The sequence below is a fragment of the Salvelinus alpinus genome, chromosome 23, assembly GCF_045679555.1.
Source record: "Salvelinus alpinus chromosome 23, SLU_Salpinus.1, whole genome shotgun sequence".
Taxonomy (NCBI): Eukaryota; Metazoa; Chordata; class Actinopteri; order Salmoniformes; family Salmonidae; genus Salvelinus; species Salvelinus alpinus.
Window position 1 is genome coordinate 40,249,673 of NC_092108.1, and position 143,592 is coordinate 40,393,264.

General features: G+C 43.0%; 7 protein-coding genes and 2 non-coding genes across 24 annotated transcripts in view; 6 read left to right on the top strand and 3 right to left on the bottom strand.

Annotated features, from left to right (window-relative positions):
• Positions 1–795: 795 nt before the first annotated feature.
• On the top strand, positions 796–16,052 carry LOC139550975 (uncharacterized). 4 transcript variants are annotated; one of them, XM_071362287.1, is made up of 4 exons: positions 796–907; positions 12,383–14,384; positions 14,861–14,946; positions 15,293–16,052. In XM_071362287.1, exons 2-4 carry the CDS (start codon positions 12,500–12,502, stop codon positions 15,383–15,385), a joined length of 2,064 nt encoding a protein of 687 aa, XP_071218388.1. In that variant the 5' UTR covers positions 796–907; positions 12,383–12,499; the 3' UTR covers positions 15,386–16,052. The 4 variants fall into 4 exon arrangements, with proteins under 4 accessions (XP_071218388.1, XP_071218386.1, XP_071218385.1 ...); XM_071362285.1 differs by lacking the exon at positions 796–907 and adding an exon at positions 2,311–2,715 and having other exon boundaries at positions 15,266–16,052; XM_071362284.1 differs by lacking the exon at positions 796–907 and adding an exon at positions 2,311–2,715.
• A 107-nt stretch (positions 16,053–16,159) lies between these two features.
• On the bottom strand, positions 16,160–30,307 carry frrs1a (ferric-chelate reductase 1a). Its single transcript, XM_071362288.1, has 16 exons — positions 30,153–30,307; positions 28,980–29,178; positions 28,558–28,697; positions 28,313–28,407; positions 28,042–28,189; positions 25,289–25,471; positions 25,100–25,198; positions 24,166–24,313; positions 22,810–22,923; positions 22,487–22,602; positions 22,314–22,400; positions 21,643–21,740; positions 21,229–21,287; positions 20,434–20,577; positions 17,884–17,963; positions 16,160–17,662 (listed from the first exon to the last, which is right to left on the bottom strand). Exons 1-16 carry the CDS (start codon positions 30,159–30,161, stop codon positions 17,570–17,572), a joined length of 1,812 nt encoding a protein of 603 aa, XP_071218389.1. The 5' UTR covers positions 30,162–30,307; the 3' UTR covers positions 16,160–17,569.
• Positions 30,308–36,642: 6,335 nt separating this feature from the next.
• Positions 36,643–44,710, top strand: LOC139550979 (uncharacterized). 2 transcript variants are annotated; one of them, XM_071362293.1, is made up of 8 exons: positions 36,643–37,300; positions 37,628–37,772; positions 38,045–38,140; positions 38,559–38,703; positions 39,065–39,210; positions 39,419–39,558; positions 39,684–39,833; positions 42,301–44,710. In XM_071362293.1, exons 1-7 carry the CDS (start codon positions 37,201–37,203, stop codon positions 39,824–39,826), a joined length of 915 nt encoding a protein of 304 aa, XP_071218394.1. In that variant the 5' UTR covers positions 36,643–37,200; the 3' UTR covers positions 39,827–39,833; positions 42,301–44,710. The 2 variants fall into 2 exon arrangements, with proteins under 2 accessions (XP_071218394.1, XP_071218393.1); XM_071362292.1 differs by lacking the exon at positions 42,301–44,710 and having other exon boundaries at positions 39,684–42,172.
• LOC139550978 (glycogen debranching enzyme-like) lies at positions 42,896–80,584 on the top strand. Of its 3 annotated transcripts, none has more exons than XM_071362290.1 (34): positions 42,896–43,029; positions 49,607–49,765; positions 56,403–56,613; positions 56,750–56,919; positions 57,549–57,752; positions 60,026–60,207; positions 60,494–60,605; positions 61,194–61,320; positions 61,875–61,977; positions 62,117–62,214; positions 62,682–62,821; positions 63,588–63,775; positions 64,866–64,989; positions 65,272–65,435; positions 65,874–65,975; positions 66,519–66,674; positions 67,975–68,125; positions 68,377–68,501; positions 69,638–69,750; positions 70,177–70,311; positions 70,895–71,025; positions 71,357–71,493; positions 71,788–71,921; positions 72,160–72,335; positions 72,702–72,804; positions 72,906–73,131; positions 74,530–74,650; positions 74,858–74,993; positions 75,186–75,298; positions 75,435–75,646; positions 78,965–79,062; positions 79,222–79,309; positions 79,457–79,590; positions 79,675–80,584. In XM_071362290.1, exons 2-34 carry the CDS (start codon positions 49,681–49,683, stop codon positions 79,790–79,792), a joined length of 4,617 nt encoding a protein of 1,538 aa, XP_071218391.1. In that variant the 5' UTR covers positions 42,896–43,029; positions 49,607–49,680; the 3' UTR covers positions 79,793–80,584. The 3 variants fall into 3 exon arrangements, with proteins under 3 accessions (XP_071218391.1, XP_071218392.1, XP_071218390.1); XM_071362291.1 differs by lacking the exons at positions 42,896–43,029; positions 64,866–64,989 and adding exons at positions 46,309–46,386; positions 63,985–64,108; XM_071362289.1 differs by lacking the exon at positions 42,896–43,029 and adding an exon at positions 46,309–46,386.
• On the top strand, positions 60,857–60,990 carry LOC139551402 (small nucleolar RNA SNORA75). Its single transcript, XR_011670271.1, has one exon. It is a non-coding gene; the product is annotated as a small nucleolar RNA SNORA75 (small nucleolar RNA).
• trnay-gua (transfer RNA tyrosine (anticodon GUA)) lies at positions 69,917–69,999 on the top strand. Its single transcript is given in 2 exon segments — positions 69,917–69,953; positions 69,964–69,999. It is a non-coding gene; the product is annotated as a tRNA-Tyr (tRNA).
• Positions 80,585–86,836: 6,252 nt separating the features above from the next.
• Positions 86,837–102,646, bottom strand: LOC139550980 (ADAMTS-like protein 2). Of its 4 annotated transcripts, none has more exons than XM_071362296.1 (18): positions 102,378–102,633; positions 99,682–99,863; positions 97,423–97,498; positions 96,574–96,676; positions 95,706–95,851; positions 95,284–95,407; positions 95,050–95,130; positions 94,603–94,778; positions 94,015–94,474; positions 93,385–93,736; positions 91,456–91,562; positions 91,023–91,149; positions 90,485–90,698; positions 89,908–90,063; positions 89,328–89,498; positions 88,713–88,889; positions 88,267–88,411; positions 86,837–88,182 (listed from the first exon to the last, which is right to left on the bottom strand). In XM_071362296.1, the coding sequence occupies exons 1-18, from the start codon at positions 102,474–102,476 to the stop codon at positions 88,061–88,063; spliced, it is 3,018 nt and encodes a 1,005-aa protein (XP_071218397.1). In that variant the 5' UTR covers positions 102,477–102,633; the 3' UTR covers positions 86,837–88,060. The 4 variants fall into 4 exon arrangements, with proteins under 4 accessions (XP_071218397.1, XP_071218395.1, XP_071218396.1 ...); XM_071362294.1 differs by having other exon boundaries at positions 93,385–93,742; positions 102,378–102,632; XM_071362295.1 differs by having other exon boundaries at positions 91,456–91,559; positions 93,385–93,742; positions 102,378–102,631.
• Positions 102,647–122,241: 19,595 nt separating this feature from the next.
• LOC139550982 (olfactomedin-like protein 2B) lies at positions 122,242–127,858 on the top strand. 3 transcript variants are annotated; one of them, XM_071362300.1, is made up of 8 exons: positions 122,242–122,733; positions 123,797–124,063; positions 124,343–124,450; positions 124,562–124,735; positions 125,252–125,444; positions 125,705–126,352; positions 126,509–126,685; positions 126,861–127,858. In XM_071362300.1, exons 1-8 carry the CDS (start codon positions 122,536–122,538, stop codon positions 127,460–127,462), a joined length of 2,367 nt encoding a protein of 788 aa, XP_071218401.1. In that variant the 5' UTR covers positions 122,242–122,535; the 3' UTR covers positions 127,463–127,858. The 3 variants fall into 3 exon arrangements, with proteins under 3 accessions (XP_071218401.1, XP_071218399.1, XP_071218400.1); XM_071362298.1 differs by having other exon boundaries at positions 122,243–122,733; positions 125,249–125,444; XM_071362299.1 differs by having other exon boundaries at positions 122,244–122,733; positions 125,249–125,444; positions 125,708–126,352.
• LOC139550983 (cyclic AMP-dependent transcription factor ATF-6 alpha-like) overlaps positions 127,850–143,592 on the bottom strand; it is a 50,222-nt gene continuing 34,479 nt past the window's right edge. For all 5 annotated transcript variants that reach the window (XM_071362304.1, XM_071362303.1, XM_071362302.1 and 2 more), the window contains 2 exons: positions 137,517–137,601; positions 127,850–128,824 (listed from right to left, as the gene is read on the bottom strand). In XM_071362304.1, the coding sequence (XP_071218405.1) occupies positions 128,634–128,824; positions 137,517–137,601 (276 nt within the window). In that variant the 3' untranslated portion in view covers positions 127,850–128,633. The remainder of the gene's footprint in view (positions 128,825–137,516; positions 137,602–143,592) is intronic.

Genomic DNA, 143,592 nt, shown 5'->3' on the forward strand with positions numbered 1-143,592 from the left:
CTTGCATAATTGGTGGCTGACTAAATACTTTTTTGCCCCACTGTAAGTGTCTCTGATGTTTACTGTACTCTCTAGCCTTTTATGCTGCTGTCGGCTACTAGTCAGCACTTTTGATATGCTAATAAAACTTTATGGAGTGCCTCAATGTAATATGCTGTTGAAACTGTAACCTGGGAGCATATTTGTAAAAGATAATCATGCTAACAAAATGCTAACAAAATAATAAAAAAGCTAATTGTCAGACAACTGGGTGTTTTACTGTTGTTATACTACAAAGGCAATGAAACTGAGCTTTTCTTAAGTCCCTTGATATAGGCTTTGATTTAAATAAGATGTGGCTATGTGACAGTAACTTTAAGCATAAGGGATTACGCTACTCGTATATGTCAATATCCATTTTAAAATACTGTACAGAAATCTAGAATTACTTTTAGTACCCCACTGTCTCTTACTGAGCAATATATTTATCTTCACTGACCTTATATAGGAAAGATAAAATGTGACGCAAGAGAAAATCCATATTCATTCAATTTTGTGACTCTTCTACAATTGAAAATCCCTGACAGGAGTAGCTCAGCTAGCTGTGTAGGAGGCTGTATGGGGGAGTAGCTAACAGCTAGCTGTGTAGGAGGCTGTGTGGGGAAGTCTTTGTATTCATCCCAGCTGTTGGTGACATGCCTGTAACACCACATCAAATAGTATTTGTGTGTGTAACAACTGTCACCAAAACTGCTGTTTTGTGATTGGTTGATTCCCACGTACCCGATTTGTGTCGCTGCCTGCCGCTGTGGCATGTGTGTGTGTGTGTGTGTGAGTGTGTCAGACATATACAGACAAGCACACTCCACTTCATCACTCCACCACTGGACCAGCCCAAACCCGGATCACCGTGGAAACACCCAGAGAGGTAAGAGAGCAGCAACACAACACTCACTTTGTATCTATGACGTTTGGTCATGACCTAGTTATTCAGCATCAGGCTGAGAATCAATACAGGCACTTTAGAGACAGTGAACAAAGTAGGAAGTCATTAAATTACTTGACAGTTTTGTAGAAATTATTAACCGTTCAGAGTATTGAGTAAATACTGCTGCGGCAGTGTTCTGAAAGGCAAAAAGAGTGATACAGATTGATCGAGACAAAGAGAAACAGGGAAAGAGAGAGAAAAAATGAAAGAGGGAGAGAGCTATGCTTAAACATAAATAACTTGTGTTATTGATATTTGGTAGATTTCTGATCTTGTTGTGGCTTCAGTGTGTGGGTGAAGTGGATAGAAACAAAGCTCTGCTCCAGTGAGCCAGCTGAGTTTAGGAGAAAATACAAGAGATTCAACTGTAGAAACACTCACAGCAGCACTGCGCTTTCCTGCACACACTGGAGAGGTTGTCAAGTGTACCACTGGTTTAAGACTGAGAGGAGTTTATTTTGAATGATTATTTATTCGTTTTATAGGTTTTGTTTCTGGATGGAGGGCTGAGCCAAGTTGTTGTGAGTTGAGGAAGAGCTTTTGAAAAGCTACTCTGACATACAGTTGCAGGTACTTTGCTCCCCTGGAACCCAAAAGGTCCACGTTTACGGCCAGTCACGTTACAAAAGATAGGGATATATAAGGGGTTTATCATTTGAAACAATTTGGGCAAATAGAACTAACTGTGTCGATTTTTTTGTATTTGTATGTATGTGATAGATATGGTGGTTTTGGGGGTTATCTTCTGTATGTATGTGGTAGATATGGTGGTTTTGGGGGTTATCTTCTTATTTTAATTAACTAACACCTTTAATGCCTCGTTTATCACAAAGTGTCCAAAGTGAACAATTGATCCCAAATATTGGGCACAGAAGAGAATCCACCTTACTTAAAAATCCATCATTTATCCAGATTTGAATGGCTTTTTAATGGCAGTGAGTCAACTGTGTCTTAAATACATGTCATCACCCAAGGCTTCACTGGTGCCCCTCAGCTCTGGTTTATCTTTGAAACAGCTGACGCGGATTTCTCCTGGAAAGGTTTACAGATGTTCTAATTGTCCACTTGTAGCTACATCATATTAATACTACAACCCAGACAGCCCGAGACATGGTCATGGGAACGAAATGTATGGACAAAACCAGACAGAGATGGTTCACTCACATTTCAGAGAAAGAGTATAGATAATGTATAACATGTTGTCAGCTAAAGGTAGAAGACGAAGGACCACAATAAATAATCAATCAGTTAACTAATGATTCAGAGAGCAACAGTGACCTTGGTCATGAAAATCGACAGTGTTTCAAAAAGTGCGTGGGGAAAATCAAACGCTCAATAGCTGGTCCCTGAAAGAGATGGAGCCTGGAGGCGATAGCTAGACGCTGCAGAAGTCGATGCATGCGCACAAAACGTATCTATGTGAATGGGGACTGGGGAGGATGCTATGAGAGAAGAGCCGGGGTCGCGTGTGATTCAATGCATTTCAGTGGCGTTTATGCCAATACTTATCGCGTCTGCTCTAGTTAACTTCAGACAAGTTTGCCATGCAGATCGATAATTCCAACCGAGACCCACCACACACACCCACAGAAACTCAAATATGTTCACTCTCCAAATCAAACCTGAATTACTCGCGACGGGTGGCCGCATGGTTGAGTTCTCCACTTGTCAGTGTAGTTCAAATAATATGTAGGCGCCTGGGTAAATTAGAGATGATATCATTCTGGTTGCTCTGTTGGAGACTGCTGGTAGGTACCAGATATTTTATGCTATCCATATGCTGCATCTTTTCGCCATGGACAGTTTTTGTTATTGCCAGCATGCGCAAGGATTGGATGAGTACATAAACCGCATGGATTTTGCTCGGCTAGAGTATGCTACGTGAGATTATCTGTCACGATTCTGGGCATTTGCCTGCATTTACTATCTATCTACATACCCGTTGCAGAATGGTTGAAATGTCTGTAATTGGCGCAGTGTGACTTTTGGAGCTGACAACCTAACTATTCTTGGTACTCAGCCATATAACAGGTGGTTTGCCTTTATGAAGAAGAACATAGTAACTTTACATTAAGATATTTTACACATTTATCATCAGAAAAGCATTCATTCTGATAAAGATATTTCCTTTCACATCCTATCACTGCAAATCATGGTTCTTTTTCCCATTGGTTGGATATCCTAGGAAAATTGTAAACGGGTCATTCAGAGTATGGCTTAAGGGAGAGGATGTTGGGGGGGGGGATCTCCTTATTCTCAACAATCAAGTCATCTTTTAGTTGTATTTTCAACCCCCCACATAACAGGATAACTGGGGGATGTCATCTTTCTGTAACCCGTTGATGTCACCTTTGTTGTGTCTGCAGATAATCAAAGGCTGTACAGAGAGAAGACTTCCTTTTCCTATCAGTTGCAATGTGTAGCCTACAGGTTCATACCATGGACCTTGTGGTCATGATATAACAGTACACATGACATGGACACATGACTGTGAAGGTGAAATGGCTTGCCAGCCCTAGGCTTGTTGTAATTTGACCGACTGCAAAACACCAAAAGAACCATGATTTCCTCCTCGTTGCATTTTTTCGAACATACTGTACAACATTCACAATTATTAACGGCTATTCAGTAAAATGCACATTCATTGATGGTGTGTGTATAGTTTAGGCTACGCTACTTTTCAACACCCATCCCTGCTATATCGTTCCAGATAAATCTGGTCCATCTGATAAATCAAGGCATCACAGTTATGGCAGAGAGCTGAACATTTAACACTGCTATATGTACATGTAATTTGACCCAGAGGATGAAACATGCGAAAAAGCATCTCTTACACTGTACAAGCTGTCCCCAGGAAGGCTTGGATTTTCATATCAGCAAGTTTCTAGGCAACCGTTCCATAGCTATATTTATATACAGTATGTTGGCTCATGAATATGAGATTCACATCAAGTGGACTTGATCACCAACCATAAAGCAGTCAAGAGACACCAGTAGATGTGCTTGACAGCAATTAGGGAGGAACAGCATGTACTGTATGGGGGTGCACTGGAGATTGGAGAAGCAAAACTATGGCAAGTTAAGAGCTTCCCACTGGAAACTGTACAGGCAAAGTAACCACTCCAACGATCGGCTATAAGATTGATACCACATTATGGATAAATGACTGTTACAGGTTGAATCGGGGTCTTAGTACAGGGTTGTGGATGGAGGCTGGGCTGGATGCCCTGAGGGCTCGAATGTACCGATTCCCTGTTCTGCAGTACCAGGACCCGATGTTCAAACGCTATGGGGAACACAACCCGAAATGGTGGAGGCGAGGTATTTAGACCATACATAATGCATCCAATTTGTTCTTTCAGATGGGTTTATTCTGTTCTCTGCCAAACACCATTACAGTCACAGTACACAGGTCCACATGTGCGCAAACAGACACGCACACAACGCTTTAATTGTATGTCTTTTTTTCTCTCCAGATAAAGCAACAGTTGATTCTTAGCATATATGTGGTCTCCAAGCTTTCAGATAACTTAGGCAATATACACGCTACGCAGCTTGACTTGAAAAAGAATTGCTGTCGACTGGTGGACGGTAGCCCATGCCAAATTCAATGGTGTGAATTGGCAGTATTGGTGTGTGGGTGTATTCACTGTGCAATACATGTTGTCTTAGCGATATGTTGGTTAGGACTATCGTGTGGGGGTTTTCTGTGTAGGCTGAATTGTGTGTATTTGCTTTACATCCCCTCATCAAGAAGTCAGTTTCAATCACATGTAAACTGAAATGAAGGGTCACAGAAAATGGTCTGGTTACCATATTTCATAGCATGCATGTTTTGCATGAAAACCTCATCCAAATGTCAATCTGAAAGACACAATTTTTCTTTTTTTACATGTTTGTCAGCAGCATATTCTTTGACATCCACGTGTTATCCCTGGCAGAATCACATGCTTGGCTGGGAAACTAAGGAAATCATGCTAATTCTAACCCACTTAGAGCGATGCCATGCTCAGTTTGCAGCATGTCTCATCATGACTTATGCTATCAAAAGATTTCCTCCCACCCTCCGTGAGCACCAGCGTGAAGACGATGCTTTGATGAAATGAAAGTGGCATGGTGAAACTCTGGTGTGTCATATCACAGAGAACCAAAGTCTTCACCTGTTAACCAATTACGAATTGTGGGTGTTATGCTACCTATAAGGAGAAATGATCTTTGAAGAGTTTACATCCAAAACGCTATATCCACCAATCAGAAGTGTGTGTGTAAAATATTACTACCCACTGGGCATACACCGGTTGAATCAATGTTGTTTCCACGTAATGTTGATGAAATTACATTGAACCAACTTGGAATAGGTGTTGAATTGACGTTTCTGCCCAGTGGGTGTCCCCAGTTTTTTTTATTCATAGCTTTTAGATGGGCATTACAATTGGTTTTGTAGCAAAACGCTATATGTACATTGTTTAGCTGGAATATTCATATACTGTATATTTAACATATAAATTCAACACATCATAAATCTAGCCTCATGTTTGGTTAGAAGTTAGGGATCCTCCCAAATGGCACCCTATTCCAAATATAGTGCACTACTTTTGACCAGAATCCAAATCTCATACTATTTATGTCTCAAATGTATCAGTTGTACAGTTTCTTTTAAATAAAAACTTCCAATTATGTCACATTTGTGACCGACCGCCTTGATTCGGTCTTAAGTTGCAACATTTGAAATTGTGTTTTTTATATTGGATAAAGCAGAGACACAGAGCTACAAAATGGTATATCATACATTGCATTTGAGGAACAATGGAAAAGTAATTCTGCTTTGAAAGTTGATAAACTTGTAACCCCACTTTTGAGAAAATGGCCCTTGAATGTTTTGGTACACCTACTGGAGAGCTCTTTGTCTACACCCATTCAGCATTGTTCACACCCTCTTAACTTCTCTGCGCTACGGATCCCTTTTACGGGATCATTTTCCTAAACAACCGCTGAATTGCAGGGCGCAAAATATTACTAAAAATATTTATAATCATGCAATCACAAGTGAAATATACCAAAACACAGCTTAGCTTGTTGTTAATCCACCTATCGTGTCAGATTTAGAAAATATGTTTTGCAGCGAAAGCAATCTAAGCTTTTGTGAGTGTATCAATCAATGCTAGAACAGCTAGCCCCAAATTAGCATGGTCACGAAAGTCAGAAAAGCAATAAAATTAATCGATTACCTTTGATCATCTTCGGATGTTTGCACTCACTAGACTCCCAGTTACACAATAAATGTTATTTTTGTTCGATAAATATTACTTTTATAACAAAAAAACGCCATTTGGGTTGCGCGTTTTGTTCCGAAAATTACAGCCTCGTTCCGGTCCTGAAAGGCAGAAGAAAATTCCCAAACGTATCAGATTCAAAAATATTACTAAAAATATTTATAATCATGCAATCACAAGTGAAATATACCAAAACACAGTTTAGCTTGTTGTTAATCCACCTATCGTGTCAGATTTTGAAAATATGTTTTGCAGCGAAAGCAATCTAAGCTTTTGTGAGTGTATCAATCAATGCTAGAACAGCTAGCCCCAAATTAGCATGGTCACGAAAGTCAGAAAAGCAATAAAATTAATCGCTTACCTTTGATAATCTTCGGATGTTTGCACTCACGAGACTCCCAGTTACACAACAAATGTTCTTTTTGTTCGATAAATATTACTTTTATAACAAAAAAACGCCATTTGGGTTGCGCGTTATGTTCAGAAAACCAAAGCCTCGTTCCGTTCGACGAAAATTCCAAAAGTATCCGTAATGGTCGTAGAAACATGTCAAATGTTTTTTATAATCAATCTTCAGGTTGTTTTCAACAAACATAATCGATAATATTTCAACCGGACCGTAACCTATTCAATAAGAGAGAAAAAGAAAATGGAGAGCTACCCTCTCGCGCGCAGGAACTAATCAGAGGACACCTGACTAGTTTTGAAAAATCTCGCTAATTTTTCTAAATAAAAGCCTGAAACTATGTCTAAAGCCTGGTCACAGCCTGAGGAAGTCATTGGAAAAGGAATCTGGTTGATACCCCTTTAAATGGAAGAAAGACGGGCCAGGAAACGCAGATAAAAAAAATCACGTCCGGGTTAGATTTTCTCAGGTTTTCGCCTGCAGAATCAGTTTTGTTATACTCACAGACAATATTTTGACAGTTTTGGAAACTTTGGAGTGTTTTCTATCCTAATCTGTAAATTATATGCATATTCTACGACCTGGACCTGAGAAATAGTCTGTTTACCTTGGGAACGTTATTTAAAAATAATAATAATAATAATCTGACCCCTAGCGTCAAGAGGTTAAACCAGCCCCACCCATCTCTTTAAGATTCACAAGAGTAAGACTAAAAGTGGTAAAAGTAGTAGCCTACAATAAGTACAAATTCCAGGTAAACAGAAAGTGTCCAGATAAAAATATTTGATAAATATTAGATGACGCTTACCCAGACACACTTGTCTAAATTCATGGGTCATGTGAAATAAATTCTATAACCCAGAGCCAGATCTTGCTAAGTGGATAGGTCTCTACAGAAGGTGTAAACGGTGCAGCGAAATGGTTACTTGCATATTAGCAATATCAAAAATAGATAGTGTCAATATAAAGAAAAAATAACAAGTGTCAATGCCAGTAGAGAAAGAACAAAAATAATATACTGTATGTACAAGAACAATATCAATAACGGTATCAGTGATACTGGTAATAGACGAGGTAGTTATATGCATACAATCAGGGGTAAAGTGGCTGAGCAGCAGGATAACAAAATAAATAGTAGGAGCAACGTATGGCGTGTGTGTTAGGAGAGAGTCATGTGAATAGAGGCACTGCAGATAGTGTTGATGACTGGGAACTCACCCCCAGTGATGAACTGGTCTGTCCAAACCACACATGAACAAGGGAATCTATATTTGGAGAGCCTGTTTCAAAAATATATGTTTGTCAAGCTGTGTCCAGTCCAGGTGGTGCTTGTACAGGCAGACCATATATGGGAGGAAGGATGTCAGCATTGCACAGCAGCTAAAACCTGGTCTCGACTGAGTCCGAAAGCTCCTTGGCGACAACACCAGGCTCCAGAGCATCGAAGCTGTAAAACAGGAAATAACAAAACAAATTGAGAAGACATTACAACCTTGCATAACATCAGTTCAAGTTTAGATAACAAGAATAACCTCATACAATGCAACGAAAATGATATTCACCTGAAGTGCTGGTACTGCTTGATCTGTGGCAGCGGCCTGAAGTGCAGAGTCAGCTGTTGTTGCCAACCATCGCTTTCCACCAGCACCGTACCATCCTCCAGTCCAACCAGCTGTGGGATGTTGACCCCTGTCACAGTGCTGTCCTTCACAATCTCTGTCCTGGGATTAGTGCTTGAGATGTGGCGCAGCAATTTTCTCCACAGATTCCTGGAGGAAGACAGCCCGAGTATTCGTACCTCTGGAAAATACACAAATAATGTGAGATCAATAAAAGTAGTGCCAATCATGTTGGAGGTCAATTAAATAATCAAATGTGTTGTTTATGCTTTACATACCAAGTGTTGTCATCGATTCCTTGTAGAGACGCCACACCACTGCTATTGTCACGAGATGGCAGCAGCTTTCCACCAAAGTGTTTGTGTCCTGGGATGCGTCCTGGTAATACTATTGCATTATCCTTTGCGTAGTTGTTGAAGTTCACAACTTGCTGCAAGTCCTCATGCTTCAGGTGTAACCTGTGCTTGCATGAGCCAGCTCTCTTTTTGATGGGAGGCATTAGACCATTCTCCTTGTATGACTGGTGGAGGACAGTCAGGCGTGTTCTACTGAAAGACAAATTCCAGATACAAATATTTTAGCATTATTATACAATAGATGGCCGTAATCACCGTCAGACACTCCTGGATAACTTGATGGGTCATGTAATCATCTGGCGAAGTGGAGTCTTTTGTTTAGACATGTAGCTACCTAGCTAAACAATGAACCATAATCCCAATCCACAGAGTACTAGCAATACAAACCGATTGTTATAGCTAGCTAATAGGTTAAATGTTAGCTGGTTCACTAGCTAACGTTAGGCTATAAGTAGTAATGTAATTGGCTTTCTGAGATATTATAACTACACAGATACACATAATGTTAGCTAGAGAGCCAGCCACCTAACGTTACCTAGCTAGCTAATAGTGAGCTTTAACTTGCAATGAAAACAACTTTGACAAAATTAGAAAGGTATAATATCTGAAACTGTAGCTAGACTCTTACCCGTATACATGGATGAACACTTCACAACAGACTGCGACCCCTTTCATTAAATAAGACGTCCTGTGTCATTTCTGTTTTGTTTGTACAGCTTTCTTGGCTCATTGTGTCAAGTCACTCTGGTTCACACTGACCGTGTGCAATGCCATAAGAATCGTCCTCCTGAAAGTAGTCCATCACAACTTTTTCCCACTGACCTTTGTCGATAGCGCCTGATAAATTCAGTGCAGCAATGTTATTGAGCGCACATTTGCAGTTCTCCATGGCTAATGTTAAATCTTTAAAAAAAAAACTGCAGTAGAAAGGATTACACATAACGAGCACCTCATTTTATAGACAGAAGATGCTACACGGTAGACTAATCCGAAACTCATCTCTCAGCATGTCCAGCCCATTCATTATCTCTGCCAATCATGGCTAGCGGGAAGGTTCCTGACTTTTTCTGTGGCTAAACCAACTAGGCTCGTAACTTTTTATGGCTGCAGGGGCAGTATTGAGTAGCTTGGATGAAAGGTGCCCAGAGTAAACGGCCTGCTCCTCAGTCCCAGTTACTAATATATGCATATTATTATTAGTATTGGATAGAAAACACTCTGAAGTTTCTAAAACTGTTTGAATTATGTCTGTGAGTATAACAGAACTCATATGGCAGGCAAAAAAATCCAAACAGGAAGTGAGAATTCTGAGAGTGGTCGATGTTAAAGTCATCGCCTATTCAATTCCCTGTAATATATGGATTTGTTTGCACTTCCTACGCCTTCCACTAGATGTCAACAGTAAGTAGAATGTGGAATGAAGCTTATGCTGTGTTGTGGGACCGGATGGGAGGTGTTTGAGTCAGCGGTCTGGCAGAGTGCCAGTTCTTGGTCACGCACTTTCCTCATGATATCGTCATGCGTTCCATTACTTATAGAGACTGAAAAGAATGCTCCTGTTGGAACGTTATTGGATATATATGATAACAACATCCTGAAGATTGATTCTCTACTAAGTTTGACCAGTTTATTTGACCTGGAATATAACTTTTTGAAGTTTTTGTCCGATGTTTGCCTGCATCTGCGCGAGTGTTTGGACACGTGTACTACACATGCTAGCAAAATTAGCTAATTGGACATAAGTAATGGACATTATCGAACAAAACAATGATTTATTGTGGAACTAGGATTCCTGGCACTGCATTCTGATGAAGATAATCAAAGGTAGGGGAATATTTATGATGTAATTTCATATTTCTGTTGACTCCAACATGGCGGAGAAATGTTGTTAAATCTGAGCGCCGTCTCAGATTATTGCATGGTGTGCTTTTTACGTAAAGTTTTTTTTAAAATCTGACACAGCGGTTGCATTAAGGAGAGGTATATCTATAATTCCATGTGTATAACTTGTATTATCTACATTTATGATGAGTATTTCTGTTGAAACGATGTGGCTATGCAAAATCACTTGATGTTTTTGGAACTAGTGAATGTAACGCGCCAATGTAAACTCAGATTTTTTTATATAAATATGAACTTCATCAAACAAAACATGCATGTAGTGTGTAACATGAAGTGCTATGAGTGTCATCTGATGAAGATAATCAAAGGTTAGTGATTAATTTTATCTCTATTTCTGCTTTTTGTGAAAGCAATCTTTCGCTGCAAAAATGGCTGTGCTTATTGTGGTTTGGTGGTGACCTAACATAATCATTTGTAGCGCTTTCGCTGAAAAGCATATTTTAAATCGGACACTTTGGTGGGATTAACAACAAGATTACCTTTAAAATGATATAAGACACATATATGTCTGAGGAATTTTAATTATGAGATTTCTGTTGTTTGAATTTGGCGCCCTGCACTTTCACTGGCTGTTGTCATATCATCCCAGTAGAGGGATTGCAGCCATAAGAAGTTAAAGAACTTATTAAATAGATTGTTTTTCCCCATCTAATGATGACATGGGGTTGTTAACAACTTTATTCGTATTTACAGATCACATACAACTTTGTAATTAAGGCACATGAAAGGTCAAATGTTCCAGAAGGCATTTCAGCCAAAAAAAACGCATTTTGATTAAAAAAAATTCAAATGCCTCCTGTGAAGTCGTGACTTGCGACATATGCCTAGTTTCCTGAAATGAGTCACATTTGACAGTTATGGTAGAAATTACAAGATTATGTTATAAGGCTGTTATTGCATCAAATGGCTGTTTTATGCAACAGAATAAGGGGTTGTTAGAACGCTCATCTGTGGGTGTTCTACTGAGGATGGGCCTCTAGAAGATTTACGATGTCTTTGGGTGATACTGCATTCCAGAGCATGAGTTAATGTTTCTGTACTGGGGTACCAGGGGGAGATGGCTCCAGGATGGAGACCCTGGTCTCTACACAATGAGAACTGTTTTTACAGCAGATGATGTCTGCTGTGACTTATAAATACCTTTCATACAAATCTTAACCTTGTGACCCATTCCATACATCTGTTGTTTGTCATGTAGACTGCAGGAGGGTGGACTTTGCTATAAAATGCTGTGGCTCGAACCAGCTCATTGAGTTTGCAGTGATCACCTCCAGGGGTGATTACCGACCAGCTCCATTACTGCAGTAATTAAATAATAAAGTTGATTGTTTTGAAGAAATCTAAAAGTCTCTCCTTTTGATTACAATGATTCCACCACATAGTGTAAAACCTTGCAGTGACACTTTTCTCTGTAAAAGTGAGGTGGATATATCTTGTTTTGCAACTAAATGTGGCCGTTTGTCTCTCTGAAATGAAACCATCTAGTCATAGGTTTCAAACAAATTCATGTCTGTCATTTAAACAAAAAAGGTTAATTTACCAACATTTCAGAAAATTGATATATAGCGTTCTGGAATTAAATTCTTACATTTTTACACCGAACCGAGGGTACTGGCTGGTATAGGGGTTCTTATTCTCTTGTTACATAAAGGTTAAATAAAAATAAAAAACATTCTTAATTTGAGATGTAATATGTAAAGAATTCCACTCACCACCACACTTCAAAAAGAGCCATTGAAGGAAGAAAACTGATAGAAATACCTCATACCAAGACAGGTTAATTGATGTATTCATAGAAGTCGTGTTTTTTCTGTGTCCCTCTTGTTCTCCTCTGATAATGTTTTATTTGGCTTCCATAGAGAGCCACAGCTGGAGTGAAGACGATAAAGGGGAATGAAGTGATTGAGGGCTGCAGTGCTAGCGACACTCCACAAGAAAAAGAAAAAGAACAAGAATCCCACTCTGGGGCCATAGCCATGGAGACCAGCCAGCTTTCAGATATGGCGAACCTAACAGACTATAAAATGGATTCTGGGGAAACAGAGGACCAGAGACGCCTGCTTAGCGAAAGCGAGTTAGAATGTGACCGAGAACCTTTCGCAGAATACAGAGGAACAAAAGAGAACATAAAAACGTCAGTGGATGAACCAGACGAAGATGATGAAAGTGGTGAGGTGAAGAGAGAGGAGGAGGAGACTCACAACTTTGAGACAAGACGAAATGACTTCAGTCTAACACAGTTACTCAACTCCTCAAGTATATTTGGTAGTGAACCCATTTGTAAGGTGGAAGACCTGCTTGCACAAGGTCACCTGGGCAACTCTTCTCCATCAGAAGTGACGGTGACACAAGAGTCCATCTTGGAGCAGCGCATCCGAGAGGAGGTCTCCTCAGATGTCTCAACAGGGTCCTGTCACGACCTTGACCGAGACGACCTGAGTGACTGTCTCCAGGTAGAAATGGCCATCGTGTCATCAGATAGCGAGGCTGACGACCAGTGGAGGTCCACTTTTGCCTCTACAGTCAACAAGGAGGAAGGTTGTGATGGAAATGCTCAAGAGGTGCTCGAGAAGGACAGAGCCGCAGGGGAGGCAGAGAAGTGGGCCAAGGGTGAAACTGGAGATAGTCCTTGCGTTCTTGAACAACCCGATTGCCCGACAGAATGCGAGATCCAAGACATGTCCTCTGGCAAGTTCCAGGGCTTATCCAAAATTCCAGAGGATGAAGAAGAGGTCAGCCAAGGCAGGACTCGCAAAGTGAGTCGTTCTACATCTGCAAGCTCTTCTGCAAGCTGTGACCCCGACAAGAAGGTTCCTCAAGACTACTGTGTGATACAAGAAATGAAGAGCAAGAACATTAGTACAGAGCATGTGGACTTCCAGGGGGTTCGGAAGCAGTGGCGCCAAATGGAGGAGCAGACCCAAGGAGAGGTCCAGGTCCACCAGCCCACTGTCAGACAGCAGGGGACGTGCCAGGGAGGTCACAGCGCCATGTACACACCCGTCAGGAACATTGACCGACCCAGGAGGGACCCCGAAATTGACAGCCTTGCCCTTGGTGACTTTCAACACACTCAGTTCAGCCCATGTTCAGAAGACTCAGGTATGGATGACTTCAGCTACAGGTCACTTTACGAGGACTCAGACAACCCTGTCGAACGGGAGATACGACAGACCATAGAGCGTGAGGAGAACTTCAGGCGTGAAAGAGAGATTGCCAAACAGAGTCAAGCTGGAGAATCATCTGCACATTCCAAAACCCGACCAACTACTCTCTACCCCGGCAAGTACGGCAAAGGCCTTTGCCATGAGGTGGAAGAGAAACGGAAGATGTTTGAGTCTAGTGATCCCGGATGCAGGCCTTTGAGGTCTCCCAACGCAAAGACCCCAACCGTCTCCATATCTACCTCCCCATCGCCCACACCAAGGGGTGCAACCTACCATGAGATGACCGCCCAAAATGTTATCATCCTGGAGCCGGACTCCTACCCCACCAGCCCGAGGCACCGCACCCGGGGATCCTTGCTATCTCCGGGGCCCAGCAGGTACAGTGAGTGGCCCTTGGAGACGTCAGCCAATGTCATCATTTTGGAGACGTCCAACCTGATCATCCGGAGTGCCTCTGAGTTCTGCCTGAGCTCGGCCTCCTGCCAGGAGACCCAGGAGAGCACATTTGTCAACAACCCCTTCTTCAAGCTGCGCTCGCGGAGCTCCATGTCCCTGGTGGACCAGGAGATTAAGATGGTGAAGCAGAGGGAGGAGGAGTGGAGGAGGCAGAAGAGCCAGATGCAGACCAGGGAGAAGTACGACACCGTCCTGGTGTCCCCCAACCTCCTTGATAACCTGAGCTTTGATAAAGCAGGTATGTGCTGATTAACAATGATGTGCATGTGTAACCGTTGTGAAATGGCTAACTAGTTATCGGGGTGCGCGCTAATAGAGTTTCATTCGGTGACAGATCTCGCTGAGACCTTTAAGTAGTTGTTTCCCTTGCTCTTTTGTGGAGCGATGGGTAACGGTGCTCCGAGGTTGACTGTTGTCGATGTGTGCAGAGGGTCCCTGGTTCGAGCCCAGGTAGGGGTGAGGAGAGGGATGGAAGGAACACTGTTACACATGGTCATTATGGAAAAGAGTTTGTGGTTTGTAGCTGTGTTGTGTTATCATGGCATCATTAGTTGTATTTTTCTGACTCAACAGCTGATCTTTTCATCTTACCTGCCTTAGACTTATAGCATACTTAGAATATCCTGAGCTTCTCATTCCCAATTAGTCCAAATTCATGATATGTCTCTAAGCATATGAATGAATGAGTATTAATTGTTTCTCTCTTTTTTCCAGAAGTGCCACTGAAATGTGTGTCTTCCCCTTCATCACCATCAAGGACTCGAAAGCTGGACCGCTCCACCCTGTCATGTGACCATAGGGTATGTCTCCTATCTCCTCCAATAATGATTCAAGTTGAACAGAATGTGTAAAAAACAGATGCTAGCCTAGTCACCTGATAAAATGTGTGTGCTTGATCAATTCCCCTGTGCTGTTGTCATGTCAAATTGCCAAACATGACCAGGCTAGATAAATGCTTTTGTCATCTGATTGCCTCACGAAATGTAGTCAGAATGCCTCATTAAATAACATTGCATGTGCTCATGTTTAAGTCTGTTCATCACATTTTCCGATAATATTTAGCCATTAACCATTTTAATCACCATCCATTTTCACCTTGAAACTGGAAACTGCATGCAGTTTTACAGGTGAAACTCTTTCCCCTAGTTCCCAGAATCCCTCTCCCCAGGACCAAGGAAAAAGAATGCCATGGCTCAGAGATGGGAGGCAGGACTATTTGTCAACCATGAACAAGAGTAATGAACATCAAACCAGAATAATACCGTGTTATACTACAGATGCCAACTTCCTGAACTTTTCTAGATGTTTTCCAGTTCTGCTATTGATACAGCTTGAATATATTATTTACCAGTACTGTAGCTTTAAAGTTATTGTGAAACAAATATGTAAATGAAATTGTAAGAGATGACAATTTAATGAAGATAGATGGACTACCAGATGCTTTTTGAAGGTGACGAGTACGTTATATTGTCCAGTTAAGATTTATACATTTTTAAGTACTGTCTTGGTTATACAAAAAATATATTTATTGCATTTTTGTATTGTATTTTCTTCTAAAAAGACTAAATTAAAAGGCTATAAGAATATTTTGAGAAACGTGGTAGACGTAAAAAAACAAATCGATCGCTGGTGTAAAATGTAATATGATAGCCACTTATAGTATATTCAAAGCTTGACCCAACATTGCCATTGAGATGCCTTTTCAATTATGACTTAAAAAAAAAATCCTTCACAATGTGATATTTTTGGGGTTGCAGTTGGTCTAGTATTACTTGCTAGTTGAATACTTTAACGTTTAAATGGCATTCTTTATCATTTTAAGTGTTATGTTGTTTCATGGAGAATGTTTGTTATTCTCAATTGAAAATGCTACACCAAAATAAAGTTGGATTGACATTAAGGACAATAGTTGGCTGTGTCCTCCTGTTACCTAGAAATGTGTGCCTGTCAGTGTGTGTTGATTGGGAAGCTAGCTGTAATTCCAATAAAATGTACAGTCACAGGAAGGGATAGTTACATTTGGAAAGTTATTTATTTAACAATCACATTTGTTTATACTGATATTATACTACAGGATAATTTTTTGGAAACTGACCCGCACATAATAATTCGAACAAAGTGAATTTGTAATTATTCATTAAGAATGTGGGAATAAATTGTGCATTCTCCCTTACATATATTCAGCAACACTTCGCAGATGTAAAATGTAATAAACATGAACAAGGCTGTATCGAGATATTGAAATGCATTATACACCCAGTGGACATTTTAGGTACACCCATCTAGTACTGGGTCAGACCCCCCTTTGCACCCAGAACAGCCTGACTTTTGGGGCATGGATTCTACAAGGTGTCAAATGTTCCACAGAGATGTTGGTCCATGCTGACGTGAAGGCATCAGAGTTACTGCAGATTGGATGGCGGTACATTCGTGCTGCGAACAGCCCGTTCCATCTCATCCCAAAGATGCTATTGAGTTTGGTCAGCAACAATCTTCAGATACGCTGTGGCATTCAATTGTTGCTCAATTGGTATCAAGGGACCTAACGTATGCCAGGAAAACATTCCCCACACTAGCCTGTACCGATGAAACCATGGACTCTGCTGCTTATGCCAAATCCTGTCTCTGCCATTAGCATGACGCAACAGGAACCAGGAAGTCAGACCAGGCAATATTTTGACTGCCTCTGACTGGATGTTTTGTTTGTCGCCCCATTCTCGGTAAACACTAGACACTTGTGTGTGAACAGCCCAGGAGGGCGGCCATTTCTGAGATACTGGTACCAGTGCGCCGGGCACTGGCAATCATACCACGCTCAAAGTTGCTTAGGTCACTCGTTTTGCCTATTTGAATGTTCAATCAAACAGTAACTGAATGCCTCGATGCCACAGGAAGTTGGTGGCACCTTAATTGGGGAGGACAGGTTCGTGGTAATGGCTGGAGGCATTAGCGGAACGGTATCAAATACATCAAACATGGCTTCCATGTGTTTGATACCATTCGCTCGGTTCAGGCAATTATTATGAGCCGTCCTCCCCTCAGCAGCCCCCTGTGCTCGATGCCTGTCTGTTTGCTTTACAGTAAGTCTAAGCCACGTGACTCACTGTCTGTAGGAGCGATCTATTTTTGGTGAACGGGACCGTATACCTAATAAACTGGCTGCTGAGTGTACAACTGCATTTCCCTGAGAAGTTGGGATAAGAACATTAGTGCAAAATCAATAGTGCAGAAATACTTTTGATGTGTGAAACAGATAATCTATCCAGTACTTTTTATATATATATATACCCTATCATTCCATCAATAGCTTTAGATCTGGTTCAGTGCTTTGATCTGCCTGGATCTGAATAAGAATCCAGATCCTCCACCATTCTAACAGCCAGTGAGTTGTCATGTACCATGGAATGGCCCTTCTCAGATTCATCACAATCCACTGATGGTGTAAATGAAGCTGATCAGGAACCCACTATTCCCAATAACAAAGGCAAGAAGGGCAACGATTTTGAACCATGCATCCTGTGAAAAAAAATGAAGGATACCATTATATTAAGTTGTCAAAAGTGCACAATATTATCCACATATGATATCAGACAAATACAAACTGGCATTTTGCACAAATCTGTCATGACAGCCTTAAAACCACATCTGGCTTCAAAGTTGAATTCTTACTGCCCTTTACACTTCAAATTACTTAAAAGCTTCAGAGATAACCCTTAAATCTGTGCTTATGGCCTTACCCAAGTGCTGCCCTCTGAGTCATCAGCAAGAATCCTCTGCTGGTCAGTGTCACTCGCTTTGGAAACGCAGTCACAAAATCCTAACAGGAAAAAAATATTTACCTTCAAGGAAAATAGCATATGGGCCATTAACACATATACAGTGCAGTCGGAAAGTATTCAGACCCCTTGACTTTCCACATGTTATATTACAACCTCATTATAAAATAGTTCCCCCTCAAATCTACACACAAACCCCCATAATGACAAAGCAAGCAAGTACATACGTTCTCAGACCCTTTACTAAGTACTTTGTTGAAGCACCTTTAGCAGCGATTACAGCCTCAAGTCTTCTTGGGTATGACACATTTGTATTTGGGGAGTTTCCCCATTTTTTCTGCACATACTCTCAAGCTCTGTCAGGTTGGATGGGAGCGTAGCTGCACAGCTATTTTCAGCTCTCTCCAGAGATGTTTGACCAGGTTCAAGTCCGGGGTCTGGCTGGGCCAAAGCCTCTCCTGCGTTGTCTTGGCTGTGTGCTTAGGGTCGTTGCCCTGTTGGAAGGTGAAGTGTCAGAGGTCCTGAGCAGGTTCTCATCAAGGATCTCTGGACTTTGCTCCATTCATCTTTCTCTCGACCCTGACTAGTCGCCCAGTCCCTGAAAAACATCCACAGCATGATGCTGCCACCACACTTCACCGTAGGGATGGTGCCAGGTTTCCTCCAGACATGATGCTTGGCATTCAGGCCAAAAATAGGGATAGGCGTCGCGCCAGCGGGACACCTGTCGACAACATTCGGTGAAATTGGAGGGAGCGCAATTCAAATAATCGTAATATTAAAACATACAAGTATCTTATATCATTTAAAAGCTTGAATTCTTGTTAATCTAACTCCGATTTACAGCGAAAGCATACCATGTGATTGTCTGAGGACGGCACCCCACATCAACATATTTTTCAACCAGCACAGGCTTCACAAAAAGCAATTAAATAAATCACTTACTTTTGAAAATCTTCCCTTTTGCAATCAAGGGTCCCAGCTACAACATGAATGGTCGTTTTGTTAGATAAAATCCTTCTTTATATCCCAAAAAGTCAGTTTAGTTGGCGCCATCGATTTCAGTAATCTACTCGTTCAACATGCAGTCCAAAAAGCTACTGCTAAACTTCATCCAAACAAGTCAAATTACGTTATTTAATCCTCAGGTACCCCAAAATGTAAATAAACTATAATATTTCATACAAAAAGTAATATGTTCAATAGGAAAGTAAAATTAGTAATTAGCCAAAAAGACTGATGTTGTTCCGGTGCCCTCTTCCCTAAAACTCAATTCTTGCTCGTTTTTTCAAGAAACAAGCCTGAAACCTTGAACAGAGACTGTTGACATCTAGTGGAAGCCATAGGAATTACAAATAGCTTTCCATTATAAGAGCCTGGGACCTCAAATTCTGGTTGGTTTTCACCTACCATATCAATTCTGTTACAGTCTGACATTATTTTAACAGTTTTAGAAACTTTAAAGTGTTTTCTAAATGCATATCCTGGATTCTGGGCCTGAGTAACAGGCAGTTCACTTTGGGCACGTCAGTCAGGTGGAAATTCAGGAAGCTAGACCCTATCCCCTTTGCAAACTCCAAGCGGGCTGTCATGTGCCTTTTACTGAGGAGTGGGTTCTGTCTGGCACTTTACCATAAAGGCCTGATTGGTGGAATGCTGCAGAGAAGGTTCTCCCATCTCCACAGAGGAACTCTGAAGCGCTGTCAGAGTGACCATCGGGTTCTTGGTCACCTCCCTGACCAAGGCCCTTCTCCCCTGATTGCTCAGTTTGGCTGGGCTGCCAGCTCTAGGAAGAGTCTTGGTGGTTCCAAACTTCTTCCATTTAAGAAGGAGGCAATTGTGTTCTTGGGGACCTTCAATGCTGCAGACATCGTTTGGTACCCTTCCCCTGATCTGTGCCTTGACAATCCTCTTGGAGCTCTACGGACAATTCCTTCAACCTCATGGCTTGGTTTTTGCTCTGACATGCACTGTCAACTGTGGGACCTTATATAGACAGGTGTGCGCCTTTCCAAATCATGTCCAATCAATTGAATTTACCACAGTTGGACTCCAATCAAGTTGAGATGTTTCTACAAGGATGATCAATGGAACCAGGATGCACCGGAGCTCAATACTGTATATATAAATTTGCTAAATCTGTTTTTGCTTTGTCATTATGGGGTATTGAGTGTAGATTGAGGGGATAAAACAATGGAATCCATTTTAGAATAAGGCTGTAACGTAACAAAATATGGAAAGTCAAGGGGTCTGAATACTTTCCGAATGCACTGTATACCCTGTTATGAAGGTCGAAATAAATGGGAGGATGTGCATTGTCTTAACTAGATATACACTAATCATGAGTGAATAACGGCTCATTTCAATTCAATAAGTTGACATATAGCAAGAATGGAAGTAATGCATTTGCACAAAGTTGGATGAAAGATTCAACTTGTCACCTATAAAAGAACTTCTCACAAATTCTCACTGATGTCACAACTAATGGAGATCAACAGGCCGATTCCTTACGTGTTTTAACGTAGCCTTTTTTATGGAGCCCAAGAAGCACCCTCAAGAGAACGACCCATGCCAGGAACCCAGTCAGAACCACCAGGCGCCAGGAGTGAGGCAGGAGCACAGATTGCTGGCCCATTCCCAAAAACATGGCCGCCACTGCATCACAACAGGAAGTGAGTATCACATGAGAAGGAATAAGAGTTTTCCCTGACCATGTGACCGGACCAGGAAAAACTCAGGGCCCAATGCTGCACTCACATGCTCGTCGGTAGTGGGAAACCTCCCAATAAGGAAGTTGTAAGTCCGATATGATTGTGTTCAAGTGCTTTTGAAGTCAGCTTAAAAAGATAGCTAACGTTGCTAATACAGTAAGCAAGCTTGACAATACTGTCAAACTACCTTAATTATCCACATGGATAAGTTTGTGAAACTGATTTGTCGTCATCTTTTGGTTGAAAAGGTGAGATGTCAGTGGTGAAATGAAACTCAGCCACTCGGGTAAAAACAAATCTTGAAATTATGACTTGAAGGTTGTTCAAGTAAAGCGTTAGATTTCTGATAACTCCGAATGCCCGTGAATGCACCACAAGTTAGATAGGACCCAAAGCTTTCTGGTAAAGTCACATGGTCAGGAAAAACTCCTGGCACAAAACAGGATTTACTCAATGATGGGAAGTGATCCTCATCAGCTAGCTACTCAGTAACATTCAATAAGACAAAATGTGTACTTTGTATGTGTTAAGTTATTTAGCTTGACTATCAAATAAGTACTAAAAGAACAGAAGAATTTCCAGAAGGTTGACTAACCAGCCATAATCTCAGCAACAGTCCCAGCTCCCCAATGCAGCCAATTAAACACCCACCTCCTGCAAAGAATGAACAGCTAATCAGTGGTAAGAATACAGGCTAATAATAGAATAACACTTATATCACAGCCATGGTAATGGATAGAGAACTAGTGCACCAGATTCAATCCATCCATTACTCGTATGGGTAAAGGTAGCACTTAATTTGTTTTTAACCTATTCTATGATCAAAATAATTTGTTAATGTACATATTTTAATTAAATATCACCAAATGTGTGTATTATAAACCGTTCAGTATGAGGTCTATGTAATAATGTTCACGAGCAGTTTGGCAAAGCATTTCCAGCATTAGAATCTTCCATTGCTGTATGGAGTACGGCCATGTGAGATGGTTGGTAGTCAATTGGGCTTTACCTGGAGGAGTCAGGGGGAGGTCTGAGAGTGGCCATGATAGGCTGAAGGAGAGCCAGGGCTAGTACAGTACATCCCAGGTAGGGATGGGCCCCAGCACCCTGGAGACGACAGACACCAGAAAGACAAACGCTCTGTATTAAACACTAAAGCCCTCAATGCAAGCAAACAACTTTTTTACCCGGACTACCGACATTGACACTTTTTTGACCTAACTCTATTGCACACCCACTGGACTCTACCCACACATACTTAAACCCCAGCACACACACTTTCCCTGCTGCTACTGTCTATTATCTGGTCTGTTGCCTAGTCACTTTACTCCTACCTATCTGTACATAGCTACCTCAGTTCTCGTACACTTGCACATCGACTCAGTACTGGTACTTCCTGTATAGAGCCATGTTATTTTTTTAACTTGTTAGTCACCATTTATTCTTTGTGTCTAGGGTTGCACATTTTGGGGAATATTCAGAGGTCAATAGCATAAACATTTCTAAGACCGATGTGGTTGAATCGGTCCATGACAGCACTCAAAAATCAAAATATCCTCCTCATCCGACAATAAGATGCAATGCCCTCTGCTGGCTAAACAAGGTTAAGGCAGTGTATAACATCGCAAGTGTAAGGCAGAATGAGAGGGATTTTGTGTGTGCTAATGTTTACTAGCTTACCTTACTCCAACCTCCTCTGTAGATGAAGGGAAGAGTGAAGGCCACACAGGTAAGCAGCACTGTTAATATCATCAACCCTCGATGCACCTGGACAAACAGGACACGTTGATGCTTATCACCTTTAAGCAGTGACATATCAATGTAAATACAACTCAGTTTATCAGTTTACATACCTGGAACCAGATTTTCTGACCAAACAATGTTTTCTCTGGCCAATCAGGCTTGAAGTAGCTGGCTAGGAAAGTACCCGTGCTTCCAGCCAACATCCAGGCAATTAACATCAGAACACCTGATATTACAAAAGAGATAACAGGCATTACAGATGGGAATCACACCAAAACCAATCATAAAGTCATGAAATACTGTATGTATCAAATTGTGGACCCATCTGACATGACATTGACTTGGTATTGCGCATAGAGCTGAATGTTGGTTTTATGTAGTTACAGAATTCTACATTTGTTTGCCTATCATTTTCAGTCTCCAGTCGACTCACTGTGAAATTTCATGAGAAGTGGCGATCGAGAGCCATTGAGAATCTCTGCTGGGCCGTTGATGACCGACTGCTGTGAGGATATGAGGGGTTGGCGGTCATGCCTGTGCACCTCGCCTCAAAACAATGGATTGAGAGAGAGACAAGTTAGCAGCAAGTCACTTACAGTAGCTATAGGCTTCTCATATAGGTAATGTGTCACCAAGAGTGCCATACAGATGTCAGTGAAGGTGACATCCCACTGGGAACATAAAGGTTGAATCAATATTGTTTCCATGTCATGTCAATGAAATTAAGTTAAACCAACGTGGAAAAGATGTTGAATTGACATCTGTGCTCAGTGGGATATAACAGGAAGACTCCATCTATAGAAATATTGCCTACAGTTAAAAGGATGCACGCTATTGTGTGACAGCATGATTTGAAGTCATTTCAGAGCCAGCGTTAAACTCTTTGCTTCTAGACCCTCATCCGCAAAACCTTATCTATATTGTCACTCATCATAAACAGGTCATTAAGGTGAAAAGTACTTTATTTTTTTCTCCCACAATGCACCTAAAATGATAGAATGTCTCAAACTAGATCTTAGCATATTTTATATACACCACAGAATTGATTTAACATTTACTGTCATGGTAGTCAGTTGCGGAAGCGTGGGTGTCATTAAACAATAATGTGAAATAAATATTTGTTATGAGACTTTACCCCGAGGGCAATGACACAATCCAACCTCATAAACCACAAAATCCTTGACCTCATTCGACAGAAAACTCTGACACATGACTTTTTTGTGAACTAGGCGATAACTAGAGTAAAGTCAGGGAGCTTAGATCTAAAGTTTAGATACTAAAGAACCGGATCTGAAGTTGCATTTTGCATTTAGATTTTATGATGTAGTGTAAAAGATAGCAGATTGTCTTTTGCATACATCTACATAACAGATGTAATAAAGGAAACAATTTGCAATACAGCCCTTCCTTGTACAGTAATTATATAGCTATTAAAATGTGGGGAAGACCTTCTTTCCAGTACCTCAACACTACATCACAGGTCCAATTTAAAGTACTTTTTTTTTCTTTTCTACTTAAGTACTTTGTGTCAGCATCCAGCAGTGATCAGCTGGTAGTTGCATAGTAAAGGTGTCACTAGCTCGAATTCTAATTGAGCTGGCACCAGTTGTGAAAATGGGCTATGCTGGTCCGGGTTTCCCCCCGAATCAGCTCGAATTTGAGAATTCCATTTGAACAGCTCGAATTTGGCCCTAATTGTAAGTGCCAGTGGAAACAGGGCTTAAGGTTTACAATAAAAGCTAGGTAGGTACAAAACCATACCATGATCGTATACCATATTGCAACTCACCGTTTTCAGCTTCACCGTATGCCATGAACAGGTAGTACTGTGCGTCCAGACTAAACCGGGTCGGGTCCTGTGGGACAAGAACTTGTCGACGAAACCGACACTGAATGACTCCATCCGCCAATCTCCAGGCCACATCTGTAAGAACATTCTATAGGAAAAGGAAATAAATATAAATATCTGCCTCTCCTTAAAAAACAATCCTTAACTCTTGGAGCCATGCAGGAAAAGCTTCACTAGAATAGCTTGCTGAACTTGTTTGTTGCATTTCTTATACCAATAAACTACTCGAAGAGGGACGCAAGGTCTTGTTTGCTGAATGTTAAATACAGCAGCCAATAGAAGTCACCGGTAGTTTGAAAGAGCGAACTCACGACGGCGCTAGGCTATAGCAGTTATCTATTCAAATCCATAACCATTCAATCTTCGTGAAGAGAAGTGAAAGCCTTCTGCATCAAACTCTAGTCCTATATCATTCAAGGATGTCATTAGAATATTGAAGATAAGGACATCAAAAGGTATCATTTAACTATTGAAAGCAAGTAAGGAATGAAGCAACAATAGAGAAAGAGGGTAGGATAATATCAGGGGAATTGTTATGAAAGGTATATATGCATCAGCCTACTAAACATACAAATAGGCCCCATTATATTTCATATACGTATTGGACAATCATGGTCTTATGAAATGTTATTAATGTAGGCCTCAATGTATGGCTCAGGTAGCGTCAGGCTTGAAAGTTCAATCAAAGGGCTAATCAAATCCAGACAGGCCTATTTATAATGCTTTTGAATGACGCTTCCGGTTGGCGGGAAATACCGGGTTACCCAGGACAAAAGTGATTTATTGTCTGGAAGGAACATTAGTAAAATATTGAACCCTAACAGGTAGGTCTATAGAAGAGACATAATTCAAGTCATATACTGTGGGGTTTCACCTCAGAGGCCTCCTGTGGGTAGGACCTTCCTTTGACATAAGCTGCGCTCACATCCACCAAGCTGTCATCCCTCACACATAGGTACATGTCATCATCCCCCTATCAACAGAATAAGGAGGGAAGGAAAAGCATAGTTAGCCAAATGCTACAGTAATTTACCTAGCAAGTTATCAACCAACGCTAACTTACCATCCATGTGTCATGGGAGAGGGCGAAGGCAATGTAGCCGTCTGAGGGCCCACTGAGCTCAAACACCACAGTCTGACCCTTGGGGGCGAACGACAGGAAGAAGCACGATGGATCTTTTTCCGGGTCACATCCCACTGGGTCCAACAGGCAGGACTTCTGTTGGCCACAACCCACTGAGCTGAACTGAGAAGGCATCAAGAAAGGAAGAGAGAGAGAATGAATGGGGGGGGTTCTGTACCAAAACATACAGTAATGTACACTGTTTATATTCCATTATACAGTGCTTTCGGAAAGCATTCAGAAACCTTTTTTTCCCCCACATTTTGTTATGTTACAGCCTTATTATAAAATGGATTAAAAACGAATATTGTCCTCAATCTACACACAAACCCCATAAGGACAAAGTGAAAAAAGGTTTAAAAGATGATAAAATTACAGAATTATTCAGACCCTTTGCTATGAGACTTGAAATTGAGCTCAGGTGCATCCTGTTTCCATTGATCATCCTTGAGACATTTTTGGCCGATACCCGATATTTTCATTGCCCCAACAAAAAGATACCGATAACCGATATTTAAAATTCAGCAGCCTTTTAAGCATTCTATATAGTTCGCTACAAAGCTGTACAGTGCAATATGAATGTCAGTACACAATAGGCTGACTGGGGAGGTGATATCACAGTCACGTGATAAGAGCTACAACACTAATATTTGCGTAAACTCTGTTCTGTGGGTGTCACCGAGTAGACTGACAGCCCATTTCCTTGTTTCACATTCCAACCTTGTCTAGTCTAAATATGGCATGATTCCACTAATTGTAACCTGCATCACTTTCAAAGAGGTACTTTTATTTTGAAGCAAACCGCAAATCCACTATTGTGCCTAATCCTTATTGTGGCTAGCTTCACAACAGATAGGCTCAACCTGACCGGGTTCACTAGCCAGATGAAGCTGGCTTGCTGCTTATAATGTTAGCTTCGGGCAACAGAGTAATACTTACTCAAGGATTCCTAAATCATTGCTAAGAATAGTGAAAATAACTGCAGTTTCTACTGGTCATCGTTTTCAGGCTGGTATTGGTGCTAGCTAGGTACTAGTAATGCTTTCCAACCAACACTATTGTAAACACATCATTCGTGGCCGGTGTTTGCAGACTTTTGTACAGCTTTGACAGTGCTACTGATAGCAGTGGTGGCGCTTGGCTTGCATGTGCAAATTCCGAACACAAAACATGTTATAATAGAACTGTTATTTAACGTGTCAAATTAAAAGCTAATTTAATGCATCAAATAGTGTTATTTGACGTGTATCTTTTTTGACACGCAAAAACCCAAACGGCGTTCCATAGTATGTTGTGAAGCTAATAACAGTGACGCTATTACTGCGTCACTCCGGTAGGGAAACATCTGAACAATAGCACACTTGGCAACGTTAGTGTGTACCGGTGCTCAAATAGTTGCGAAAGCCAACATCACCCACGACAGAGAACGGTTGGTTGTGAAGGGCAATGAATTCCATTATCTTGGCGTTAATGGAGTTTGCATTTGAGTTGCCTCACTGAAATGGTCTTAGTTTTTCAATTGACTGCGCCATCCACACAGCAGACATTGTGGTTTAGGTTAGGAATGCTGTGTTGCACGTGCAGGGCAAAACTTTACATGGCGTCACATATGCACGTCAGCTTTGACATTGGTTTTTCACATCAGTGTGAAACTAGACAATGGGTCGATACCGATGTTTGCATTCAATATGTTCCACGATATATTGTGCATCCCTAGTTTCTATAACTTGATTGGAGTCAACTGTGGAAAATGTAATTGATTGGACATGATTTGGAAAGCCACACACACCTGTCTATATAAAGTCCCACATATTGACAGTGCAAACCAAGCCATGAAATCTAAGGAATTATCCGTAGAGCTCCAAGACAGGATTTTGTCAAGGTACAGATCTGAAGGGTACCAAAACATTTCTGATAGCCCACTTGGAGTTTGCCAAATGGCACCTAAAGGACTAAGACCATAAGAAACAAGATTCTTGTCTGATGAGAAACCAAGATTGAACTCTTTGGCCTGAATGCCAAGCGTCACATCTGGAGGAAACCTTGCACCACCCCTACGGTGAAGCATGGTGGTGGCAGCATCATCATCATCATGATGTGTGGAAATGTTTTTCAGTGGCAGGGACTGGGAGATTAGTCAGGTTAAGGAAAACCTGCTCCAGAGTGCTCAGGACCCCAGACTGGGGCGAAGGTTCGCCTTCCAACAGGACAATGACCCTAAGCACACAGCCAAGACAACGCAGGACAAGTCTCTGAATGTCCTTGAGTGTCTCAGCCAGAGCCCGGACTTGAACCCGATCTAAAATCTCTGGAGAGACCTGAAAATAGCTGTGAAGTGATGCTCCCCATCCAACCTGACAGAGCTTGAGGTGATCTACAGAGAATAATGGGAGAAACTCAACAAACAGGTGTGCCAAGCTTGTAACGTCATACCCAAGAAGACTTGAGGCTGTAATCGCTGGTGCTTCAACAAGGTACTGGGTAAAGCGTCTGAACACTTATGTAAATGTGATATTCATTTTTTGTATACATTTTCTAAAATGTCTAAACCTGTATTTGCTTTGTCATTATGGGGTACTGTTTGTACAGTGAGTGAAAAAACAATTTAATCTATTTTAGAATAAGGCTGTAACGTAACAAAATGTAGATAGTCAAGGGGTATGAATACGTTCCGGATGCACTGTATGACTTACTGGTCTGGGCAACACAGAGGGAGTTGATGTCTCTATGGTAGTGGAAGGTGTGGTGGGTTTAGGTGGGATGGGAGTTACCCCACTCTGAGACACAACAGGACCGGGGATTTTCACCCAGAAAGTCTTGTAATGAGCCACTACTGTCACACTTAATTCAGAAACACAAATGCATTAACTCAATATATCATTTTTGCTGTAGATTGTAAATGACCATAGCATGTAATGTAAATGCATGTGTGAGAGGGAATGCAGATGGACTCTAAACACTCACAGAAATTGGACAGCGTCGGGTGAGTTTTGGGGAGCGTTCCAGATTACCACGATTTTTGTCTGTCTGGCATCACTTGTGTGACTGACAGCTGAACCCTAAGTAGCAACAAAAAATAAATTTAAATAACTAAAATAAATTGCAAGAAATGTGGAGTATGAGGCCATGTGTAACCTGAGGTCATTGTAAAGGATTCATTCCAAGCCAAATTAAAATAAAACCATTTGCATAAAGGTAAGTAGGCCTACCGGAGTGTGGCCACATTTCAACAGTTGTGTGGCTTTAGGATTGGTCAGGATGAAGGAGCCGACAGCATCAGAGTCTGGATTGGATGCATTCCGAGCCTCAAGCAGGAATCCCTCAAAGTATGTCGTTCCAGATATGGTAACTAGGGACATCACATGACAGTGTAGGAGTGTGCTTGTGTTGGACCCAGAACAATTCTTTCAATGCCAATTGAATAAAATGCTGATAAAAGGGGTGGATGTCTAGTCCTCTGAATTTTTCATGTGAAATGTATTGACAAACCCCTTTACTTCTGTTTGGAAATACCGTGATGAATGTTACATTCCAATACATTGGAGTTAACAATTAAGAAGCTTTCTATTCCCATTGTCTTAAGAAATGCTGAATATATTCCCCTCTTGTATTACCAAACTGTTATCATTACCTTGGATGTAATCTCCAGAACTGAATTTAGTGACATTGACAGCCAGAGTGTAGGGAGAGTGGCTGGTATTGGGGGCATGACCGTGTATTGGCATCATACTCCCACAGGATTCAGTCACTTTTCCATTGGGGTAGGCATCAACTGATGTCAAACAAAGAGTCTGAACTAACAGCAGGATGGTCCATAGACTCACACCCATCTAAAAAAAAATACAAAATACAAATAAAACCCTCCAATACACACCCTTGAAGGCAAAGCATATGTTCAATGGCTATATCAATAACCATTATTACCACCTACAAATGTAGCACTTGCAGATACACTACATGACCAAAAGTATGTGGACACCTGCTTATCAAACATCTTATTCCAAAATCATGGGCATTAATATGGAGTTGGTCCCCCTTGGCTGCTATAACAGCCTGCACTGTTCTGGGAAGGCTTTCCACTATATTTTAGAACATTGCTGCGGGGACTTACGTCCATTCAGCAACAACAGCATTAGTGAGGTCTGGCACTGATGTTGGGTGATTAGGCCCGGCTCACAGTCGATGTTCCTATTCATCCCAAAGGTGTTTGATGGGCTTGAGGTCAGGGCTCTGTGCAAGCCAGTCAATTTATTCCACACCGATCTCGACAAACCATTTCCATATAGACCTCCCTTTGTGCACTGGGGCATTGTCATGCTGAAACAGGAAATAGCCTTCCAAACTGTTGCCACAACGTTGGAAGCACAGAATCATCTAGAATGTCATTGTAGGCTGTAGCGTTAAGATTTTCCTTCACTGGAACTAAGGGGCCTAGCAAAAAAACAGCCCCAGACCATTATTCCGCCTCCACCAAACTTTACAGTTTGCACTATGCATTGGGGCAGGTACCGTTCTCCTGTCAGCAACAGGTGTGGCTGAATTGGCCGAATCCACTAATTTGAAGGGGTGTCCGCATACTTTTGTATATATATAGTGTATTTCTCAGTTAGGCTCTTGAATATGCCACATGCTAAGACAGTGGATTTTAACAAACATAGCATTGAGCAAACCAATGAAAAATACTATTCTAGCAGTAAACTTTAAGTAATCCAAATAAAGCATGTGGTCATTTCAAACCAATGGAAAACAGTATGGGAACTAACAAACGACAGTTTAAACGACAGATCTCAGACTATGTACTCACCTCCAGCATACTTTACTGCTTGCGAAAAGGATAGTATGTGTTTTATTACCTGAGCAAGGCTTTTTAAAGCTCATGCCCTGGGCGGTTCTTCCTCCAATGTGGGCTTGCCTGCAATCTCAATGTTCAAGTTATGCGCTGGATTTACAGCAGAGTTGCTCATTGGTTGTTGGAAATTGTGAGGACCCTCCCACTCTGTCTGCCGAATTCTTTCTCTTTGCTCTTGTTTTCCTTAATAGGATATCGGTGGGCGGAGCCGGGAGGGTCGTCAGCGAAATGGGACACACCTGGGCTCGTCTGGTTCGGGATAAATGCACCTCTTCCCCATTCACTGAGGAGACTCTCTCCGTTCAGACACAGATTTTGATTGTGGCATTTTTGTGGCTGTTTGCGTTTGTTTGCGTTGGCACCTTTCAACATCCCTCATTATCACATTTATGCACGCAACCACTCACTTACACTACTGATTACTGACTACACACACCATTGTTAATTATATTTACTTTAGTTAAATAAATATATTTTGTTATTCCCTATCTCCACGTTGTCTCCTTGTTTGTTACGCGCTTTGAGCCGGTTCGTGACAGAAATAATATACATTTTTGTGTAGCGTCAAATAGAATTAGAATGTATAACAAAGTTAAACAACAAATATTTGGCTGTTAGCTAGGCACGTTTTGTGGTTGAAATTGTTGTTTGAGAATTTAGGCATAAGCTATCAACTTTTGACAGGCTGGTTTCACAGAGTTTCTAAACTCATTACTAAAGAACTGTACTATCTTCACTGGTTTCTTCTGGACAAACAAAAAACGTTTTTTTAGCAAAAAAGGTTATGGAGTTCTCATATTTGCATAATTGTGATTGGAGGATAGCTGTGAGGGTGATCAAATCCGGAACAAATCCTCTGTTCTCCTCAAGTTCATTAATGATAGAATGATCATAACTGAAGATTGGCAGAAAAGCCAGTCTCTTAAGCACATGACATGGAGTACAGGGAGTGGATTAGCTAAAGCCTTTACTGCATAGAATGTATTTGATCATCAATAATCAGATTTAAAACCATGGTTATAGCTATGTGATTAAATATTTGGTTGTTGATTGACTAACTGCAGTATGATCATGATTTTGGATGACCTCATCTGATGCATTAATGTGATGCCGTACTGTATCAACCAGGTTCTTGGGTAGGGCAGAATCAATGGGGACCTGAACTAGGTAATGGATATGGAACACAACACATACAGGATTTTCACTCAAAATATATGTTATTACAATTAATCTAACAAGGATGTATGCTGTCAGACTTGGATTGCCATTTACCACAAAACACAGATCTCAAAATAAAATTACAATTACAAGTTGAAGAAATGTTGACTGAACATACACTCCCTGATGCATTTATTTGGACAGTGAAGCGAAAACGTTTAATTTGGCTCTATACTCCAGCGTTTTGGATTTGAGATCAAATGTTGTTTATGAGGCAACAGTACAGAAACTCACCTTTTATTTTAGGTTCAGAAATGAAAGCACTTTATGCATCTAGTCCACCAATTTAAATGAGTTACAGATGCACAAAGACCATGCCACCAAAACATGCTAACCTCTCACTGTTCCCAATAACAGAGACTACAACAAAATATGCTAACCTCTCACGTTACCAAAAACAGAGGCTACAACAAAACATGCTAACCTTTCACCGTTACCAATAACAGAGGCTACAACAAAACATCCTAACCTCTCACCATTACCAAAAACAGAGGCTACAACAAAACATGCTAACCTCTCACCGTTACCAATAACAGAGACTACAACAAAACATGCTAACCTCTCACCGTTACCAATAACAGAGACTACAACAAAACATGCTAACCTCTCACCGTTCCCAATAACAGAGGCTACAACAAAACATGCTAACCTCTCACCGTTACCAATAACAGAGGCTACAACAAAACATGCTAACCTCTCACCATTACCAAAAACAGAGGCTACAACAAAACATGCTACCTCTCACCGTTACCAATAACAGAGATTACAACAAAACATGCTAATCTCTCACCGTTTCCAATAACAGGGGAGGTTACAATTTTTTCGGGGGTGTGATAGTTATGCCTCTGTAATCAAGCCTCTGTAATCATTATTTGAGATTTATTAATGATTATCTTTAATCATGGTCGCACCCACATTCATGTAGAAGTGTTCAGAAACATATGCTATTCTTATTTACAATAAAATTTACTCCAAATTGACACAATACATTATTGAACATTCCTTTCTACTGGGCACAATTGAGTCTGAAACACAACCAAAACAATATAGTCATTGTGTGCTAGGAATATGGGATCAAATACTACATTTTATACTAAACGTAATACACTATAAGTGAATTTGTCCAAATACTTACGACACCTTAAAATCAGGGGACTAGATAATGTACATAAAGTGCTTTAATTTCTAAACGGTAAAAAAAGATATGAACGAAAATACCCTAAAATAAAAGGTGACAGTTGATCTCAAATCCAAAATGCTGGAATATACAGTGCATTCGGAAAGTATTCAGACCTCTTGACTTTTTCCACATTTTGTTATGTTACAGCATTATTCTAAAATGTATTAAATTATATATTTTTCCTCATTAATCTACACACAATACTCCATAATGACAAACCAAAAACAGATTTTTTGGAAAATGTTTGCAAATGTCTTGGGATGACACTCGAAATTGAGCTCAGGTGCATCCTGTTTCCATTGATCATCCTTGAGATGTTTCTACAACTTGATTGGAGTTCACCTATTGTCAGACATCAGGATAAGACCCAGATGCAGACAGTTCGAAATAACAAAAGTTTATTTACAAAATAGGGGGTAGGCAAATGACAGTTCAAGGGCAGGCAGATGTCAGTAATCCAGGGCAAAGTCTGTAAGGTACAGAACGGCAGGCAGGCTCAGGGCAGGCAGGGGTCAGTAATCCAGGGCAGTGTCAAGAGGTACAGAACGGCAGAGGGAAAGAGGAGACAGGACTGTGAGACAGAGGTTTAATCCTTGATACATGAAACGTGGGATGTATACGGAGGGTGTGGGGCAACAGAAGACAAGCAGCAGAGGGGCTAAGGATCTTGGAGATGGGGAAAGGGCCGATAAAACTGGGGAAAGTTTGCAGTACTCTACCTGGAGGGGCAGATCCCAAGTGGACATACCCACTGCCCAAGACGATAGCGGGGAGCCGGGGTCCGAAGACCCTATGAGGGTGCAGAATGCCTTCAAGAACCAAGAAGAGAACTGAGGACCACGGTCAGAGACCATGTCCACCGGAAGTCCATGGATCCTGAAGACGTGCTGCACCATGAGCTGGGGTGTCTCTTTGGCAGAAGGTAGCTTCGGGAGGAGAATGAAATGGGCGGCTTTGGAAAACCTGTCCACCACAGTGACGATAGTGGTGTTGCCATCAGACAAAGTGACGAAGTCCAGGGATATATGTGACCAGGGAAGGTGAGGGACAGGAAAAGGTTGAAGGAAGCCAGCCAGAGCTTGCCGAGGAGTCTTGTTCTGAGGACAGACAGTGCAGGCGGCGAACGTGGAGACGTCAGGGACAATGGTGGGCCACCAAACGCGTTGTCGCACAAAGGCCAGGGTCCGACGGGAGCCAGGGTGGCAGGCAAACATGGCGGAATGAGCCCATTCCAGGACCGGGGAGTGGGTAGAATCTGCGACAAACATCCGGTTAGCTTCCCCCCCTACACCTCACGGACCTGGTTCTCTATTCCCCAGTCGAGGGTTGCCGGCAGGCATGAGGTGGGTAGGATGGTCTCTGGGTACGAGGGTGTAGATACGGGGCTATAGTGGCGTGAAAGCTTGTCCGGCTTAACGTTCTTAGACCCCGGGCGGTAGGAGATGGTGAAGTTGAACCGGGTGAACAACAGGGCCCATCGAGCTTGCCTGGAGTTGAGACACTTGGCGGTGCGGAGATATTCCAGGTTCTGTGATCCGTCCACACTATGAATGGAAGTTCCGCCCCCTCTAACCAGTGTCTCTACTACACCAATGCCTTCTTCACCGCAAGTAATTAGCGATTCCCCACATCATAATTCCTCTCAGTGGCGTTAAGACAATCGGAGAAGAAGGCGCAGGGATGCAGCTTAATAGGGTCCAGGGCAGAATGCTGGGACAGGACAGCCCCTACTCCGACATCCGACGCATCTACCTCCACCACAAACTGACAGGACAGGTCCACATGGATCAATATGGAAGCTGTGGTGAAGCAGTGCTTAAGGTCCAGGAAAGCCCGGTCAGCAGCTGGGGGCCACGCGAGCGGGACCTTGGGAGAGGTGAGTGCTAACGGGGGAAGCCAGGGTGCTGTAACCCCGGATAAAACGTGATAGAAATTGGCAAATCCTAGGTAGCGTTGCAGCTGCACTCTGGATGTGGGTTGGGGCTCTCACCTTTCCGGGATCCATCTCCACATTCCCAGCAGCGATGATGTATCCAAGGAAGGAGATGGTGGTGCGATGGAATTCGCACTTTTCGGCTTTGACAAAAAGCTGGTTTTCCAGGAGACACTGGTGTTTCTGTCGGACGTGGAGCACGTGTTCTTGAGCCGAGCTGGGAAAGACGAGGATGTCGTCAAGGTAGACAAACACGAACCGGTTCAACATGTTCCGGAGAACATTAACCAGGGCCTGGACACAGCAGGAGCATTGGTCAGACCGAATGGCATCACCAGGTATTCATAGTGTCTGCTAGCAGTGTTGAAGGCTGTCTTCCACTCGTCACTTTCCCGTATACGTACCAGGTGATAGGCGTTTCGCAGGTCCAACTTAGAGAAGATAGTGGCCCCCTGGAGCGGCTCGAAAGCCGAGGCGATGAGTGGTAGTAGGTGCACGGGTGCCTCAATGTCATTGAGACCCCGGTAGTCGATGCACGCGTGCAGGGTTTTGTCCTTCTCCACAAAGAAGAACCCTGCGCTGGCGGGGGAGGCAGAAGGGTGTATACCCACTGCAGCCAGGGAGTCCTCGATGCCTCCATAGCCTTGGTCTCCAGACCCAACAGTGAATACAGCCGTCCCCGGGGTGGTGTAGTGCCCGGGAGAAGGTCGATCCCACAGTCATAGGGTCGATGCGGAGGAAGTGAAGTGGCCTGTGCCTGCGGTGCAAACCTCTCGGAGGGCCTGGTATTCCGCGGTAACGGCGGAGAGGTCTGAGGCTTCTTCCGAGCCCACAGGAAGACGTCCTGGGGCAGGCTGCGCTGACTTCAGGCAATGGCCATGGCAGAACGGGCTCCAGCCCATGATAGTACCAGCAGTCCAGTTGATAAGGGGATTGTGGCGCTGGAGCCAAGAAACCCCCAATACCACCGATTGGGACCAGAATAGACCAGAATAGACTTCCTCTCCCTCCTATGTTCCCGTAGTCGAGATCGGTAGGCAGCTCCCGTCCTTAACCACCTCCGATAATCCATGAAGGAATGTGTCAAACAGAGATTCTGGGTTCCAGGCACTCCCGTCAGCCATCAAAACCTTTTTTTTTTGCCTCAGTCACAAACTCCTCCAGGCTGAAACGCACGACAGATTGTTGTTCCCACACCGCCATAGCCCAGGCGAGAGCCCTCCCGGACGTTAGCGCTATGAGATATGCTATCTTCGAGCGGTCCGAGGGGAAGGGCTGCATCTCGAAGATGAGGGAGCACTGGGAGTGAAACGCCCGACAGGTTCCTGACCCTCCAGCGAAGCATTCTGGAGGAGGTAAGCAGGGTTCTCGGGAAGCCGGGGTGGCCTGGAGAGACGCACTGCTGACAGCGGGGTTACCGAGGGGCTGGGAGGTTACTGTCGTGGCCGGCTGCCAACAGATCATCCGGGGCATTCATGCAGGAACCAATTGGATGCTCAAGGGGGGTTCCTGCAGATGCAGTAATGCCCACATAAAGGAACGCCCCGAATTGCGTGTGATTGATCGGGTAGGCGGGGCTTCTGACTTTGCAACTTGGCCAGATAGTGATGAACACGCACCCACCTCTTCCCGTTACAATGCCATAACATCATTTTGTAGTTTGATTTGCTAACTCACATTTCGACCCAAATTTTTTCCCCTCTATTACAAATAGTTTTTAGATGTATCATTAGACTGTGAGAATAACTGATAACCATTTTAGTTAAAATATTTTGCATTGTATGGACTACTCTTGCACAGCAGGTGGTGCTAGTAATGCCGATGATTAACAGTGATAACGCTGACAAGCATTTTTCCACTCATTAGTTTTGTTACAGAACACTCTGAGGACTTTCATAGTGATATAGAAATTATATAAGTTAATTAAGGGCTAAAAGTTAAAACAACCACTCAATGTATTGTGACAACTGTGAAACTAATAACAGGAAGGAGGTCTCCCCACCCAGGGAGGGGAGAAACCGTTAGGCTTGTAGTAGAAACATGTTGCAGAATATGATAAGCAATGACCATTTGGAGAAGACTTCGTTTATTGAGTTAATGCCAAATAATAGAAGGGGACATTTAACATGTGTGTGTGTGTTTCAAAGTAGGTTAGAGAAATATTGACAATTATAGGATGGAACATGTCTGTGTGGATTTACAGGAAACTATTTGGTCTATTACTCTGACATTATAGACTAGACTGTGCTCCGAGAAGAGAAGTAAGGCTTCCTGTTTTGAGCTCGACTTGTCAGTTGCAGACATGTTGATAGAGGAACCCGGTTAGACAGAAGAAGCTATCGAAGTTGAACATTGTGACAGAGTTAGATGAGAGGAGTGGCATTTATAAAGTGTATGTCATAATGAAATGTGTGAGGTATAAAAGGCTATGCGCATTGTATAATATTCAGAGCTCTCGTGATTAAAGAATCTGACTCTTGAAAGCTTGGTCTCCATCTGCTTCATTTAAACCAGAACCTTACAAACTCTGGGTTGCAGACTGAGTAGATGAATTAAAGTTCAGTTTAAGAACATTGAGAACATAATTCTCTTAACACATACTCAACTATCGACTGGACAGCCAAGTTATCTAGACAGGCCTACATTTGAGCTGTTGAAGTGAGATAGGTACAATGGAGGACAGAAGCCTTCCTCGTATTGTGGTCATTACACTGTCTGTGCTGATCTACATTTCTGCTTTGGCAATAAATGCCATGGCAGGAGCTGGAAAGGGTGAGTGAGTTTATCATGTAACTTTGAACTCAGTGTGTAATAAAGTGCTATCTTGTGCTGCAACTAACTTTCTTCTCGTAAATGTTTGGGCAAGAAACAAAAAATGTTGGGCAATGATACCAATGTCATTATTCCGTTAATATGGTAATATTAAGTAATTACATTGGAAGTAGAGGCACAAATGTAAAAGCAGAAGTCCCCCAAGCATGACATAAACTTAGGGAGGAAGTCCTGTTATTCAGAAAACATAACTTACTGACACAAAAACATCTACTGTAGTTTCGCATCTGTTACAATGTACTTGTTTTGCTACACTTTCTCTCGTAGGACCATTCCACTGGAGTACAGGGAACATCTCCAGGAAGTATGAGACTGACATAACTCCGGCCGGATGGACCTTCTCCATCTGGGGGCTTATCTACACCTGGCTGACCCTCATGGTCATGTATATCATCTCCTTGATCTACAGAGGGTACTGACACAAAACTATTGGCCAGCCTAATCCAACCATGCAGCCATCCATCTGCCTACTATTCTATTGTATTGTACTGTAATCTATTCTATTCCATATTTTAGGCCACCATCCTACTGTAGTGTCAACATGTAGACAATGAAATGCAGTAATTCATTTATTAGAAATGAACATTGTATTATTATGTAGGTATTGAAATGGTTTTGATGTTGGTAGCTACAGTAGAATGTGTGTTCTTCTGACACCAACTTCTTTCTTCTTCTATTCCTCAGGAGCTGGACCCTCTCTGTGCTACTGTACGGTTTCTACCTGTCCTGGATAGTTAACATGGCCCTCAACATGACCTGGCTGCTCCTATGGGATCAAGAGTGCGTAACAGTCTTTTAACACCTAAACCAATGAGATCCAATGTCATTATCAGCCATGGGGGAATCATGTACTGTTCCTGTTTCCTGACTAGCCTGATCTAAGTGGATGGGTGGATGCAAAATTGCAGCATCTCTCCACTTACTGTAACCGTACAACAGTGCCCACACTGTGGGCCTCTGCCAGTCCGTATAGAACATTGAGACAAGTTGAACCACATAGGCCTAGCATTTCCCCCAACTCCTTTGCTTTACAATGTTGTTACTACATAAGGTATAGATAGACCCATTGATATTCATCATATTGCTCTGGGTCTCTATCATGCTATGATAATTACCAGGCATGTAGATTGTCAGCTCAAAACACAGAGGTAACTTGCCGATCAAATAGAGTGGTCTTTTTTTTTACTGTTCCTGACAGGCAGGTGACTGCGGCATTGATTGTAATGGCGACCATTGCTGTCACCAACTACTCCATGGTCTTCTTCTCCTGCTATGGGCTGAGTGTTTACGGAGCCTGGCTCAGCCAGAACCATCCCAGGGACCTCTGGTGCATTCGGTTGCTGGTGAGTTTAATTTGAGGGTTAATCGAGTTAGTTGTTCGATAATCTCACGCCAGCATTATGATTGTAGCCTGGTCCCAGATGTGCTTTAGCCAACTCCAGTCAGAGTATTGTTTTTCATAGGATTCATGCACGCCATTTAATTGAATGGCAAAATGTATATTGAGACGAGTTGGCTAAAGCACATTCAGATCTGGAGCCTGGCCATCCTAGTGCATTTTACTTTACAGTAATTATATTGTGCTGTGGTTTCAATAGTTATTGTAGGTAATCCACTTTCAGTTCCTCTATCCTTCATTTGTCCTCTTATGAGGAATCCCACAATTCTACAGTCATACTACAGGTATCGTTTCTTAACTCTTAGGTGCAAAATGGCATTGCGCTGTATAGCACGTGGACAACCATCGCCACTTTGATCAACTTCACTCTGGTGTTGGACCTCTCTGGAGTGGCAAAGAACACTGCAGCCACCGTGTCTCTCTGCATCCTACTGGTGGAGGTGATCGGATGGTAAGCTCAGTTTTACAAATGTTCTCTCTTATGAGAATCAGGCTCATCACTTTTTATATTACAGTTTTGGACATATGATCCAATCTCACTTACTTTAGGCATATCTTTAATTTGTTCATTATCCAGATGTTACTAAATTGGACCTCTCGGCACATTTGTGCACACAGCCACATACTCTCAATGTAATTGTGATGTGTTTTCATTGTAGGTTTGGTATTGAGAACTTCCTGCTGTATCAACATGTGAGGTACATCCTGACTATTTACCCTGTGGTGATCATTGCTCTGGTTGGAAACGTGACCAAGCACTACAACCCTGCAGCACCAAGCGCTAACGCTATCTTCATGGGTGAGTAGTCGGCATCTCTCAGACTAGAGATCTATTACCAAGTGCAAAGTCAACGACACCTGGTATACTCAGTGTAAATGTAAATGATGTATAATAATTCACTCTGTGTCTTCTGTCACTTCCAGTTGTGCTCTTGGTGATTTCCTGTGTGCTCCTGGTGGTGCGAGTCTCCCTGGTGATCAGGAGAACCAGGAACCAGACCCTTCACCCGGAGGCTCTGAACTCACCCAGCAGCCTGTCCAAGAAGCAGAGGAGGATACTCATGTAGACAACTGGTACACACTTACTTACTTACTGACTTTATTGTCCCCATGGGGAAATTTTGTTGCAGTGTCATGTACACGTTTAAAGTGGCATTTAAATACAAAACAAAATTGACAATACAACTTTCATAACAGTTACATACCAATAAAATGTTTAAAATATATATATATATAAATAATAAAGACTAGCCTGCTGGCCTTACTGAGTCGATAGGAAAATTAGCCCGAGCTATTTAGGAGGGATATCACACCTGGCACAAATTATTGTCTGGTTCTGTTTTTCCTGCTGAGGGGTGCCCTATACCTGCGCCCAGAGGGGAGTATTTCAAAGTCCGGGAACAGAGGCTGGCTTGGGTCTAAAATGATATTGTGAGCCTTGCAGAGGGCCCTGACCTTAAAACCTGTTTGGGACAGGGGGCAGCATTTTCACGTTTGGATGAAAGCATGCCCAGAGTAAACTGCCTGCTACTCAGGCCCAGTTGCTAATATATGCATAGCATTACTATATTTGGATAGAAAACACTCTGAAGTTTCTAAAACTGTTTAAATGATGTCTGTGAGTATAACAGAACTCATATGGCAGGCGAAAACCTGAGAAAAATCCAACCAGGAAGTGGGAAATCTGAGCTTTGTAGTTTTTCAACTCATCGCCTATCGAATATACAGTGTCTATGGGGTCATATTGCACTTCCTAAGGCTTCCACTAGATGTCAACAGTCTTTAGAACCTTGTTTGAGGCTTCTACTGTGAAGTGGGGGCGAATGAGAGCTGAATGAGTCAGAGGTCTGGCATTCTAAAGACAAAGGAATTCTCCGGTTGGAACATTATTGAAGATTTATGTTAAAAACATCATAAAGATTGATTCTATACATCGTTTGACATGTTTCTACGGACTGTAACGGAACTTTTTTACTTTTCATCTGGACCTAGTGATCGCGCGTCATGAATTTGGATTTGTGAACTCAAGGCGCGAACAACAAGGAGATATTTGGACATAAATTATGGGATTCCTGGGAGTGCATTATAATGAAGATCATCATAGGTAAGTGAATATTTATAATGCTATTTCTGACTTCTGTTGATTCCGCAACATGGCGGGTATATGTTTGGCTTGTTTTGGTCTCTGAGCGCCGTACTCAGATTATTGCATGGTTTGCTTTTTCCGTAAAGCTTTTTTGAAATCTGACAAGCGGTTGCATTAAGGAGAAGTATATCTATAATTCTGTGCATAATACTGTGCATAATATCTTTTATCAAAGTTTATTATGAGTATTTCTGTAAATTGATGAGGCTCTGTGCAAATTCACAGGATGTTTTGGAGGCAAAGCCAAATGTAAACGAAGGTTTTTGGATATAAATATGAACTTGATCGAACAAAACATACATGTATTGTGTAACATGTTGTCCCGGGAGTGTCGTCTGATAAATAATATCAAAGGTTAGTGATTAATTTTATTTCTGCTTTTTGTGACTCCTCTCTTTGGTTGGAAAATGGCTATATGCTTTCTGTGACTAGTTGCTGACCTAACATAATGATATGTTGTGCTTTCGCCGAAAAGCCTTTTTGAAATCGGACACTGTGGTTGGATTAACGAGAAGTTTATCTTTAAAATGTTGTCTAATACTTGTATGTTTGAGAAATTTGAATTATGAGATTTCTGTTGATTGAATTTTGCGCCCTGCAATTTCATTGGCTGTTGGCTGTCCGCTAGCAGAACCCCGTTCCCAGACAGGTTAAAGATCTCATCCAGGCCTGTCTGTTTGACTCCAAGTACCTTGCTTGCTGTGGTGATAATCCTTCTCAGCATATTTCTCTGGCTGACAGTGGCATTGCCAAACCAACAAACAATACAAAAAGTTAAAATACTCTCAATGAAAGATTTTTAAAACAGAGTCAGTATAATACAGTCTACACCCCACTGCGATCTGTCTTATCACCGAAATGTCAAAGCCCAATTGCCTATAACATACATAGCACATATCTGCCTATCTTACACCATACACATTCATTATTCAGTTTGGACAAGAAGCAGTGGAATATTCATGTAAAAGACTGGTAGCCTGTTTCACACACCACAATATGATGTCTACCAAAGTGTCAAAGCCTATACTGCCGTTAAAACGTTTTACCCTTTACACTTTACATTCAGTATTCAAATATCTGTGTTTATCCAATCACAGCACTTCGCTCAGCTGATATAAGACATATAACCCATTTCTGTATGCTAATCAATGCACTGAATCATGATCATGATAATACGATTCCAGTGTAAATAACACTATATATTTTAACATGATTAATTCTTACTATTTTGCATAGATTTTAGAAATAAAACACATATTTTGCCTATAGTCTAGTGTGCTGTATTTATAATGATATGTTCACTTATGAAAATCTATTAGTCTAGACACTGATGATGTTGTTTTATTTTATTTATTCAACCTGGTAAGTTGACTGAGAACACATTCTAATTTACAGCAATGACCTTGGGAATAGTTACCAGAGAGAAGAAAGAACCAATTGAAAGCTGGGGATGATTAAGTGTCCATGAGGGTATGAGGGTGTCACGTGTGATCCCTCTCCGGCCTCTAGGTCACCAGGCTGCTCGTCATGGCGCACACCTGTCACCATCATAATGCGCACCTGCGTGTCATCAAACTCACCTGGACTCCATCACTTCCCTGATTACCTTCCCTATATATGTCACTCCCTTCGGTTTCTTCCCCAAGTTTCTGTTTCTGAGTCATGTCTGTGTGTTGTTCGTGTGTTCTAGGTTTGTATTATGTTAAGTTTATTTATTATAACACGCACTCCTTGAACTTGCTCCCCGACTCTCAGCGCACATCGTTACAGAATGATGCCTCACCTAAGGGAAGCATCAGGGAGTGTTTTTAAAATGTATTGTGTGTGTGTGTGTGTGTGTATTTATTACATTTTTGTTGGTGGTGGGAATGACGTCCGGTCCGGGAGCCCCTACAGGCTCCCCTGCCTCAGCCGGTCAGGATCCCAAGCATCAGCAGGGGTGACCGGTTCGCTCCTGATCCTCTGGATTGTCCCTTTGGTTGGCGTCCTGCGGCTGGAGCCAACTGCGTCGGGGAGGGGGTACTGTCACGTGTGCTCCTCTCCGGCCTCTAGGTCACCAGGCTGCTGGTTATGGCGCACACCTGTCACCAACATTACGCGGACCTTGGTTCATTCCTCTCCCTGGTAAAACTCACCTGGACTCCATCACTTCCCTGATTACCTTCCCTATACAGTTGAAGTCGGAAGTTTACATACACCTTAGCCAAATACATTTAAACTCAGTTTTTCACAATTCCTGACATTTAATCCTATTATAAATTCCCTGTCTTAGGTCAGTTAGGATCACCACTTTATTTTAAGAATGTGAAATGTCTGAATAATAGTGATTTATTTCAGCCTTTATTTCTTTCATCACATTCTCAGTGGGTCAGAAGTTTACGTACACTCAATTAGTATTTGGTAGCATTGCCTTTAAATTGTTTAACTTGGGTCAAACGTTTCGGGTAGCCTTCCACAAGCTTCCGACAATAAGTTGGGTGAATTTTGGCCCATTCCTCCTGACAGAGCTGGTGTAACTGAGTCAGGTTTGTAGGCCTCCTTGCTCGCACATGCTTTTTCAGTTCTGCCCACAAATTGTCTACAGGATTGCGGTTAGGGATTTGTGATGGCCAGTCCAATACCTTGACTTTGTTGTCCTTAAGCCGTTTTGCCACAACTTTGGAAGTATACTTGGGGCCATTGTCCATTTGGAAGACCCATTTGTGACCAAGCTTTAACTTCCTGACTGATTTCTTGATGTTGCTTCAATATATATACATCATTTTTCTACCTCATGATGCCATCTATTTTGTGAATTGCACCAGTCCCTCCTGCAGCAAAGTACCCCCACAACATGATGCTGCCACCCCTGTGCTTCACGGTTGGGATGGTGTTCTTCGGCTTGCAAGCCTCCCCCTTTTACCTCCAAGCATAACAATGGTCATTATGGCCAAACAGTTCTATTTCTGTTTCATCAGACGAGAGGACATTTCTCCAAAAAGTACGATCTTTGTCCCCATGTGCAGTTGCAAACCGTAGTCTGGCTTTTTTATGGCGATTTTGGAGCAGTGGCTTCTTCCTTGCTGAGCGGCCTTTCAGGTTGTGTCGATGTTTTACTGTGGATATAGATACCTTTGTACCTGTTTCCTCCAGCATCTTCACAGGTCCTTTGCTGTTCTGGGATTGATTTGCACTTTTCGCACCAAAGTACGTTCATCTCTAGGAGACCGAACACATCTTCTTCCTGAGCGGTGTGACGGCTGCGTGGTCCCATGGTGTTTATACTTGCGTACTATTGTTTGTACAGATGAGTGTGGTTCCTCCAGGCGTTTTGAAATTGCTCCCAAGGATGAACCAGACTTATGGAGGACACAATTTTTTTTCTGAGGTCTTGGCTGATTTCTTTAGATTTTTCCCATGATGTCAAGCAAAGAGGCATGGAGTTTGAAGGTAGGTCTTGAAATACATCCACAGGTACACCTCCAATTGATTTGTGTATGTAAACTTCTGACCCACTGGAATTGTGATACAGTGAAATAATCTGTCTGTAAACAATTGTTGGAAAAATGACTTGTCATGCACAAAGTAGATGTCCTAACCGACTTGCCAAAACTATAGTTTGTTAACAAGAAATTTGTGGAGTGGTTGAAAAATGAGTTTTAATGACTCCAACCTAAGTGTATGTAAAATTCCGACTTCAACTGTATATGTCACTCTGGTTCCTTCCCCAGGCGTTATTGTTTCTGTGTCATGTCTATGCGTTCGTGTTTTCTTGTTTTATATTATGTTATGTTTATTTATTAAAACACTCACTTCCTGAACTTTCTTCCCGACTCTCAGCGCACATCGTTACAGAGGGCCAAATGTAGAATTTAGCCAGGACACGGGGGTTAACACCCCATCTCTTACAATAAGTGCCATGGGCTCTTTAGTGACCACAGAGAGTCAGGACACCCGTTTAACATGCCATCCGAAAGACATACCCTACACAGGGCAATGTTCCCAGTCACTGCCCTGGGTGTTTGGGATTTTTTTTTTCTTCTTTTGACCAGAGGAAAGAGAGCCTCCTACTGGCCCTCCAACACCACTTCCATCAGCTTCTGGTCTCTCATCCAGAGACTGACCTGGACCAACCCTACATGACTTCAGGGACAAGTCAGAAGTAGGATGCAGGGTGGTATGCTGCTGGGATGGGTATGAGTGGAACTGTAGAATGCTTGTATGGGCTTCTCCTGCACTGACGGTGGCACTAATGCCTATGATTGACGGTGAACATGCAGACAAGCATGCCCTGAAGAAGATTATATTTGCACTCATTACATTGTTACCAAGCAAACAACACCATACTGTCTTTTATCAACTATTGACTGGATTAGCCAGTTATCTGGATACATTGTAGCAGTTGTAGTTAGACATAATGCAAGGGAGAAGCCCTCCACGTATTGTGGTCATTGTACTGTGCGCTGATCTACAGGTAACTGACAAAATAAGGGAAACACCAACATAAAGTGTCTTAATAGGGCATTGGGCCACCACGAGCCAGAACAGCTTCAATGCACTTTGACATAGATTCTACAAGTGGCTGGAACCCTATTGGAGAGATGTGACACCATTCTCCCATGAGAAATTCCATGTTTATGGTGGTGGAAAATGAGAAATTCCAAATATTTGTATTTATCCAATCCTAACACTCAGCTCAGCTGATTATACATAACACTATCAGTGTTTATAATACATATAATATATTTATGTATGCTAATAAATGCACTGAATGATCGTAAGATCATAATCATACAATTCCAGTGTAAATAACACTATATAATTTACAAAAAAACACAAAAAAACATATAATTTACAAAAAAACAAAAGAAACATATAATTTACGTGATTGCATTGATTTTATAAATAAAAACACATATTTTGCATATAACCTCATGTTAATTCAGTTGATGAAAATACTTTAGTCTACCCACCGATGAGTGATGAGTTTTAGTAGAAAGGTGGAATGCTACAATAACATGGGATGTTAGTGTTTTATTGTGTCTGACGTGGGACAAGATCATTTTGTCCTCTGATTACATACATCTTTATCAGATGATGACACAGTCTGTCAGGCAAAGTCAGCTCTAAGTCTAAATGGAAATGATCTTGTAGTATGAAAAGAGCTGCAGAAAATAGTACATATTTACTACATGATTAAATAGACCGCACTATTGCGTAACACATGTCCCGTTCATGTAAAAGCAGCGCAGCTTTGTTCACGATTTTATCGTGTATCACTTCTTAGTTAGTGTTTTGCATTGCAAAATTTGGTGATTAAGACGAATTGTGCTATGTAGTAACCCCAGATAATGTTGCCAAACGGATAGAACTCGCACTGCATCTGTCTACAAGAAATTACAATAAAGCTTTCTTATATTCGTAAATGTACGGTAGTCGGGGTAAAGGTTCATGCAACATTGATACGTTCCCCTCAGATGACAAGCCTCTTCTTCAAACTAGGTACAATTAAGCCTGTAAACTCTATCTTTACAAGTGACACTCAAGCGACTCTTCACGATGGATTGAGTATATGAAGTTGAATGTAACAGATGCATAACGTTTGCTTTTTGACAGTTTGTAAGCTAACCATAATGCTTCAACACTGCTTTGTGCGCATCTTGCAGAGTCAGGTTTTGTGGTTGACTGCTTGTTTCGTCCCAGAACGAGACATTGTTTACAAACGAAGCAAGTTGCCTGCTTGGTCCTTATATAGGGACAGACAGACTGCACACGGTAGACCGAGCATTTAAAATAGTTTTGTTGGCCTTTTTAACCGACTAAATTCTCGACTTAATCGAGAATGAGTTATGAGTTAAAGGGCAAGTCCACCAGTCTTGTCAACCTCGTTTTCATCATTCCCAGCACAATACCAGTGTCAGTATACGTGACAAAGGCGCATCTAATTTTTTGAGAAACAAATGTAAAGTTAAAAATGTATACCTGATGACATGGTAGTTAATAAATAAAAAATAAACAGTGATTTTTAAACACTGAGATTTACAGTGACACAGGGAGCAAGAAAATACCCTTTGAAAATCAGTGTTTTACTTCTAATCCTACCCTGCAATGTCACAGAAAATATTTTTTTTAGAGCCTTAATTTTTTAACCACAGATCATAGAAACGTGCTGGTTTCACATATGTAAACACTGGTTTGGTGCTGGACGTTATGAATATGATGTTGAAAAATGGCGGAATGGCTCTTTTAAATATGGACACATGCGCTGTGCAACATCAAGTAGGGGCATGTTGACAGTGTGTGTTGTATGCGAGAGAAGCCGTTGGATACTTGCAGTGAACTAAAAGGGATGAAAACTTAAGTCTTCCGAATTTAGTTGATATGGACCAAATTTAAACTGGATGTGGAAATACAGTACCAGTCAAAAGTTTGGACACACCTACTAATTCAAGGGTTTTTCTTTGATTTTACTATATTCTACATTGTAGAATAATAGTGAAAACATCAAAACTATGAAATAACACATATGGAATCATGTAGTAACCAAAAAAGTGTTAAACAAATCAAAACATATTTTATATTCTTCAAAGTAGCCACCCTTTGCCTTGATGACAGCTTTGCACACTCTTGGCATTCTCTCAACCAGCTTCACCTGGAATTCCTTCCCAACAGTCTTGAAGGAGTTCCCACATATGCTGAGCACTTGTTGGCTGCTTTTCTTTCACTCTGCAATCCAACTTACATTACATTTACATTACATTTACATTTAAGTCATTTAGCAGACGCTCTTATCCAGAGCGACTTACAAATTGGTGCATTCACCTTATGATATCCAGTGGAACAACCACTTTACAATAGTGCATCTAACTCTTTTAAGGGGGGGGGGTTAGAAGGATTACTTTATCCTATCCTAGGTATTCCTTAAAGAGGTGGGGTTTCAGGTGTCTCCGGAAGGTGGTGATTGACTCCGCTGACCTGGCGTCGTGAGGGAGTTTGTTCCACCATTGGGGTGCCAGAGCAGCGAACAGTTTTGACTGGGCTGAGCGGGAACTCATCCCAAACTATCTTTAATTGGGTTGAGGTCGGGTGATTGTGGAGGCCAGGTCATCTGATGCAGCACTCCATCACTCTCCTTCTTGGTCAAATAGCCCTTACACAGACTGGAGGTGTGTATCGTGCAGAATGCTGTGGTAGCCATGTTGGTTAAGTGTGCCAGCCATGTTGGTTAAGTGTGCCTTGAATTCTAAATAAATCATTGACAGTGTCACCAGCAAAGCACCCCCACACCATTACACATCCTCCGCCTTGCTTCACGGTGGGAACTACATATGCAGAGATCATCCGTTCACCCGCTCTGCGTCTCACAAAGACACGGCGGTTGGAACCAAAAATCTCAAATTTGGACTCATCAGACCGAAGGACAGATTTCCGTCTAATGTCCATTGCTTGTGTTTTTTGGCCCAAGGAAGTCTCTTCTTATTATTGGTGTCCTTTAGTAGTGGTTTCTTTGCAGCAATTCAACCATGAAGGCCTAATTCACGCAGTATCCTCTGAACAGTTAATGTTGAGATGTGTTTGTTACTTAGAACTCTGTGAAGCATTTATTTGGGCTGCAATTGCTGGTAACTAATGAACTTATCCTCTGCAGCAGAGGTGACTTTGGGTTTTCCTTTCCTGTGGTGGTCCTCATGAGAGTCAGTTTCATCATAGTGCTTGGTTTTTGCGACTGCACTTGAAGAAACTTTCAAAGTTCTTGACATTTTCCAGATTGACTGACCTTCATGTCTTAAAGTAATGATGGACTGTAATTTATCTTTGCTTATTTGAGCTGTTCTTGCCATATAATGGACTTGGTCTTTTACCAAATAGGGCTATCTTCTGTATACCAACCCTGCCTTGTCACAACACAACTGATTGGCTCAAACACATTTAGAAGGAAAGACATTCCACAAATTAACTTTTAACAAGACACAGCTGTTAATTGAAATGCATTACAGGTGACTACCTCGAAGCTGGTTGAGAGAATGCCAAGTGTGTGCAAAGCTGTCATCAAGGCAAAGGGTGGCTACTTTGAAGAATCTCAAATATAAAATATATTTTGATTTGTTGAACACTTTTTTGGTTACTACATGATTCCATATGTGTTATTTCATAAGTTTGATGTCTTCGCTATTATTCTACAATGTAGAAAATAGTAAAACAATTTAAGAGACCCTTGAATGAGTAGATGTGTCCAAACCTTTGACTGGAACTGTACGTTTTGATTTAGTTTGCACATGTTTTCCACTTTTGGATAAGGCTGATAGCTCCACTTCTAAGCACTTCACCTTTGTAGTGACTTTTCAAATTACAAATGCATTGATCTTTAAGAACTTGATCCACTAGTCCAATTTCAACCACATCATGTGAGCCGTCACAATGTGTCAACAATATTATGTTACAAACTGTAATAGGCTGCTGCTAAAATGTAACTATTTTTAGACAGCTGGAATAGAACTTATGTTAATTGCTTCAATTTTCAACTGGTTGTGATGTAGCCATGCATATTCTGGGGAATAGACTGGCCTCAGACTGTACAACAGAATTTAAAATGTTGTTGAATGTTCACAAATATATGTAGCTTATGTGGAGAGAGAAAGATGTGAGTCAAATGTCAATATGAATGTATTTGGAAACATGGGCTGATGGCTGGTGACACATGACTCTCCTTTTTTTCCACAAGGGGGTCTCGAGAACTAAAATTCCAAAGCATCATCCCCTGTACAGTAAAGGGCGTCCTATATAGGGAAAGTCAAAATGTCCCTCCAGGCGAAACAAGTCAGAGTCCTGGTCCTCAGAGATATGGAACAGCTGGGAAGGACACTCTTCCGCCTGGACCAAGGTACCTGGACATTATTTCCCGTTTATGCATGGCTTAGGCTACCATGGTATTGACTTATTGAGAATGAGAATAACGTGATATTTTCCGTGGTATTTAAATATGATACTGGTAGAAATATTTGCCAGTGTGCTATTTCTGTAGCTAGCCCATGGGAATTGGGGAGTGTGGGTGCAGGCGGACATGTACACATGTCCTAGTCTTGTTGCGTTGCAGTTTTTTCTACATTTTGTTCTTTTGTTGTTGTGATGTGAGAGTTGTCTTTTAGTTTATTGTAGTCCAAATTATTGCATGGATTCAGACACCTTTTGGTCATCCAAGATTTCCATTATTCGAAATCCAACAACGTTTTCTAGATAGCACTCACACTATACATTGTGTCAAATAGCCTCGTCGCAGCCATTCAGTCGTTTTAATCCTGTGTGATATCTGGTAACGTGAGACTATTATGAGACATATCCAACATAGTTTGCTTCTTTAAGAGAAGATTCTGGTTTAGAGGGTTTGAATAACTACTTTCATTGTCGATTATTTTCATAAACCACAGCTACAGATGCACAGCGAAAACCGGATTGAACAAGTAGAGATCCGGTATCACTCAGAATCTCCCAGTTGAGCAACTGTGCAGGCTCAACCACACTTGATAAGGCAGCTGCTGCTGAGCTTATTAGCGGAACCTATTTTCAGAGATCAGAAAGAATTTGTTTAGTTACACGCACACTATAATATGATTATTGTGAATAGTCAGATTAATATACAGGGAATTCAGAAAGTATTCAGACCCCTTGACTTTTTCTACATTTTTGTTACATTACAGCCTTATTCTAAAATGGATTACATTGTTTTTTTCCCTGATCAATCTACACACAATACACACTAATGATAAAGCAAAAACACGTTTTTAGAAGTTTTGGCAAATTTATTAAAAACAGAAATATCACTTTTACATAAGTATTCAGACCCTTTACTCAGTACTTTGTTGAAGCATATTTGGCAGCGATTACAGCCTCGAGTCTTCTTGGGTATGACGCTACAAACTTGGCACACCTGTATTTGGGCAATTTCTCCCAGTCCTCTCTGCAGATACTCTCAAGCTCTGTCAGGTTGGATGGGGGAACTTCGCTGCACAGCTATTTTCCGGTCTCTCCAGAGATGTTCGATCGGGTTCAAGTCTGGGCTCTGGCTGGGCCGCTCAAGGACATTCAGAGACTTGTTCCGAAGCCACTCCTGCATTGTCTTGTCTGTGTGCTTAGGGTTGTTGTCCTGTTGGAAGGTGAACCTTCGCCCCAGTCTGAGGTCCTGAGCGCTCTGGAGCAGGTTTTCATCAAGGATCTCTCTGTTCTTTGCTCCGTAAAGGTTGGATTGGTAGAGTGCTACAGAGATGGTTGGCCTTCTGGAAGGTTATCCCATCTCCACAGAGGAACTCTGGAGCTCTGTCAGAGTGACAATCGGGTTCTTTGTCACCTCCCTGACCAAGGCCCTTCTCCCCCGATTTCTCAGTTTGGCCGGGTGGCCAGCTCTAGGAAGAGTCTTGGTGGTTCCAAACTTCTTCAATTTGAGAAGGATGGAGGCCACTGTGTTCTTGTAGACCTTCAATGCTGCAGATTTTTTTTGATACCCTTCCCCTGATCTGTGCCTTGACACAATCCTCTCTTGGAGCTCTACGGACAATTCCTTCAACCTCATGGCTTGGTTTTTGCTCTGACATGCACTGTCAACTGTGGGACCTTATATAGACAGGTGTGTGCCTTTCTAAATCATGTCCAATCAATTGAATTTAGCACAGGTGGACCCCAATCAAGTTGTAGAAACATCTCAAGGATGATCAATGGAAACAGGATACACCTGAGGTCTCCTATCAAAGAGTCTGAATACTTCTGTAAATAAGGTGTTCTGTTTTTTATTTTTAATAGATTTGCAAAAATTTCTAAACCTATTTTCGCTTTGTCATTATGGGTATTGTGTGTAGATTGATGAGGATTTTTAATTTTTTTATCCATTTTAGAGTAAAGCTGTAACGTAACAAAATGTGGAAAAAGGGAAGGGGTCTGAATACTTTCCAAATGCTCTGTAGTAGTTTGATTTAAATGTTTACATGCTTTGCAGAAATAACTATTTTTATAATAATCCTTTTTTCATGGACACATCTGAAATCAGGCTACCTGTTTTATTTGTTTCAACTTTTGGGAGAGGTAGATCATCTTTAATATTGCAGATAGATTGTGGCTTCCATCAATGTAATTGTCTGCATAATTTCCAATCTCCCATATTTTCTTTTGTAAATATATACAGTACCAGTCAAAAGTTTAGACACACCTACTCTTTCAAGGTTTTTCTTTATTTTTGCTATTTTCTACATTGTAAAATAATAGTGAAGACATCAAAACTATGAAATAACGGAATCATGTAGTAAACAAAAAAGTGTTGAACACGTTTTTATATTTGAGATTCTTCAAAGTAGCCACCCTTTGCCTTGATGACAGCTTTGCACACTCTTGGCATTCTCTCAACCAACTTCACCTGGAATGTTTTTCCAACAGTCTTATTTAGTTTTTTCCCCCTTCACTCTGTGGTCCTTCTCATCCCAAACCATCTCAATTGGGATAAGGTCGGGTGATTGTGGAGGCCAGGTCATCTGATGCAGCACTCCATCACTCTCCTCCTTGGTCAAATATCCCTTACACAGCCTGGGGGTGTGTTGGGTCATTGTCCTGTTGAGAAAAAAAAGATAGTCCCACGAAGGGCAAACCAGATGGGATGGTGTATCGCTACAGAATGCTGTGGTAGCCATGCTGGTTGAGTGTGCCTTGAATTCTAAATAAATCACTGACAGTGTCACCAGCAAAGCACCCCCACACATTACACCTCCTCCTCCATGCTTCACGTTGGGAACCACACACGCGACTGCACTTGAAGAAACTTTCAAAGTTCTTGAAATTTTCTGGATTGACTGACCTTCATGTCTTAAATGAATGATGGACTGTGGTTTCTCTTTGCTTATTTGAGCTGTTCTTGCCATAATATGGACTTGTTCTTTTACCAAATACACATCTGATTGGCTCAAACGCATAAAGAAGGAAAGAAATTCCACAAATGAACTTTTAACAAGGCACAGCTGTTAATTGAAATGCATTCCAGGTGACTATGGAGCTGGTTGAGAGAATGCCAAGAGTGTGCAAAGCTGTCATCAAGGCAAAGGGTGGTTACTTTGAAGAATCTCAAAAATAAAATATATTTTGATTTGTTGAACACTCTTTTGTTACTACATGATTCCATATGTGTTATTTCATAGTTTTGATGTCTTCACTATTATTCTACAATGTAGAAAATAGTAAAAATTATTTTAAAAACCTTGAATGAGTAGGTGTGTCCAAACTTTTGACTGGTACTGTATATAACATTCTATTGGTTGCAAGAATTTGATATAATAATTTAAATGGAAAAACTCTTATGTTTTGAATCCAGAGCTGTTTTGTTTATCAGTTCATAAGCCATGTGCCATGGAATCGAAAATCTCTTCCCAACTGCAATCTAAGCTCAGCAATAAAAGAAACGGCCATTTTTCAGGACCCTGTCTTTCAAAGATAATTAGTAAAAATCCAAATAACTTCACAGATCTTTATTGTAAAGGGTTTCAACACTGTCTCCCATGCTTGTTCAATGAACCATAAACAGTGAATGAACATGCACCTGTGGAACTGTCGTTAAGACACTAACAGCTTACAGACGGTAGGCAATTAAGGTCACAGTTATGAAAACTTAGGACACTAAAGAGGCCTTTCTACTGACTCTGAAAAACACCAAAAGAAAGATGCCCAGGGTCCCTGCTCATCTGCGTGAACGTGCCTTAGGCATGCTGCAAGGAGGCATGAGGACTACAGATGTGCCCAGGGCAATAAATTGCAATGTCCGTACTGTGAGACGCCTAAGACAGCGCTACAGGGAGACAGGACGGACAACTGATCGTGCTTGCAGTGGCAGACCACGTGTAACAACACCTGCACAGGATCGGTACATCCGAACATCACACCTGCGGGACAGGTACAGGATGGCAACAGCAACACCAGGAACACACAAACCCTCCATCAGTGCTCAGACTGTTCGCAATAGGCTGAGGGAGGCTGGACTGAGGGCTTGTAGGCCTGTTCACTGACAAGTCGCGGTTTTGTCTCACCAGGGATGATGGTCGGATTCGTGTTTATCATCGAAGGAATGAGCGTTACACCGAGGCCTGTACTCTGGAGCGGGATCGATTTGGAGGTGGAGGGTCCGTCATGGTCTGGGGCGGTGTGGCACAGCATCATCGGACTGAGCTTGTTGTCATTGCAGGCAATCTCAACGCTGTGCTTTACAGGGAAGACATCCTTCTCCCTCATGTGGTACCCTTCCTGCAGGTTCATTCTGACATGACCCTCCAGCATGACAATGCCACCAGCCATATTGCTCGTTCTGTGCGTGATTTCCTGCAAGACAGGAATGTCAGTGTTCCGCCATGGCCAGCCAGGAGCCCGGTTCTCAATCCCATTGAGCACGTCAGGAGAGTGGGGTAACATCTCACAGCAAGAACTGCCAAATCTGGTGCAGTCCATGAGGAGGAGATGCACTGCAGTACTTAATGCAGCTGGTGGCCACACCAGATACTGACTGTTACTTTTGATTTTGACCCCCCTTTGTTCAGGGACACATTATTCCATTTCTGTTAGTCACATGTCTGTGGAACTTGTTCAGTTTATGTCTCAGATGTTGAATCTTGTTATGTTCATACAAATATTTACACATGTTAAGTTTGCTGAAAATAAACACAGTTGACAGTGAGAGGATGTTTTTTTGCTGAGTTTCTGTGGCACAGCTGTCAATTTTTGGTCCTTAAATGGAACTTCTATACTTTTTTATTAATCACAATTTTCTTTAGCTAGTTTTGGTCTTTAATGCAGGTCGGACAGACAAGTTCCTTACTTTCTCCCCCTTCCACTTGCCTCTTCCATTTTTTGTGGTATTGCTGCAATTAGTTGGTTGTAATTCTGAGTAAAGCAAACATTTCCATATATTTTTATTAGCTGCATGTGTGATATCACTCCACCAGTCCTATTTATGATATAATTTACAAAGATCATACCTTTTTTATTTTTTATTCCCAAAATATAGTTTTTTTTCATCAATTCGTATATTTGAGTTTAATCATAATATTTGTTGTAATATGTGTTCTGTCTTTTCTGATTGATTAAACTGAAATTGCATCCAACTTTATATGGCTTATTTAAAAAATAGTGATATTTTGGAGATTGTTTCCTTTTCAAATAACTGAAAGTGAGAGGTTGTAATCTGAATACAGGGAAAAAGGCCAAGTATAACTTTTTGTATGACTGAAGCCTTAAAGTGAGATGTTTAATGCTTTAATATTTAATCATTTCTGCCCTCAAGTCATGTTCATTATATAAATAGGCCCATTTTATTTTGTCTGGCTTGCCCTTCCAAATTTTGCTCATATAATTTACAAAACAAGCCATTAGGTGTAAGCAAGCCCATAAGCAAATAGGTAAACTGGGATATTGACTAAATACTTAATGTCATCCAGTACGTAATATAGTAAGTAAACTTAGCATCATTTGGTTGTAATCCAGAGAGGTTAGAAAAGTATCTAGATCCTCTATGAGGCTGTGGAGGGATTCTAATTGTGGATTTAAAAGAAAACAGGAATCATCAGTGTACAATGACACCTTTTGTTTTTAAGCCACGGATTTCTAGGCCCTTGATTTTGTTGTTGGATCTGATTTTAATGTAATCTGATTTAAGGTGTTGACATGTCCTAATAATTTGAAAGTTTGCTCGAAAACCATGTGTTTTAATCAGCGTATATTTACTTTGGTTATGCCCTTACACCGATTTAAGATAAGCAGAGTAAGGTGTTTACATGACTAATGCCATACTCGGCCTACTGCCATAATTAGTTTAATATAAAATTACTAGTGTGCATGTAAACACACTAATTTGTTATTCCTATATCTAGCTGTTAACTAATAACTAATAGTCTACATGGTATTTATTAACCCTTTCTAACCCGTTCATAAAGAGTAGCAACATGGTAGGCTACCGTTGAATTCTCGCTAGCAGGCATCGTGTAACTACTAAAGACATGCTTCTATCCCCTTTACAGTGGCAACAGGGTTGGAGTGTTACGGTCTGGGTTTTGAAAACAGGCATGGTGGCAACTAGACTTTAAGGGGGTGGTTTCCACAGATTAAGCTAAATACTGGACTAAAAAGTAATCTCATTAGAGAGTCTCCATTGAAGATAATTTTTTTTTGTCCGGGACTAGGCTAAATATGTGTCTGGGAAATTGGTCCCAAATTTGTTAGCTGGTTCATTAATAGCGATGTGCAAAATTTCCTGAATTAACAATTGTAAATTGGAAGGTATTGTATCAGTTAGTGGTGCATTCAAAATCATGGGGAGACGTAACTCGATCCATGTGCCTTGCGCCATGCTTTTAGCTAGATCTGCCATTACAATCTGGGGATGTTACCTGAGTAATACCTGAGGAAATATCTGTCGAGTTGTGTACTTTTATCATATGCTATGGAATGTATCATATAGATGTATTGTATCCTCAGGCCTGTTTGTACTATATGTTTCTTCTAAGGCTTTGAGCTCCAGTTCCGTCTGGGCCCTACTCTCCAGGGGAAACATGTGCGTGTGCAGACTAACTACCCCGCCCCAGGGGAACACTTTGACCGTCACACCTTCCGGGCCCTGGACTGGCACAACCCCACGGGAAGAGAGGACGACTGTGACAAGTTCTGCTCCCTAGACCTACAGATCGCTGGATCGTACCAATACAACTTTGGTCACGGGTGAGACTCTATTGTGATACAGACTACATGTAGTATTCATATTTCATTTCTTTATGAGACACGACATCACTAGGCAACTCATTGGAGCTTCATGTTTTAACTAAATATTCAACATGTTTTCACCCCCCCCCCCCAGCCGCGAGGAGAAGTCAGGCGGTGGCTACGTGGTGGTGGACCCAGTGCTGCGCGCCGGAGCTGACGACCACCACGTCCATCTGGATTGTATCACCATCCAGACCTACTTGTCCAAATGCCTCGGACACCTGGATGACTGGCCAGACAGACTGAGGGTGGCTAAGGAGTCTGGTGAGAGAGCAGGGGACAGGGGTCCACCCTTATGCAAGCCTGCCTTTACCTGTAGTGTCCTTTTGAAGGCTGTCTAGTCTGTGTAGGGCTTTATTTGTTCCAACCGCCGGACATTAATAACCGATTCAATTGATCAACTAAATTAGGTGGGTCAGGTGTGTAATGCCTGCACACACGGCGCTCTTCCAGGATCAAGAGCGAAGAATACTATTTTAGTGCATTGTCTCACCTGGAATTTTGAATCCCATGTAATCACAATGAACAGGGTTAGTCTAATTTCTTAGGTCACGTATGGACAGCAGTGTAGTTCAAGGTCCCAAGCCAATGTTTACACTACATTTCACCTTGTCATTCTGCAATATCCCATTCTTGAAAGAGGGCTAGGTTAATCATCAACATGCTGGCGGGTTACAAAATGCATGCATCTAGTAAGTGACAGAAGTAATATAAATGATGCCATATGATAGACAGTGTTCCCTGTGTCATTTGTATGAAACTAAACATGTATGTGAATAAAGAACATTCCGCTAATTTCTTCGAATATGTCTTATAATATCTTATAACATGTTATTTCTTATAGTACCCATTTATTACATTGTTGATTTTAAGATATTTTGTTTGTTTCCCAGGCTACAACATGATCCACTTTACGCCTCTGCAGACGCTCGGTAAATCTAGGTCCTGCTACTCCCTAGCTGACCAACTAAGCCTGAACCCAGAGTTTTCACCTCCGGGAAAGAACTACACCTGGACAGATGTGGGAGAGTTGGTGCAGAAACTGAAGAAAGAGTGGAACATGATCTGTATCACTGATGTGGTCTACAATCACACAGGTGTGCGTGTGTCGGGGGAGGGGCTTTACGTGTGTGTTTGCGGGAGAGCATGGACGTGTGTGTGGTGGTGGGATGGGGCATGGACGTGGGTGTGGTGGTGGGATGGGGCATGGACGTGGGTGTGGTGGTGGGATGGGGCATGAACGTGGGTGTGGTGGTGGGATGGGGCATGGACGTGGGTGTGGTGGTGGGTTGGGGCATAAACGTGGGTGTGGTGGTGGGATGGGGCATGAACGTGGGTGTGGTGGTGGGATGGGGCATGGACGTGTGGGTGTGGTGGTGGGATGGGGCATGAACGTGGGTGTGGTGGTGGGATGGGGCATGAACGTGGGTGTGGTGGTGGGATGGGGCATGGACGTGGGTGTGGTGGTGGGATGGGGCATGGACGTGGGTGTGTGTCTCCCTCTCCTTGGTTGAACGACTAGCTGCCCAGTAGATTACAGCAGTCTGTTACAATGAGGCCATACGTAAAGAGCAGTTAGTTCAGAGGAAAATAACCAGGGTTTGTCAGCGAGCCAGGCAGGTCTCACAATTCATAGTTTAGTAGTCACCCCTAAGAGTCCTCTACATGTACAACATTTATAAACTCCCACTCTAGGGAATGTAGGAAAATTATTTTCTTTTTTTGGGGGGGGTTGTTATCTGTATAGTGTCGTGTGTTGACTAAGTTGCCATAGCAGAACTCCTAATATCACAATGGGTGTGCATACTACATGCCTCTGACTGAATATAGACTAGGGAAAGGCCACTATTGAAAGGCCACAGTCGCAAAAAAATGGTCCTAGGATCTAGTGCAAGCTTTAAAGATGAGTGCCGTGTTATAAATACCCTCCCTCGATAATTCTGCCATAACTTAGTTATGGGTGAACTTCAACCTAGCCACTGTGTGCAGCTCTGAAGTCAAGCAGTTGCATAGCAGTTCAGGCAGACACTATGTGGAGTCTTTGTGACTAGCATGCTAAACTAAAAAGGGAGAATGAAATCATTGACTCATGCTCCAATTGATTAGATGTGTTTTGAATAGAACCTGCGTCAAAGGGACTCGTTGCCATTGGTTCAGAATTGGTTTCTTTTGTCCTAGTAGTTGAGTTGTTTTTCTATTGTCTACTTGTTCCTGTTTAGTGCAGTTACCCTATTTGGTTTGCAAGTTTATCTAATGAGGGTCATTTATTGTAGTGCAGTGTAGTTAGCCTGCTTCAAAAAAACCTAGATAAGGCTTGGAGAGTATAAAGGCTTGAAAACAGAATTCTCTGGCCCAGGCCCAGTATTGTAAAAGGTTGAATGGTCAGAGAAACCTTATCTCCATGGCAGCTTAAAGGCCATGTGCTAGCTGACACCCAACCTGGGCTGGCTACTGGTTGGCTCTGTGCTCAGTGCAGCTCAGGGTTAACCAATGGGTGTGCTCTGCTGTTACTTGATGCAACATTAAGAAAACCTTTGTTAGTTTTCCCCTTTTCTGTCATATGTGCTCATATCATAAGCAGGCACACACTATGGTTAGAATGCTTTTCGTACTCACAACCCGGGCTCGAATCTTACTCAATATTATCGACAGCTGTAATGGCTTCCGAAGGTGCTTCGAACAAGTATTAACTCTGGGGTGTGAAGACATATGCAATCAAGACAACTTTTTAAAATTTATTTATTCATTTGGAAACATTTCTATACTTTTTTACACTTTGAAAATGTGGAGTAGGTTGTGTACATTTGTTTTTTTTAAATGAAATGAATCCTCTTTTTTGGGGCTCCCGAGTGCCGCAGCGGTCTAAGGCACTGTATCTCAGTGCAAGAGGCGTCACTACAGTTCCTGGTTCGAATCCAGGCTGTATCACATCTGGCCGTGATCGGGAGTCCCATAGGGCAGCGCACATTTGGCCCAGCGTCATCCGGGTTTGGCCGGGGTAGGCCGTCATTGTAAATAAGAATTTGTTCTTAACTGACTTGCCTAGTTAAATAAAGGTTAAATATTAAAAAATATATATATTTAATTTTAAGGCAGCAAAATGTGAAGACTGTGCAAGGGGTGTGTAGACTTTCACTATACACTGTACAACAGCCATTTTAGTCATATGCCCAACGATTATCCTACCACTGACAGAAGGTTAGCTTTTACATTATCAGCTAGTGTCTGCATAGGGAGAGTCCATTAACCTTCATTGTCCTCTGTATTAACCGCTGTAATATTCCTTGGCAAAAGGCCTCAATGTCCTCCATAACATTTAGGATGTCTGTGTGGTAACTCTTGCATTGGCCCCTTTCCCTTCCATGTGCAGCCGCCAACAGCCCATGGATCAAGGAGCACCCTGAGTGTGGCCACAACCTGGTCAACTCCCCCCACCTGAGGCCAGCCTGGGTCCTGGACCAGGCCATATGGCACATGACTTGCAACATGGCTGATGCCAAGTACGCTGCTAACGGCCTTCCCGCCCAGGTCCAGAATGAGGCGCACCTGAATGTGAGTGTCTTAAGGTCACTTTCATAGCTAGGTTTGCAACATTCCCAGAAACCTTCCTAAAATTCAAACATTTTCTGAAAATCCTCAAACTGGGAACTTAAGGAAAGTTTATGGGATTTTGTAACCCTCTGGGTCCAGAGTTTTTCCTGGTCATGCCATGATGTGGTCAGGAAAAACTCAGGGCCTTACACATATCACCTTATTAGGTTTGTCTTGATGAAATTGTGAGCTCCGTTTGTGAAGAGCTGAACCTTGAACCGTTTATATGTATATTTTTCTCTCTCAGGCAATCCGCGATGTTCTGTGGGGGCAGATCTTCCCCAAGATCAAGCTGTGGGAGTTCTTCCAGGTCAGAATCGAAAGCGCTGTGGAGGAGTTCAGGGACCTGCTCGCAGATGGTGAGAGCATTCAACTGAGCGCTGCACTGTTCTGTTCTGTCTTTCTGTTCATGACATCTGCTGTTCATTATAATAAGTGGGATGTATTCAGAAAGAACCAAACAGAAGCAAAGAGGCCGAAACAGGGAGGGACTTGTCCAATAAGAAACTCTCCCTTTCGTTGCAAAAAGTTTTCCGGCGTGCACTCATGAATACACCTCTGTGTTATAAACCCCTAATGCCAGAGGGTTGTGCGGAAGAGTGACCGTCTCCCCTTCTCATGAGCTCCACCTGTCCAAACAGTGACCGTGTATGGATTCGCACGAGAAGTAGATCCAAGTCACAGTCAAACAGGCACCTACCTCCACCTCAATGAGAGTTTGTCCATGTCTGATGTGAAACAAAAGGAGTCAATAAAAAAGAAAAAGCACATAAATGGGATTTTTTGTTGTTGTTGTATTTATCATTATCCAATTTTTATTTTAAGATGAATTTTGGCAGCTGCAGTACATGCTACCTAATCCACCACCCTTGTCAATCAGACAAATGATGTGTGTTGGTATTGATTCATTAATTGAATGGGTTGTGGTATTATGTGGTTGTAATCAGGAGAGAAACCAGACCAGAAGAAGACTGGGGGTAAACAGGGACTGAAGATCATTCAGGACCCCAAGTTCATACGCTTCGGAAACGAAGTGGACATGGACTCTGCCCTGGAGACCTTTGTGCCTCACAGGTAAGTAGTTTGCAATTGACCCCAACCCTGGAGCGTGTTTGGTACTTTATAATTGTGTGTGCTGTCTAGTTCAGCAGTGTTAAACCTATTTTGTCCCATGGGACACATTTAGTCTTCAACGAGGTACGGAGTGCCGCACAATGTTTTTCAAATATTTCCTTGCCGTCAAAATGTGCAGAAAACAGTCCTCTAGCTATAGTTTTTGTAATTTTCAATGCTCCCTGACTGTCGAGCTTTTGTTAGGGTGACTGTATAAATGTAGGTCCGTTATCACGTCGACTCAGTTTCCATTTGGTTTTAGTCATTTCAATGTAGATTGAGGTTGTAAAAAACAACAATGAAAAAAAACAAAGAAGAAGGGTTTTAGTCAAACCACCGCGTTGATTAGGATCCGGCCCGCGGGCCTTATGTTTGACACCTAAGACTCTAGTTACTTGGATTGACAACGTTGATGATCCTGGCTTTACATCAGTTCATTGAGTGGATTCTCGAATCAACCCCCAAATCTAAAACCAAGTCTCATTCTGCACATGTCAATCCATTTCCCTGTCCAGCCACAGTACACAAGCCATTCTGGAGGCCTGTAACAGGCTGTGGGGGAGACTGGAGGAGATCAATAAAGAGCAGTACCAGCAGATGATACACCACCAGGAGAAGGTAGGTACCACCCCCCCCCCCCCCCCCCCACCCACCCCACCACCACCATCAGTAGCTTTGGTATGCTCCATATGCATGTCTGGATAATGTAGTCTATACATTTTACAATTCTTTGTTCTGCTTCTTTTTTTCTACTCAGGCCGCGGACTGCATTGTGGGAAATGTAGTTTATGAGCGCCTTGCTGACCATGGACCCAAACTGGGCCCCGTCACCAGGAAAGACCCTATTGTTCCCAGGTAGGCCAGTGGTCGGGTCGGGGGAACTGCAGTGGGGTCGTAAAAAAATAATAATAATTAAAAAAAAAATATATATATATATATATATATAGCTAAATTCTGGTTGACAATATGGTGTCCTCGCTGAAAAAGTTTGACTACCACTGAGGTAGGCTGTGTGCTGACTGTATGTATATGTTAAAATGCTTCATGACCTAGTTTATTTCACTCACATTAATATAGAAAACTGCTTTAGGAACAAGGTCGACAGTATTATGACTGTCATGTTAAAGAGGCAGATTAACTTTATTGAAATCTCGGCAGTGAATAAAAAAAGTTACATCCGTGACATAAGAGATTATATCATGCTAAACTTCTTTCAACAGGAGTTCCCTCCTCAGGGCCGAAGCAGTAATGCACATGCAAATACAATCCTTTGTTTTCACGTTTCATTATGGTTCCAAGTCAATAAATATGTGTGTTTACAGATACTTTACCTTTCCGTTCGAGGAGAAGAGCCTGGAGGATGACCTGAAGATGATGGACCAGCCAGACAAGGCCTGTCACTTCCTGGCTCACAACGGCTGGGTGATGGGAGACGACCCTCTGAGAAACTTTGCCGAGCCTGGTTTGCACTTTTTATTTGATTCATTCACTTCTCCCAAATTGTGCGCGGCTGGCACTTAGGCCAGCAATAAAAGTATCTCCACTTCTGGCAGTCTTTGGGTGACTTATCCACTGTTTCCCCAGCTCTGCTGATGTTGGTGCTTAGTACATTTGTTTTTACATTCTAATCATTTAAAAAGATGCTCTGATCCAGATCAACTTACAATATGTGCTTTCAGTCAAGGAAGATGATAATACCTTACACTCACTTATTTCATCAGGCCAAAGATCAGTGTGTCTATGGGTCAATGGCACCCAAACAGTCTGGAGATGCATGATCCAGTCACTCAACTGCTATCTTACCATGTGTAGTCCAAGTGATATAGATGAATGCTTAGTTTGGACTTCAGAGAGTCGGGGGGGCTCCCGAGTGGCGCAGCGGTCTAAGGCACTGCATCTCAGTGCTAGAGGCGTCACTACAGACCCTGGTTTGATCCTGGGCTGTATCACAACCGGCCGTGATTGGGAGTCCCATAGGGTCAGCGCACAATTGGCCCAGCGTGGTTAGGGTTTGGCCTGGGTAGGCCATCATTGTAAATAAGAATTTGTTATTAACTGACTTGCCTAGTTACATTTTTTTTAATTAAGCTGGAAATAGCAATGCCATTCCAGTGGTAACCTGATCATTCCACAAGGGGGAGCCAGTGTGATGTAAATATCATTCCCAGTGTTACTAAAGACCCAGTCCCTGAGAGTGTCAAGAAACGAATGCCTCTTTGTCTTTCCAGGCTCCAACGTGTACATCAGGAGAGAGCTGATCTGCTGGAGCGACAGCGTCAAGCTTCGCTATGGCGACAAGCCCGACGACTGCCCCTACTTGTGGGCCCACATGCGGAAGTACACAGAGATCACAGCCAAGCACTTCGCTGGGGTCCGCCTGGACAACTGTCACTCCACCCCCCTGCACGTGGCTGAGGTACGTTCCATTTAGTCTGAGCCATTTTAGTTTGTTATTACAATCCGTGTAGGCCATACCATACCCCTCTCTATGAAACACATAGCGTTACTGCATGTAAGTATCTTCCAAGGTAACAATTGATACACTTGATGTATGAATAAAGTTAGTGATCATTTGCTGTAAAGGGACGAAACAATGTCATTACTGAAACCACTCTCCTTCCGTAGCACATGCTGGCAGCAGCCAGGGTGGTCAGGCCCAACCTGTATGTGATCGCGGAGCTCTTTACGGGCAGCGAGCTCATTGACAATGTGTTTGTTAACCGCCTGGGGATAACCAGTCTTGTCAGAGGTACCCGGATGTTAACATGTAGTAGACAAAGCACTGGAGTGGTGGAGGTTAAACCCTAGGTTACACTTTATTTGACATATCTGGTGTTTACTTACTAACATTGAAAATGTGTATTTAAACCACGTCATAATTACATTTTGCATAGTCTGTTACCTGTTTCTTCAATGTAAGTACCAGAAAGTATCGTTGGTTACCACATCATTTTCGAGTAAACGCCAAGTACCATATTAGGACTGTAAAATAAAGTGTTACCAAAAATGTTTTGTTTTGGCATGACACTAAATCTCTGTTTTTGTCTCTTTCTGCATGTCTCTCTCACTACATCTCTTACTCCCATTTACAACCCTTCATTCATCATTCCTGATACTTCCCATACTATTGCTCTGTCTGATTAACATTTTTGCATTAAACATATCACCTGTCGTTTACTTCCTGGTCTAAACACCTCATTGACCTTTTGACCTTTATAATTGGTTGTTCTCCTCACCCCTTTGTCGGTTCTCTTCTCATTTTCTGTCTCTTTGTTTGGTCTCTGTTTTGGGTTTTGTCATGTTTTCTTTTGCATTTTGACCCCCCCATCCATCACTCCTCCATACTAACCTCCTCTCCTGCTTAACTTTGCCACCTCCCTGCATTTCTACTTCATCTTCCCTATCCCTCGTCCATCCTTTCTCTCCCTCCCTCCCTCAACCTAACCCTATACCCTCTCTCTGTGATATAACCCCTTGTTGACTGGCTTGTGGATGTGGACATGTAGTACATGTTGGACGTGGCTCGTGTGGCGATGCCCAGTCTGTATGTGGTGGCTGAGCTTTTCACGGGCAGCGAGGACCTGGACAATGTCTTTGTAAATAAGCTAGGCATTACTTCACTCATCAGAGGTAGGACTACACACCACTAGTCTGGTCCCAGATCTGGTTTGGTCAGCCTTGCCAACTCCTTTGGTCGTTGTCATGAATGACCATAGGAGTTGGTGAGACACCACAAACAGATCTGAGACCAGGTTAATGCATCACTGCATCTTTGAAAAAAAAATGGCATCAACGGGCATTCTCGAGTCCTGCATGTTGGCATCGTATGTGATTGAAAAGACGACAAAGTAATACAGTGGTATAACTGTACATCCCTTCTTCCCTCTCTTTCCCTCTACCTGGTCCCTCCAGAGGCAATGAGTGCAGGGGACAGTCACGAGGAGGGCAGGCTGGTGTACAGGTATGGAGGGGAGCCCGTCGGAGCCTTTGTCCAGCCCAGCCTCCGGCCCTTGGTGCCCAGCATCGCCCACGCCATGTTCCTGGATGTCACCCACGACAACGAGTGCCCCATCCAGGTACCTTATTCTTTAGTGCCCTATTTAGGTAGCCTATTCTTGAGTTTCACTATTCAGGTACAGCACAGCATTATAGTGGCCATTGCTAGTTCATTGCTGTAAAACATATCTAGGCAATGTTTCAATATGCAGACTAGCTAGCATACTACTTAGAAGGAAGCAAATATCCTGGCCATGCATTCTAAGTGATATGCTAGTATGTACATTGAAACATATTGTTAAACGATATAGGGGCTTCACACTGTTCAGAACCTGGTTGATATCAGTATGATCTTTGGGTTTAAATCCAGTGCTATATGAAACTCCAGTGAGGCAGGGGGAGCTGTCTCCCTGTTCACTAAAACGGGAACATTGCCATCCCCCAATAAAAAAAAAGAGAAATGGAGAGATCCACAAACCTGGTTGTGTCAATTCCTTTCGTTGTTGTCTATGTTCCAGCTCCGCTCTGCGTACGACTCGCTCCCCAGCTCTGCCATCGTCTCAATGGCCTGCTGTTGCTCTGGCAGCACCAGGGGATACGATGAGATGGTGCCCCACCAGGTAACACACATACGCACTCACACTTTTTCTCCGTCATAACAGTATAATGACTTTTGTCTTGATATGTGCATATGTTAATTGCATATACACCACTATAGCATCACTATATATATTTCAAATCTCTTTTAAAGGGTCATTTAGAAAAATGTAATCTTCATATTCATCATCTCCAGTATGTGAATATGGTGTGTTTCTATGTTTTGTAGTAAAAAAAATAGAGAATGATAAGTGTTTCCAATGACATCATCAACCAATTAGTAGACAATTATTAAGCAATTAGTAGGCAATGCCTACTCACAATTGGTCAAAATCACACAATGCACACCGATGGTGTCGTTGGAAACACTTACCTTCCTCTATTTGTTTTTACTACAAAACATAGAAACGTTTCCCTTTAAAGTTTTGAAGTTTCCCTTTAAGTATAAAGCCAAAGGAAAGTTTAGAATTATAGTAGGTACTATAGTAGTATTGTACAGTAAATAGCCATGGAGAATGAATGACTAAGCTCTTCAGTAACCATCTCCTCTACCTGTCTGCCTGTAGATCTCAGTGGTGAAGGAGGAGCGTTTCTACCCCAAGTGGAACCCTGACGCCAAGGCCTCGTCCCCCGGTGAGGTCAACCTGAAGACGGGTATTATCGCCGGCAAGCTGGCCCTCAACAAAATGCACCAGGATCTGGCCTCCAAGGGCTTTAACCAGGTGGGTGTGTGGAGGAGTAAACGAAAACTGAAATGAAAACGAATCATGAAAAAACGAGTTAGTAAACTGAAATTAAATAATTAGGTTTTCAAGCATTTTTCCCCCTCTAATTGGGTTGTCAGGCTTCTGAATCTAGTGTGGTGACTCAGCGAGATGACATTGTCACGAACGGCACCGCAGATGTTGGTCGCGTTCCCCTGCTTAGACGTTGCATGCATCAATAAATGGTTTCGTGCCACGTCATCGACTGCAGTCGGGCACCAGATTGCTATAACATGTCAGTCGTGTTCCTCTGCTCAGACATTTCTAACGCATGCCAGATCTTACAACTCCTGGATAAGTATTTTACGTATCAGTTAACCACTTTATGTTATAGCAGTCTGGTGTCCGACTGCACGGTCGATGACGTGGCCCGCAACCATTGGTTGATGCATGCGACGTCTGAGCAGAGAAACGCACCCATTGAGATGAGCGCGATGCAAGACTTTGCTACTATGGCTACACTCGCAATGGCCGCCAGTCCACCCATTATGCCTTCATTGACTTGCATGTATCAGGCTCCCGAGTGGCGCAGCGGTCTAAGGCACTGCATCTCAGTGCTAGAGGCGTCACTACAGACCCTGGTTCGATTCCAGGCTATATCACAACCGGCCGTGATCGGTAGTCCCATAGGGCGGCGCACAATTGGCCCAGCGTCGTCCGGGTTTGGCCCGGGGGTAGGCCGTCATTATAAATAAGAAGTTGTTCTTAACTGACTTGCCTAGTTAAATAAAATCAAAATGGGGATCCTCGTTCTATTCATTATATTTCTATGGCAGCACATGCAGTCAGGAGTGAAGGAGAGGATAAAATGTGCGTCTTTTTTGCTATTCGAAACGGTTATTACATTGAGCTCGGTCATTTGGCTGGCCAATTACCATCAACCAAAATTCCATGACCGCCACAGCCCTACGTTAAACCTAACCTAACCAATCACTTAACTCCTCACCTTATGTATTACTGCACTACAGTAGCATGAAGTGACATCCCCAAAAACAGAAACTATACTACACAGAAATGGCTGTTAGCCTCCCACACACAGGTTACTTTTTGTCCCCAACACTGAAACTAAATCATATAAAAACTAAATAGAAATGCCTCCCAAAAAACAGGTTTGTTATTTTATTTCAGTTTACTTCATCGTTTTTTCATGATTAGTTTTAGTTTCCGTTTACTATAATACCCTTGGTGAATGTATAAATGTATTTGCATGATAAGAGTTGTGTAACAATGCTTGTTATTTCCTCTGTTCCCTTCCTAGGTGTACGTGGACCAGGTGGACGAGGACGTTGTGGCGGTGACGCGTCACTGTCCCAGCACACACCAGTCTGTGGTCGCCGTGTGTCGCACGGCCTTCCACAACCCCAAACACCACCAGTACAGGAAGGAGGTTCCACCCATGTTCATCCCTGGTATGATGCTTCACTGTTACCATAAACAGGACACTGCCCTCAGAATGGGCCATCCATAGAAATACAATAATACTAGAGTGGCCTATGTCATTCATCTTCATAACTTTAGAATGTGCTGATAATGGCAGACATCTTGGTCAGGGATCAGTTCCGAACCAGTATTGTTGGAACAAATGACAGGAGATGACTTGAGAACACTACAGACCTGGATGCATTTTAACACAATCAACATAGTCTCTCTCCATCTCCAGGTAAAATTAATGAGGTGGTTCTCGAGGCGCGTGTCATTGACAGGCAAGCCGGCACCTACAAGAAATGTGAGAAGTACATTAACGGCATGCCGGAGTACACTGTGGAGATTAAGGAGCACATCCAGGTAACGTGACGCTGGGGAACGTGGGTAATTACAGTTGTTTAGGCCCCCTGTCACAATGGGCTTGAGATGTAAAGTCTTTCCTCTCAAACAAAACAAATCCATTCTCAGACTGGGTCTTGATAAACAAGCTGCTTCAGGGGCATCTGGTTACGTTTCACAAGCTGGTATATTGTCTGTATTCTGTCTGGCTTGTTTGTGAGTTTCCATTGAATGCCATTTAGTTTACATAGCTATTTACTCAGTGTTATCTGCTTCGCTAAATGTACTTTTTGCTTTTTAGTTAAAGTAAAACATTTGGTAATGATTAATGCCATGTTTTTGCAATGATTTACACTAGATGACTAACAGGTGCTGCTTTTTTGAAGACACCATCTTGGTACTCATCCGTTGTATTTTTTTTATTTTGGAAGCTATATAAATAGATTTTTTAAATTTTAACTAGACAAGTCAGTTAAGAACAAATTCTTATTTACAATGACGGCCTACCGGGGAACAGTGGGTTAACTGCCTTGTTCAGGGGCAGAACGACAGATTTTTACCTTGTCAGCTCGGGGATTCAATCCAGCATCCTTTCGATTACTGGCCCAACGCTCTAACCACAAGGCTACCTGCTGCCCCCATCTTTATTTACTTCTACATTTAGTTTTTGCCATGTTTATTCTATTACAGACGCCTTAATACATATTTTTGTATTAAATTATGTTAGCTAAACATTAACATGTCAAATGAAAAGATATACACAAAAATTTACCTTAAAGCATAATTGTTTTGTATAAAAAAAGTACAAGTTCTAATTTGACTGTCCCCACTACTACAACAACAAAATACTTAAATACATGTAATTTTGTCCTCAAAACATTTGATTTCAATGCTGTAGAATTCCATTCACTCTTATGGAGTTCTGCTTCTTCTGGGGAGTGCCAATATCGCCAACCGGTGGCTTCAAAGCGTCTCACTGGTCAATACTTAGCATCAGCAATCCAGTGTTTATATACATAATTGATATAGGCCAGCAAAAGCCAATTCAGAATTGTCCTCAACGCTCCTCTCAATACCCCATTGTGGACCTTGATACTGTTTTGTGTGGTAGTGAAACTTTATTCAACCATGGTCTTCTGTGTCCCCTGTCACCCCAGCTGAAGGACAGTGGCGTTGTGAAACATGCAGGCGTGACATCTAAGGGCAGCAGTGAGTTTGTCCAGGAGATCGTCTTCGAGCGCCTCACCCCCGGCAGCGTCATCGCCTTCAGGTTAGAGGTCATGATGAGCAGCCCAATATACCCACACATTGAATAGAATTTAAAAGTCTACTGTAAAACACACACAAATGTTATTGAGGGGTGGGGATGTTCTTTGGCCAGTTTGGCCTCATATTGTCTACTCACAGCTCACAGGTAATGCTGTTAACTCTTCACCCCTTCGATAGCTCAGTTGGTAGAGCGTTGGACTGTAAAATAGCAGTGATCTGTAGGTCGCTGGTTCAAATCCGTCTTGAAGGAAGAAACCTTTTGGCCCGAGAAATCTCTTCAGCATTGCAGACTGTATGTCTCCTAGCCTGGTCCCAGATCTGTTTATGCTGTTTTGACAACTTCTATGTTCATGTCAGGCCAATGGCACAAACAGATCTGGGACCAGGCAATATGTTTCCCTCTGAGATGTGTCGTTTCCCTCATCAGGGTGAGTCTGGATCCCAGGGCCCAAGAGCTGGTGGGAGTCATCAGACATCACCTGATCCAATTCAGCCCAAAGTACAAGCTTGGCAGTCTGCCCGACCAGCACACACCAACCATACTGGAGACACCCCTGGCACAGTGAGTATACATCGCACAAAGACAAGCTTGCACACACACACGCACCCACACACAAATGTACCGCTACACACACACACACGCCGCTTTGCAAACACACCTTTTGCAAGCACACCATGTCTATTGGAAAAGTGCTGAAAAGGTATAGTACAGATATTGTATCTTAATTTGATCATCATGTTGCAGGAGAACTTTCCTGCAATGCAGGGAATTAAAAACGTGTATTGTATTTGAAGTTTAAAAAGGCTTCTGAAGTTTGTATTTTCCACTTTGAAATTTCAGACTTGATTTTCCCTCACGAAAAATGTATCAACCCGTACCAGAAATGTACATTGATTATAATCCGCATAATAATTGACATGTCCTGTTGCTGCAGGATTATTTTCCTGCTGTAGAAAACTTGCTCAAATTAAAATCCTACATCTGTATGTTTTTTTTTAATGATGGTCATATATTTGTATTGTGAGGAATTGATCAACACACTGATCAACATACTGATCAGTGGAACTCTGTAGTCTCCAGTTGTGCCCAGTAAGGTGAGCGTGTGTTGTAATGTTACGTGACCCTGTCCTCTATCCCCGTGCAGGATCATGTCTAAGCTGACCCTGGCCGACATGAACATGCTGCTGTTCCGCTGTGACTCTGAGGAGCAGGAGGAAGGAGGAGGCTGCTACAACATCCCCTCCTGGACTAGCTTCAAGTACGGTGGCCTGCAAGGTACAGTACAGTTCACACAGAGGTCGGGTCCAGTCAGCACCAGGGTTGGGGTCAATTTCCCATTTTAATTCAGTCAATTCAGTGTAAATTGAAATCGAAATGAGAATTTTGCGAAGTGAATTGATCCCAACCCTGGTCAGCGCACATTGTGGAAGTTGCCCCTAACCACTGATACTGGGTCAGATATTTTTCCACCCCCCATGGTTAAGGTTAGGATTTGGGTTGGTAAGCTGATCCTAGATCTGTGCCTACGAGCATCTGTACACATGAGAATATTGTTGAATGAAACTGGACATAGACATTAAAAATCTGATTCATTGTTTTGATACAGGTTTGATGTCAGTGATGGCGGACATTCGTCCCAAGAACGACCTGGGCCACCCGGTGTGTGACAACCTGAGACAGGGTGACTGGATGATTGACTATGTCAGCAACAGGCTGGTGTCCCGTGGTGGCGCTCTAGGAGAGGTGAGCACGGTTTGAGTGACAGTAATTCAAACCTAATGAATCCCTCTTGATTTTCTATAAGGCCTTATGACAAAGTAGACTGCCAAGACGGTCTGATGAACTAGACAATAACGATGCTAAATAGAAGGGAATCCATCCTACAACTCTGCCCATCTAAGGTCCAAGACCTGAGTTTTAAATCTACCAGTGTGGTAGCAGTAAGATGAGGATTCACTCGCTGTCACCATTTTCCGTGGTCGTCATTTTCAAGGTTGGTGTTTTCCATATAGCATGTGTTGTCTGAAACGTTTCCAGGTGGGGAAGTGGCTGAAAGGGATGTTCCACTATCTGAAGCACATCCCTCGCTACCTCATCCCCTGCTACTTTGACGCCATCCTAGTGGGAGCGTACACCACGGCTCTGGACATCACCTTCAACAAGATGTCCAGGTATGTCCCCACAGAAACAACCCTGTAAATGTTTCTCACACACGCAGTCAGAAAATGATGCAATAGAACAATTGGAAGATACTGCAATTAGATGTAGTATTTCGTGTTAAAAAGGCCCTGCACCTTTAAGGGTGTGCCCGAAAACCTTATTTACATTATTTTTGCAACTTATGTGTTTTTCTGCACAATAGTTTTAATGTAAAACAATGTTTTTTCTCTGTGTTTCTCTCTTGTTCAGTTTTGTCCAGAACGGCTCCACCTTTGTCAAACTGCTGGCTCTGGGCTCGGTCCAGATGTGTGGTGTTGGCAGTTTCCCGGCTCTGCCCCCCTTGTCCCTGGCGCTACCCGACGTCCCCTACCGCCTCAACAAGGACACCGGCAAGAAGGAGCAGTGCTGCGTCTCCCTGGCCGCAGGTCTGCCTAGCAACAACTCATGTCTATTCGTCTATTCTACTACTGTAAACAGTGGTCGGACGCCACCCAAATAACTCCTCATATTTTTCTGTTGATATTCTGGAAACGAATGATAATAATCATCATGCTGGACTACATTGAGTAGCCAAATAACTGGTGTTTAGAAGTCTACTGGTAATCATTAAAACAGCCTATCGTTGTCGCCTGGTATTTTACTGAAACCACGCTTTCAGCTTCAGTTCATGACCAGTTCAGTAGCTAGCAGCTGATAAAGTCCTGTCTGTACCATTTGAGAATTGGTGTTTGAATTTCAGCTGTGTTCGAAGATCTGCTTCCTTTATTCATCTCTACCGTCCTGTTTCACAGGTCTGCCTCACTTCTCCTCTGGAATCTTCCGCTGCTGGGGCCGTGACACCTTTATCGCTCTGCGTGGACTCATGCTGGTCACTGGTCGTCACCTGGAGGCTAGGTGACTGTGCCCCGTACTGTATCCAAGTATCCAAATGGAACTTCTTAGGTATCATTTGATACAATTGTATATGTTAATTCAATGTTTATTTTCATGAACAGAAACATCATCCTGGCGTTTGCAGGCACCCTGAGACACGGTCTTATCCCCAACCTGTTGGGCGAGGGCATCGGTGCACGCTACAACTGCCGTGATGCAGTGTGGTGGTGGCTGCAGTGCATCCAAGACTACTGTACCCTGGTGCCCGAGGGCACTGCCATCCTCCACTGCCCCGTGGTCAGGATGTACCCCCATGACGACTCCGAGCCCCACGCCCCTGGCACTCCGGTAGGTCACAGCAATGCACATACCGTACACACACATTTTCTTAATCTCTCTCTCTCTCACACACGCCCACATGGACACATGTATACATACACTCACACATGTAGACACCCACACTCACACGTGTAGACACCCACACTCACACATGTAGACACCCACACTCACACATGTAGACACCCACACTCACACATGTAGACACCCACACACACATGTAGACACCCACACACACATGTAGACACCCACACACACACATGTAGACACCCACACATGTAGACACCCACACACACACATGTAGACACCCACACACACACATGTAGACACCCACACATGTAGACACCCACATACACGCATGTAGACACCCACACACACATGTAGACACCCACACACACATGTAGACACCCACACACACATGTAGACACCCACATGCACACGTAGACACACACACACACACACACACACACACACACACACACACAGACACACACACACACACACGTAGACACACACACACACACACACACACACACACACACACACACACACACACGTAGACACCCACTCACACATGTAGACACCCACACACACACATGTAGACACACACATTCACGCATGTAGACACCCACACACACATGTAGACACCCACACACACATGTAGACACCCACATGCACACGTAGACACACACACACACACACGTAGACACACACACACACACGTAGACACACACACACACACACACACACACACACACACACACACACACGTACACACACACACACACACACACACACACACACACACACACACACACACACACACACACACGTAGACACCCACACACACACATGTAGACACACACACTCACACATGTAGACACCCACACACACCTAGACATGCATAAACACATAAATGCACACCCAGGCACACACTCTTCATCTTTCTGTCTCACACACACACTCCCACATGTACACATACAGTATATACACCCACATACATATGCATAAGCACAATCTACACACACACGTACTTTGTAATATTGTTGTATGGTGGTATTATACGTTTTGTATTGTAGATATGTAGTGGTGTAATAATGTTATGTGATGTACTGTTCTATCTTTTGTTTTATGTGTGATGTAAGTGCCTTAATGTGTTTGGACTCCAGGAAGAGGGAGAGCTAATGGGGATCCCTAATAAATACATTCACTCACACACTCTCCCATCTCTCTCTCACACACACTCTCCCATCTCTCTCTCACACACACTCTCCCATCTCTCTCTCACACACACTCTCACATGCGCACATATTACCCACACATATTGTGCATAAATCCACACATGTCCACACAAATACCTACAGGACATCAAGCAGGGGCACAGTCTCACGTCATCCTCGTGTGTTTCAGTTCTCGTTCACACAGCCCCTTTGTGATGTCATCCATGAGGCCATGACACGTCACATGCAGGGTATCGACTTCAGAGAGCGCAACGCCGGACCAAATATCGACATGCACATGAAGGACGAGGGTGAGTCCGCAAACGGTCACCTCCGGTTGCGTTCACACTTTGAGTTAATAAGTAGGACCAGGAGTTTTTCCTGGTTACGTTACCTTCTGGGCCCCGGTTATTCCCTAAGGTAGCTCTAGTTGGTTATTATGTTTGTTCTTATGGTGAACATTGTCATGGTGTCTTGCTTCAGCAAACGTGGTATATTATTGTTCTCCTTGCTCCCAGGCTTCAATGTTGTGGCCAAAGTGAATCGTTATACTGGCTTTGTGTACGGCGGCAACCGCTTCAACTGCGGAACGTGGATGGACAAAATGGGAGAGAGTGACAGAGCTCGCAACAAGGGCACGCCCGCCACACCCAGGTTAAGACCTTTATCGTCATAGACCGCCAATATAATAGACTAGAATACAAAACGGTACAATAAAACACAACGTAAACCAAACTGTGAGGCAAACGTATTATTCTTCAAACATTAAGCTGTTGTAAATGCACAATGGATTCATGTTTCATTTGATCTGATTTGACTCATGTCCCTGGTTGGGTGTGTCTCCAGAGATGGGTCAGCGGTGGAGATGGTGGGCCTCAGTAAGTCTGCGTTGCGCTGGCTGGTGGAGCTCCATAAGAAGGGCCTGTTCCCCCACAGCTCCATGAAAATACATCGGGACGGTGAGTGCTGCCTGGGCACAAGCGCACACACACACACACACATTCTACTGTATGCAAACACACACGTACCCAACTCCCCTTTCTTTAATTAGACATAGAATAACAATGTTTTCACTATGATTGTTTTCCCTGGCAGGTAAAGAGTTGAAGGTGTCCTATGAGGATTGGAACCATAAGATCCAGGTCAACTTTGAGAAGAACTTCTACGTGTCCCACGACGAGAAGGACCCCGACGAGAAGCACCCCGACCTGGTCCACAAGAGAGGCATTTACAAGGACAGCCACGAAGCCTCCAGCCCCTGGTGTGACTACCAGCTCAGGCCCAACTTTTGCATCGCCATGGTGGTGGTGAGTTGCTATCAGACTGGCGTCAGCTCGTGTCCGGTTTCCTGTTCTTTTTCTCTCATTGGAATTTCAGTTTACTTCCAGAATCGACTGATTGAAATGGAATTGACCCCAAGACGGGTCCTTAGCCCTTTTCTTGCAATGATCTACAGCAGTGGTTCCCGAATTTTTTATAGTCCCGTACGCCTTCGAAACATTCAACTTACAGCTGTGTACCCCCTCTAGCACCAGGGTCAGCGCACTCTCAAATGTTGTTTTTTTGCCATCATTGTAAGCCTGACACACACACACACTATATGATACATTTATTAAACATAAGAATGAGTGTGAGTTTTTGTCACAACCCGGCTCGTGGGAAGTGACAAAGAGCTCTTATAGGACCAGGGCACAAATAATAATCAATAATTTTGCTCTTTATTTAACCATCTTACATATGAAAACGTATTTGTTCGTATTTGTTAATAACTCACCACAGGTTAATGAGAAGGTGTGCTTGAAAGGATGCACATAACTCTGCAATGTTGGGTTTTATTGGAGAGAGTCTGTCTGAAATCATTTTCCACACACAGTCTGTGCCTATATTTAGTTTTCATGCTAGTGAGGGCTGAGAATCCACTCTCACATAGGTGCGTGGTTGCAAAGGGCATCAGTGTCTTAACAGCGCGATTTGCCAAGGCAGGATACTCTGAGCGCAGCCCAATCCAAAAATATGATTAAATAACATTTTCACAGAACCGCTTGTTGCAATTTTGATGCGGCTCTCTTGTTCAGATATCGGTAAGTGGACTGGAGGCAGGGCATGAAAGGCATAACGAATCCAGTTGTTCTGGGAAAGTACCTGTGTAATTGTGCACCCAACTCACTCAGGTGCTTCGCTATATCACATTTAACGTTGTCCGTAAACTTGAGTTTATTTGCACACAAAAAAATCATACAATGATAGAAAGACCTGTGTGTTGTCCTTGATAATGCAGACAGAGAAGAGCTCCAACTTCCTAATCATAGCCTCAATTTTGTCCCGCACATTGAATATAGTTGTGGAGAGTCCCTGTAATCCTAGATTCAGATCATTCAGGCGAGAAAAAACAGATAACCAGCGCACTTCTGTATGTTGTAAAAGCGTTACATGGTCGCTGCCCATATCATTACATAGTGCAGAAAATACACATGAGTTCAGGGGCCTTTCTTTAACAAAGTTACCCATTTTCACTGTTGTGTCCAAAACGTCTTTCAACCTGTCAGGCATTCCCTTGGCAGCAAGAGCCAAGGGAAGGTGGGAGCCAGGCCAAGGTGGATGCTGCAGTGTACCCAAGTGGTGTCGGGTGCAACTGCTTGCATGCGCGTTACCACTCCACTATGTCTCCCTGTCATGGCTTTTGCGCCATCAATACAGATACCAACACATCTTGACCACCAAAGTCCATTTGATGTCACAAAGCTGTCCAGTACTTTAAAAATATCCTCTCCTGTTGTCCTGGTTTCCAGTGGTTTGCAGAAGAGGATGTCTTCCTTAATTGACCCCCCATAAACGTAACGGACATATACCAGGAGCTGTGCCAGGCCGACCACGTCTGTTGACTCATCCAGCTGTAACGGCTAGAATTCACTGGCTTGTATGCGAAGCAGTAATTGTTTCAAAACATCTCCTGACATGTTACTGATGCGTCGTGAAACAGTGCTGTTTGATGAAGGCATTGTCTGTATAGTTTTTTTGGCCTTTTCCCCCAGCATTGTCCCAGCCGTATCCGCGGCAGCAGGAAGAATTAAGTCCTCCACAATAGTATGGGGCTTGCCTGTGCTAGCCACTCGGTAGCTCACCATATAAGACGCTTCTAGCCCCTTCTTATTAATGGTATCTGTTACTTTTATACATGTCTTACTACTCGAAAGTCATCTTAATTCTCGCTCAAAAAACTCCTGTGGCTTATTTTTCAAATTGGCATGTTTTGTTTCTAAATGTCTGCGCAAGAGTGAAGGTTTCATCGAGTTGTGAGATAGTACTTTTGCACATATAACACACTGTGGCTGAGGAAAGGCACTACTCCCAATATAAGTGAACCCCAAATTAATGTAGTTATCATATTGTTATCATATTTGCGCCTCTTCGATGGTCCAACGTCCCTGTCTGTTGTTCGGTGCTTTCCCGGGTAAGGGGGCAGTAGCTCTTTGGCTGCATCAGATTCACAACTGTCAGTGTCCATGCTAGCTGGGCTAACAACAAATGTAGAATTACTGACGCTAGCATTGGATGTGCTCGTGGAAGCAGAACAACTTGTGTCGTCGACAGGTGTAGGTGTAGTACTGCTGGTAGTAGCAGTACTACCAGTAGAGCTGGTATGTGTCTCTATGGATGCGGCCTTACTGTTTGGCTACATATGGACCGTTAGTGGAATTCCCGCGAGAGAGTAACAGTTAATGTGATTGGATGTTAATTATTTGACTAGGCTACCTGTATTTGACATTGTGTTGTTATTTCGCTGAACACTAGATGGTTTCATTTAATTTTTGCCAGTGAAACAAGGTTATTCAGGTGAGAAAAAAACCTCACCCAAATGTATAGCCCTGTTGGAAAATATAAATGGACTGTTTGAAAATTAAATATATATATTTTTTAAATGTGAATCACATTTTTATTTGGCGTACCCCCGACGACATTGTACCCAAGTTTGGGAATACCTGGTTTAGACCGTTTTGACAGACTAGGAGTGAGCTTCTCTTCTTCTCCCGCTTCGACCATGCAGTGCGGGTAGTTTAGCTCTATTCCGTTTAGTTTTATCCTAAAAAAAACTCCCTAGTCCTTGCCAATGTCAAGCATACCAATAACATAATGCAGCCACCACCATGCTTGAAAATATGAAGTGATACTCAAAAATGATAAAATATTTGTATTTTTAGTCAATCACATTTTTATTTGGCATATCCTGACAGCATTCCCCGTACCGCTGGGGTTAAAACTTTCAAAAATTCGTATTTTAAGGTAAATTTAAAAAATATATATTTTCATTCTAAATCTTTATGTTTAGCTCACATAATATAATTTAAAAGTATTCATCAAGGTGTCTGTTATAGAATAAACGTGGCAAAACAAATGTAGACATTAATAAATGCATTTCTATAGCTTCCAATATGTTTTTTACAATGGTGGGGGAGTGCCAAGATGGCGGCGCGGTGGCTTCAATACAGCGCCCCCTGTAATTTATCTAGTGTATATAAAAATCATTGTTTTCTTGACTACCCCTTGGGTGTAAATATATCTAAAGAACTGGGGTGGAGTTTGTGAAGTATTAATGAGTTGAGTATTTTCTCTATTTTGTCCCTGAGGCTCCTGAATTGTTCACGGTGGAGAGAGCCTGGAAGGCCCTGGAGGTCGCTGAGAAGAAGCTGCTAGGACCTCTGGGAATGAAGACCTTGGATCCAGAGTAAGATACCTACAGCTATTAGTCATTATTATTAGTAGGGCCAAGTTTTTCCTATTCAGGCCAGGAAAAGCTCCTGGCCCCTCTTCATTTACTGATTCATTTTCTATATATATTTTCTTGGCTTGTATACTACTGACATCACGTTTATTTCTCCCCCAGTGATATGGTGTACTGTGGTGTCTATGACAACGCCCTGGATAACGACAACTACAACGTGGCCAGAGGCTTCAACTACCACCAAGGACCGGTGAGTGTGCCTCACTCAGGATTGGAGTTGTAACACACCTTAAATGAGGAGTTCTTGTTCACCTTCTTATGGCAATGCTCCTGAGCGGATAAATAAAGTTGTATTGAATTGATCTGTTGGGTTTTAATGACTTGTTTGTTTTTTTAGGAGTGGCTGTGGCCAATTGGGTACTTCCTTCGAGCAAAGCTCTATTTTGCCAAGAAGCTTGGGAAGGAGACCTATGACCAGACAGTGTACCTGGTGAAGAGCATTCTCTCTCAGCATTATGTCCACCTGGAGAGGTAAATTCACACAGTCACACACACACACACACACATTTACGCACACTATTTGAACACCCATCCATGTCTCTTCTAACCCCCCAGGTCTAGTTGGAAGGGTCTGCCAGAGCTGACCAATGAAAACGGACAGAATTGCCCCTTCAGCTGCGAATCCCAGGCCTGGTCCATCTCCACGGTGCTGGAAGTCCTCCACGACATGTAACAACACCTCAATTCCTGTGGGCGGAGAGCCGCCCTATGATCTCACTTCCTGAGGGTGGAGACTCGCCCCATGATCTCATGTCCTCTTGTAGTTCGGCATTGTTTTATTTCACCTTCATAGTGTGGTCTTTGTTGTCTTGTTTTGGACCTCATGTACACCCTATGGACTAACCCTACTGGGATCTCAAGTATACAGCAGGCTAATGCCTAGTGAACATGTGAACACCAGCACTTGCAGTTTGTTGTGGAGGGCATTGGGAAATTGTAGTTCACAGCCTCATTTGACACCTGACTTAGTGTTGTCAAGGTATCTGCTACAGTAGATATGAGCTAACGTTATCGCACTTAAAGATGAAGTATTAAAGACAAAGTGATGTATTCTAAGGGATGGAAGACAGACTGTTTTGAAACCAGATTACCTCCTAGGTAGATACACGTTCATCTTGTCGCCTTAGCTGCTAACCTGTCACTGGTGATCCTTTTACAGACTGTATCAAAATGTACTGTACTATGAAATGTGTCAAGTGGTGATCCATTGTCGTGTGCTTCCATGCCTTTTACTGGAGTTTAGATCCCTAACTAGAAACCTCTGTGGAAACGTATCACTGTGACTGAAACCTTGTAGAGTTGATCTTCTATCTATGACCCTCTCTAAATGTGATGCATCTCTCCTTGTGAATCTGATGCCTCATTTTATTGGTCAGCATGCGTCTAGCTTATAGTGTGTTTATTGTGTCTAGTCTACATAGTGTTGTCATGGTACTTAACGGTATATAAACAGTCTGCAACCTGACCTATTCTGTGTCTTTGTCTTCATGTCTGTGTTGAGGTGAAGAAAAACAATAGTTTTACTGACTGAGTAGCCTGTACACTAGCTCCCAGTTAGCTCTCTCGGTTGTGTTAGACACAGTAAAACCTTTATTTATTGAAACGTAATCTAGTTTTTTTTAAATACAAATTTCAAGAGAAACCTGGTTCAAAGACCGCAGTAGATTTAAAAAAAATGTACAATTATTTATAAACCTATGTCATGAAGAACGGTTATTACAGTATAATAACTGTCTCTAGTCCTGTTCTTTAGGATCAATTGAAGACAGCGAGATATCATGGGAATCCCGAACACTGACAAGACACAGGCAGAGAACACCTGAAAAGAGAAAAAGAAACAATAAAAATGACATACGTACTCCACATTTTCAAAGTGAAATCATTTTGGGGGGAATTGTTCCAAATTTAATATTGATTGCATATCTCTTAAGGACTGACACTGGGCCATTCAGGATCACTTAACACCTTTTGCCATTATGGTGTGTCTTTGGCATTAAAATGTGTGTAATTGTACTGCTGAAAAATAAAGCTGTATCCCCAGGGTTAGGGATTCAGAAGACTGAGGCAGGGTTTAATCTAACGTTTTAGCTGGGCTTTGCTCTTTTCATATTTATTTTGATCCTGACAAACTTCCCAGTCCCTCCCAGCGACAAGCATACCCATAAAATGATGCTGCCACCACAATATTTGACAACACAGAGGATCAACAACATTGCATTCACTCATTACTGGCCTGTTTGACAAAGTGAAAAGAAGGAAGCCTGTATTTAAAAAATCCACTTCAAATCATCCATTCTGTTTGCAACAAGGCTGGTAAGTAATACTGCAAGACAACATGACAAAGAAATATATTTTTGGGCCAAAATTTTAAACTACAGTGCATTTGGAAAGTATTCAGACCCCTTTCCGTTTTCCATATTTTGTTACGTTACAGCCTTAAAATGGATTAAACTTTTTTTTTCATAATGACAAAACGAAAACAGGTTTTTAGAAATGTTTGTAAATGTATATATTTTTTTAAACAGAAATACCTTATTTACATAAGTATTCAGACCCTTTGCTAGGAGACTCGAAATTGAGCTCAGGTGCATCCTGTTTCCATTGATCATCCTTGAGATGTTTCTACAACTTGGAATCCACCTGTGGTAAATGCAATTGATTGGACATGATTTGGAAAAGCACACACCTATTATTTAAGGTCCCACAGATGACAGTGCATGTCAGAGCAAAAACCAAGCCATGAGGTCAAAGGAATTGTTCGTAGAGCTCCGAGACAGGATTGTGTCGTGGCACAGATCTGGGGAAGGGTACCAAAACATTTCTACAGCTTTAAAGGTCCCCAAGAGTTTCTCTGTGGAGATGGGAGAACATTCCAGAACCATCTCTGCAGCACTCCACCAATCAGGCCTTTATGGTAGAGTGACCATAAAAAGCCACTCCTCAGTAAAAGGCACATGACAGCACGCTTGGAGTTTGCCAAAAGGCACCTAAAGACTCTCAGACCATGAGAAACAAGATTTTCTGGTCTGATGAAACCAAGATTGAACTCTTTGGCCTGAATTCCAAGCGTCACGTCTGGAGGAAACCTGGCACCATCCCTACGGTGAAACATGGTGGTGGCAGCATCATGCTGTGGGGATGTTTTTCAGCGGCAGGGACTGGGAGACTAGCCAGGATCGAGGGAAAGATGAACGGAGCAAAGTACAGAGAGATACTTGATGAAAACCTGCTCCAGAGCGCTCAGGACCTCAGACTGGGGCAGAGGTTCTCCTTCCAATAGGACAGCGACCCTAAGCACACAGCCAAGACAACACAGGAATGGCTTCGGGACAAGTCTCTGAATGTGCTTGAGTGGCCCAGCCAGAGCCCGGACTTGAACCTGATCGAACATCTTTGAAGAGACCGGAAAATAGCTGTCCAACCTGACAGAGTTTGAGAGGATCTGCAGAGAAGAATGTGAGAAACTCCTCAAATACAGGTGTACCAAGCTTGTAGCGTCATACCCAAGAAGACTCGAGGCTGTAATCGCTGCCAAACATGCTTCAACAAAGTACTGAGTAAAGGGTTTGAATACTTATGTAAATGTGAAATTTCCGTTTTTATTTTTAATACGTTTGCAAACATTTCTAAAAAAAAGTTTTTGATTTGTAATTATGAGGTATTGTGTGTACTGTAGATTGATGAGGGGGAAAACAATTTAATCAATTTTAGAATAAGACTGAAGTGTGGAAAAAGTTAAGGGGTCTGAATACTTTTCGAATGCACTGTATATAGGGCAGGGTTGAGTAACCGGGTGGTAGCTGGCTAGTGATGGCCTTGAGACAGAAGCTGTTTTTCAGTCTCTTGGTCACAGGTTTGATGCACCTGTACGGACCTCGCCTTCTGGATGATAGCGGGGTGAACATACCGTGGCTCGGTCGGTTGATGTCCTTGATGATCTTTTAGGCCTTCCTGTGACATCGGGTGCTGTAGGTGTCCTGGAGTGCAGGCAGTGTGCCCCCGGTGTTTCATTGGGCAGACCGTACCACCCTCTGGAAAGCCCTGCGGTTGCGGGCTTGTGCAGTTGCCGTACGAGGCGGTGCAGTAGTAAATACATCCCTGATCACCCGCACACACAGTTCACTTTCATAGCAGCCACATACAGCATCAACTCTTTGTTCATTCTCGTATAATTCCTTCTCGCATCTACACGCTCTGAACTGTTGAATTGTCTTTCTCTCCGAGTGAACTACCCACCACACTTTATGCACTGCAGTGCTAGCTATCTGTAGCTTCTGCTTTCAGTACTAGATTCATTCGCTGATCCTTTGATTGGATGGACAAGATCGTTCGTACTCCAAGAGCTCTGATAGGTTGGAGGACGTCCTCCGGAAGTCATAAATAAATACTGTGTAAGTATATGGACGGGGGTGAGAACCATGAGCCTCCTAGGTTTTGCATTGAAGTCAAGAAGAGAATGGAAAATAGCTGTCCTCCAGCTACACCATGGTGCTCTAATGGAGGCTCCTCAGAGGAGGAGGGGAAGGTCCATCCTCCTCAATGAATTTCATAAAAATGTAAATGGTAAAACATAATAAAATGTATCATTAAAAAATAAAATGATACTAAATATAAATCACATCACCAAATAACTGATTAAAACACAGTATTTTGCAAAGAAAGTCTACAGTAGCCTCAACAGCACTGTAGGGTAGCACCATGGTGTAGCCTGAGGACAGCTAGCTTCCGTCCTCCTCTGGATACGTTGACTTTAATACAAAACCTAGGAGGCTCATGGTTCTTACGAAAGCATAAGCTACAGCTAGCTAGCACTGCAGTGTATAAATTGTGGTGAGTAGAACAGTTTTTAACAAATGTATTTCTTCAAAAATAAAGGAGAAAGAAGAGACAAATGGAGAGAGAGATTGTCATTTTTTTCACTTTCAGTTTCACTTTCTTAACTAGCAAATGCAGCTAACTAGTTTAGCCTACTGAAACATCTTGCTCAGACAGAGGGATGCTATGTTAGCTAGCTGGCTGTGACTTTCCAACACAACACTGGAACTCTTCCAAGTCAAGGTAAGATTTTGGTATCACTCAATTATTGCCCCTGGGGCCCACCGGTGTAACTGCTTACTGACTATACACTGTAACGTTACTGCATGATTGTAGCAGGTTTATTAACGCATTAGTTCTATTAGCTATGTTGACTATTATGTTACTTTAACTTTAGCTAATATGGTGACAACGATGTAGGCTGTGTGTAGTGGTTTGGCTTGGAAAGATTTTTTGCATGGTCACATACAGCTGATGTGTTGTGCATTGAAGTCCACAAGCGAAGGGAAGAGGTGAGAGGAGGAGAGCGCAAGGATGCGAGAAGGAATACAACGTGGCTTCTATGAAATTGAACTGTGTGTATTCATTCTGTCGATTTTGTTGAAAAAGGTTTCTTAAACGGAAGCAACGGAACAAAACCGGGATAAACATACTTGAATTTGTCCAATAGAAACTCTAGTTTGCAACTGTTGGACTAATGATTACACCTTATATCAGCTAGATGCAGGCAAGAGTGTGCAAGGCGGCATTGAATGTCACTGTCTGTCCATGTGTCACCTCAAATTTGTCTCTCGACCTGTGTGCACCTACGTTATAAACTTGTATTCATAGGCTAGGTTGTAGCAACCTCATGATGGGTATAGGAAAAAATGTTGTATCATGTAGTAGCCTAAACCTATCATTGTTACATTGCACTGGGTGAATGGAATATGAATGAGTCATCCAATATGGTGTAGTAGAAATAAGGCCATGCTCATTAAAAATAAATCGTCCTCCCTCATCTTAAACGGCACTGACCACCACTGGATTCTACCCTAGAGGGTGCTGTTTTAATCAGTTATTTGGTGACATGAATAAATTCATTATAGTTTAATCTAAAAAAAATATATAATAATAATTATTTCACTATTTTTATTCGTATGAAATTCACTGAGTAGCATGGTCCTCGCCGTCCTCCTCTGAGGAGCCTCCACTGGTTGACGTTGTTGCGCCCCAATGCGACTAGTCCTCCCATCTCCCAGGCCTGTAACAGGAAACCCTGGAATTCTAAGGAATTCCCAACAGCCTTCATAGTAACTGTGGGGAAAAGGTGAGGAGTGGAGCGGTGACCTGGGCAGTCTCAAACAGGAGTCATGCCCAATCCTAAACACTTGACCTTTGACCATAGAGAATTGGTAGAGTACGAGTGAGAGGCTAAGAAAGACAAAGCATGCAAAGCAATCAAATTGAAATCTACCCTTTCAACCAAGATGAACAAGCTATCAACATTATGTACTTATTCTTAGACAAATCTTCCATGACCAGTAACACAACAGTAATTGCTATGTAACTATCAACTGCCATACACTAGCTTACTACGTGGTTTAGCTCCACTTTATCCGAGGTTGAACTATATTTTCCAAACTGATGATTGGCTGCATATGATAACCCTAGTGTTATGAGGACTAGTCACCTTTCTCCCCCGTCCATTGACGGTAAAATAATAATCAAATTTTCCATCCCCTCTGACCAGGCCCCTGGGCTGATCCCCTCTGACCTGTGAGATCGGCCCTTGGCCTGTAGGGGGCGCTGCTGGCTAAGACTGTGTACAGGGGGGACCACCGAGCCATTGGGAAATGACAGGGCTCCCTCCATGAATGCAGACATCAAGATAATGGGTAGAACGTGTGGATGCATCTAAAAAACAGCTATCAAAAGGAGACTGTATCACGGAAATACAACAGACAATTGGCAGTATTTCTCATGTACAAAATGCAGTGAAAATAGTTGATTTACCATACATACAGCAAATAAGGTGTCACCAAACCATTACGAAATGCAAAACAAGACTACTGCAAATGACCTACCTCTGACATACGATAAGGCGCGATTCAGAAAGAACTGTTCTGTAATAGGCCCTACTTTATCCTTATGTCAATCTTCTTCAGATTTTTGTCTATGGACAAATTCACTCTCAGTAACCTACCAAGATAATTCAAGACAATTTAAATACAGACTAATTGAACAGAAAAAGAACAGACAGAAACTCCCAGTCATACAGCGGGTGCTGTATCCCAGTGCTATACCAAAACTGTTGAGTGAGTTTCAATGACGATGGTAGTAATAGAGGTAGTAATAGAGCGAGGGGAGAGACCTTAGCCATGCGAGTATTACCTCTTTTCAAATCAAATGATGAAATTCAGGTGGCGGCATACACAAAAAGAGGAAGTGAAGGGGTTAACTTCACACTGAATGGACAAAAGCAGGCCATTGCTAAACTCTTGCCCCCCCACTTGCTAACAACGTCCTCAAAGTGGGGTTGAACTGCGCTCAGATTACGCATGACATCATGAAACACTAATCCCGTGTACTTGCCAAAACGAGTGGTCATTACTTTTTTTTACTTTCCAGTCATCTCCAACTCAACACAACGGTCAAGAAAAAAAAGGACAGGGTTGTCTAAGTTTTTAAGCCTTAACATTTCAGTCTGTGCTTGAAAGCCTGAACGACGCAATCATCTGAAGCCATTATTTCATGAACGTCTTTCCAGATTCCGTAGTTCTTCTGTGGCCACCAACGTTTATTGTATTACCTCTAACCATTATGTTCTCTTACTATGCTCTATAAGTGTTGTGGAAAAGTCCAAGGGAATGTACTATAGTAGCCTGGTAAAGCGGTGTAAACTCAAAAAACAACAACCGTGGAACTTCCAAAACAGCTTGGCTTTTATTTTCGGTCTTCCTAAAACAGCTGGAGACATACAGTACACATTTAGAACAATTACAGCAGAAGAGGTGGAGAGACCGTGCACTGAGTGGTCGAGCCACGGTTGGACGGTCGGACCGGTTGGTCTCTCCTGACCGTGGAGCTGTGGATCCAGCTCGATATACAGTCACGTAACAGGAGCTGCCTTTGGGGGGTTGTAGTGTTACTGAGCGGTTACTGAGCGGTTTGCGCCCGACACCCAGGGTATTATAGCACCTTTGGTGGGAGTTGGTCTGGCTCCCAGGGTTTTGGGCTTGGAGGAAAAGGGGGTAGAGAGGTGGAGGGGGTGGAAGGTCTTGGGTTAGGGGTGAGGATAGGCATGAGGTTCTGGTAGTGGTTAGGGAGGAAGGAGGGATTGAGGGACAATTCTAGCCTGGTCTCATCTGTATGTGCTTTAGGGAACCGCTCTCTGCAACGTTCCTTTCTTATCATTCCAAACGTGTACAGGTAACTGCCAAAATAATGGAAACACTTGAGTAAATGAGGGTTCTGGAGGCTCTGTTATGGTGTGGGGTGCTTTTTCCTGGCATGGTTTATGTCCACTCAACCCCTTAGAGGGCCAGGTAAACGCCAACCTATGGTGATCACCTTCATGGTGAATCATTTCTACCCAGATGGGAGTGGATGACATTGCCTCCATCCACAGGGCACGAGTGGTCACTAAATGGTTTGATGAGCATGAAAACGGTGTAAAACATGCGCCATGGCCGTCTCAGTCACCAGATCTCAACCCAAATGAACACTTATGGGAGATTCTGGATCGGCGCCTGAGACAGCGTTTTCCACCACCATCAACAAAACACCAAATGATGGAATTCCTCATGGAAGAATGGTGTCGCATCCCTCTGATAGAGTTCCAGACACTTGTAGAATATATGTCAAGGTGCATTGAAGCTGTTCTGGGTCGTGGTGGCCCAACGCCCTATTAAGACACTTTATGTTGGTGTTTCCATTATTTTGGCAGTTACCCGTAGCTTTGGCATGAAAACAAGTCAGAGTTGGCTACAGGCCATATAACTTCTGGAACCAGGCTATAGGACAAGTCTACAATCTAAAGGAAAAGAGTCCAGGGCACAGTGCAAGGTGTCCTGTATGGGGACTGTCTTCACATTCTGTGGGGGGCCATTGTGAGTGCGGGCCCCTGGCCTGTGGCCCCTGGCCCTTACGGGGCCTTGCTCTTACAGGACTGGCAGCAGGCCTTCCTGTAGTACCAGTGTGTACACAGCTTCACCTTCAGCACCAGGGCACAGTTGGCCGTAGCCTTGTCCTGACACACCTCTTCAACTGGGGGAGAAGAGGGGGGGGACAATATTACAGTGGCCATTTTGACAGACAGACAGTTAGGCAGACAGACAGCGTTCTTCCTACCTGGGGCCTCTGTGGGACAGGCCTGCACCTCACACGTCTGCCCGGCCTCAGGTTTGAGGGCGGAATCACAGCTGTGGCCTAGCTCCTCCCCCTGGTAGCACTTCACCTCCCGAACGTGCACCCCGCTGCCACATGTCTTACTGCACTGTGATGGGAGGAGAAGAAAAGCAACGGCATTACTCACACACAGGAACAAAAAGTGACAAGCGTCCACATTTTGTACTGTGCTTGAGAAGGGAGAGAGTGAGAGCATCACACAAACCCTGCAGTTATTCTTTCCCATCTACTACTAAACTCTGACTTAAATACTGATAGAATGGTCTAAATAACAGTGGAATGAGCTAGAGGAGTCTGCGCTAGACAGAGTGCGATGGAGAGGAGTCCATTGATGGTCCTAAGTAAGTGAGTAACAGTGACAGCGGTTGGATCGCTCTAACGACATGTACCTGAGACCAGGAAGTGGTGAACCACTTGGAGCAGGGCCTCTCGAAGCAGGCGGAGCTCTCCTCGGGTTTGAGGGCGGAGTCACACGTCTGCCCGTGGAACTCCTTGAACACGCCGTCCTCCAGGCCTGAACACACCACCTGCCGCGTTTTCACCCCCCGCCCACAGGTGGTGTTACACTGGTGGTACACAGGGAGGGAGGAGAGGAAGATTGTCACAGCCACAGCCAGAGACTTCTCTGTCATCTTGCATGTAGTTCCTTTGTGGATCGTGCATTTCACACAGCGGTACATGCAGGTAAGAAAGGAAGACCGTTACGCCCAAAACCAGTCATCGGTAGTCCCGCATTCATTTTTTTCATGACCTTTTTTTAATGAAGTTTTGTCCTTGCTGTAAGGCCTGGACTTGTTTGTTGCGTTATTACCATGACAATGTTTGTTTAACGCGGCTACGACAATGTTTGTTAAGCGTATTGAATGAAATGGGATGAAAATAGAAACGACTGAAGCTGAACTCACGGTGACCTCTCAAATAAAAGATCTGACTTGTATTGAGAGGCTGTTGTGACCGCCCTGCTAGGCAAGTCTTTCTTCTCCATAAAGCTACAGCACACTCACCTGTTCCCACTCCTGTTCCACCCAGTGCGCGGGGCAGTTCTTGTCCCCACAGGGGTACACGGCCAGCGGCTTGAGGTCCAGGTCGCACTGGCCGTCAGAGATCACGTTGCCGTTGCTGTTCTTGCACGCCACGTAGCGCGTCATCCTGCCCTCGCCACAGGCCCCTGAACACTTAGAGAGTACACAGACAGCCAGGGGGGGAGGAAGGGGAGAGAGAGACAGAGTGAGGGAGGGACAGTAAGGAAGAGTAAGAAGATGTATGAGAGAGACAGTGCGTGATGACAGGGAAATAGAGAGAGGGAAACAAAGGGACAAGGAGGGAGAGCGTATTCAAGATCAAGAGGAGCTGTGTTGATTTCCTATCAATTATATATTATCAAAATACAATATCAAGATTCTTTATCAGCCCATATTGTTGCTGCCAAGGCCTAAGAACATGACGATCTGAGAGTAGTTGATGGTGTAAAGGAGTTTCTTCCTGACCACGTGAATACCCCTGGGGAATACCCCTGGGGAATACCCCTGGGTGTTAGCTGTGCCTAGGCTAAGACCTTCGTGCAGCTGAGGGTGGTTAACTCACAGGGCCCCAGTCCGAAACAGTCCACCTGCGGTCACAGGGCGGTCCCTCACACTCCTTCTCGCTGAGTGGCCGCGAGGATTCGTTACACAGACGCGTCTCCATGGAGCAGCGCACCTCCCGACTCCTCAAACCACGTCCCCCACACCGAGCAGAACACTGGAAGAGAGAAACGACCACACTGCCCTCCATCAACGCTCAGAGAACACTCACTATTATGATCCTTCACTCCTGAGTGATTATTATTGTTTTATTTAACTAGGCAAGTCAGTTCAGAACAAATTCTTACTTACAATGACGGCCTAGGAACAGTGGGTGAACTGCCTTGTTCAGGGGCAGAACGACAGATTTTTACCTCGTCAGCTCGGGGATTCGATCTAGCAACCTTTCGATTACTGGCCCAACGCTCTAACCACTAGGCTACCTGCCGCCCGTGATCCAGCGATGAAGTATGATAGCTAACATTTTACAACTTCATATGGTTCCTACTGTTACCCAGAACACATACTTGAAGATCCATTTCTATCTTAAAGATTCCTTGACAGATACACCATTTTTTAAAACACACACACACACACACCTCAGACCAGTCAGAGACTTCCCACTGTGGGCCACAGCCTTTGCTCTTGCAGGCCTTGCGTGCCATTGGTTTCTGCAGCTCTGCAGCCACACACAGCTCGTCGTACACAGAGCTGTCGAAGCCTGGAGCCATCATCTTCCAGCAGCGCACTGTACGGAACTGGTAGCCCTCGCCGCACGTCCTCGAACACTCACTCCACCGACTGGTCTCCCACCTAGGGCGAAGACCCAGTCAGACCAAGTATAAAGGTTAGTAGAAGGCTTTAGCTCCGCTGGCTAACGCAATCTTATGGCATGCAGGGCAACCAGGTTCAAACTCCAGTCGGTCACAATTGTACTGGAGAAAAGTTATTATTTGTGTGAAGGGAACGGCAGACTGAATGCCAACAGGCATAGCGCTTCAAAGGAGCTACAAACCCAGTCGTTATTCTGAAACCATCAGGTTCTAGCCAACGGAATACAATTCAGAATACTATTTAATGGTCCACAAGGACCTCGATCTGATGTTGCAGTGAAACTGATCATATGGGATATCTAACCTGGGTGGACACTCCTTCCCGGTGCAGAACTCATGTGTGGGTTCAGGTCTGGTCACGGCGTCACAGTAAGTCTCATCCACCTCAGAGCCGTCATACCGGACGCACAGGGCGTAGGACGTGCTGATACCTGGCAAGGAAACGTAGACTACCATGACCAATATAATACCGAAACTCACACAGCTGTTGAACAGTCAGGGTTAAACAAAACATCCCAGTGAACATGTATCCTTTACGTTAAGTTGGTTAATGAGACTAAAGTATATTTAGTGAGAGGTATGATCAACCTGGAGAGAAGAGACACTAAGTGATTTGCCAGTACCGGTGCGTGTCTATGTTTGTGTAACGTGTGTGAGAATGTGTGTGTACAATGTGGGGGGTGTACGTGTGTGTGTGTGTCTGTGTACACTGTGTGTGGTGTGGCTGGTAGCTGCACCTGTGGTACATGTTGAGCTGCAGGGTGCATACGCAGATACCTTCCATCTGTACATGTCAGCAAGGCTGATGTCACGGTCTAGCAATCCCACCTCAAACTCATTGCTGCTGGAACGCATTGGGAGAGAGAGGGAGGAAGAAGGACAAAACCCGGAGAATGGGAGGAAGAGATCAAGGTGATTGAACGTCTGAATTGAACCAAAAAGCATGGGGGAAAAGCATGTCATGGTTATACAATATGAAAATGCAAAGGGCCAACAAATAACAACAAACTAAAGCACATACAGTGGGGAGAACAAGTATTTGACACACTGCCGATTTTGCAGGTTTTCCTACTTACAAAGCATGTAGAGGTCTGTCATTTTTATCATAGGTACACTTCAACTGTGAGAGACGGAATCTAAAACAAAAATCCTGAAAATCACATTGTATGATTTTTAAGTAATTAATTAGCATTTTATTGCATGACATAAGTATTTGATACATCAGAAAAGCAGAACTTAATATTTGGTACAGAAACCTTTGTTTGCAATTACAGAGATCATACGTTTCCTGTAGTTCTTGACCAGGTTTGCACACACTGCAGCAGTGATTTTGGCCCACTCCTCCATACAGACCTTCTCCAGATCCTTCAGGTTTCAGGGCTGTCGCTGGGCAATGCGGACTTTCAGCTCCCTCCAAAGATTTTCTATTGGGTTCAGGTCTGGAGACTGGCTAAGCCACTCCAGGACCTTGAGATGCTTCTTACGGAGCCACTCCTTAGTTGCCCTGGCTGTGTGTTTCGGGTCGTTGTCATGCTGGAAGACCCAGCCACGACCCATCTTCAATGCTCTTACTGAGGGAAGGAGGTTGTTGGCCAAGATCTCGCGATACATGGCCCCATCCATCCTCCCCTCAATACGGTGCAGTCGTCCTGTCCCCTTTGCAGAAAAGCATCCCCAAAGAATGATGTTTCCACCTCCATGCTTCACGGTTGGGATGGTGTTCTTGGGGTTGTACTCATCCTTCTTCTTCCTCCAAACACGGCGAGTGGAGTTTAGACCAAAAGGCTCTATTTTTGTCTCATAAGACCACATGACCTTCTCCCATTCCTCCTCTGGATCATCCAGATGGTCATTGGCAAACTTCAGACGGGCCTGGACATGCGCTGGCTTGAGCAGGGGGACCTTGCGTGCGCTGCATGATTTTAATCCATGACGGCGTAGTGTGTTACTAATGGTTTTCTTTGAGACTGTGGTCCCAGCTCTCTTCAGGTCATTGACCAGGTCCTGCCGTGTAGTTCTGGGCTGATCCCTCACCTTCCTCATGATCATTGATGCCCCACGAGGTGAGATCTTGCATGGAGCCCCAGACCGAGGGTGATTGACCGTCATCTTGAACTTCTTCCATCTTCTAATAATTGCGCCAACAGTTGTTGCCTTCTCACCAAGCTGCTTGCCTATTGTCCTGTAGCCCATCCCAGCCTTGTGCAGGTCTACAATTTTATCCCTGATGTCCTTACACAGCTCTCTGGTCTTGGCCATTGTGGAGAGGTTGGAGTCTGTTTGATTGAGTGTGTGGACAGGTGTCTTTTATACAGGTAACGAGTTCAAACAGGTGCAGTTAATACAGGTAATGAGTGGAGAACAGGAGGGCTTCTTAAAGAAAAACTAACAGGTCTGTGAGAGCCGGAATTCTTACTGATTGGTAGGTGATCAAATACTTATGTCATGCAATAAAATGCAAATTAATTACTTAAAAATCATACAATGTGATTTTCTGGATTTTTGTTTTAGATTCCGTCTCTCACAGTTGAAGTGTACCTATGATAAAAATTACAGACCTCTACATGCTTTGTAAGTAGGAAAACCTGCAAAATCGGCAGTGTATCAAATACTTGTTCTCCCCACTGTATAAGACCCCCCCCCACCCTTCCACTAAGGCAGCTCACCTCTCTGTGTCGGGGGCCTGTACCGGCTCTACCTGGTGGAGGTTGACGAGGTTGGAACTCTCTGTCCCGTTGGGCTCTGGTTCGAAAAGGAGTCCATAGGGGGCGCTGTCCTCAGCCGTGGCCTCGTGGAGGTTGAGGCTGCCTGGGTAGATCTCCAGCTGGGCCAGGCTGTTGTCCAGGGAGGAGCTGGTGTTGAGTTCCAGGAGAGGGCAGAGGTTGGAGCCATCCTGGCAGGGTTGTCTGAAGCCTCCTGGCTCAGAGACCAGGTCCAGGAACAGGCTCCTGTGGAGGGGCTTGGATGGTCGGTGGGTGCCATTGGGACCGGGAGAGTCGCCATCGATCAAGTTTGAGTCTGTCCCTTGTAAAATATTGTAAAATACATAGAAATGATTTCAGATCTCATTAAAAATTCTTCAGAACATTCCCATTACAAAAGGGCATCAAAACTGTTTGCTGATATCCCGCAATAATATTCCTCGAAGAAACTTCCCGACTAAAAGTGACAGACTACAGGCCAATGTCCTTGTACGTTACAGATACAACAATGTATGTACATTTGAAAGTGAAAACTCTCTGTAAAACAGTCAAGTGGATACACAGCCCAGATATCAACTTCCTACTCAGACTCACTGTAGTTAGCAGGTGCAGGATGTCCCTGGTCTCCTAGCTTATTCTCCAGGTTGTTGTGGTAGATCTCACTGGCTGGTCTGAACACCAGCATGGCTGGAGGTCGACTGAGGTTGAGAGGAGCCTGTAGTTCCCACACAAGACCTTCATGATCCAGGTCATGGTCTACATCTGGAGGCTCGTCCGGGACCAGAACACCACTGTGGTTTCCCAGCTTCCCATAGTCCTCGCTGGCTTCAATCTCATTATCATTGAAGGAGAGTTCAGTGGCAGTGGCGTTGGCTATTGTTTCTTGGGCCACCGGGGGCCATGGTTCTGGGACCGCTGGTTCGACAACGGACAGTGCTCGTATCTGGACCTCCTCTGGAGGTGAGGCTACTGGGGTTGTTGTGCGGGCTTCTGGGGTGCGAGGTACGGTGTACTCGTATGTGATGTGGGGCATCTTTCCGTTCAGGTTGTAGTACTTGTATAAAAGGGTAAGAGGCCTTTCAATCACATTACAACAAAGCCAACATGTCAATTGTCTATTTTTAGGACTCACTGGAAAACATGCCCTAGTTACCTACAGACAGTACATACCTAAATACCTACCATGACGTTTAGCCCCTGGTCAGTGGGTCCTTGGGCGATGATGTACTCAAATCCATCTGATAAGAGGTTAGCGGGTCTCCTGTACTTGAAGACTGTGCCAGCAACACGGAAGTTACGGGGATTGTCGATAATTGTGTTCCCATTGAAAAAGAAGTGTCCTGCTTCATCGGATAGGGCTGGAGGAAAGCAATACGATCTTATGGACAACAGCTGTAACAACTTTCTCGCTAAATTAATTTTGTTTTAGATTTATTCCACAAACCCAGACACGAGTTTTGATTGGATAGGGCCTATGGTAATCGCACGGAAATCAACAACAGCTCATATTTCTTAATTCTAGTAACTATGAAGGTTGTTCTGCTCCAAAACATGTTCCGCTTGTTAAGTTTCACAATTTCTAGTTACTGTATCCCAATAAAATTCAATACAACATGATCTGAATCTTACCCAGTATATTTTCGGTTTTCCGTCTCTCAATGATCTGGATGTCGGTGGCACCAACAGGAATGTTGGTGATAAACACATAACCTGATCCAAAGGGAAAAAAACAAGATCACCCACCTTTATTTCCAGGCACACTGTGAAATGGAGGTTAGGGCTCTTTGATTTTATAGATGTTTAGAAGGGCACTTAAAAAGGTAGGATATGCTGTATAACCTCTTGATACTACTTAAGATATACCTAACTGTGTGCTCCCTTTCCGGTGAGATCCAGACACTCTGTAGCAGGAGCTGCCATTCCCGCCGCACAAGCCGCACGTATCTACTGTTTTACTGGAGTAAAGCTTCCCGTCACAACCCACCGTCTGTAGTACAGGGCAGCCAGGGGAGAGAAGAGAAGAAAGTCCTCATGCGTTTGGGATCCTTTTCCTAACCCTGTGACCTGACCAGGAAAACTAGGTATATTGTTTGGCAGATGCTTTGAACCAAACGAGACTCAAGTGGCTAATTAGGTAAAAACATCTCCTGGCAACAACTCATTACAGACCTAGGTCCAAAGGGCATTGATTGACATTGATTGGCAGATGCTTTGAACCAAAAGAGACTCAAGCGGTTGATCACGGGAAAAAATGTATGGTCCTAATACCGATCCCTGTGGCGCACCTGACACTGGCCCTCGATGCAGACGCCCTGGTAGATGCCGTCCCGGCAGTAGGTTCCGTCGTGGGCAGGGACCAGCAGCTGCCTCTCCCCTGTGGTGCTGGTGCACTGAAGGTCACACGGCTTGTTGGAGATACTGATGTAGTCATCTGGGCCAGGAAGTGACAGAGAACAACTTAAAGAAATGTTCAGATACTCTTAAGTTCGTTAAGGCTGTTTTGACGCTAGCTACAAAAGTCAGTCCCTGAGGTTATTGTCTAGAACGGAGATTTGATTAGAAAGGGATTGAGAAATTCCCCCAAATGCGATTAGATATGAATGAGAATGTTTTTATTTGTCATGTCTATATGTCATTTACCTAGAAACCGAGACATAATAGTCTAAGTTTAAAGATGACATAAGCTTTGGACTGGGGCCTTAAAGCATGATGTAAGACGTTCTATGGAAAGGTACTCGTTTCCTGATTCTGGCAGGCAAGAGCCAAGCGAGGCAGACAAAAGAATGAAAGACAAGGAGACAAATGAAGGAGTAATCATGAGAAAAAAATGAACATCAAATGAATGCAACTAGGCAAAAGCTTGAGAGGGAAAGGAAGAAGGAGAGAGAGGGAGAAATAGAAGGTGCGTCCCAATAATAGCTTCTTTCTCCTGAAGTGTGCACATGTTCATGACTTCCCACAATTCTAAAAGCATAGGATTGGTGGAGGCATGGGCTCGGGGGAGTCTTCACCATATTTCTTATACCAGTCATTTCCTTTTCGAATCAGTGAAGGTGAACAACCGCACACTTCTATAGGGAGGAGAGATAATTGGGACCTAGCAAAATAGCATTTTAGAGAACGAAAACCATCTATGACTAATTCATTGCTTACCTGGATAGAGGGGCACCCACTCATAGTGTCTCCTGCCGAAGGCTTTGGCGTTGAACTGGGAGCACTGCTGCTGCTTAAAGCTAACACTGGTACTGACGCAGGGCTGGGGAGAAAGACGAGAACAGCAGGATGAGACAAGAGTAAACCAAGTCTCAGAAACAAATGGAAGTAGAGTAGGCAAGGCATGTTTTTTGGACTGTGACACTGAAACATCTTCGGTCTAAAGCTCATATTCCCCTTTAACAGGGCAGTCCGCAGTTGAAAACAATAACAACGGGCACCCTGCCTCTGTTTTGGTAAAAAGCTGAGGGATGGGCCTGGAGAAATGTAAACAATCTTAAATGCATACAGTAGACTGAGCTATTGATGCCAGGACTGACCATCCAAGATATCAAAATTACGGTTTTGAGCATATTTGGAGGCTATAGAGTGTTTGTTTACATGTATAATGTTTCCAAACATTGGAGTAAAACTAGCATATATTTTGGGTTCCGACAGGGTACGACAGTTAAACTTAGCTCATCTGGGCTTTTAGTCAGGCGCTGGGCCATTTAGGGGGAGATTCCTCCCCAGATAAGCACCAGGGTTTGACTTTGTAAGATACCTGTATATTCTTCAAGAATCAATTAGTATATATCCTTAATTTATAAGTCCAAAGAGTATGTAGCAACTGCAGATTGCTCTTTTAAAGGGGTGCTGAATCAATGTAAACGTAATCCATTAGAAATGGGTTAGGGCAATGGTGCATAAGCTAGTAGGTGCCGAGCAAAAACTGTTGTTGAGACTCAGTTGATACTCCCAAAAGGAGAGGAGAAAATTCACTTCATGGTGTTGGGTGTAAAAGCATACCTGAAATGGACATAGCTGATACTGCTTCGGAGATCCGACACAGAAGGAACTGTTGATGTTCTGTGTGGCAGTGAGTCTGGAGAGAAAGGGTTTTAAACATACTTATCTGGCATGAGCAGACACAATGGGATATTACAATAAAGATACCTTAGTTTGAGCCTTGTTAAGGGTCTTACAGTGTACTCCTTAAGATTTGTAAAGTGGAAGTGGCCTCAAAGGTTCACGATAAGCTCATAGAAGAAAAAGGTGAGTTACTCTAGTATCTCCACTGTGGTAATCCCTTTAAGGAGTCAGCCCTTCATGTTTAGCCTACTTTTCTAACATGAGATAGACTGTGAGAGCTAGATGTGTCTGAGCCCCACCTAGACTCCAGATGTTGAACGTTCCCAGGCTTTTTCAGAGCTTTCCCCAACACTGCTTCCACTCCTCCCCTCCAGATGTGGGTCTCCTCTTCTCTCTCTCGCTCATTCTCTCTCTCTCTCTAACACACCCTTTCCATCTCCCCTCTTTCGTTCCCTTGTTCTCTTTCCCTCTCTCCCTGTCTCTCTCTTTGTCTTCATTCACCCACCCACCCCCCACCCTCTCTCTTCTTTCCCCTCTCTCTCTCTTTACTCTCATCTCCCTCTTCTCTCTCTCTCCCCACCCCCCTTCACCCTCCCCAAACCCCCACACCACACAGGGGGAGTGTTAATGGGCGCCAGGTGGAACAGCTCAAAGTCAAACCCTGGTGCTTATCTGGGGAGGAATCTCCCCCTAAATGGCCCAGCGCCTGACTAAAAGCCCTTTTATAAATATGGCTGTCACTCCGGCCAGACTGGCCCGTGTCATGTGGAACCGCTGACCGCCGGGATTGATGTTCATTCCACAGGACATTCCTCGGACCGCAAGAGGGTGCCCCGGAGGTTATTTGTCAGGGGGGGAAACGTCTCTTTTTCACGCTCTCTCTGTCTCTTTCTTTCGTTCCCTCTCTCTTTCTCTCTCTCTCTTGCTCTCTTTCTCGACCTCCTATTCTCTCAAACGAAAACTGGTGGGGTCAAAACCTATACTTACATCTAAGCCATATGGAAATATGACGTTTTGTATTTGTCTCCCTAGAAACTGTTAATCCACATAACTGTCAAGTTAATGAAAACCCCAATCCACCTTATTTAACAAACCCAGTTCTCAAACAAATCCATCAGCATTATTCCTTGAATCCTCCACAAACAAAACACATATACATGTTATATGTTATAGTACATGTTATGTCACGTACATGTTATATGTTATAGTACATGTTATGTCACACACACCAACAGCAGGGGCCGTTAGGCAGGATTGAACATAGACACTTCAGACCGGAGGTCATTGAGCCCCCAATTACCAGCCGTTTAAATGAACTCTGGAGTCAAACCCGCTGATGAGGACTGACACCCCCCAGTATGAGAAGTGGGTTCAGTTCAGGGTCAAACTGTGTGTGTGTGTGTGTGTGTGTGTGTGTGTGTGTCTGTGTGTGTGTGTGTCTGTGTGTGTGTTAGCAGCACTGCAGCCTGTCAGTCCTGGTCAGACCACTGCTGGGAGACATTTCCGGAACACTTGGAAGTAAGTGTGTGTTGTAATGCCTACATTAGGCTGTCATAAGTGTAATAGTGTAAAGCGTGTCATAACAGTTTGTGACAGCAGGAAACAGGAAGCGTTTTATAAGTCTTGATTGGTTGACTCTGTGATGGTTGAACCTCAATTTCCAGGCTTCCTGAATGAGCCTTTGGAGTATGGTAGAATTGAATTGGAGTTCATTTTGGTAGCTGTCATCATAGCTAGCATGTTGTGGGAAATATTGTCACTCTTACAGAAATCTCAAACAGTGTGTTATAACCCAAAAACAAATGTAAGTGTTGGGTCTAATTTTCCTCCAGGAGAGTATTTCACAAACAACATTAATGAGTTGGCAAGCTAACTTTTCAAAACTTTTTTTTTAACCAATTTGAGTAGCCATAATGATTAGCAGCCTGACTCCTTGGTCCCACTGGCCTAGTTAATTCTAGCATTGGGTTGGCTCTCTACTGCCTAAAAACCATAGCAGGCAGTGGCAGCTTCAAAGAAGTGATGGTTAGTTAGGTTCCCAAGTTTTGCCTTTATTTCCTGACCAGGAAAAACTGGTTGTAGAAATAATGTACGGCCCGGCCAGCACACGCGATTGCTCCAGCACATACCTTTTTGTTAGGCAACGTTTCAATCCAAGAGTGGATCTTCGTCAGGTCAGTGATGGTGTATCTTTACCTCTGCTGCAGACAGTGTCGTTCCTGAGAGCGCACCCCTCCTCCACAGGTCCTGGAGCAGGTGGACCAGCTGCTCCACTCTCCCCACCACTGGGCCACCTCGTCGGGCTGCTGTCCCCGGCTCTGGTGCCTCTGGCTGTGCCGGCTCTGCCGCTGGACCTCCTCCCTCCCGTCACTACTGTCCTGGCAGAGACAGAGTATTTTACATGTGTATTACACTGTATGTACAGGATGCACATGCGTGTGTGCGCGTGGGTGCTTGTTGCGTGTGTATGTCCGTCTCGATGTAGTTTAGGTTGTCCAGAACTGTTTCGTCTCTTCTTCTCTCTCCCCATAAGGAAAGCATAAGGGACAGTTGTGTTGTTTCCTATACGTGTTGGGAAAAGCCCTGTAGCTCTAACAGTAGGGTTGCTGTGCAGACTGCAATTGGCAGCAGCAGCTGGCTGGACTGTTCCATTAAACCCGAGCGGGTACGGAAAACGAAAAGACCGAAAATCACTTTAGGTGGCATTCGCACAAGATTCCCATTGTAAGTGTTCTGTCTGTGTGTAAGAGCAAGGGCAGCAAGCAACACAGTAACATGATTGACTTTGCTATGCTTCCTCTGTTCCTGAAGTGTGTCCTCCCTGCATGAATAAGCACACACTGGGGAGTGTTTCCCTAAACCATTCAGTGAACACATTGCAACCACTTATGGTGCTATGGTACACTTTCCACCGGACAAACCTGTTAACACGTGTTTGGATACACAGACTGAAGCAGAGTCCAAAAGGGCTGCTGCTACCTCCTGGGGTATGCCTTAAAACCTATAGACATTCAGAGTTTATTCCAAGTGGTGAAAGATGCAGGGGTGATACAGTTTACTTCTGTGACTTAAAGGAAAGCAGAAACCTAACCAAAACCTGTAATCCATTTAGGAGGGAGAGAGAGGGGGAAGGAGAGAGAGAGAGGGGGGGGGGGGAGAAAGAGAGAGAGAAAGAAAGAGCCTAAAATTCAAAACAGAGCTGGTGGTTGGCTATGAATATCTTTTCTTTACAGAGGTAGAGACAGGCCAAGACTTTTAAGAGCATTACTGTGCTTTTGATGAGTTAGAGAGGTGGATGAGAGACTGGAGGGAGGAGGAGGAAGAGAAGGAGGGAGGGAGGGAGGGGGAATGGAGACAGAGGGAGGATTGAGGGCTGCTAAAACGAGTGCTAGATGAAAGGGCCAGTGACTGTCTGTGAGTAACTGAAGCTGACTCCTGTTGTCTAGACTTCAGGTTAATCGTAGCCCTCTAAACCTGACCATTAGAGTGCATTAACAGCACACAGACACTGCCATGGCTGGCCACACTGTTCTAGGGCCTCGGATTTCTTCCCAATGATTAATGTTTCACACTCAATATTTCTCAAGAGTAGAAACTGTGGTTATAGAACCTATATTCATCTGCACATTTTGAATGATTTGCAGGCATTTTTTGGGTGGTATTTTTAGGTTGCCTATAATTTTAGTTTTATAATTTTGCGAAGACTTGTGTTTGCATGTTTTGCTGGCCTATAGTCTATATGACAGCCATATAGATTTCACAACACGCTCATTTTACATCACCACAAATTTGAATACAAGAACTGGTAATGAAAAAAAAGCAATTTTGCTAAAATCACAAACATGAGCAAAAATCCGAAAAGACTGACAGTTCTGTAACTCAACTAGGGGGACTAGATGCTTGTCCAAACAAGAATGTGCAAGCCCCATATGTTTCTCTGAATGCCTTCTGGATATCTAGGAATCTAAATAGACTATTTCGTTTTTTTTTTACGTTTTAATGCACCAGGCTCTCAAACAATGGACCTCCCGGGAAGTACAAATTAGTATACTTTTGGAGGCGGCGGCGGCGTCCGGTGGGGGGGATAATTGTGCATGGGACAGTTGTATTACAACGTTACTGGAGTTAAGCGGGTCAGCTGCTGCCGCGACCGAGCACGGGTCAGGTGGATGCCATGTGGATGATTCAAGAGGCTGAGTTGTTACTCATACATCAAGAATGGACACGAACCCTTGGAAATGGAAAACCATATCGTTCATAAATGCTGTTTTCACGTATGTAGACGGTTTGAAGCATGTCTGTAAAATGTTCCCGTAAAGCTGTGTTATAACATAGTTCCCTGATGTTGGTTTGAGGTAAACTAGCCGCTTTGTTAGCCCATAGGATCCTCTTGTAATATCCCATGTCAAACGTCTCCAGATTACCTTCCTTCAATTTAAACTGAAGTACAATTCAGTACCGTATCCTTCCTCGTCTTCCGCCCCTGCCTCATTAGTTTTAGTCCAGTGGACCACGAAGCTCTCTAATAATGTGCAGCTACTTCAACAGCTTCGGAAATGCCAGGCAGGCAGAAATAAAGACTCCAGCTGGGGCTTTGATCTTAAAGCATAAAGAGTCTAGAAAAGGAGTTCGGCATGAAACGGATAGCGGAAAAGAAGGCGCAAAACCTAAACTTCACTAATAGCCTACAGTACCGAATGGATTGAAATTGTTGCAGGCAAGCATGGGTTAGTAGGCTAGTCTAGAAAACAGCGTAATCTTGCCATTTGAATGCTTTCACACAAATACCGGCATACACGAGCAGACATTTGCGTTGAGAACAAGGATGTTTGAAGCGCACGGCTTTATGGATAAGATAAAAACCATTTTTGAATGAAAAGTATGCGATTTACCTTAATGTTGCTGGTGGATGCTCTCTCAAAAGTTCCGAATAGGAACACAGCGCTGTGAATAAGAATAATACCGAATCTTGCGCTCCAAAAACAGTACATGGTTCATTTAGGAACAAGGAGACCTCGCCCCCCCAACCTTAACCACAGCTTGAAAGGGAGGCTCGCACTAAGAGGTCTATTGGGAAGAAAATCCTTGATGCTTTCTTTAATGGCTTTACAACCTGCTGGCCCGAAGGGAAAAGGGGGTTGGTCAAGCCGGCTTTGATTGACGTTGTAGACTTGCAGAACCTTGTACCCTAAATCTAAAACCCACTTCTGGCTCTTTCAATAGTGACTACCTCCACCAGGGGTAGTGGGATAGTTATCCTTTATTTGTGTGTCTATGTCTGTGCGTGCATGAAAGAGCCAGAGAGAGAGAGTTTTGGGACCATAAACAAGAGAGTGTTTTGGCACCATAAACAAGAGAGAACATTTTCACATCGATTTGCCTATATTTATAGGGTGTAGAGAAACAACTATTGATAGTATAAAAAGGGGAAAGACCTATGGTGTTATGATGTAACACAGAATGGGGAGGTAGTAGGGTAGTTGAACTCACATCTCATGTGGGCTTATGCATAAGGGAGTGACCGAAATTTACACAATTGTTACCCGGAGGAAAATGGGGGAGGGTCATGATTTTTCAATTTCCAGGGGAGGGTCATGTCATTTGTAATTGATTAACAAATCTAACGCAATGGTAAATCTATGCGCTGGCAGTAGGTAGCGCTATAGGTCCGGTGGTGTGTAACAAATATTTTTGATATTTTCACAACCAAAAATTTTCAGTGGGGTGCTGGTGGCACAAAGGGACTAGGTTTTGATGAATAAACCAGTTGTGGGTGTGTCAGGCTTGGCCACTCACTGGCCAATCAGAACGTGCTCCATGGCTAAATATGTGGTTGCTTCAAGTTGTGTATTTACTGTCTTTTATGTATTGCATTTGAATCAACTCCAATTCCAATGTTAGTCCATTATAGTTTGTTTAATCGTTTACAGAAATTAAATAACAAAATCTAGACCCATCCCATCTTTGCTAAATATCTTAACTTGAACCTGTTTGCAGTCCACATTGTTCTAAGTAATTGCATGGCTTCATTGTTGAAATATATGCATAGCATTCGCGCTGATATAGGGGCTAGGCCTAGTGTAAATGACATTATGGATGAGCATGAACATGCCAAACGTTGTCAATTAGCGAGATACAATTCATTATTGATAAGGCCTAAAAAGAAAGCAAATAATTCAAATAAAATTCGAAACAAAACAACAGCTTGTTGTAAATAGCCTATGTCTAAATACACTTACAGGCACAATAATTACTCCCTGCGGGCATGTAATAGGCTATTAAAACAACGCAGACTATGGAGGGTTTTTACATCCTCTGTAATCCAAGATGGCGTAGCAGTCGGACGTGTGTTTGTCTTGTCCCGTCTTGTCCCGTGTAAATAGTCCTCGTATTTTTCGTATACATTTCGTATATATTTTAATTTCACTTTCCATCTAGGAACTGAATATACATTCCTACATTCCGCCTCACCCAATGTGGTACGGACCTGCTATTTTTTATACTTTAGAACCGTAACCCCAATCAGAAGCTTGCCAGATAACTAGCTACTAGCTAGTAGTCAGTTAGCCACTGCTGCGGTCTTCACCCTTAACTCGGACACAGCCAGCTTCAGCTCGGGCCAATACCTGCCAGTCTGCAAGCGCGATATCAACCCAGAGCATATAGGACTGCTTTTTCTCTACCACATCACCGGATTCCTGACGCAAGCTCTGGACAATTACACCGTATCATCACAGCTAGCTAGCTGCAACCGAGTGGCTACTACTGGCTAACACCTCTGTCCCGAAGCAAGCACCAGTTAGCCTTGAGCTAGCCTCGAGCTAGGCCCATCTGCCGGCTAGCCGAAGAGGTCTACCAGCGAATTCTTGGGCTACAATACCTCTTTTGCCAATTGGACTGGACCTTTTTTGACGACACAGAGCCCTGCCAATCCATCACAACTGGTCTAAATCAGCTACAAGCTAATTTAGCCATTTTTTGCCGCTGCTAGCAGCTTTTACCTTCTGCACAGACACCAGCCCTGTTATTAGCCTGGATATTACTCACCAATTTACCAGCATCGGACTGTCTCTCGACAACAACGCCGGATTCCTGCCGTAATCCCTGAGCCACTACTTCTGATCCTCACAGCTAGCTTGCAGCTAGCGCAGCTAGCGCCACTGCCACGAAGCTAGCACCAGTTAGCAAACACAATTCTACAATTCACAACCTCTCTTTCGCCATCGCCATCCGGCTTGGATTCTCTGTCGACACGACCACGTCTGAGCAGACCCTCTCCGTCTGAGCAGACCACCCCCCGGGCTACTAACTTTAAACGCCGCGTGCTAGCTTAGTGGAGGCCTCCCTGCTCCATCTACGGCTGCCCCCTGGACACTATGATCACTTGGCTACATAGCTGATGCCTGCTTGACTGTCCATTAATTCACGGTACTCCATTCTGTTTATTTGTGTTTTATCTGTCGGCTCTGTGCTTTAACTCAGGATCTGTGTGTAGTTAATCCGACCCTCTCTGCCTAGTCGTCGCCATTTTTACCTGTTGTTGCTGTGTTAGACTAGCACCCTGTTATTGCTGCTGTTATCTTACCTGTTGTTTTAGCTAGCTCTCCCAATCAAGACCTGCAATCACTTTATGCCTTATTGTATGTCTCTCTCAAATATCAATATGCCTTGCATACTGTTGTTCAGGCTAGTTATCATTATCATTGTTTTGGTTTGCAATGGACCCCGTAGTTCCACTCTCCGTACCTCTGATACCTCCTTTGTCCCACCCCCCACACATGCGGTGACCTCACCCATTGAGACCAGCATGTCCAGAGATACAACCTCTCTTATCATCACCCAGTGCCTGGGCTTGCCTCCGCTGTACCCGTGCCCCACCATACCCCTGTCTGCACATTATGCCCAGAATCTATTCTACCACGCCCATAAATCTGCTCCTTTTATTCTTTGTCCCCAACGCTCTAGGCGACCAGTTTTGATAGCCTTTAGCCGCACCCTCATCCTACTACTCCTCTGTTCCTCGGGTGATGTGGAGGTAAACCCAGGCCCTGCATGTCCCCAGTCACCCTCATTTGTTGACTTCTGTGATCGAAAAAGCCTTGGCCTCATGCATGTCAACATCAGAAGCCTCCTCCCTAAGTTTGCCTTACTCACCGCTTTAGCACACTCTGCCAACCCTGATGTCCTTGCCGTGTCCGAATCCTGGCTTAGGAAGGCCACCAAAAATTCTGGGATTTCCATACCCAACTATAACACTTTCCGTCAAGATAGAACTGCCAAAGGGGGAGGAGTTGCAATCTACTGCAGAGATAGCCTGCAAAGTTCTGTCATACTTTCCAGGTCTATGCCCAAACAGTTCGAACTTCTAATTTTAAAAATTAATCTCTCCAGAAATAAGTCTCTCACTGTTGCCGCCTGCTACCGACCCCCCTCAGCTCCCAGCTGTGCCCTGGACACCATCTGTGAATTGATCGCTCCCCATCTAGCTTCAGAGTTTGTTCTGTTAGGTGACCTAAACTGGGATATGCTTAACACCCCGGCAGTCCTACAATCCAAGCTTGATGCCCTCAATCTCACACAAATCATCAAGGAACCCACCAGGTACAACCCTAAATCCGTAAACATGGGCACCCTAATAGACATTATCCTGACCAACCTGCCCTCCAAATACACCTCTGCTGTCTTCAATCAAGATCTCAGCGATCACTGCCTCATTGCCTGTATCCGCCACGGGTCCGCGGTCAAACGACCACCCCTCATCACTGTCAAACGCTCCCTAAAACACTTCTGCGAGCAGGCCTTTCTAATCGACCTGGCCCGGGTACCCTGGAAGGATATTGACCTCATCCCGTCAGTTGAGGATGCCTGGTCATTCTTTAAAAGTTACTTCCTCACCATATTAGACAAGCATGCTCCGTTCAAAAAATGCAGAACCAAGAACAGATATAGCCCTTGGTTCACTCCAGACCTGACTGCCCTCGACCAGCACAAAAACATCCTGTGGCGAACTGCAATAGCATCGAAGAGCCCCCGCGATATGCAACTGTTCAGGGAAGTCAGGAACCAATACACGCAGTCAGTCAGGAAAGCAAAGGCCAGCTTTTTCAAGCAGAAATTTGCATCCTGTAGCTCTAACTCCAAAAAGTTCTGGGATACTGTAAAGTCCATGGAAAACAAGAGCACCTCCTCCCAGCTGCCCACTGCACTGAGGCTAGGTAACACGGTCACCACTGATAAGTCCGTGATAATCGAAAACTTCAACAAACATTTCTCAATGGCTGGCCATGCCTTCCTCCTGGCGACTCCAACCTTGGCCAACAGCCCCGCCCCCCCCGCTGCTACTCGCCCAAGCCTCCCCAGCTTCTCCTTTACCCATATCCAGATAGCAGATGTTCTGAAAGAGCTGGAAAACCTGGACCCATACAAATCAGCTGGGCTTGACAATCTGGACCCCCTATTTCTGAAACTGTCCGCCGCCATTGTCGCAACCCCTATTACCAGCCTGTTCAACCTCTCCTTCGTATCATCTGAGATCCCCAAGGATTGGAAAGCTGCCGCGGTCATCCCCCTCTTCAAAGGGGGAGACACCCTGGACCCAAACTGTTACAGACCTATATCCATCCTGCCCTGCCTATCTAAGGTCTTCGAAAGCCAAGTCAACAAACAGATCACTGACCATCTCGAATCCCACCGTACCTTCTCCGCTGTGCAATCCGGTTTCCGAGCCGGTCACGGGTGCACCTCAGCCACGCTCAAGGTACTAAACGATATCATAACCGCCATCAATAAAAGACATTACTGTGCAGCCGTCTTCATCGACCTGGCCAAGGCTTTCGACTCTGTCAATCACCATATTCTTATCGGCAGACTCAGTAGCCTCGGTTTTTCTAATGACTGGTTCACCAACTACTTTGCAGACAGAGTTCAGTGTGTCAAATCGGAGGGCATGTTGTCCGGTCCTCTGGCAGTCTCTATGGGGGTACCACAGGGTTCAATTCTCGGGCCGACTCTTTTCTCTGTATACATCAATGATGTTGCTCTTGCTGCGGGCGATTCCCTGATCCACCTCTACGCAGACGACACCATTCTATATACTTCCGGCCCTTCCTTGGACACTGTGCTATCTAACCTCCAAACGAGCTTCAATGCCATACAACACTCCTTCCGTGGCCTCCAACTGCTCTTAAACGCTAGTAAAACCAAATGCATGCTTTTCAACCGTTCGCTGCCTGCACCCGCACGCCCGACTAGCATCACCACCCTGGACGGTTCCGACCTAGAATATGTGGACATCTATAAGTACCTAGGTGTCTGGCTAGACTGCAAACTCTCCTTCCAGACTCATATCAAACATCTCCAATCCAAAATCAAATCAAGAATCGGCTTTCTATTCCGCAACAAAGCCTCCTTCACTCACGCCGCCAAACTTACCCTAGTAAAACTGACTATCCTACCGATCCTCGACTTCGGCGATGTCATCTACAAAATAGCTTCCAATACTCTACTCAGCAAACTGGATGCAGTTTATCACAGTGCCATTCGTTTTGTTACTAAAGCACCTTATACGACCCACCACTGCGACCTGTATGCCCTAGTCGGCTGGCCCTCGCTACATGTTCGTCGTCAGACCCACTGGCTCCAGGTCATCTACAAGGCTATGCTAGGTAAAGTGCCGCCTTATCTCAGTTCACTGGTCACGATGGCTACACCCACCCGCAGCACGCGCTCCAGCAGGTGTATCTCACTGATCATCCCTAAAGCCAAAACCTCATTTGGACGCCTTTCCTTCCAGTTCTCTGCTGCCTGCGACTGGAACGAATTGCAAAAATCTCTGAAGTTGGAGACTTTTATCTCCCTCAACAACTTTAAAAATCTGCTATCCGAGCAGCTAACCGATCGCTGCAGCTGTACATAGTCCATCTGTAAACTACCCACCCAATTTACCTACCTCACCCCCCATACTGCTTTTATTTATTTACTTTTCTGCTCTTTTGCACACCAGTATCTCTTCTTGCACATGATCATCTGATGATTTATCACTCCAGTGTTAATCTGCTAAATTGTAATTTTTCGATTTATTGCCTACCTCATGCCTTTTGCACACATTGTATATAGATTCTCTTTTTTTTCTACCATGTTATTGACTTGTTTATTGTTTACTCCATGTGTAACTCTGTGTTGTCTGTTCACACTGCTATGCTTTATCTTGGCCAGGTCGCAGTTGCAAATGAGAACTTGTTCTCAACTAGCCTACCTGGTTAAATAAAGGTGAAATAAGAAAATAAAAAATAAACATCCAAACTTTTCACAGTAGCTGAACAGAGATCCAATTTAAAGAAAAATGGAGAATGTCCACTCACCTTTAGAGTGCTCCTAAATATAATGTTTTGTATACATATTGGAACCACCATACAGAACGCTTTTACACTTCTCCAGAAGCTGAATTTGCATGCGCATCATGGACGTTTTCACCATATAACCAGGACTGTGTCATTTATTCTATGTTTGGTTTGAATAAAATTGGACGAAAAACAAGCAATCTGTTCGTTTTTTCTCTCAACAACAACAATAAATGAATATAAAATGTAATGATGTCATAAAATCGGCAGGATAAAAAGAACGAAGCATTGCTGTTGAACCAGCCTTCATTATAGTAGGCCTAGGGTAAGGGTAGCCTACAGAAGGATTTGGGTTTAACAAATGTGAAACGGGAAACAAGCAATTTTTACAGGAAAATAACTTCTAAATACGAAGTTTACCGGTATTCACCGAGGTTCTCATCTCTCGTTTCATGATGAGCATGGACACACGTAGCCTTACATCCAGGCTGTATCACATCCGGTCGTGATTGGGAGTCCCATAGGGCGGCGCACAACTGGCCCAGCATCGTCCAGGTTTGGCCGGGGTAGGCCGTCATTGTAAATAAGAATTTGTTCTTAACTGACTTGCCTAGTTAAATACATTTATTTTTAAAAACATCATGGAGGGGACTGATGTCCTGTTCAGTTTGAGAGGGAGAGCGCGAAGATGAGAAGGAGGACCGGAGGTAAGCTTGCTACTGCTATAATTTATTTTAATAAAAAACATATGTTTAGTTGCCCTTATTGAAGCTATTTATCAGAGTTATTGACCTCACAATAAGACATATTTGAGTAATTTACATAACTTTACATTAATATGAAGCAGCAGCCACGGAGATGGACAGTGCATGGGTGCTGAAAGTTGGCTAATTTGAGAAGTCCTCATTCATTTAAACAGTCTTCATTTTAATATGACTTTAGGCTATTACCAAGAGGGCTTTGTGTTGGAGCCTATTTCTTCCTATTCAAGAAATAAGAGGTCGATCTACCTGTTTGACAGACTAAATTACAGTCTAGTATCCATAGATTTTGTCAACCAATTCCGTCAGTCACCATGCACTCCTCAAATATCTTAGTGTCAGTGAGTGAAGGGCTTAAAACCAGGGCTCGAATTGAGGGGTATGTGAGGGTATTGTGGCTTTTCACTTTGTTCTCAGATTAGCTGTTATTTGGAGCCATGGGGTCTGCTAGCTCAGCGCTAGGGGTACTTAGCAAGGCTCCGTCCCCAGTACATCCATGTCCATACAGGGCAACCATATCAGGAAAGGACACGCACCCACTGTGTGTCGTCTGCCTGAGTCTCGAACACATGGAAGCAGCATTCAACGACCCCCGGTCATGCATCCATTGTAAGGATTTTGCTGCTAACACCATCCATCGGAGAGTGCACAGAGCAGCCCAATGTGGTTTGTCTCACACACTGCCTTCGAGCGGGGAGACTACCTCACAGACCAAGCCCTCATGGGTCGACGACATGGATGGCTATCCCAAGGACATTCACCCACTTTTCCAGGGCTTGGCCCCAGAGGAGGGGGAAGGGGACCTCGTCATCAGCGGAGGAGGAAGAGGACAAGGAAGCGCAAGTCGTTACCTCTAGGCCCTCTTCTGTCCTTAGCGGGGTATCGGTAGAGGATGACAGATATTTGGCCAGTGATGTCTTCAAATGGGCAGCGACCACACTCACCATTGAGTGGCCTGAACCCAGAGAGGGACTGGTAGGACAGAAGGAAACTCCCCTCTCTCCCCGTCCCAGGCATGCATCTCCGCCCAGCTATCCCAGCTTGCATGGTGGAAGCCAAGCGCAATTGGGACAAACCCTTGACCGGCAAGGTCCACACCAGTCTGTGACTGCTGAGTATAACTTTTTCAGATGCAACACTTTATTCTCTCTGTGCAACAAACACTGTATGAAGGCTCAGGCTAAGACCCAGATGCAGACACAGGAGATGGATAGTACGAGTCTCAGAGTTAATTATCGAACAAGGGGCAGGCAAAAGGTGAGTCAACGCAGGCAAAGAGTCGTAATCCAAATCAGAATCAAGCAGGTACAGGACAGCAGGCAGGATCAGGGTTAGGACAGGCATAAAGGTCAGAACTGGGAAGACTATAGGAAAACAAAAACTAGCGCACAGGAAACACGGGAACACGCTGGTAGGACAAAATGGGACAAGACGAACTGGCAACAGACAAACAGAAAACGCAGGTATAAATACACAGGGGATAATGGGGTGGAGATGGGAGACACCTGGTGGGAGGTGGAGACAAGCACAAAGACAGGTGAAACAGATCACACTGCACAAGCCAGAAGTTTCAAAGATTGAAACAATTTTAAGGCAGTTTGACAAATCTCAAAACTTGATTTCCAAACTGTATCAAGGGTTGATAGATGCTTTTCCCGATGACACAAAACATGTAAAACAAAAATATAAGGAAGACCTGGGAGACACTATTGATGATGATGAATGGATACAGATATGTTTTAATGCCCATTCATGTTCATATAATCCCAGACATAAATTACGTCAATTTAAGACCATCCATAGAACGTACTATATGCCACACTCAGAAATGTACTTCCTCTGCTGGAGATGTAAAACACAAAAGGGGGCATACTGTATTTGCATATGTTATGACCTTGTGAAGGCTGGCTGAATTCTGGCAAAGAGTATGTTATTTTATCTCAGCATGTCTACAGATTCTCCTTTTTCCCTGTTTTTGTTTGCTTGGAAATGTTGATATTGCAGACTGTTATAAGAGGAAACTGTGTAACCATAGCATTTATAGAAATGCATTGCCATTAATTGGAAGGTTGATGGCTCCTTTCTCCTCCAACAATGTCACAATGGATGGCAGAAATGTCAAGTTATGTATGACTTGATTTGATTTATTACAAGATTAAGGGTATACTGTGCAACTTTCATAAGGTCTGGAATATTGTATGACAAAAGGGGTCTGTATTGAAACATTATTTTTTTGTCAAGCATTCACAAATAGATTACATTTTTTATGGCACACCAGACACCTGTAAGGGTAGGAAACAACACATCTGCCACGCTGATCCTCAACACGATGGCCCCTCAGGGGTGCGTACTTAGTCCCCTCCTATTCTCCCTGTTCACCCACGACTGCGTGGCCAAGCACGACTCCAACATCATCGTTAAGTTCACTGACTACACAGCGGTGGTCGGCCTGATCACCGACAATGATGAGACAGCCTATAGGGAGGAGGTTACTGCTAGGACAACAACCTCTCCCTCAACGTGAGGAAGACAAAGGAGATGATCATGGACTGCAGGAAAAGCAGGGCCAAACACGCCCCCATTCACATCAACGGGGCTGTAGTGGAGCGGGTCGAGAGTTTCAAGTTCCTTGGTGTCCACATCACCAACAAACTATCATGGTCCAAACACACCAAGAAAGGAGACTGAAAAGATTTGGCATGGGTCCCCAGATCCTCAAAAAGTTATACAGCTGCACCATCAAGAGGATCCTGACTGGTTGCATCACAGCCTGGTATGGCAACTGCTCGGCATTCAATCGTAATGCGCTACAGAGGGCCAAGCTTCCTGCCATCCAGGACCTATACACTAGGCTGTGTCAGAGGAAGGCCCCAAAAAATTGTCAAAGACTCCAGTCACCCAAGTCATAGACTGTTCTCTCTGCTACCCCACGGCAAGCGGTACCAGAGCACCAGGTCTAGGTACGAACTGCTCCTTAACAGCTTCTACCCCCAAGCCATAAGACTGCTGAACAATTAATCAAATGGCCACCCAAACTATTTGTACTATCCCACTTTGTTTTTACACTGCTGCTAATCGCTGTTTATTATCTATGCATAGTCAATTTACACCTACCTACATGTACAAATTACATCGACTAACCTGTACCGGTACCCCCTGTATATAGCCTCATTATTGTTATTTTATTGTGTTACTTTAAAAATATATATACTTTATTTTATTTAGTAAACATTTTCTTAACTCTATTTTCTTAAAACTGCAGTGTTGATTAAAGGCTTGTAAGTAAGCAATACAACGGTTCTACACCGGTTGTATTCAGCGCATGTGACAAATAAAATTAGATATAATGTTTTTTTCATTTTATTTAACCTGTCTCAGTGGACTAATCAATTGAGGAGGCTGCGGGGATGCCACGGTCCAAGAATATGGGGATTGTGGCTCAGATGCACAAGGCACGTCTCTCTCCAGAATGCGCTCTGTCCCACCATTTGGTGGCTAATCATTGTTTATAACTTCAAAGTGTGCATTGTTTGCTATGTCTATCAATTTGGCTCCCGAGTGCCGCTTTGGTCTAAGGCGTGTGGTCAGTGCTAGAGACCATGGTTCGATTCAGACCATGGTCCATGGTTCAATGCAGACCATGGTTCGATTCCAGGCTGTATCACAACCGGCCGTGATTGGGAGTCCCGTAGGGCGGCGCACAATTGGTCCAGCGTCGTCCGGGGAGGCCCCTCTCTCGTTAACGGTTGTCACATTGTATTGTGGAAGCTCTTATATTGGCCTATAATAGCAAGGGGTTACAGCCTCCGGAGAGCCTGAGGGCTCACTCCACCAGAGGTATGGCTACATCTTGGGCACTGTGCAAGGGCATCTCCTTACTGGAGATTTGCGATTGCGGCTTGTTCAGCATCCCCACTTATATTGTGTTCTACCGGTTGGATGTCACTGCACCTTCATTGGGGCCTCTTAGGTTTGATATGTGAGACCACCTGGCTTCAGAGAGCATGTGCGATATTGGAGTTAGCCATAACCCACAGTGAGATAGAAACGAATAATTGAAAGAGAACGTACGGTTACTTGTGTAACCTTGGTTCTCTGATATGAGTGAGATATCTCACCACATTTCCCTACTCGCAAGAGTGTGAGGACGTTTGGCATGCTCGAGAATGACCAGAGGGCGGGCGACAGACGGGTATGATTGGTTCTTCGAGCTACTTAGAGATTCTGGGGAATCCTACAGTGAAATATCTCACTTATAATATCAGAGAGCCGGGGTTATGCAAGCAACATTACGTTTCCTGGAGAGCATATCCTCTTTGTCCTGGTCTTTTCAAGAAAAGAATGTCTTACAAATCCTATAAACACAGACACAATGTTTCTGGCAATGAGTGAACAATGCATAGCATATACAGTACAAGACCAACTTTTCTAATGCCGGTCAAAAGTGGTTAGAGTTCCACAGCAAAGGCTAAATATTATTATTCCCATGCTGTTTGAAAGCATGTTTGAATGAATATGCCAAGAAGTTTATTTTGTCTCAAACATATATTATACTGTTTACATTATGTTATTGATTACACAAACTTAAACTCGCATTCATTCTCTCAGTTCTCGAAGAATGTTGCTTTTGTCTTCCTCAGGAAACATGGTTACGGACTTTGATTGAATAGAAACCCCAACAACTGTTCCACTTAAAGCCGAAAATCTATGAAAACGGTATATTCTACTAAATAGTCTTATGGAAATCAAACCCAGCCCCAACAACTGGAAATAACGCCCGCAGCTATGTTTCACTTGGTTTTCTGGCCAAATCTCTCCATGTTTCCATCAATGTGTATAAGCTGTTCCATATGGAGCGATGTAAGAAGAGGGAGTTGAAAACACAAGAGAAGACAAGGGGGACTTATTTGTATGTTTTGTATTAGTTAAGGTTATCATTGTATGTGAATTATTTAATGCTCCCTCACAGAAGGTCTTACCTAGAGGCCAATGTAATATTTATGGAGGGCTTTGATGAGGTCTCTTTAAGGAACAGATTGCAGGAGATTTCCCCTTTAGCTAATCTGCTGAATATCTTTCCCATGGTTGCACCATCCCATCTGAACTCCAACCAGACAATAGTATACCACCTAGGATAATGCAAGCTTGTTCTTGTGTTACCGTAAATATAGAGGTTTGACTGGAGAGGCATGTTCAGACGTTTCACCCCAAAAAAACTTTCCTGTCAGAATCCCTCTTTTAGGAATTCACTATACGTGTGGTTCACTGAACACATCATATGGAATACCATGCAGAAAATTTTACTTAAAAGTAATCTATAATGTTCAAAGTTGTTGGGGGAGGAAAGGGAACTGTATCAAATTTAAAACAGTCCTAAAACAAATCTTTGGACATGTGTTCGGCTGACCATTATTAGCTACCACAAACTCTCCAATCTGTGTCTGTTATCAGATTCAAAATCTTCCCATGGTATATTACTTTTTTATTACTACTAAAAGGAAAGCGGTAAATCAATAAGACGTTATACTCAACAAACAACTCTAAACCTCCTATGCTGACTTATACAAAGTTAATTTCCTACTTTTCTTCAAAGTTCCCCAACCCCAATGATAAAAGAAAATAGTATCCCTCAGATCAGTATCTGCACTCCCTGGCACGTCTCCATAATATTACAGGTACCTTTGAAACAAAAAAGATCTGTGATTTCACTCACACAGGTACCCATTAAAGAGGACCTCTAGCGGCTGTAGCATAGCTGTAGGTGTGTGTCAAAGCAACAACGTCAACCTCCCTGCCACATACTGCTGGAGGGCTCTGTACCTACACAATAGACTGTTGTTCTAATAGCTTTGAATGAGGGGTGCCAAGCAACACGGATCTGCACCTCTCACACTTAAATAAACACTGACATATGCGCATTCCATAGCACAGGGAATTATCAATCAAGTATTACTCAACCACGAGAACTATCCTTCAAATCAAATCAAAGTTTATTGGTCTCGTACACAGATTTGCAGATGTTAACACAGGTGCAGCGAAATGCTTGTGTTTCTAGCTCCAACAGTGCAATAATAATATCTAGCAATAAAAATGTTTAAAACCATACACAAAGAATCCATAAAAATTAAGCAATTAAGAAATATCAGAATGAAAAATGTCAGAGAACGGAATATAAATATATATATATATATATACATAGTATATGAATAGAAAAGGTGTGTACAAGGCCTCCCGAGTGGCGCAGCGGTCTACGGCACTGCATTGCAGTGTTGTGGCCTCACTACAGCCTGGGGTTTGATCCCAGGCTGTGTCACAACCGGCCGTGAGAGTCCCATAGGGAGGCGCACAATAGGCCCAGTGTCGTCCGGGTCAGGAGAGAGTTTAGCCCGGGGGGGGGGGGCTTTACTTGTCTCATTGCGCTCTAGCAACTCCTTGTGGTGGGCCGGGTGCCTGCAGGCTGACTCGGTTGTCAGTTGAAAGGTGTTTTCTCCTACACATTGGTGCAACTGGCTTCCGGGTTAAGCGAGTGGGTTTTAAAATGTGCGGCTGGCGGGTCATGTTTCGGAGGACGCATGACTCAATCTTCGCCTCTCCCGAGCCTGTTGGGGAGTCGCAGCGATGACACAAGATCGAAATCATGAAATGTGGGTGAAAAAGGGGGTAAACATGTCCCCCAATTAATTTTAAAAAGGTGTGCGCAGTAGTTATATAGGATGAGCCATCAGTATAATACAGTATATAAATACATATAAAGTGGGTAAGACAATATGTCAACATTATTAAAGTGACCAGTGTTCAATGACTAGAATACAGTATATACTGTACATTTTTAAAGTACATAAACATTATTAATGGAAAACTCTACCTAAAAAATACCTTTTGGTGTTTGTTTCATTAGGCCAGTGTTGATATAGCCCCAAAATGTTTTGCATGTCAACAATCAAGTTTTCAAGATATATTGAATATTATTCATTTTGGGTAACAGACATATACAACAAAATGTACAATGTGGACCCAGAGGAAATCACTTGAAAGTATGAATTAAAACGCTTGTTTCCAAAGTGGTCTTTGATGGTAAAAACAATATATATAATGATTAAAAGGCAAGACAAAATTACAAACAACCAAAAATACATTCATGTAACGGTTTTCGTCGTCTGAAGAAGAGTAGTCGGACCAAAGCGCAGAGTGGTAAGTGTTCATGTTTTTTATTTACACTGAACACTATAACAAAATAACAAGAGAATAAATGAAACCGAAACAGTACTGTAAGGTGCAAAACACTAAACAGAAAATAACTACCCACAAAAACCATGTGGGAAAAAGCTACCTAAGTATGATTCTCAATCAGAGACAACGATAGACAGCTGCCTCTGATTGAGAACCACACCCGGCCAAACACAAAGAAATATAAAACATAGAAAATGAACATAGAATGCCCACCCAAATCACACCCTGACCAAACTAAAATAGAGACATAAAAAGCTCTCTACGGTCAGGGCGTGACAATTCATTTATATAGACATCCTAAAAAATGCCACTATACACTGCACTTCTTCCTAACCTTAAAAATCAACCATATTAATTTCACATTAATTGCACATCATACCGATCCTTCAAATAAATACACCATCAATATAACTTTCAAAATATAAAAATACAGCCGATATTTCTCTCTCTCTACTTTAGCAGTTGTGTTCGGATCTACAGTGCATTCGGAAAGTATTCAGACCCCTTCCCTTTTTCCAAGAAGAAGTTTGGAAGCAAACTGGCCTCCATCATTCTTAAATGGAAGAAGTTAGGAACCAGCAAGATTCTTCCTAGAGCTGGCCACCTGGCCAAACTGAGCAATCAGTTGAGAAGGGCCTTGGTCAGGGAGGTGACCAAGAACCTGATGGACACTCTGACAGAGCTCCAGAGTTCCTCTGTGGAGATGGGAGAACCTTCCAGAAGGACAACCATCTCTGCAGCACTCCACCAATCAGGTCTTTATGGTAGAGTGGCCAGATGGAAGCCACCCCTCAGTAAAAGGCACATGACAGCCCACTTGGAGTTTGCCAAAAGGCACCTAAAGGACTCTCAGACCATGAGAAACAAGATTCTCTGGTCTGATAAAACCAAGATTGAACTCTTTGGCCTGAAGGCCAAGCGTCACAACTGGAGGAAACCTGGCACCATCCCTACGGTGAAGTATGGTGATGGTAGCATCATGCTGTGGGGATGTTTTTCAGCGGCAGGGACTGGGAGACTAGTCAGGATCAAGGAAAAAACTAATGGAGAGATCCTTGATGAAAACCTGCTCCAGAGTGCTCAGGACCTAGGACTGGGACGAAGGTTCACTTTCCAACAGGACAATGACCCTAAGCACACAGCCAAGACAATGCAGGAGTGGCTTCGGGACAAGTCTCTGAATGTCCTTGAGTGGCCCAGCCAGAGCCAGGACTTGAACCCGATCAAACATCTCTGGAGAGACTGTAAAATAGCTGTGCAGCAACGCTCTCCATCCAACCTGACAGAGCTTGAGAGGATCTTCAGAGAAGAATGGGAGAAACTCTCCAAATACAGGTGTGCCAAGCTTGTAGCATCATACCCAAGAAGACTCAAGGCTGTAATTGCTGCGAAAGGTGCTTCAAAAAAGTACTGAGTAAAGGGTCTGAATAGTTCTGTAAACGTGATATTTCCGTTTTTTTATTTTTATACATTTGCAAATATTTTAAAAAACTTTTCGATTTGTCATTATGGGGTATTGTGAGTAGATTGATGAGGAATAGTTTTTATGTAATCCATTTTAGAATAAGTCTGTAATGTAACAAAATGTGGGTACTTCCGGACAAGTCAGTTACAGTTACACATACCCGAGACCCGTGATAATCATATCAGATCCGACCCTGACCCGTAACATTATTTAGAATTCTGGATCCGGACCCGCTCAGGGCCCAGATCGGGTCTTGGGTATTTGGGTACAGGTGAATCCATGAAGACCTTTATTTTGTATACGTCCATGTTCCCAGTTTTGTGCGCAAATGCTACCTAGGTGTGGATAAGTTCTAATCATCACAATGGGAACAACATCCTCTATGCACTTCCTGATGAACCCCGTCACCGAGGCATTGTATATGTCAATGCTATTCTCAGAGGTGACCCAGAACATTTCCCAGTCCGTGTGATCAAAACAATCTTGAAGCATTGATTCCAATTAGTCTGACCAACGTTGAACAGTCTATACCACGGGAGCTTCTTGTTTAAGTTTCTGCCTATAGGTGGAAAGGAGCAGAATGGAGGCGTGATCTGATTTGTCAAAGGTAGGGCGCACAGAAGATGTGTTGTTAGAACTTCCTCCAATTTCCTTTATTAAAGTCCACAGCTTCAATAAATGCGGCCTCAGGATATGTGGTTTCCAGTTTGCACACAGTCCAGTGTAGTTCCTTGAGAGCCGTTGCGGTGTCGGCTTGGAGGGGAATATACAGGGCATTAATGATGACCCCAAAAAATGTATTGGGAGGTAATGCGGTCGACATTTGATGGTGAGGTATTCCAGATTGGGAGATCAAATGGACTTGAGTTCCTGTACATTACCACAATCACACCATGAGTTGTTAATCATGAAACAAACCTCTCCGCCTTTCTTTTTTCCGGAGAGTTCTTTCTTCCTGTCCACGCAATGGACAGAGAACAATATATCCGGAGAGATCCATGATTCCGTAAAACATATGTTACAGTCCCTAATGTCTATCTGGAAGGTGATCCTTGCCCTGAACTTGTCTACTTTATTGTCCAGGGACTGAACTTTAGCGAGTAATAAACTCGGAAGTGGTGGATGGTATGCCTGAGTCTGACTAGGGCCCCACTCCTTCGACCTCTTCTCTGGTGACTGTTTTTTGTCACAGCCCCTGGGATGACTAGAGCTCCCTCAGGAAGTTCAAACAAAGGATCCAGATCAGGTAAGTCAAATTTCTGCATGAATTTCTGGTGAGTGACCGGCAATCTAATATCCAAAAGTTATTTCCGGCTGTAGGTAATAATATAAGAAACGTTCTGAACAAATAATGTAAGAAAACCCCCCCCCAAAAAAACGAGCTAAAAAACAGGGTGACCGTGTCTGTTGGCGCCATTTTCAGAGGGTGATGAGGTTATTGTAACTGGTTTGAGTAGTTTGAGAGAGTATTTTTATATATTTTTTAAGTGCGCATACTATTGAATCTTTCTATTCAACCTGGACAACCTGGGTAGCCGTAGCATAGTAAATGAAAATCCAGGACACTCATATTAGTATGATATGTTACGTTTGGTATGGCATGTATTCGTTTGTGGATGTCAATCCTCCATTTCGTATGATACGTTGCAAAATGCAATTCGTATGATATGTCACAAATTACAATTCGTATAATACATTACGAATTTGCAATACGTATGATACAGTATGTTACGAATTTCAATTTGTTGTGGCTAACGTTAGCTTGGCTAGGAGTTTGGTTAGGGTTTAAGGTTAGGGTTAAGGTTAAGGTTAGGGATAAGCCAGGCGTACACTACACGACCTTGGCCCTGATTTAAATGTCCCAGACAAGTTTTTGAGATTGGAGACAAAATCCCCAATGTCATTGCCTACTCAGGCGCATGGCCGTAGAGACACAATCTGAAGTCTACCGAGCCATCCCAGACGTTCCAATATTTTAAAATGTCTGATTTTATCTGCACAAAATGTGCAAATGCTCTTGTAGTGTGAGATGTGCAACGACAAGTTGAGAACGGTGATCAGCAGTAGCCAATGAGAGCTCGCCAGAGAAGAAGCCAAAGATGATGACGTTGTATTGCATCACCCAGAATGTGTAGACTATCGAGCAAGAGCGATGACTACTACTAATATGCAGGTGTACTTTTTAACCAAAGCCAAAGTGTCAAATCAATACAGCTCTGAAGTTCACAAGCAATGTTATTCAATAAAAAATGTATTGGCTAGATATTTCAACTCTGTATGGCAAGCGTGAATGTCTGACTGAAAACGTTTGAGGCTGCTTTGAGCCACAGCTCGTTCTAGCTACGTTACCAATCTAATCACGTCATCACATCATTGTTTTCGCGAGACTGCGTGGTATCGAGAATCCTCACGATCAAATGAAAAATCTTGTAATGTGTGACCGCTGTCTGTGCCACATTGTTTAGTGTGCGCACCACTACGTTGGAAAGAGAAACAACTACAGGAAAGACGGTTGTTTAATGTGAGAGGCTCAGTGATGTTAGGCTTAGGAGTTAGGTTAAAGGGTTGAGGTTAGGGTTAGGGGAAGAGTTAGCTAACATGCTAAGTAGTTGCAAAGTAGCTATAAAAGTACTAAGTAGTTGCAAAGTTGCTAACTAGCTAAACTTGTCCGTGATGAGATTCCAACACACAACCTTTGGGTTGCTAGACGTTTGCGTTATGTGTTGGCTTTTGCGTTAAGTAACCCTATGTCTTATGTAACCATACCAAACGTAACATACCATACTCATTTGAGTGTCCCAGATTTTTGTTTATTTTTGTTATGGCTAGTCTATGAGACCAGGCTGTTCTATTCTATTTTTAAGATACACTTTTAGAACTAGAACACAGAATAAAGTGTCTTAGTTGGAGCAAAGGTGAGATGAAATTACATGAAAATACATGACTGTTTCTGGCCCCCTGACATTATATGATTTGAGAAACAAGAGTTCATTAACCCAAAGCAAGAGAATCAAAAGTCTGTTGCAAGTAAAACATACAATATTGTCATTATTATGAAATACACCCTGTATTATGGCTGTTCACTAAAGAATATATGAAGAATAATACTCACTTATCTTAATTCCCACATTGCTGGAATGTTTGTAGAATAATTTCCATTACATAAAACGATGCTGACAGGAGTAATCCCCTGGATGGCGCTATCGTGTAAGGTTCGCCATCGGGTAAGACTTACCCTCACACATTTTCCCTTTATTTCCACCACAAATAGCCTAAACTCAAAGTAGGTCCGATTTATGAGCTTTTATGATTTTAAATCAAAATCGAATAAAATGTTATACGTCACATGCTTCATAAACAACATGTGTAGACTAACAGTGAAATGCTTACTTCCCAACAATGCAGAGAGAAAAATATAAAAATAATATACAAATAATAATAGGAGGAATAGATACACAATGAGTAATGATAACTTGGCTACACCGAGTCAATGGGCATGGGGACATTTAGGGAGATATGTTCATATAGGTAGGGCGGCAGGTAGCCTAGCGGTTAAGCGCGTTGGGCCAGTAACAAAGGTCGCAGGTTTGAATCTGCAAGCCGACTAGGTTAAAAATCTGATGATGTGCCTTTGAGCAAGGCACTTAACCCTAACTACTCCTGTAAGTCGCGCTGGATAAGAGAGTCTGCTAAATGACAAAAAATGTAAGGCTAAAGTGACTAGGCAGCAACGTATGTGATGAGTTAGTTTGCGGTCCATAAAATAAAACCACCTATAACAATACCCTACTCGCCAGGAATTTAAATGAATTCACTCAAACATTTCCCAAGGGCCAAAAGAGGCATTTAGGCTACAGTTTAGATGGGGGTATACAATTGAAAAGAAAGACCATCCCTTCTAACGTTATTGTTTCACATCCAATCTGTGGGACAGACTCCACCCTGTATCCAATATGGTCAAGTCCTTCCCATCTATCCATAACCAACCATGTTCATTCACCTCCAACTATCAACAGGCATCATACCTATCACTTACAGCGAAGGGAACACAATTGCTTTTCACCTGAGAGGATTCAAAATTCATTTCGGATTCATTTCGATTGAAAGATCACAGACATTTTCTTTAACCATGGACATTTTCTTATAAAATGTGGATATTTCAAACTAGTTGATTTCTTTTAGAATTCGCTGCAGATCGTTTCAAAGGCATACTTTTTTGATTGGCAACGTCTCAATTGGGCACCGGGTAATTTAGATGATGATGATGTCTAGGTTGCAGCTATTGCTCCTGTTGTGGTGCGCCATCGCCCTCACTTGGGCACAAGTCGCATCCAGCGATGTGATGGAGAACTCTCTGACAGATGTCCATGATGGAATTAAAGAGAAACTAGAACAGACCGAGGGACCACTTATGGATGATGAGATGGACAACCAGGAGAACGTTTTAACTCAGGTATTTACGACCTCGCTCTGGATTTGTTCGGAGTGACAGGCTAGTTTTACGCATAGCCTACCTATACAAAGCCAGGTGCGACATTTAATCACAGGGGTGAGGAAGAAAATTGCATTTTCTCAAGCATTATAATTCATAACTTTTGAGTATAGAATATTAATAATTGATACTTCATCGTCTATGAGTACTGGCCTGGGAAAAGTTTAACTATTATGTTGAGCACTTATCATGCGTAATTACACATGCACACAGAGCATTGCCATTATAGTCAGTATTGGCGTTTTGCTATGAACCATAAAGCATCTGCAATGCGATGCGATAAATTGAAGGTGGTTGTTTTACCCAGCAAACCAAAATTGGTTCTGTGAACGTTCCCAGAACATTCATTAGGTTGCCCCAAAACGTATAACACAAAAACGGTCCAGCTGTGCTGATGATTATGCAATGTTTGTATAAATAATTTGCCTGATGTTGCAAGAACATTCCCAGAACCCATTCTGTTAATACATTACCTGGAAACCTAATAAGAACCGTAGGGGAATGTCTGCGGTGGTTGTTACAGATGTTGTGCACAACATTCCAAATATATATATATTTTTAAATTCTGGGAAGGAAAAAAACATTTTGTTATCAAAAACATAATTGGAATGTTTTTGGGATGTTTTCATCCTAATGTTAGATAAAATCCTAACTGGAACTTTATAGGAATGTTAGCTAATGTCCTGCGAATGTTCCCGGTCTGCTTGGTAGTTACTTTGTAAGTGATTTTTAAAAAAACAGTATTTTTTCTACATTAGTCGATTCTTAGTCATTAAACCATTTTCAATGTGCAATGTGCATAGAGTATTTGGTATCTGAGAGATGAGATGGTGGTTTTTCCTATGTAGGACTAAATGTATGCATTCTCATGAATATGCTGTGTTGTTCCATATAAGTAATCCATTTAAATAGTTACTTATATCTTATAAGAAATTGCACCAATGCATGTCTGCGTGAATTGTGTAATGCTGTGCTCCTTCATTGGTGGACTACCCATGCTCTACCCATCTCTTCTCCATTGTAGCTGCTGGGTGATTATGACAAAGTGAAAACGCTGTCGGAAGGCTCTGACTGTCGCTGTAAATGTATTGTCAGACCCCTGAGCAGAAGTGCCTGCAGGCGGATAGAGGAGGGTGCAGCAAAGGCCGAAGACTTTTACACAGTGGAGACTGTGACATCGGGGCCCAATTGTAAAAAGTGTGCATGCATAGCCCCGCCCTCTGCTCTGAATCCCTGCGAGGGAGATTACAGGTTCAAGAAGCTGCAGGAGGCGGGGAAAGATGACATCAAGGTAATACACAAGCGCCTGCATCTCTCTGAGGGGAGACAACACCACGCGGCTTCCTTCTTAAAACAACCCCCATCTGCGTATTATCTTTATCAAACAAGGAGTTACCGCATGTCCTCCTACAGTGGAATATTTCCTCAAACTGTACTTGATCTGATGGAAATGTCCACATCATAAGCGGTTATTGAATACGGCATACATGACAGTAAGACTTTACAACTAAAATAACATGGAAAGATGTACTGTGATTATTCTGACTACTGTGTGATCTTGCTTTTACAGCTCTCAACAATAATGGAGTTACTGGAGGGAGCGTTTTACGGGATGGATCTGTTAAAGTTACACTCGGTTACAACTAAACTTCTCAACAGGGTTGACAATATAGAAAAGGTTTGTATACTGACACTCATAGGCATTTCACCGTCATAGCTTATATACCTTAAAGTCTGTGGTTGTGGTACTGGCTTCTCACCCTTTTGCTTTGCCTCTGTCGGTGTCCAGACCTTTTCTCGTAACCACACGGAGAAGGAGAAAGTGAGTGTGAGGAGCCGCTCTAGTGAGGAGAATGAGAGAGAGGAGAGAAGAGCACAGCAGAGGATGGAAAAGAGAAAACGTCTGACTGAGCTGGAGCCGTCCCTGCAGAAGGATACGGCTGCAGCCTATGCTAACACAGAGGTAACGCGCACACACACACTATGCTAACACAGAGGTAACGCGCACACACACACTATGCTAACACAGAGGTAACGCGCACACACACACTATGCTAACACAGAGGTAACCGAGGCTGTCAGTCACTCCAGATTTAGAGTGGAAACGATGGCGAGGGATTAAGGTAGCCAGTAGCCTGGCAGCGTCTTTAGTACAGTGGCGAGATCCAAACTAGTCTGGGTTCTTGACTACGAGTTTCCAGACAGCCCAGAAAACAATGACTTAAAATGATCGTCTTACTTTGAACCTCGACTGCATTCATTTTCACAAAACCAATGTGATCAAAACCATAGCATTTGTAGCCTAGTACTACAATTAAGAATCAGAAACAGAAATCTTTACTGCCATGCAACAAACAAATGGTTTGCTAAGAATTTATTGTGTAGTTACAGTTCAACATGTATAGTACAGTTGTCTCACTAAAAGCTTTACGATAACACATGTGATTTGGTCCTTTGTGATTGGATCCTCCTAAAGAAGAAGTATGAGGAGCGCTACGTGGGGGCCAAGGGCCAGGGGGCCACCAGGCCCATGCTGAAGAGGAGCCAGCCAGAGGACAGGGAGGAGCCCCAGTGGCCCCTGAAAGGCAAGGTGGGGCCCAACGGCATGGTCATCAGAGGGGTGACCTTCTACAAGGCCAACACAGTGGACGATGGAGCCGGTGAAGAGCTCAGTAAGTCAATTTATATACTGGACATAATACTAGAATAACTAACATAGCAGTAGTCCATCCAGTTCAGAACATACAGCAAATCTTCCCATTGATTTTAGTGTTGAAGGCTTCTTTTTTTAGGGGGGGGGGGGGGGGGGTCTCTACATTGGGGCTATGCCTATAGACATGTTTTGTTCTGGGTTTTTAATAGGACATTGGAGAGGCTTCTTGAGTATATTGGTGTAAATGCTTAACCCTTTGTGCTGCTCATTCACCACCAGCAGCAGAGGAAGCCCTGAGCGGTGATGGTTCCATGGACCTACTCATCGATGACCAGCTACTGAGACCCACCCAGCCCAGACCTGTGGCAGGCCCCCCAACACCTGCATCCCAAGACAGGAAGGGGAACCCAGATGACCAGGCGACTGACACCCCCAAAACAGCCACTAGTCCCCAAAGGAATCCCATTACATCTGCCCCTGGAGCTACCGGGACACCATCAACCACTGTTTCCATCCCGACCACCACCACCATTCAAACAAACACTAACACAACGGTTGCGACCACCACAACCACCATTCAACCAGCGACTACCACAACCACCACTCAACCAGCGACTACCACAACCACCACTCAACCAGCGACTACCACAACCACCACTCAACCAGCGACTACCACAACCACCACTCAACCAGCGACTACCACAACCACCACTCAACCAGCGACTACCACAACCACCACTCAACCAGCGACCACTAGAAAACCTGAAACCGTGTCTGTATTGACCACGTCTCCAACCACTGCACTGCAAAATGTCAACAGCACCACAGCCCCGACAAGCAAGGTGACTAGTGCGCCCAGACCCAAGCATCACATCAGCTGGACAGAGGGCCACTCAGAGGTTCCCTCGGCGACCCCTAAAGTCCCTGGTAAAAAAATATCTTTGGTTGATGGGGTATTTGATTTTCCAAAGTCACATTTTAATTTGATACTCTTTTCTGGTGGAAAATAGTATTCATTTTTTGATCTTTAAATACTTGAGGAAAGTACATATGTTGTCTTTATCTCTGTATGTTTACTAACAGGCCTGTGCAAAGACACTCTGGCCACCATCTCTGACCCAGTGACCCATAATACCTACGGCCGGAAGGAAGGTGCCTGGATGAAGGACCCGAAGGGCAACGGAAATTTAATCTATGTCACCAACTACTACTATGGCAACAACCTACTGGAATTCCGCGACATGGACACCTTCAAAAAAGGTATTCTCACAATTGACTAGTCCCAAAACCGAGTAGCTGTTTAGGTTCTGGGTGCCAAGATTACAAGACAAACATGGCAATAGATTCATGTAATGGTGGAATTTGATTCGTGTGATGTGCATCGCTCAGTATAAAGAATACTCTCTTATTTCTGCATTGTCTTGTTTCCTGTCAGGACGCTTCACCAATTCCTACAAGCTGCCGTACAACTGGATCGGCACGGGTCACGTCGTATACAACGGAGCCTTCTACTACAACCGGGCCTTCTCCCGTGACATCATCAAGTTTGACTTGCGTCTACGCTACGTTGCGGCCTGGACAACGCTGCATGACGCAGTGTTCGAGGAGGAGGAGGACACCTCCTGGAGGTGGCGAGGACACTCGGACATCGACTTTGGGGTGGACGAGAGCGGCCTGTGGTTGGTGTACCCTGCGCTGGACGAGGAGGGCTTCCACCAGGAAGTAATCATGCTAAACCGTGTGAACCCAGCTGACCTCAGCCTCCAGAGTACGTTCAGAACAGGCCTGAGGAGACACTTCTACGGAAACTCCTTTGTCATCTGTGGCGTCCTGTACGCGGTGGACAACTTTGAGCGTATCCACGCCAATATATCCTACGCCTATGACACGCACACACACACCCAGATGATCCCCAGATTACCGTTCACGAACAACTACACGTACACAACGCAAATCGACTACAACCCCAAGGACAAAAAGCTGTACGCATGGGACAACGGTCACCAGGTGACCTACGATGTTATATTTGCATATTAAAAGCCGTGGAGTAGTGATAAAATAAAAAGGGACCAGCACTTTTTTTGTATAAAAGTTTTTTTTAAATATATAAAAAAATTGCCTTAGTGGATTGTAGAGCAGTCTACAGGGCCTTTGTGTTGTACTGTATAATTCACATTTTGGTGCTCTGTCTTTTATTGCTCAAAATGGCTCCCGTGTTGTCCCGGCGCATGTTGTATTTTATATAATGGTCACGGTCTTTAACTGCCCAAAGGGCAGCAGGCAAGATCATTCAGCGAAGCAAGACAAGGTATTTTCTTACTGCTTGTTAGAAGTTTAAAGTGTATGTTGTATATACTTGAATTAAAAATAAAACTGTTAATAAAATATGCATTCAAACATGAATGCTGACACACAAACAAGTCATCAATATTAGGACTTGTTACTGTCCATGGTTTTATTTCAGAAAACCCTTTTAAAAGGTACTGCAAATACCATGATAAACCTTCAAGCAACTCAAAGAAAATTAGGTCATTATTACACCCTCATTTTACACATTTCAAAAAATGCAAATAACGGCCACCTCTTACAGTTACATGATGTTTGTATGATACATACAAATGAGTCTTGCGTATAATTGTTTGAATGTCTAATTTTGCTCACTCACCAACATGGCTTTAAAAAGCAACAAGCATAACATCACAGGATAGGTCTATTCACTTTTAAGTATGTGCAATATATCTTGTTAACATGGCTTAATTCCATCAATAGGGTCCAGAATCAATTAATATGTTTTGTATTAAGCTATTTTCAATTTAGTTCAATCTAAAAGAGTGCTATAGCAGTAGGGTCAAGACAGTGAAGGTTACCAAAGGGTTCAACTCTAAGTCCACTATTAATTCTACCAAAATACCTACAGTAGATGCCTGCATTGGCATTCTGTCCATTTAACATGAACCAGACGCTCTAAACCAAGCAATATGGAAGTAAACAGTTGCTGGACAACTTCTTTAAAAAGTCTTAATAGATTTGGAACATCTGAGGCACAGGGACTTGTGGAATGTGGAAGACAGAGGATGTGCGAATCTGATGCTAAACATTTCCAGAGAGGAAGACAAGGCTGCTTTTTTGTCACAGTTTATTAAATACACCAAAAGGTTGGTAAAATGATAGGTTTTTAGATTGCCAGGCCTTTTAGGTGAGGCCAATATCAGGCAGAGTCTGATAGAACACCAACCGATGCTGATGCCTTTCCGTTGGCATGGGTGGATTGGAAGTCAGTGGTGTTGGCGCGTAGGATCTCTGGGATGGTGGAGGTTTTGATGTGGAGGATCTTGGTGTCCATGACCTCACAGTCAATCTGCATCATCACCTCAAATGTGTCGTCCTTGATGACAGAGTCTGTAATGGAATACGATCAAAGTCAAAAATATGATTATAATGAAAATCAAAACCCTTCAATGGTTCATATTCAGTTGTCTGGAGTCTAGATGCCTCAACAGTCAGAAGCCACATCTGAAGTTTTATGTAATACAAGCCTCAGCACCATCAGCACTTTTTAGCAGACATCTAATGTTTGGAATTTGAGTTTCACTGTATAGGCCATTTGAGAGGATCTCCTGACAAGATCCCATTATACTGTCTCTCCATAAGGATCCCATCCCAAAAAGTCTGTCCTCTTTGCACTCTAGATCCCAAACGCAAAAGTCATTATCTGGTTCACCGCCTTCTCTCGGAGACCCTGTCTGGCGTCAGGTGGCTGAGGAGCCTGCATTACTGCTGCAGGGTGAGCCCCGGCTCCTAGAAGAACACCTGCTGAAGCCATCAGCCACACAACCACCGGAACGGCCAGGTCCATGTGGCTTAGCTGATGGGAGGAATTTACTAGCACATGGAGGGATCAGGTTTTGGATCTAAAAGCTGATTAATGCATACGGAAATTACATCGGAAAGGTTACGCAACCGGTGCATTTTGCGGACACGTGGTGCTGTAGTGCGAGGGAAGTATGTAGGTGTTTTCTACTTAAGCAATAAGGCCAGAGGAGGTGTGGTATATTATCAATATACCAGGGCTAAGGGATGTTCTTATGTCCGACGCAACGTGGAGTGCCTGGACACAGCCCTTAGTCGTGTTATATTGGCCATATACCACAAATCCCAGAGGTGCCTTATTGCTATTATAAACTGGTTACCAATGTGATTAGAGCAGTAAAACTCAATGTTTTGTCATTCCTGTGGTATACGGTCTGATATACCACAGCCTTCAGCCAATCAGAATTCAGGGCTCAAGCCGCCCAGTTTACAATATAAGTTTGATGATAAGAATACAGCTGATTTGGATGGTCCTTCCGTTTGTGTTCTGAATGTCTGATTGAGAGAGAGAGAAAAGAGATGCTCACTCGGCAGAGAAAACCATGACCGTCAACTGTGAAGACTACGTAAAACGGAGCTGTATACAAGTTATAAAAGACTATGCATGCCTGCATGCATGAGATAATCCACTATATAAAAAATATTACCCAATAAAGTGAGATAAATATGCCGTGTACATTAAATTACATTGAATTTAACACATGATTTTGTTACTGTTCTTTTTCAAGAGTGCTGAATCTGACAGACAGTATTTTTGTGCACTGAATCAGAGTTTTTGAACGCCTGCATTTTCTCTAGATGACAGTGTTAAGGTGTTCAGTTGTTTGGGAGACAGATTATTATTCCAAATGGCACACCTGTATATTGATACAGACCATGAGCCCAGCTAATTCCAAATGGCACACCTGTATATTGATACAGACCATGAGCCCAGCTAATTCCAAATGGCACACCTGTATATTGATACAGACCATGAGCCCAGCTAATTCCAAATGGCACACCTGTATATTGATACAGACCAGGAGCCCAGCTAATTCCAAATGGCACACCTGTATATTGATACAGACCAGGAGCCCAGCTAATTCCAAATGGCATGCCTGTGTATTGATACAAACCTGAGGTTGGAACCGGGATAAGGAACAGAACCAAAAAACGGACAAAAATCTGAACCGGGAACGAAAGTGATTGATACTGTTCCGAAACAGAACTGTTATGTTAAAAGCATGGTAATAATTTATTAACTTCTTATGGCTACAAGGGCAGTATTGAGTAGCTTGGATGAAAGGTGCACAGAGGTGCCCATAGTAAACTGCCTGCTCCTCAGTCTCAGTTGCTAATATATGCATATTATTATTCGTATTGGATAGAAAACACTCTGAAGTTTCTAAAACTGTTTGAATGATGTCTGTGAGTATAACATAACTCATATGGCAGGAAAAAAACAGAGAAAAAATCCAAACAGGAAGTGGGAATTCTGAGGTTGGTCGATTTTCAACACAGCTACTACAGAACACACAGTGGGATATGGATGAGTTTGCACTTCCTACGGCTTCCACTAGATGTCAACAGTCTGTAGAACCTTGTCTGATGCCTCTACTGTGTAGTGGGGCCGAAGGAGACAGGAAATAGTCAGGTCTACCATGACCTGGCCATGCTCTGACCATGTGCGTTCACATGAGAGGGAGCTCTGTTCCATCGCACATCTGAAGTCAATGTAATTCTCCGGTTGGAACGTTACTGAAGATTTATGTTAAAAACATTCTAAAGATTGATTCAATACATCGTTTGACATGTTTCTACTGACTGTTACGGAACTTTTGGACATTTCGTCAGCTTTTAGTGAACGCGCTTTCTGAATTTGTATTTGTTTACCAAACACGCTAACAAAAATATTTTGACATAAATGATGGACATTACCGAACAAAACAAACATTTCTTGTGGAAGTGGGAGTCCTGGGAGTGCATTCCGACAAAGATCAGCAAAGGTAAGTAAGTGAAGATTTATAATGCTTTTTATGAGTTTTGTTTACTGCACAATTTGGCGGGTAACTGTATGGCTTCCTTTTGTGGCTGAACGCTGTTCTCAGATTATTTAATATAGTGCTTTTGCCATAAAGCTTTTTGAAATCTGACACAGCGGTTGCATTAAGAACAAGTGTATCTTTAATTCTATGTAAAACATGTATCTTTCATCAAAGTTTATGATGAGTATTTATGTTATTTGACGTGTCTCTCTGCAATTTCTCCGGATATTTAGGAGGCATTTCTAAACATGGTGCCAATGTAAACTGAGGTTTTTGGATATAAATATGAGCTTTATCGAACAAAACATATATGTATTGTGTAACATGAAGTCCTATGAGTGTCATCGGATGAAGATCATCAAAGGTTAGTGATTAATTTTATCTCTATTTCTGCTTTTTGTGACTCCTGTCTTTGGCTGGAAAAATGACTGTGTTTTTCTGTGATTTTGCGGTGACCTAACATAATCGTTTGTGGTGCTTTCGCTGTCATGCCTATTTGAAATCGGACACTTTGGTGGGATTAACAACAAGATTACCTTTAAAATGGTATAAAATACATGTATGTTTGAGGAATTTTAATTATGAGATTTCTGTTGTTTTAATTTGGTGCCCTGCACTTTCACTGGCTGTTGTCATATCATCCCGTTAACGGGATTGCAGCCATAAGAAGTTTTTAACATTATTTCACTTCCGGGCATTTTTTTCAGTACCACAAAAAAAATGCAACAAACAAAGAGCCTATGCAAAGCTCTCAATGCCACTCAGAAACATATTCCAGTGTCTGCCTGCCAGCTGAAAATCTTTGCCAGTGTGTGTGTGTGCGTGTGTCGGCTACCTGCCCCTCTGAAGCATAGGCTACTGTAGCCTACAATACGTTACAAGCGCGATTCAGAAATTAGGGAGAGATGTTTACTTGGATCCATTTTTTCAATGCTAGTTAAGGATACTATAGTTATCACGTTTCACATTGGATGTATTTCCTTACAAAACGTTCTGACGTGTTTTTAATTGTGGTGCCGCTCTGCACACACAAGCTTGTTATCTAGCTAGCTATCTTGCCCTGGTCAAACATTAAGCCAACTCTCAGAAGGTCAAAGACATTCAAAATTCCTCCATAGGTATAATTCTGTGGGCCTAATTCAGATCATGCATGTCCAGCACTTCAAGCCAAGCCACCTTCACCCTCTCTCACGCGCTCCCCACCTGAAAAATGTTGCGCCTTACATACAATCATGCGTAATGTCTGTCCATTACGCATGAAAACAACTATAGCGTGCCCGCTCCAAACTATCCGCACTGATTGGTGAAGTAATCTACTGTCGTGCTTAAAAAAGGAACAGAAAGGAGCGATATAATCCGGCATGTTTTTGGGGGGGTTGAACCGGTTCAGAACTTTATTTTGCAGGTCGGAACAGTGGAATCAAACGCAAAAAGTAAGCGGTTGGAAAATAATTTAGGTTCCATCCCGATACAGACCATACCAGAGTACAGCAAATTTCCAAATGGCACCTCTGTATGTTGACAGACTGGACAAGCCCATACCTAATTCTAAATGCCATATGTGTGTATTCATACAGACCATACCTAATTCCAAATGCCATATGTGTGTACTCATACAGACCATACCTAATTCCAAATGGCACACCTGTATATTGCTAGACTTTACCTGAGCATAGCTCATTCCAAATATCACCCTTGCTGATACAGACCAGGCAGGTCTACTAATTCGAGTCAGCCCACAGCCACTCATCTCACTCCCCCAAAATCCCTTTCTGTCAGCTCCCCATCCAGTTTCCCTTTGGGGTTACTCGGTGAGATGGGTCTTTGGGTGAGACCAACCAGAAACTTAACCATGTAAACATGATAAAATATGTTGGCCTGTTAACACGGCAGAGTGAAGTGGCTTATTTCAAATCATGAGGGAAAATACTCAATTGCCTTTCATTATCCTTCACATACCATGCAGTCCCTTCAACTGAGGCCAATATTGGTTATGATAAGGTTACCCAAAAGGCCAACTGGCATTTTTGCACAGTATGTTGCAGACCCGAAGAGTGATTCGGAGGATAAATCCACTGTTTTATTAGAGTAGTAAGGAATATCAAAGACATTTCTACAGATGGAAGCTATTTATGGCAAAAGGGGGTCTTTCTAAACAACCACACTCTATTGCTGGGGCAAATTACAACCTACCGTTACAATCATCTGGCAATTACAGTGCATTCGGAAAGTATTCAGACCCCTTGACTTTTTCCACATTTTGTTACATTACAGCCTTATTCTAAAATTGATGAGGAAAATATTTAATTCAATCAATCTACACACAATACCCCATAATGACAAAGCAAAACATTTTTTTTTTTGCAAATGTATTAAAAATGTAAAACAGAAATACCTTATTTACATAACTATTCAGACTCTTTGCTATGAGACTCAAAATTGAGCTCAGGTGCATCCTGTTTCCATTCATCATCCTTAAGATGTTTCTACAACTTGATTGGAGTCCACATGTGGCAAATTCAATTGATTGGACATTATTTGGAAAGGCACACACCTGTCTATACTGAATAAGGTCCCACAGTTGACAGTGAATGTCAAAACAAAAACCAAGCCATGAGCTTGAAGGAATTGTCCGTAGTGCTCTGAGACAGGATTGTGTCGAGGCACAGATCTGGGGAAGGGTACTAAAAAAATGTCTGCAGCATTGAAGATCCCCAAGAACACAGTGGCCTCCATCATTCTTAAATGGATGAAGTTTGGAAGTTTGGAACCAGCAAGACTTTTCCTAGAACTTGCCGCCCGTCCAAACTGAGCAATCGGGGGAGAAGGGCCTTGGTCAGGGAGGTGACCAAGAACCCAATGGTCACTTTGACAGAGCTCCAGAGTTCCTCTATGGAGATGGGAAAACCTTCCAGAAGGACAACCATCTCTCCAGCACTCCACCAATCAGGCCTTTATGGTAGACTGGCCAGACGGAAGCCACTCCTCAGTAAAAGGCACATGAAGGCCCGCTTGGAATTTGCCAAAAGGCACCTAAAAGGACTCTCAGACCATGAAAAACAAGATTCTCTGGTCTGATGAAACGAAGACTGAACTCTTTGGCCTCAATACCAAGCATCACATCTGGAGGAAACCTGGAACCATCCCTACGGTGAAGCATGGTGGTAGCAGCTTCATGCTGTGGGGATGTTTTTCAGCGGCAGGGACTGGGAGACTAGTCAGGATCGAGGGAAAGATGAACAGAGCAAAATACAGAAAGATCCTTGATGAAAACCTGCTTCAGAGCGCTCAAGACCTCAGACTGGGGTCGAAGGTTCACCTTCCAACAGGACAATGACCCTAAGCACACAGACATGACAACGCAGGAGTGGCTTCGGGACAAGTCTCTGAATGTCCTTGAGTTGCCCAGCCAGAGCCCGGAATGTAACATCTCTGGAGAGACCTGAAAATAGCTGTGCAGCGACGCTCCTCATCCAACCTGACAGAGGGGTATTGTGTGTAGTTTGAGGGGGGAAAAAAACAATTTAATACATTTTAGAATAAGGCTGTAACGTAACAAAATGTGGAAAAAGTCAAGGGGTCTGTTACGTTCTCCAGTTTCTGTGTTGTTGTGGGTTTGTATGTGTGTGTATTTCAGGAAATGGCTTCCTGGAATCCTAAAGCAGCTGATTGGTCGGCCCCATTGCTGATTGGAGCTCTGACACCTCCCTCTCATCAGGGGAAACAGATGTCTCTTCAATTACCAACTCCTTCACCAGCTTGATAAAAGCCAGTGTTCCTTTGTCAGGGGGGAGAACTTGTTTTATGTCCTGTGTTGGTTAGTGAAAGTTTTGTTGATATTATTTTGTAGCCACTCCTTCAGAGGTATGTGTATGCCAATAGGACTTAGTGTTTTTGGTTATTGAAATTGTTCACTTAAACTATTGGTAAATTATTCTGTTTCATTTGTTCCCAGGAGGGGAAGGGGAACGCACCTTGGGAGTGTTTAGGCAAGAGGCCTGCGGGCGTACATAACCTGTAGTATTGAATCTGTCTATGCACACTAGGTAAGACCTGGGTGGACCACCACCTGTATTTTGGTTAGTGCGCCAGTTGGGTCTAAAGGTTAGGTGGGAAGGCAGGTAAGGTAGGAGAGGGGCTCTTTAATTTTTACTTTCTTTGCTTTGGTTCCATCCAGCCCCTTTTCCCCACATTACCGTGTAAACTGTATTTTTCTCTGCCTCTGGCATCCTTCCCCGCACCTACGATCACATACTTTTTCACTCCACGGGGAGTTGAGGTGTTGCGTTCCCTCCTCCAAGAGGCGTATGTAACAAGATCTGAATACTTTCTGAATGCACTGTATATGCAGACACCTCTGTGCCTCTCCAAGGATATTATCTAATGATATGCAATGAGCATAAGATATCCTTTCAACAAAGCCATAAGCACATCAAACTAATTCCTCTCTGGCATCCACTTCTGCACGTCCCAGAAAAACTGAAAGTGTGAGAACAAGAGAAAAAAATATTTGTCCGGATATATATGAGAGAGAGAACAAGAGAAATAAATATATATATTGAGAGAGAGAGAGTATGGATAGAGGGTGCTGAAGGTACACAACAGGGTGGCAGGCATCTTAGCGGTCAGAGCGTTGGGCCAGTAACCGAAAGCTTGCTTGTTTGAATCACCGAGCCGACAAGGTGAAAAATCTGTCGATGTGCCCTTGAGCAAGGCACTTTACCCTAATTGCTCCAGGGTGGCCGTTGATAATGGCTGACCCTGGCCGTGACCTCTCCGAGGTTGTCTCAGTTGGGATATGCAAAAAATATATATAATAATTTCCAACATACACATGCGTATTAATACACACTTGTACATGTGTGAAAAAGGACAAATATAAGCAACCAACAAGCAGTCCGCGTACAGTTCTGTTTTGCGAGATGGTGCACAGCTGCATAACAAAGTTGATCCATACGACTCAGAAAACCGGTCGTGGAAAGTTTCAGACCATTAAGAGTGTAAAGAGGGTAAGAGAGACCTCTGCAGTTCTCGGTACTGAGGGGCCTCTGAGACGCACTAACGTATGTTCACAAGGGCCTGGCTGTTGGCCATGACGGTGGGGCTCCTGGATTGAGGGCAGCCGTTCTCCAGAGGACTGCAAGGAGGAAGGTTTTCCTTTGGCCGGAGACCCCTGTCTGTAAGGGCTGAGCTTTGAGAGACAGTATGGCTGCGGAATGGATGAACCATGATAATAGATCCAAAGCACAGTGGTCTCACACCACTTACTGCTGAGCATAGAGTTTCTATGAGAAACTGTACATCGGAAACCTCAGACGCTATGAGAATCAAGTGCAGTGGCTGTTTTCTAATTTGGAATTTTCACATTTTATACATCTTAACAAAACGTTTGAATGCTAATCATAGTACATATTATGGCAATACTTAGTAGCTTAAAATACAGACCTATAAAATGTATCAATAATTAATCATAACTGCACACAAAAAACTAAAACATTCTGAAGCCTGAGGGGACAGAACCCAAACAAAGGAGGGTGAGTAAATTCCCCATGACCTAGTAAAATCTGACTCATATTTTCAAGCACTCCTCTGAAACTTAACCCTACCCGGTCACTGGAGAGACAGTAAATCACCTAAGATTAGAAAAGAAAAATGTCCTGTACAGTACTGTCTCTGAACTCCAGGAACTATATATTCTTTCCTTAAAAGGGTATGGAAAATACAACAGCGTTCCGCTATCATCTGTATCCAACTTCCTTTCCTTTTCTTCAGGGTAGAAGGGACACCAACAGACCAATACAATTCCCCTCAGCAAAATAGCCTAATTCATTGCACATGCCAGAAATACAAAGAGCTTAGCTTACACATGAAAACGATTTCTGTTACTGACTCAATAGGAAGTAAATACAGAGTAAAGCTTTCAAGACTAGAAGAAAAAGTGTGTGAGTATTCATCCACCGCACTAACAATCAGTTGTTGAAGCTGGTTCAAGGTTTCACTAAACTAATGACTATAGTTACAGTGATTGTAGGTTTTCTGTTTATACACTGTGGGTAGGTGGAGGTGTAAATTGGCCGTGGCTTCTGATTACGTGAAAGCTCTGCTCTAAAATGTACAATACACTTCCTTAGAGTTCAGAGTCAAAAGTTGATATTTGGCATGCTGTTGCTCAGTTCACATTGTCTACTGGTCCTTACCGTTCATATTAATAGCTGGTAACACCAAGGACATCTTTGGCCTGCTCCCCTTGCTGTGGTTGGTTGCAGGGAGCAGAAGGTGATCCTAGAGACACAGAGAGAGAATGGGGGATTAGAGAGTGAATGCAGTGAGTCATTACTCAAGAGTTCACCTAGTCTTTAGACAAGAAGGAGATACATTTGACAGTAGAGATGTTGTGCTGTTCAGGGCGGATTTTCTCTCGCAAATCCCAGTAGGACTATGCATGTGGACTCAATTTGATTTAACCTTTATTTAACTACAGTACCAGTCAAAAGTTTGGACACACAGACTCATTCAAGGGTTTTTCTTTATTTTTACTATTTTCTACATTGTAGAATAATAGTGAAGACATCAAAACTATGAAATAACACATGGAATCATGTAGTAACCAGTGGCGTAAAGTACTTAAGTAAAAATACTTTAAAAGTACTACTTAAATATTTTTTGGGGGTATCTGTACTTTACTATTTATGACAACTTTTACTTTTACTTCACTACATTCCGAAATAAAATATTGTACTTTTTACTCCATACATTTTCTCTGACAACCACTAGTACTTGTTACATTTTGAATGCTTAGCAGGACAGGAAGTGTCAAATTCACGCACTTATCAACAGAAGACGTGGTTGTCCCTACTACCGCTGGCCTTGCGGACTCACTAAACACAATTGCATCTTTTGTAAATAATGTCTGAGTGTTGGAGTGTGCCCCTGGCAATACATACATAAAAACAAGAAAATGGTGCTGTCTGCTTTGGTTAATATAAGGAATTTAAAATTATTTATACTTTTACTTTTGATACTTAAGTATATTTTAGCTATTCAATTTACTTTTGATACTTAAGTATATTTAAAACCAATTACTTTTAGACTTTTACTCAAGTAGTATTTTACTGGGTGACTTTCACTTTTACTTGAGTAACTTTCTATTAAAAGGTATCTATACTTTTACTCAAGTATGAAAATTGGGTACTTTTTACACCACTGGTAGTAACCAAAAAAGTGTTAAACAAATCAAAATAGATTGTAGATTTTAGATTCTTCAAAGTAGCCACCCTTTGCCTTGACAGCTCTGCACACTCTTGGCATTCTCTCAGCCAACTTCATGAGGAATGCTTTTCAAACAGTCTTGAAGGAGTTCCCACATATGCTGAGCACTTGTTGGCTGCTTTTCCTTCACTCTGAGGTCCAATTGATCCCAAACCATCGCAATTGGGTTGAGGTCGGGTGATTGTGGAGGCCAGGTCATCTGATGCAGCACTCCATCACTCTCTTTCTTGGTCAAATAGCCCTTACACAGCCTGGAGGTGTGTTAGGTCATTGTCCTGTTGAAAAACAAATGACAGTCCCACTAAGGGCAAACCAGATGGGATGGCGTATCGCTGCAGAATGCTGTGGTAGCCATGCTGGTTAAGTGTGCCTTGAATTCTAAATAAATCACACAGTGTCACGAGCAAAGCACCATCACACCTCCTCCTCCATGCTTCACGGTGGGAACCATATATGCAGAGAGCATCTCTTCACCTACTCCGCGTCTCACAAAGACATGGCGGTTGGAACCAAAAATCTCACATTTGAACTCATCAGACCAAAAAGACAGATTTCCACCAGTCTAATGTCCATTGCTCGTGATTGTTGGCCCAAGCAAGTCTCTCCTTCTTATTGGTGTTCTTTAGTAGTGGTTTCTTTGCAGCAATTCAACCACGAAGGCCTGATTCACACAGTCTCCTCTGAACACTTGATGTTGAGATGTGTCTGTTACTTGAACTCTGTGAAGCATTTATTTGGGCTGCAATTTCTGAGGCTGGTAGCTCTAATGAACTTATCCTCTGCAGAAGAGGTAACTCTGGGTCTTCCTTCCTGTGGCGGTCCTCATGAGAGCCAGTTTCATCATAGCGCTTGATGGTTTTTGCGACTGCACTTCAATCTTTCTGGATTGACTGACCTTAATTTCTTAAAGTAATGATGGACTGTCGTTTCTCTATGCTTATTTGAGCTGTTCTTGCCATAATATGGACTTGGTCTTTAACCAAATAGGGCTAGCTTCTGTATACCACCCCTACCTTGTCACAACACAACTGATTGGCTCAAACACATTAAGAAGGAAAGAAATTCCACAAATTAACTTTTAACAAGGCACACCTGTTAATTTCTTGGAACTATAGGGGGTGCTGTTTCGCATTAGCATTTTTTGGTCTCCAAATTAAACTGCCTCGTGCTCAATTCTTGATCGTACAATATGCATATTATTGTTATTATTGGATAGAAAACAGTCTCTAGTTTCTATAGCCGTTGGAATTTTGTCTCTGAGTGGTACAGAACTACTTCTACAGCACTTTTCCTGACAGGGAGTCAGATTTCAGAAATTTTGACCCCTGATCTGGGGTCGGTTTTAAGGTGCCTGTAAATGCTATGGAGAAACCGACACTGCCTACGTCTTCCTCTGGGTGTCAGTACGTCATGACGCTTTGAATGGAGTCGATTGCGCAATCAGAGCCACTATAAAACAACAAAACGTGGAAGTACCGTTCTTTCCCTTCGTGCGTCTTACGCAAGATGGACATCGGACTTGCCTCCTTCCAAATGGTTGTTTAGCCAGCAATATTTCTCCGGTCATGTTTTTACTCGTTATAGTTGTTAAAAACATCATAATGTAGTTAATTTGAACCGTTTTATAGCAATTTATATCCGTTTAGTGCGATTTTGAGGAATTTCTTTGTCGTGCACTTTGAAGCTTTGGGCACGTTTCGGGGTCTCGGTCGATGTTAGTGGACATTTCGAAGGACAGAGGACATCTATCGACCAAAAGAAGATTAGACCCAAGAAAGGATACATTGCCCAAGAATCTGATGGAAAATCACCTCATAGTAAGAAATATTTAATATGATAAATCGTTGTTCTGTCGAAATATTTTAAACGCATATTCCGCCATTTTGTTTGTTATAGCTTCTCTTGGCGAACGCTGTATAAGAAAGTAAGGATAATTTTAGAAATGTAAATCAGCGATTGCATTAAGAACTAATTTGTCTTTCGATTCCTGTCAACCCTGTATTTTTTAGTCAAGTATATGATTAGCTTTCGATTAAACTAGATCACTCTGAAAGATGACGTCCGACATTTTGAGGCTTGATTTGCTACTATTTTCATTGTATAACCACGTTTTTTTATGGCTAAATATGCACATTTTCGAACAAACTCTATATGTATGTTGTAAAATGATGTTACAGGAGTGTCATCGGAAGAATTCTGAGAAGGTTAGTGAAAAAATTAATATATTTTGGCGATGATTACGTTATAGCTCTCTTTGGCTTGAATCGATGCTCTGGTAACGTTTGCACATGTGGTATGCTAACTTATCGATTTATTGTGTTTTCGCTGTAAAACGCTTAGAAAATCTGAAATATTGTCTGAAATCACAAGATCTGTGTGTTTCCATTGCTATGCTTTGTCTATTTTTATGAAATGTTTTATGATGAGTAAATTGGTCATACACGTTGCTCTCTGTAGTAATTCTAGTCGAGTTGTGATGGTCGGTGCAATTGTAAACTGTGATTTCTACCTGAAATATGCACTTTTTTCTAACAAAACCTATCCTATACCATAAATATGTTATCAGACTGTCATCTGATGAGGTTTTTTCTTGGTTAGTGGCTATTTATATCTTTATTTGGCCGAATTAGTGATAGCTACTGATGCAGGAAAAAAATGGTGTAGTTAAAAAAGTGGTGTATTTTGCTAACGTGGTTAGCTAATAGATTTACATATTGTGTCTTCCCTGTAAAACATTTTAAAAAACAGAAATGATGGGTTTATTCACAAGATCTGTATCTTTCATCTGGTGTCTTGGACTTGTGATTTAATGATATTTAGATGCTACTATCTACTTGTGAAGCTATGCTAGCTATGCTAATCAGTGTGTGGGGGGGTGGGGGGTGATCCCGGACCCGGGGTAGAGGCTCGTGAAAGGTTAATTGAAATGCATTCCAGGTGACTACCTCATGAAGCTGGTTGGGAGAATGCCAAGAGTGTGGAAAGCTATCAAGGCAAAGGGTGGCTACTTTGAAGAATCTCAAATATAAAATATATTTTGATGTGTTTAACACTTTTTTGGCTACTACATGAATCCATATGTGTTATTTCATAGTTTTGATGTCTTTACTATTATTATACAATGTAGAAATAGTAAAAATAAAGAAAAACCCTTGAATGAGTAGGTGTGTCTAAACTTTTGACTGGTACTGTATGTAGTCCCACAGACGTCAGAATAACTACTTCCCAAGGGCGACCTGATATCAATAAATGTACATAATTTACAGTCATGGGTGCCATGGTCAAGGGGAGTGACTACAACCCAAACAATGCCTCAAGCCACTGTCTGTCCACCTATAGGCTGACAACAAGAAAAAATACACGTAATGACAGACCAGAGACATCCAGACCCTTCCGTGGTCACTGCGGCCATAACTCTGAAGTGCACGCACCATGAACCCCACAAGGCACAAGAGGTACGGAATTCACAAAAAAACGTCCTAAAGAGAACTTAAGGCCAATAAATCTCAACATACATTGACCTCTGACCATACCTTTGACTGTACAATGTTTTCACAGTTTGGGGTGTAAAGACAGTCATTGTTTGAAGAGACAGGCCAAAAACAGTAGTTAACAACAGCGTTGACACCTGGACAGCAGGTTGTGACATACACATAAAAAGAACAGGAGAATGATGTGGTTGTAAATGTATTTTAAAAGTAGACAGCTGGGACTCTAAGAAAATAATCAATGATGGGCACATTAGCTAGACAAGCCATCCATTGTTCAAAGAAATAAATCACAAATCAAGCACATGGCCATTAAAACCCAGACCATATCAGAGACAGTCATTTCTTGACACAAACCAAGGCTACTTTTCCTCCATTTCTATTAAGTTGGCAGAGTTCAAATGCATCTACATGCTGTCTGATCAGCTAGTCATCTAGGTTCCCTCCATGGAACCCTAGCCTTTATTAGAGGCATGAACATAGTAATACAAAGTCCTGTTAAACATTGGTGGTCTGGGAGAGGAGACCCATGCATGGTTGAGAGACCACTGTCCTTCTGTGTTTGATTTGGCCTTCCTGCAGTACCAGGTGGGTCGGTTCTGCAGTTTTGGGACTATTCCATTGGTTCTATTGCGGCAGGCAAACTCAATCAAGCCCAGCTACAGTATTTGACAAGATTTTAAAGAGTTAAAAACAGAGCTGTTCTTGCGAGAAGAAGTCACGGAAAAACTAGGAACTTCAGCCCGAAGCTCACTGATGTAGAACAGATATACAGTAAAGTAGGTCTCCAGACTGAAGAGCTACGGGGTCAATTAGGATCATTGAAGTTAGGGCTCCCAAGGACTAGTTAGCATATCAAAAGACTCAAAAGCCTAAAAAAAGTCAGATGTTTACAGTAGACTAGAGTGATGGCACAGAGGTAAATATTTTGTTTTGAAGCCAGCTGCCACTCTGGGGAGTACGTATGACTTTACCTCAGATGGACATAGATGGCTAACATAAATGTTAGCATCTGCTAAAAGTAGCTAGCTACATGATTGGTCTGCTTCTGAGTAAAATATCGGCGCCAGTACGGACTGGCTCGGATCAGCACAATACAGTGTCTAAATAACAGTGTAAGTAGGTGGAGATTAACATTGAGAAGACATGGAAGCCAGGGTCAACTGCACTTATAATAGACTGAGACTCTGGTTCTGACCCAGCCCTTGAAACAACACCAGTTCTAAGAAGCCGACAGAAGTAAGGAGCTTAGTGAAAAACACACACCAGGCACTGTTCCCCATTGGGTATTCACAGCACACACAGGCACAGACACACGTGATAACACACACACGTACACATGGATTTTGTATTGTAGATATGTGGTAGTAGAGTAGTGGCTTGGGGGAACACACTTAATGTGTTGTGAAAAGTGTCAGGAAACGTAATGTCATTTTGATTGTATATACAGTTGAAGTCGGAGGTTTACATACACTTAGGTTGCAGTCATTAAAACTCGTTTTTCAACCACTCCACA

Excerpts from the sequence above, each read along its gene's own strand:
- LOC139550980 (XM_071362294.1), bottom strand. The coding sequence starts at position 102,476 with ATGTACTGTTTTTGGAGCGCAAGATTCGGTATTATTCTTATTCACAGC. Across the intron at positions 91,563-93,384 it reads CAGGCCCCCGACACAGAGAG|CAGCAATGAGTTTGAGGTGG; the intron begins GTGAGCTGCCTT and ends AATGCGTTCCAG. Across the intron at positions 90,064-90,484 it reads AAGTCTCTGACTGGTCTGAG|TGTTCTGCTCGGTGTGGGGG; the intron begins GTGTGTGTGTGT and ends TCTCTCTTCCAG.
- frrs1a (XM_071362288.1), bottom strand. Across the intron at positions 25,472-28,041 it reads CCTCTGTGTTGCCCAGACCA|TTCAGCTCAGTGGGTTGTGG; the intron begins GTAAGTCATACA and ends ATGCCTTCTCAG. Across the intron at positions 25,199-25,288 it reads TCTCCCATGACACATGGATG|GGGGATGATGACATGTACCT; the intron begins GTAAGTTAGCGT and ends TTCTGTTGATAG.
- LOC139550975 (XM_071362284.1), top strand. The coding sequence starts at position 2,512 with ATGCAGATCGATAATTCCAACCGAGACCCACCACACACACCCACAGAA. Across the intron at positions 14,385-14,860 it reads CCTGAGCTTTGATAAAGCAG|AAGTGCCACTGAAATGTGTG; the intron begins GTATGTGCTGAT and ends TCTTTTTTCCAG. Across the intron at positions 14,947-15,292 it reads CCCTGTCATGTGACCATAGG|TTCCCAGAATCCCTCTCCCC; the intron begins GTATGTCTCCTA and ends TCTTTCCCCTAG.
- LOC139550982 (XM_071362298.1), top strand. The coding sequence starts at position 122,536 with ATGATGATGATGTCTAGGTTGCAGCTATTGCTCCTGTTGTGGTGCGCC. Across the intron at positions 122,734-123,796 it reads AGGAGAACGTTTTAACTCAG|CTGCTGGGTGATTATGACAA; the intron begins GTATTTACGACC and ends TCTCCATTGTAG. Across the intron at positions 124,451-124,561 it reads GGGTTGACAATATAGAAAAG|ACCTTTTCTCGTAACCACAC; the intron begins GTTTGTATACTG and ends GTCGGTGTCCAG.
- LOC139550978 (XM_071362290.1), top strand. The coding sequence starts at position 49,681 with ATGTCCCTCCAGGCGAAACAAGTCAGAGTCCTGGTCCTCAGAGATATG. Across the intron at positions 72,336-72,701 it reads CTGCGTCTCCCTGGCCGCAG|GTCTGCCTCACTTCTCCTCT; the intron begins GTCTGCCTAGCA and ends CCTGTTTCACAG. Across the intron at positions 74,651-74,857 it reads CATGCACATGAAGGACGAGG|GCTTCAATGTTGTGGCCAAA; the intron begins GTGAGTCCGCAA and ends CCTTGCTCCCAG.
- LOC139550979 (XM_071362293.1), top strand. The coding sequence starts at position 37,201 with ATGGAGGACAGAAGCCTTCCTCGTATTGTGGTCATTACACTGTCTGTG. Across the intron at positions 38,141-38,558 it reads CTGCTCCTATGGGATCAAGA|GCAGGTGACTGCGGCATTGA; the intron begins GTGCGTAACAGT and ends TGTTCCTGACAG. Across the intron at positions 39,559-39,683 it reads CGCTAACGCTATCTTCATGG|TTGTGCTCTTGGTGATTTCC; the intron begins GTGAGTAGTCGG and ends TGTCACTTCCAG.